The sequence below is a fragment of the Mesocricetus auratus genome, unplaced genomic scaffold (genome assembly GCF_017639785.1).
Source record: "Mesocricetus auratus isolate SY011 unplaced genomic scaffold, BCM_Maur_2.0 Super-Scaffold_100022, whole genome shotgun sequence".
NCBI classification, from domain to species: Eukaryota; Metazoa; Chordata; class Mammalia; order Rodentia; family Cricetidae; genus Mesocricetus; species Mesocricetus auratus.
Window position 1 is genome coordinate 1993204 of NW_024429203.1, and position 138499 is coordinate 2131702.

General features: G+C 52.0%; 6 protein-coding genes and 2 long non-coding RNA genes across 24 annotated transcripts in view; 4 read left to right on the forward strand and 4 right to left on the reverse strand.

Annotated features, from left to right (window-relative positions):
- Ldlr (low density lipoprotein receptor) overlaps positions 1–7315 on the forward strand; it is a 25147-nt gene extending 17832 nt beyond the window's left edge. For both annotated transcript variants that reach the window (XM_005078536.4, XM_005078537.4), the window contains exons 13-18: positions 905–1046; positions 1246–1398; positions 2281–2445; positions 3144–3212; positions 4173–4330; positions 5344–7315. In XM_005078536.4, the coding sequence (XP_005078593.1) occupies positions 905–1046; positions 1246–1398; positions 2281–2445; positions 3144–3212; positions 4173–4330; positions 5344–5379 (723 nt within the window). In that variant the 3' untranslated portion in view covers positions 5380–7315. The remainder of the gene's footprint in view (positions 1–904; positions 1047–1245; positions 1399–2280; positions 2446–3143; positions 3213–4172; positions 4331–5343) is intronic.
- A 5841-nt stretch (positions 7316–13156) lies between these two features.
- Positions 13157–18206, reverse strand: Spc24 (SPC24 component of NDC80 kinetochore complex). Its single transcript, XM_005078535.4, has 5 exons — positions 18001–18206; positions 15272–15416; positions 14899–15003; positions 14724–14800; positions 13157–13316 (listed from the first exon to the last, which is right to left on the reverse strand). The coding sequence occupies exons 1-5, from the start codon at positions 18158–18160 to the stop codon at positions 13210–13212; spliced, it is 594 nt and encodes a 197-aa protein (XP_005078592.1). The 5' UTR covers positions 18161–18206; the 3' UTR covers positions 13157–13209.
- Positions 18207–18320: 114 nt separating this feature from the next.
- On the forward strand, positions 18321–19560 carry LOC121133458. Its single transcript, XR_005870302.1, has 2 exons — positions 18321–18552; positions 19244–19560. It is a non-coding gene; the product is annotated as an uncharacterized LOC121133458 (long non-coding RNA).
- A 6426-nt stretch (positions 19561–25986) lies between these two features.
- Kank2 (KN motif and ankyrin repeat domains 2) lies at positions 25987–53954 on the reverse strand. 3 transcript variants are annotated; one of them, XM_040729970.1, is made up of 12 exons: positions 53726–53954; positions 50930–51041; positions 49387–50610; positions 36458–36622; positions 36265–36367; positions 35588–35824; positions 33017–33104; positions 31811–32030; positions 29106–29248; positions 27893–28093; positions 27729–27818; positions 25987–26906 (listed from the first exon to the last, which is right to left on the reverse strand). In XM_040729970.1, the coding sequence occupies exons 2-12, from the start codon at positions 50964–50966 to the stop codon at positions 26853–26855; spliced, it is 2562 nt and encodes an 853-aa protein (XP_040585904.1). In that variant the 5' UTR covers positions 50967–51041; positions 53726–53954; the 3' UTR covers positions 25987–26852. The 3 variants fall into 3 exon arrangements, with proteins under 3 accessions (XP_040585904.1, XP_012974845.1, XP_012974844.1); XM_013119391.3 differs by lacking the exon at positions 53726–53954 and adding an exon at positions 51842–52389; XM_013119390.3 differs by lacking the exon at positions 53726–53954 and adding an exon at positions 51825–52389.
- Positions 53955–55615: 1661 nt separating this feature from the next.
- On the reverse strand, positions 55616–109917 carry Dock6 (dedicator of cytokinesis 6). Of its 10 annotated transcripts, XM_005078532.4 has the most exons (50): positions 109815–109873; positions 105079–105166; positions 104410–104585; positions 102961–103029; positions 102635–102764; positions 101455–101667; positions 100106–100191; positions 97421–97487; positions 97104–97253; positions 95178–95258; positions 94929–95082; positions 94654–94781; positions 94443–94536; positions 94064–94226; positions 88573–88690; positions 88412–88482; positions 88074–88212; positions 87893–87994; positions 86981–87067; positions 86526–86757; positions 86137–86298; positions 85020–85183; positions 84222–84326; positions 80155–80250; positions 79818–79913; positions 78912–79052; positions 76612–76725; positions 76359–76529; positions 75326–75465; positions 75063–75232; positions 72613–72773; positions 72121–72303; positions 71220–71346; positions 70804–70888; positions 70105–70201; positions 69829–69963; positions 68953–69105; positions 68553–68711; positions 67762–67862; positions 65844–66036; positions 65613–65756; positions 61082–61213; positions 60941–60955; positions 58985–59110; positions 58805–58894; positions 58333–58569; positions 57740–57883; positions 57553–57659; positions 56586–56747; positions 55616–55858 (listed from the first exon to the last, which is right to left on the reverse strand). In XM_005078532.4, the coding sequence occupies exons 1-50, from the start codon at positions 109856–109858 to the stop codon at positions 55816–55818; spliced, it is 6345 nt and encodes a 2114-aa protein (XP_005078589.1). In that variant the 5' UTR covers positions 109859–109873; the 3' UTR covers positions 55616–55815. The 10 variants fall into 10 exon arrangements, 9 of the variants coding, with proteins under 9 accessions (XP_005078589.1, XP_040585898.1, XP_012974838.1 ...); XM_040729964.1 differs by having other exon boundaries at positions 94654–95082; positions 109815–109917; XM_013119384.3 differs by lacking the exon at positions 84222–84326.
- Positions 90744–92773, forward strand: Angptl8 (angiopoietin like 8). The gene is made up of 4 exons (XM_005078531.4): positions 90744–91074; positions 91216–91377; positions 92276–92385; positions 92494–92773. The coding sequence occupies exons 1-4, from the start codon at positions 90778–90780 to the stop codon at positions 92519–92521; spliced, it is 597 nt and encodes a 198-aa protein (XP_005078588.1). The 5' UTR covers positions 90744–90777; the 3' UTR covers positions 92522–92773.
- Positions 109918–117159: 7242 nt separating the features above from the next.
- Positions 117160–119209, reverse strand: LOC110342537. The gene is made up of 2 exons (XR_002384633.2): positions 118993–119209; positions 117160–117567 (listed from the first exon to the last, which is right to left on the reverse strand). It is a non-coding gene; the product is annotated as an uncharacterized LOC110342537 (long non-coding RNA).
- Positions 119210–122162: 2953 nt separating this feature from the next.
- The window catches only part of Tspan16 (tetraspanin 16), a 17728-nt gene continuing 1391 nt past the window's right edge, over positions 122163–138499 (forward strand). Inside the window, exons 1-5 of one of the 5 annotated variants that reach the window (XR_005870419.1) lie at positions 131467–131681; positions 133542–133651; positions 135168–135251; positions 137148–137225; positions 137403–137511. Coding sequence is in view for 1 of the 5 variants with exons in the window: in XM_040730232.1 (XP_040586166.1) it covers positions 122177–122222; positions 133542–133651; positions 135168–135251 (240 nt within the window). In the remaining 4 variants the exon portion in view is untranslated. Of the gene's footprint in view, positions 122223–131466; positions 131682–133541; positions 133652–135167; positions 135252–137147; positions 137226–137402; positions 137535–138499 lie in introns of those variants that run through there. The other 4 variants (XR_005870417.1, XR_005870418.1, XR_005870416.1 and 1 more) reach the window with 4 other exon arrangements.

The following is a 138499-nucleotide window of genomic DNA, read 5'->3' on the forward strand; positions in this document are numbered from 1 at the left end:
TGTGCATGCAGTGAGAGAGTGACTAGGATGGGAGCATGTGCATGCAGTGAGAGAGTGACTAGGATGGGAGCATGTGCATGCAGTGAGAGAGTGACTAGGATGGGAGCATGTGCATGCAGTGAGACAGTGGTTAGGATGAGCATGTGCGTGCAGTGAGTGGTTAGGATGGGAGCATGTGCATGCAGTGAGTGGTTAGGATGAGCATGTGCATGCAGTGAGTGGTTAGGATGAGCATGTGCATGCAGTGAGTGGTTAGGATAGGAGCATGTGCATGCAGTGAGTGGTTAGGATGGGAGCATGTGCATGCAGTGAGACAGTGGTTAGGATGAGCATGTGCATGCAGTGAGTGGTTAGGATGAGCATGTGCATGCAGTGAGAGAGTGACTAGGATGGGAGCATGTGCATGCAGTGAGAGAGTGACTAGGATGGGAGCATGTGCATGCAGTGAGTGGTTAGGATGAGAGCATGTGCATGCAGTGAGACAGTGGTTAGGATGAGCATGTGCATGCGGTGAGAGAGTGGTTAGGATGAGCATGTGCATGCGGTGAGACGGTGGTTAGGATGGGAGCATGTGCATGCAGTGAGACAGTGGTTAGGATGAGCATGTGCATGCAGTGAGACGGTGGTTAGGATGAGCATGTGCATGCAGTGAGACGGTGGTTAGGATGAGCATGTGCATGCGGTGAGAGAGTGGTTAGGATGAGCATGTGCATGCGGTGAGACGGTGGTTAGGATGGGAGGTTGTGTGCATGTCACTACATTGATGAAGTAGAACTTTCTACTGTGCCCAGTATTGCTTATGTTAGAGAACTCAGAGGTTTGGGGGAGGTTATGGAGATGCATGTACTCCAATGGCTAATGATTTAATGGGCTTGGTTGTCTTCCATACCTGTCCCCCATGTAGGACAAAGTATTTTGGACGGATGTCATAAATGAAGCCATTTTCAGTGCCAATCGCCTCACAGGTTCAGATGTGAATTTGGTGGCTGAAAACCTCTTGTCCCCAGAGGACATTGTCCTGTTCCACAACATCACACAGCCTAGAGGTAAGCCCCACACTCAAACAGACTTCTCTGCCACTGTCCTAGAATTCGATAGACTCCTCGGGCTCACATGACAATGTGCTCAACACCCTTCTTGTACCCAATAATAAAATTGTCATTCATTGCTCTGGAACGTTTCTAGACTATTCTGATGTATCTGGTGTCACGAGTTCATTCTATCTGACCATCTCTCTCCCCGCAGGGGTAAACTGGTGTGAGAGAACAGCCCTCCCCAATGGTGGCTGCCAGTACCTGTGCCTGCCGGCCCCACAGATCAACCCCCACTCCCCGAAATTCACCTGCGCCTGCCCTGATGGCATGCTGCTGGCCAAGGACATGCGGAGCTGCCTAGCAGGTAGGGGCACTGGTCCCAGGAGCTGTGCCCACACGAGCCTGCCAAGGCTGACTGAACGTCAGAGCTGCCTGGGGACTCACTTAGTCTCATTGTCTCCATGTTCCACGTGGGGGTGCTCTGACTTCAGACCATCAAGTGTTCTCAGTTTATCTGTTCATTTTTGTAAAGGACAATTTTTGGGTAGGGGGGCAAGCTCCAGAGCAGCTAAGGCTACACCGGGAAACCCTGTCTCAAAAAAAAAAAATCAGTAGTCGAGTTTTTTTTTTCCTTTTTTTTTTTCAAGATAGGGTTTCTCTGAGTGGCTCTGGCTGTCATGGCACTCACTCTTAAGACCGGGCTGGCTTCAAACTCACAGACCCATATGCCTCTGTGTTCCAGAGTGCTGGGATTTAAGGCGAGTACCACCACTGCAGTGGTCGATTTATTTATTTATTTATTTATTTATTTATTTATTTATTTATTTATTCCCGAGACAGGGTTTCTCTGTGGCTTTGGAGGCTGTCCTGGAACTCGCTCTGTAGATCAGGCTGGTCTCAAACTCACAGAGATCCACCTGCTTCTGCTCCCGAGTGCTGGGATTAAAGGCGAGCGCCACCACTGCCCGGCAGTGGTTGGATTTCTGATGTGGATTTTGGGGTCAGTCTCACCATCTCAGGGACCACTGTGTCCTCAGCATTTGCATCTCCTGCTTGTTAGAACAGGGTAGGTGCTGGGAGGCTGAGGCAGGAGAATCTCAAGTTTGGAACAATGCTGCCAGTCACTTACCAAATTTATTTTCCCTTCCTGATGCCCCTGGAACTTGGTAGCCTGCTTTCCAGGCAGAGTGGAGGTGTGCGTGGCACCCCAGCAGTGGCACTCAGGTCATGTTTATTGTCCCATCAGAAGTTGCACCTGTACTGACCACCCAGGGGACATCCACCATCAGACCTGTGAGCACTGCAAGAGCCGTGGGGCCCAAGGAGACTCCGTCAGCTTCCAGCCCTTCCAGGCAGCCTGCTGGCATCCCGGGATTCAGCACAGTGGAGTCCGTGACAATGTCCCACCAAGGTAAAGGCCACACCCACCCTCCATTTGATAAGTACTACATTTTTTTTTTTTTTTTTTTTTTTTTTTGGTTTTTCCAGACAAGGTTTCTCTGTGGCTTTGGAGGCTGTCCTGGAACTCGCTTGGTAGTCCAGGCTGGTCTGGAACTCACAGAGATCCGATCCGCCTGCCTCTGCCTCCCGAGTGCTGGGATTAAAGGCGTGTGCCACCAACGCCCGGCTAGTACTACATTTTTTTTAATTACACTGATTTTTTTAAAGTTTTACTTTCAATGGGTCCCAGCAGGCACCTTCATTAAAACAAGCCATCTCACTGGCTCTGTTTTTACACTTTTAAAAGTGTGTTTACATTTAGAAAGAGTGAGGGAGAATACGAATGAATACAATGCCTCAGTTAGCAACTTCCAGGGATCAAGATGAAGTTGTTCCCGAGGCTGAGGGGGCAGTGCCTCCGCCCACTCGGCTGTCTCCAGCTCTTCTTTCTTTTAGCCCTTGGACCCACTGCTAGTTACGCTGATTATTTAGTGGGATTGGGGAATGTGCCACCACGTGCCTGGGATTAAGGCCATATGATTTATGCAAACCTTGGTGACATCTCCAGGTTTCCCTGCTCAGGGTGATAGACACATGTCAGGCACACTCCTGGGGTGGCTCCTGTCTTCTGGCCTCAGCCTCCTTACTTTATCCTTTCTCTTACCCCAGTCCAGGGCGACAGAAGGACCGAGGAGCAGCCGCAGGGTGTGGGGGTCTTGTCCATCACCCTCCCCATCGGTAAGTGCTGACCGTGCTGCGGACATTGTGGGGCTCCTGAGACGTCACGCTTAGCCTGCTGGACCAGTAAACCTTTCTGACCCACAATGGAATGTCCCTGCATGAGGCATGCTTCTGCCTGCCTCTGACCACTGGCCCCTTTTAACTTCATTAGTTACAAATAAGATTAAGTGCCCCTGGTTGTGGTGGAGCACAACTTTAATCTCACAGCCGGGTGGTGGTGGCGCTGGCGGCGCACGCCTTTAATCCCAGCACTTGCACTCGGGAGGCAGAGGCAGGTGGATCTCCGTGAGTTCGAGACCAGCCTGGACTACAGAGTGAGGACAGCCCCCAAAGCTACAGAGAAACCCTGTCTCAAAAAACCAAAACCAAACCAAAACAAAACAAAAAAACTTTAATCTCACAGGCAGAACTCTGTGAGTTTTTTTGAGGCCAGCCTGGTCTACAGAGCAAGTTCCAGGACACCCAGGACTCAAAAACTTGTCTCGAAAAACAAAACAAAAAACAAAAACTAAATAAAATAAAAAGAGGTGTGGGAGAGGGAATTGTGAGTCTGTGTAGAAATAAAAATCACATTGATTCATCCTTTAATCCCAGCAGGCAGATCTCTGTGAGTTCGAGGCCAGCCTGGTCTACAGAGAGAGTTCTAAGACAGCCGGAGCTCCATAGTGAGACCCTGTCTCAAACAACAAAACAAAACTAAGCAAAGTTGACAGAGAATCCCACAAGATAGAATTATGGAGTCCAGGCTGGTTCAGAAGTTGGCATGCTCCTGCCTCATCCACTGAAGTGCTAGGCTCACGGGTCCTGGGTCATCCCCCCCCCCCAGCACTTTTTCTGTGTGTGATAAGAAAGTATAATTTTACATTCGGAACACACTGCTGTCACGTAAAGGAGACAGAATGGGAATGCCTAGTGGCCTTCTGGGCCCCGCCCTGACCACGCCCCTTCTCCCCACAGCTCTGGTCATCCTCCTTGTCTTTGGGGCCATCCTGCTGTGGAGGAACTGGCGGCTGAGGAGCATCAACAGCATAAACTTTGACAACCCAGTGTACCAGAAGACCACGGAAGACGAACTCCACATTTGCCGAAGCCAGGACGGCTACTCCTACCCCTCGGTGAGTGCGCCCTTTTGTGGAAGAGAGGAGGCAGCTAAGAAGCTGAAGGACAGGGCAGGGACATGCACAGCTCAGCCGTAGAATGCCTGCCTGGGAACCCTCCGTGAGGGGCTGGGGCGTGGCTCAGTGAGACTGGGGGCGTGGCTCAGTGATAGAGCCCTCTCCTAGAATCCCCCAGTGAGCGGTTAGGGCATGACTCACTGGTTTGAGTCCATATTCGATCCTCTGTGGCTGTGGTAGGAGGTGTCAGGCTCCTCTGAGTGGGGGTTGGGTAGTATGCAGAGGAAGTGGTCATTTAAAGATTTTTTTTTTTGGTTTTTTTTTCGAGACAGGGTTTCTCTGTGGCTTTGGAGGCTGTCCTGGAACTCGCTTGGTAGTCCAGGCTGGTCTCGAACTCACAGAGATTCGCCTGCCTCTGCCTCCCGAGTGCTGGGATTAAAGGCGTGCGCCACCAACGCCCGGCTCATTTAAAGATTTTATTATTATGTATACAGTGCACCAGAAGAGGGCACTAGATCTCATTACAGATGGTTGTGAGCCACGATCTGGTTGCTGGGAATTGAACTCACGACCTTTGGAAGAGCAATCAGTGCTCTTAACCACTGAGCCGTCTCTCCAGCCTGGGCATAATGTGTTTTAAGAAGACTGGGGGAAGGCTGGGTTGCATTCTCAGTACCCACATGTGTGCAACTCCAGTTCCAGAGGATCTGACACCATCTGGCATTCACAGGCACGAGGCACACATAGAGACAAAACACCCACACACACAAAATAATTCTGAAAAGGAAAAAGAAACGCGGGGCGCGTACTTGTGCCACGATCAGAGAAGAGAGGCAGGCAACCTGGGGACTCCACAAGAGGAGTCACCCAGCGCCCCCTGGTGGCTGTAAAGGGGACAGGAGACGGGACCCGCGGCCTGAGCGGATGCCTGTGTGCAGTGGAATGTGGCGGACCTTGGCTGTGTGCAGTCCCCGTGAGACTGATGGTTTCCTGTGTTTATGGTTCTCTGACAGCGACAGATGGTCAGCCTGGAGGATGATGTGGCATGAACAGCTGTGAGAATCTTCTCTTTCCGGGATCCGTCTCCGCTCTCAGGCAGGAAGGACACTTTTTCCACACCTCCCTGTCCAGGCCTGGTCCTGCCGCCTCTGTGACCACTGTGTTGCTCAAAGCAAGATAAGAGCCAAGCTGGGCCGGGGACCAAGCTCAGCGGCCTGCCTGCCCCAGACTCTGTTTTATATATTTATTGTCCGGGGGCAGAAAAGGCTGCTGGCTGGGACTCCCCTCCCCCATCGTTCTTTCCTTGGAAGCAAAGAGGCGACCCCAGAAGCTTCTTCATTCTCTTGTCTCCACTCACAGGAAGTGGGAAGGGGCCCAGGTGGGGAGAAGCCTCTGTTCGGAACTTGCAACAGCAGGGGCTTGCGGCAGGGTCTCCGGTGCCACAACCAATCCCTAAACTCAGGACTCCACGTTTACCTCCACCCGCAAGCCTTAGCCTCCTGACAGTCAGCCTGGGCTCTGCTCCTCGTCAGGCCTTTCGAGCTGCAGAGGCCAGGAAAGTGACTTGTGGCACTTGGTGCAGAGCTTGCCGCATCTTGGGACCAGCAGCCGCGGTGCCTGGCTCCTGCTCGTGCCTTCGCTAAGCTAACCCTCCTTCCGTTCCTGGAGGCCCAGGCCCGAGCCGCCCTTCCCCCTTCATGTTTATGAAGTGCCTGAGACATCTGATTGCCTTGCTCAGGGGCCTCGGCCTGTGCTGTCTGAGCCGCCTGCTGCTGCTCGGCTGTGGCCATCAAGACCTCAGGCCCACGCCCAGTCCCCGTGGGACCGCACTTCCTCTCTCTCTGCACTTTTCCAGTTCTGCGTTGGGCGCCCACGTGTGCTCAGCATCTTAGGTTGCACTGTCCAGTGGTGTGTTGGGATGGAGTTTTGGGCCGGAAGTGGCCCCAAATCACTGACCACAGAAGACAATGCCCGGGGAGGGAGGAAGACCAGACTGATCAGGATCCAAGCATCCCGAAGCGTCTGCTCTCTTCAGTGCTGGGATGGAACTCAGAGCCTCTTTTCGGCGTTTTCTTTCTTTCTTTCTTTTTTTTTTTTTTTACTTTAAACCTCTGACTGGTAGTTTCTGATTACGCACAAATACTGGAGCATTTCAGCCGTTCAACTCCTCAGCTAACAGAGACTTCCTGCTCAGCTGGTTTGTGCTACACACCTGTCATCCCAGCACTGGAGAGGCTGAGGCAGGTGGGTTGTCAGGAACTGGAGGCCAGCCTGGGCTATACAATAAGATACTGCCTCAGAAAGGAAAAATGGAAGAAAAAGAAAGAAGGAGATAAAAAAGAAACTTGCATGATTTTCAGCCCATAATTAGCAAAGTGCAGTGGCGCATGCATTTAATCCCAGCCCTCAGGAGGCAGAGGTAGGCTAATCTCTGAGTTCCAAGCCAGCCTGGGCTAGATAGTGCCAGGCCAGCTAGGGATGCACAGTGAGACTATGTATCTGAAAACCAAAAGAAATCCCATAACCTAGGTTATTTGGGAGAACTTGGAAGAATACTTAGGAATTGCCACAAATTTACCACACGGGTAACTCAAGGTGACAGTGGCAGTCTCTCTTGGATCCCTGCACTTATGCACCTGAAGGAGGAGGGTGCCTCGCCCGGCCGGACACGACACTTGCAAGGAAGGGAGCTCTGTGCCGATGGCACCTGGTCTTGTTTTCAGTCCGCGTATTTGTTCAAGGTTATCACATATATAAAAATCTATTTATTTTTGAAAACCCTAATTGCTGCACTTGTTGGTGACATTTCTCCAGGTTGATCTGGGGTGACACTCTGGGATGCTCTGTGTATGGAGATTTTTTTAATGTGCTGTTCTCTGGCCTGTGTATTGCCTTGAGGGATAGGAACTGCTTTGAAACCATTGTTCAGGTGTTTTAATAGGCTGGAAATGTCTTACTGTGATGGATTAAACTCCTTTTTGAAAACTTTGTCATCATTGTGTATGTGTGAGTGTGTGAGAGTGTGAGTGTGTGTGAGTGTGTGAGAGTGTGAGTGTGTGAGAGAGTGTGTGAGAGAGTGTGAGTATGTGAGAGTGTGTGAGAGTGTGTGTGTGAGTGAGTGTGTGTGTGAGTGTGGAGTGCAGAGGCACGGAACTGGAGGTCAGAAGTCTCCACATTTGTCCAGGTTCTGGGACTTGAACTCAGGTCCTCAGGCTTGTACAATGAACCAGTTGGCTGAACGTGTTTAGTTTTATGTATGTATGTGTCTGTAAGCATATATGCCTGTGTTTATACGGGTGCACACACCTCTCTGTGTGGAGGCCAGAAGAGAGCACTGGGTGTCTTGTTACTCCACCTATTTCTTTGAGGCAAAGTCTCCCTGAGCCTTGGGCTCCATCAGCTTTGTCTGATGCCAGAAAGGCCCAGCCTCTCTGCTCCTCGCAGGCCAGTGGGTACAGCATGTAGAGAACCCCGCCTTGTTAAGTGGGTGCTGGAGTTTGCACTCTGCTCTTTGGTTGCATGATGAGCATCCTGAGCTGTGAACCACCGGCCCACCCATGATCCCCTAAATGAAGGAATCATTTGGCCAAACCTGTGTCTGTGTTTGTTGCGATGTTTATTTGGTAGGTTTTTTGGTTTGGTTTGGTTTTCCGAGAAGGTTTCTCTGTTTAGTCTTGGCTGTAGACCAGGTTGGCCTCCGATTCGCGGAGATCCACCTACCTCTGTCTCCCGAGTGCTGGGGTGAGAGATGTGCGCCACCACCTCCTGGCTTTGTTTTTTTTGAGCCAGGGTCTCACTACGTGGCTCAGGCTGACTTTGAAATCAGAAACCCACCTACCTGTCTCTGCTTCCAAGTGTGGGAGTTAAAGGTGTGTCTGTCTCTCTGCACCTCTCTGTTTCTTAGCACTGAGACTATCTTTTCCAAACCTCTGTAAGGTGTGAGGAAACGAAGCACGTTAGCCAAAAACTAAGTCTTACTGTCTATCTGTATTTGATATTTTCATTATACACACATGTATTTGATCGTATTCATCCTATCATCCCTCCCCTGCCGGCCCCTCTCTCTTCCCAGCCAACCTCCCCTCCACTTTCCCTCCGTTTTTGTTTGGTAACCCAGTGAATTTGCGGGCATTGCTTACAGAGTGTGGGTGAGGGGCTGTTTACAGGGGTCTGGGCTGGAACTCACACAGATGCCTGTCTCTACCTCTGCCCAGAGTGTGGGATTAACGGTGGCATGTGCCACCATGCCCAGCTAAAATTAAACATTTTAAAGAACAAAGGGAGCCACTTTGCCAACTGAACTCAGGATTGAGAGCCCTGGGTGAAGAGGAGCCAGGAGCTGGGGGAGGAGTGGGCTGATACAAGGAAACACCTTAAGGACCCCTTGCTGGGGCAGATGGAGGAGGAAAAGAACTCTACCCATTTCCCATCCCTGAGTCCCATGGTTAGACCAATAAAAGGAGCTTGGGGAAGAGCCTGGGTACGAAGCAGCAATGAGGAACGCTAGGTAAGTGGCCTGGGTTCAGATTCTGTCACCTTGTGTACCTGGGCCTGCTTACCCCAGTGATCCCACCTCCTGCCAGGTTGTGGCGGGAGCTCGGGAGCAGCCTGTCATCTCCTCTGCATCCACACGGTGGCACATCTGTTCTTCCCTCCAAACCGCCACTGGGAAAGAACTGAGCAGTGGCCTGGGAAGCCTCAAACTGCACAGGCTTTCAAGGACTATGTCACTGAATCAAATGACGCTCGCCTGTGTGGTGAACAGGATAATGGAGCTGCAGTGGCCTGGGATCTGACACACTGTAAGCAGGATTGGGGCTCCCATGGGGCACTTCACACGGAAGGTGATGGACTCGCTCCCAACCTCCACACCTCAGCACCCCAGACAGGGTTTCTCTGTGAGGTCCCAGCTCTCACTCTGGACTAGGCTGGCCTCGAACTCACAGAGATCCGCCTGCCTGTCTGGGCCTCCCGAGTGCTGGGATTAAAGGTGTGCGCCACCACGGCCCCACAGCTCCAGCTTTTTTCTGTTCAGGGCGTGCAAGGCCAAGTGTGATCACCCACGCCTTCCATCCTACCACTGGCCAGGTGGAGGCAGAAAATCGGGAGTTCTAGGTTTTCTTCTATTACATAGCAAGTTTGAGGCCTGGGGTCCATGACTCAAAAGCAAACACCTCATTTACCAGCATGCACTGAGGAGCTGGAGTTTAGCTCAGGGGTGGAGTGGCTGCCTAACAAGGAACGGGAGGTTCTTGGGAATGGGGTTCCTTGTTCTCTGTCTTTTCTGTCTGCACGTCTCTGGCTTCAGAATGGGGATCAATGACCTGGATGTGCACCCCAGGGAGAGCAAGTGGTGGTGGTCTTGCCTGCCACGACAGGACAGATGCCAGTATGACACCAACTGCTGTTGCCCGCGGGTCACCACCCCTAGGCTGGCTCCCCTTCCAGCTCCTAGTGTCTCAGACCACAGATGTCTGTGGTGGACCAGCTTGGAGCCCAAGACTGAGTAAGCCCCAGCCTGGCGCGGGAGGGTGCCGTGCTCTGTAGCCAGCATTCCCCAAACTCCAGTCTCCCCGCTGTGGTTTTCTGAGATGTTCTCAGGCTACATCACCCCCACTTAGTCAGCCTGGGGAAAGTTTCCTGAGACTTCTGTGTCTTGTCTGACACTCCTGTCAACTGCTTCCTGCCCTGGAGTAGGAACTCCCTCCCTCTCTCCTCTCCCGAGCCTCCCTTGGGGGGTTGTGGGAAAAACTTGGGGCTTAATTAATCAGTCCCTTACTTGGCACGAGCCACTGGGGATCTGGAGAATCGTCCCTCCATACTGTGGCCTGCAAGCCAGGTTTGATCAGGGAGCCTTCTGAGGTGGTGTGGTGTCTGCCCCTTGTGGTTGCATCTCTCCCAGCCTGGAAGCATGCCAGCTTTGTTATCCTGCATCTCTTCCTGCCCACCCTTGACCCCTGTGCTCAATGGATGTTCCTGCCTGGGGCCCTCAAGAGTCCTACTTTCCCAGCCCTTTGTCCCTTCACTTCATTGTCACCAGGTGTGATGACCTCACTCCCAGTTGGAGATGAAGAGTCCGGAGCCCCCAGGTGTGAAACCTGAGACAAATCGATCCTGGCCTTGGGGGGCCTGAGTTTAGTTCCTTTTCCCAGATAACTGAAGCCAGGTGCGCTTCGATAGCTCCAGCCACAGAACAGTATTTTAAGAAAGTGCAGCTGCTCCAGAACCAGCAGGCGGGACATTCACCCAGCAGGGGGCTGGGCTGGGTCGGGGCTGGGGTACAGTGCATGTCCGGAGCACATGAAGCCCTGGAGCCCATCCCCAGCACCCGCCGTCCGAGCCTGGGGCCCTTGCACAGACCGACTCCCTTACCTCCGTGTGTGTGCACGCACTCTGGCCTGCACCCGCCTCCCCGCACAGACACAGGGAAGAGGGCTCTGGGGTGGGGGTGGGGGGAGCCCTGAGGCCAAGGCGAGGAGACACCAGCTCCAAAAAGGAAGGTGACAGGTGGAGGTGAGCCACCTGTAGGCTTCAGTCCCCACGTGTGGTCCTCTGTCCCCCACAGCAGGGCAGCTCTTGAGTCCTGAGGACATAGATCCTTCAGTTGGCTGCCCTGGGTTCAAATCTAGCCTCATGCTTACGTCCCATGTCTAGGCACCCTTTCTGCTTAATGAGCCCGCCTAGTGGAAACAGCTCTGACCGACCACAGCTGACCCACGGGGAGGGAAAGACTACAGAAAGGGGCTGGTCACGGCTGTTGGATGCCCTTTCCATTGTCCTGACAAACCGCCTCATCCCGGACAGCTCACAGGAAGACACTCTGCACCCTGGAGCACCTAGCTTTAGGGCCCATTGGCTGAGAGCCCAGGGCAATGAATGGTTCAGTCTCTGAACTTCTTACGTCTTGGGACTTAGGGAAGTGGCCAGATGGCACCGGGCTTCAGTTTCCCTCACTGTATATTGGGCTCAAGATGGCACTGGGGCACTGTTTGGTCTGAGATCCACTCCATCTGTGGTAACTGCAGGGTTGTCCTCCCTCTGGCTGGCCTTGAGAATGAGGGCTGCTGGCCCCTGGGGAAGCTAGCTCCCTTGGAAGGAACATGCCAGGCAGGCTGTGGGTAGGAGTTTGGGCAGGAGGCTGTACCCTGCCCCCAGGATGTCCTCGGCAGGAAGCCAGTGCTGGGCAGTGACTCAGAGCCCAGGCACGAAGAGCTGGGGCCTCCCCAGGGCCCTGGGCCACACTCATTGGCCCCTGGAGTCAGCCCCTGGTGTGTGCCAGCGAAGGGAGTGTAAATCCTCCTGTACCAGAGGGTTAGGGGTTCCAGCAGCAGGCACTGGCCCTTCCAGAGCAAAGCAAAGCAGTTCCTTTCCGCATCATCTGTGGTTCCTGCCGCCCTGCTCCATCTTTTTTCTCTTCTAAAGATTTATGCATTTTATGAGTGTTTTGCTTGCACACATGTGTGTGCCCAGTGTCTGAGGAAGTCAGGACACTCCAGTCACCTGAACTGGAACTAGAGTTGTGAGCTGCTCTGTGGGTGCAATGCATTGAAGCCAGGCCCTGGAAGGGCAGCCAGTGCCCTCAACTGCTGAGGAGGCAAAGATGGGCCCGGTGGGTTTGAACTCAGGCCATCAGACTTGGTGGCAAGCACCTTTACCCCACGCTTTGTCCCTTAGGCACCAGTGTCTGCAGGTCAGCATGTACAACCAGGGAAAGGAAGCCTGGGCTGGGCGCGTTCTCTGTCCTCCCCCTGCCTCACATTGGCATGGAAAGTCAAGCCCACAGCGGTGACTCAGCCAGCAAAGTGGGACTCTGTGTAACCTTCCCCAGGGACAGAGTCATGGCCCCTTCTTGTTGTCGGGGTGCTCCTGGAATCCAGTAAATGGAGATCAAGGGTGGTGCTGAGGGTCCTGTAGTGTCTATAAACCCTAAAACATTACCCAGATGTCACTGGGGAGGGGGTGAGGTGACCTGGCTCTGTATGTGGTCAAGACTTGAGCACAAGCCTAGAATCTTCAGTGATGGGCTCAGGCCTGGCATCAGGACCTCATAAAAATACGGGGAGGGTGGGCTGAGGTGGCAGTTAGCAGAGTGCTTAAGCATTAGGACCTGAGGTGAAATCAGTCAGTGCTGGAGAGGCAGGAAGGGTAAATCCTTGGGAGTTCACACCCTGCCTCAACATAAGGTGGGAGGGGCTGGAGAAATGGCTCTGCTGGCCACTCTTCCAAAGGACCCAGGTTCAATTCCCAGCACCCACATGACAACTCACAGCCACTTATAACTACAGTTTGGGGATTCCAATGCTTTCTTCTGACCTCCACCAGAACACATGACTAACACACATACATGTAGGCAAACATTCTTTCAGTAAAAATTTTTTTAAATTTTATTAACATTTATTTATTATGTATACAGTGTTCTGTCTGCATGTATCCCTGCAGGCCAGAAGAGGACACCAGATCTCATTACAGATGGTTGTGAGCCACCGTGTGAATTGAACTCAGGATCTCTGGAAGAGCAGCCAGTGCTCTTAACCTCTGAGCCATCTCTCCAGCCCAGTAAAAATGTTTTTTTAAAAAAGTTCCAGGTCGCCGGGCGTTGGTGGCGTACGCCTTTAATCCCAGCACTCGGGAGGCAGAGCCAGGTGGATCTCTGTGAGTTCGAGGCCAGCCTGGTCTACAAGAGCTAGTTCCAGGACAGCCTCCAAAGCTACAGAGAAACCCTGTCTCGAAAAACCAAAAAAAAAAAAAAAAAAAAAAAAAAAAAAAGTTCCAGGTCAGCCTGGGCTCCATGAGACAGTTTCAAGACAAGCAGATAAATGCATGAAGTCAGTCACATACAGATTTTTAATTCTACAGAGGGTGCGAGGTGAAGGCTCTGGCTACCACGCAGTGTCCACCAGGCTCCAGAGGTAGTCGCTGATGAACTTCTGTGAGAGCTGTGCGCTGTCCAGGTGGATGGGCAGGGCCACAGAGGGGCCGTGGTGGACTGAGGACGCAATGAAAGGAAAACGCACGTCTTCCCTGTGCACTGGAAGCAGCCTTTGCTTCAGTCTGCTGTCCTGAGACTGTCTTAGCCCAGGCTAGCCCTGGACTCGGGCAATCCCTTCTGTCTCCTAAGTGCTGTAGCTACAGGTGCGGCATCACACTAGTTTCTTTCTGTTTACTTGTTTCTGTGGGTGCATCCATCTGCCAAGGTCAGAGGACAACTTGTACTCGGTGCTCTCCCTCATCAGTGGTCCCAGGGACTGAATTCTGGTCATCAGGGTTGGTAGCATAGGCCCCTACTCACTGATCCATCTTGCCAGCTCCCTATTTTTATTTATTTTTTCTTTTTGAGACAGTTTCTCTGTTTAACTCTGGCTGGCCTTGAACTCACAGAGATCCGCCTGCCTCTGCCTCCCGAGTGCTGGGATTAAAGGCATGTGCTACCATGCCTTGCTTTCCCTAGTTTCTTTTTAATTAAGAATGGTATTTTTGCCTGGCAGAGTCACACACCTTTAATCCTAGCACTTGAGAGGCAGAGGCAGGTAGATCTCAGTGAGTCTGAGGTCAGCCTGGTCTACAGAGTTCCAGGACTGTTACACACAGAGAAACCCTGTCTTGGAAACCAAAACAAGAATGGTATTTTTGCTGGGTGTAAGGGCACACACCTACAATCCCAGCACTTGAGAGGTAGAAGGTGGAGGGTTCGCCACAGACTTGTAGTCAACCTGGAGTAGACAGCAAGTTCCAGATCACCCCACTATTGGGGGTGGAACCCAATGCTAAGCAAGCATTCTACCTCATCTGTATCTTCTGTCTAACCCATCTTTTAAAAGCTAAACACTATTTTTTAACGATTTATTATTTTGTGTGCATTTTGATGTTTTGCCTGCATTTATGTCTGTATGAGGGTGTTGGAATTACCGACAGTTGTGAGCCGCCATGTGGGTACTGGGAATTGAACCAAGGTCCCCCAGAAGAGCAGCCAGTGCTCCTAACTGCTGAGCCATCTCTCCAGCTCCCAAGCGAAATACTATCCAGTGCACAGATAAACCGCATTTTCTTCCCCATCTACCTGCTGAGACGGAAGTGGCTTCTACATTTGGATCATGATGAGTCCCACCTCAAGAGTCCTTCAACTCTTTGGAGCATATCCCCAGCAATGCCCTTGCTATCCTGGAACTCCAGCGAGATCCCCGTCTCTGCCTCCCAAGTGCACCACCATGCCCAGTGACTTTTCTAACATGAGGATGTACCAGTGACTTTTCTAACATGAGGATGCACCAGTGACTTTTCTAACATGAGGATGAGGATGTACCAGTGACTTGAGGATGTACCAGTGACTTGAGGGTGTGCCAGTTTTCTCAGCTGCTGCTTCATTCTACCCCTGCAGTGACTTCTCAAAGGATACTGCCCTTGATCGTTCCTGGCTCACATTCATAATCCCATTCTATTTTACTAATCTGGTGATAGAGGTGCGCCACGTACCTAGACAGAAAGAGGTTAAGAGCGGAGAAGACGGTTACCACAGCATTAACTTGAACCGTGCCACAGGGAGGAGCTCCAGCCCAGCCTGCAGAACCTACACTGCAGAGGGGATGGTGATGGTGGTGTCCTCATCCACGTCCCTCTCCTGTTGCTGGAGATCCGCCTCCATCTCCCTGAGCTCCTGCAGCTCTGAGGTCAGCTGAGTGCAGGTCAGTTAAGGCCCAAGCTCAGGGAGACTAAAGACAATCACCTCCCCACATACCTAGCCGGAGCACCTGGTGCTCAAGCATTTTCTTCCTATTGTGCCTTTCGGTGTTAGGGATGAAAGCCAAGAGCTGACACATGCTAGGCAGGCAGAGCACGTCCCAGCTCCTCACTGGGAGATTCTAGGCAGAGGCTCCAGCACTGAGCTGCATCCTAACCAGATCCAAGCATACTGGGAGGGAGGATGCTGGGTACAGTTAAGGATATCAGAGGCTGGCCTGCAGATAGGCGTCTTCCTTGCTGGCATTCTGGAGCTCGACTTCCAGACGCTGTAGCTCAGTGCCTCCCAGGCGCGTGCATTCCTTCAATTCAAGAAGGCTCTGAGCCGCTTCCTCCTCCACACCCACGGTCTCTGCAACAGGACAGACACAGGTGCCCTCGGATCCATCCTTTGCCCAGGACCCTGAAGAGGCGTGTGCCACTACCCAGACAGGGCTCTGCTGCCCTCACCCCCGGCGGTGCCAGAGCACCTCCCTGTTTGCCAGAACATGCTCAATACTGAGCATGGCAGCATGCACCTATAATCCATTACTCATTGGGCAGAGGCAGGAGGATGCAGAGTTCTACAATGGCTTGGGTTAAACTCAGAAACTCTGTGCCAAAACAAACACAAAAATTGCTAACTGCCGAGTGAGATGCCAACAAGCCTGATGAACTAGGACCCACTTGGTAGAGGCAGAGGTGACTCCCCCAAATTGTCCACATGCCCATTCTGTATGGTGGTGGGGATGGAAGCCAGGACTTTCTGTATGCAAGGCAAGCACTGTCCCCACTGAACCAACACTTCTCTTGTTTGAGGGTGGCCTCATGTAGCTCCAAATGCTTGGAGTATCGGCATACAATTCCTTCAATATCTTGTCAGAATGCCCTCCCACATTTTTGGGTGGGTGTTGAGTGATGGGTCAAGGGTCTCACTAAGATGTCCAGGTAGGCCACAAACTTCTGGGCTCAAGGAATTCTTCTATGTTACCCAAGTTGCTCTAGAGAAGCGGGTCACAGTGTATGGCCACTGAATTACTTAATTTTAATTATACTTTGTGGTACTGGGTTTATATCTGGGGCCTCACACATGCTAGGCAAGCACCCTACTAGCTAGCTGTATCATAAGACAAATGGGGTGGATGGGGCTGACATAGGGTTTCTCTGATACTGGCCAGGAACTCTATGTAACTGAGGTTGGTCCTGAATTCTCAGCAAACCTCCTGCTATCATCTCTCGAATTCTAAGATTCTTTGTCCAAGCCATCAATGCCTCATGCAAAGAAAAACTACCGTGGTTTGCACACTGAGGTCAGAGGACAACCTGTACTAGTTAGTTCTCCTTTACCACGAGGTTCCTTCCTCGGGATCAAGCTGAAACAGGCTTGGCAGCACGTGTCTTCACCCAGAGCCATCGTGGTGGCCCTCAGTTTACTTCATGATGACTGTTAGTTCCCAAGGCCCCATGCAGACAGTCATGTCTCATCTCTCTGAGCTAGACTCCTGGAACTTTCTAGTTGTTTTAGTCTTTTGACACAGGGTCTCTGGTATGAGCCTGGCTTTGAATTCTCTAGGGTCTTAAATTCCTGAATCTCCTGTTTGTCTCTGATTGCTGGCTTGACAGGCCTGCACCCGCAAGGCATTTAATGCAGCTCCAGGAATGGAACCCATGGCTTCATGCACTCCAGGCAAGCACTCTACCAACTGAGCCAAGGCTCCTGTCCCTCGCTTTGCTTTTCAATTTTTATTACCTAGCTACATGTATATATGTGTACCTGATGACCATGGAAGCCAGAAGTGTCAGCTGTCCCTGGAAATGGAGTTCCAAGTGTTTGTGGACCGACTGAACTGTGGGCACTGAGAACTGAACACAGGATTTCTGGAAGGAGCAGTGCTCTTAACTGCTGAGCCTCCAGTCCCAACAAAACTTCACGCTAATAGCTCAAAGCACTTAGGCACACGGCCCTCTCAACTCTGAGCTGTTTTCTGTGGCACTGGCTAAACAAGTCACTTATGCCACTGTTTCTGGTAGCTTCTTGTGAGCAGGCTTCCAGTGCAGACGTGGCCTCCCCAGCCCTGCCCAAGCTCTTCGCACATATCTTACTTGAGTATTCTTTATAATGGGTGACGTATTTCACTATGAAAGTGTGCAGCCCTGCATGGCCTGGAATCTGCTCTACAGACCACAACTGTATGTGCCCTCTTCTGGCCTTCACATCACGGTTTTCAGTTTTGTTCTGAGAGCCTTCCCACAGCCCTGCTCCATCAACTCTTTGAGGTTTTCTTACCATCTAGGCAGAAGGCCCTCCGGGCTCCTGCTGACAGCACTCCTAATGACAGAACAGATTTGTCTCCTTAGCCCATCGCTGAGAACACAAATGTTTATCCTGTCTCCTCTCAGGTAGGACGCCAGCCTCCCATGGGGCTTGAGTCCCGCAGCCACCCAGGGCGCAGCTCACAGCAGGCTCGGTGGGTATGAACATTTTAAAGGTTCCCAACCTTCAACAGCGAAGGGCACTGGGAGATGGCTCACAACTGTGACCACAGCTGACAGACAGGATTGTTTGAGTTTCAGCCACCCTCAGCTACAGAGTTCCAAAATAGCCTGAGCCACATTCAAGATGGGATCAGGTCCTGCCAACTCCTGTACTTACTTCTAAGTCCCTAGGTGACATTCGATGTCGTGAAACCCGTTTCACAAGCGGAGAAAATGAGACCAGGGGTGACGGCTCCCACTCGGAAGAGTGGGGAGCAGGGACCATGACTTTCCGGCCGGCCTGAGCTACGGAGTAAGATCAAGTCACGCAGAGTTCATGGAGAGCCTGGCACTGTGCGCCCTGACACTGATCTGTGAGCATCTGGGCGATGGCTAATGTCGGATGGGGAACCGAGGCCCAGGGGCTGCCAGCTCCCACCGAGAGGTCCCCCGGGGCGGGAGCGCAGGGGCCCCGCCCTCACCCCGAAGCCGCTGGTCGGCGCCGTCCTGCGTCTCCAGCAGCCGCTCCACCATTTGCTCGTGGCGCCCGAGCAGCTGCCGCTGCTGCTTCTCGGCGTGGTTGGCCCCCAGCAGGCTCAGCAGCCAGCTGCTCACCTCCTCCATCTCACGGAAAGCCGCCATGACGGACCGCGTCGGCTCCGAACCCGCGCAAATTTGTCCCCTCACGGCCCCGCCCCTTCCCAGAGCGTCTGGGTCTCATTGGGTAGCCCGTCCGTCCGTCTTCTGCAGAGCCCAATCAGGGGAGGGAGAGAGCATGGCGGAATGCGCGGCCATTTCGTGGAGAGCTCGGGAAAACTTCTTCTGTCACTCATGTGCGAGGACCAATCATCGTAGGGAGAGCGTGTCACGAGGGGCCTGCCCGCATTTGGCCGGGTGCGCATGCGCCAATTCCTGCTGCGAGCCCCGGGAGAGGCCCCGCCCGACAGCCTATTGGGCATGCTCAGACTTGAAAGGCGCGGGACCCCAGAGGTGCGTGCGCATGTCGGTTGCGGGCAGGACTCGAGGGGCGAGCGGTGGGTGTCGTGACAAAGCGCGAGGGGACCAAGGTAGAGGGACAAACACGCCAGGCAGGCAGAGCTTGAGTGAGAAGTTTTATTAGAAAGGGGAGGGATGGGGAAGAGAAAAGAGACAGAGACAGAGAGACAGAGACAGAGAGCTCGTGCAAGCTCTGGGCTGGCCAGGGTGCTGCCCGAGTGCATTCTGCCAGGTGACAGGGCCAGGCCAGTGTGATGCCTGAATCCTTACGTGATTGCTTATTTTTGCTTGAGGATTTTTTAAAATTTACTTTAGAGATATATTAACTATACATAAAACCGGGATTCATCTGGGGGTGGGGGTGGAGGGGGTGTTGAGATTTACAGTGTAACCCCGGCTGCCCTGAAGCTCACTAAGTATACCCGGCTGGCCTCAAACTCACCTGCCTCTTTCTCTTGAGTGCTGGGATTACAGGCGTGATTGTTCACATTCCTGTGTTTTTGTTTTGTTTTTCGAGACGACTTTCTCTGTGTAGCCCTGTCTGTCCTGGAACTCACTCTGTAGAACAGGTTGACCTCAACAGGAGGATCTCTGTGACTTTGAGGTCAACCTGGTCTACAAACCGAGCTCCAAGGCAGCCAGGATTATATAGAGAGACTGCCTCAAAACCCCGAAAATAAATAAATAAAATGTTTAAGTAGAAGCCTAGCACGCAATCCCGTTATTCAGGTGGTGGTAGCAAGAGGATTGGAGTGAATCCCAGGCCAGCCTGGGCAACGGACTGAGGCCCTGGCCCAGCAACAAGAGTATTGGGCATGGTGGTTCATACCTGTCATCTCAGAACTCCAGAGGCTAAAGAAGAGGGACTGTTATTCATGGGAGTCTAGCCTTGGCTTCTGGAGTGAGTTCCAGTCCCATCTGAACTACAGAGTGAACCCTGTCTCACTAGATACACCAGACCGACACACGTTCTTTGACCTGCACACACAATCTGTGGCGCACATCCATGCACCCCACAATAATAAAGAGAATTTTTAAAAACTGAAGCAGTCAAAGAAATCAAGGCTACAAGAAAAATGAAAAAAAAAAAAGTTGTGGGAAGCTGAGCTCTCACAATAGAAACTCTTCCGGCTTCCCCTGGCAGCTTCGTGTCCTCTGTCAGGCCAGCCCACCTTCGCCAGGCCGAAACTCAGGGGATTGCATAACTGCAGGTTTGAAAAAAAAAAAAAAAAGGGAGCTCTGTGGAAGAGTGCTTGCCTAGCACACAGGTGGCCTGAGTTAAGTCACTGGGGGTGGGGATCCAGGGTTCAGTTTCCAGCAGAGCAAAGTGTGCCAGTGACCTTGCCTGGTGCCCACTGATTCTTTGCAAACCCTGGGGCTAAAGATAGCCTGCCCTTATCAGCAGGGAGAGGGGTCAGCAGATAAGTACTGGGATTGAGCAAGAGGACCTAGGAGACATAAATCCCCAAAAGTGCCACCCACCTCATCTAAGAGCAAAGGGTGTGTCACCTCACAGCCATGGCCCAAGAGCTGTCCAAAAAGAGGCACACACCTCAGGAGCCCTAGGAAGTACCTGCTGATGCTGGGCTGCAGAGACCATGTGCAGGTGCCTTGGCGATAGACATGCAGGGCTGGAGATGGGGAGAACAGCAGAGTGATTGCCCGGCACGCAGGAAGCTCTGGGTTCTAATCCTAGTAGTACATAATTTGGGAATGGTGGTACAGACAGGTCCCAGCTCTTGGGAGGTAGAGGCAGGAGGATCAGGAGTTCAAGGTCATCCTTGGCTACACAGTAAGATCACTATTAGCCAGGGCTACACAAGACCTGGTCTCAAAAAACAAAACAACAACAAACCAGCCAGAATAAACGGCCAGGCATGGTGTCACGCTCTTATTTAATCAGTTAGGATGCACAGCCTGGCAGGTCTCTGTGAGTTCAAAATCAGCCTGGTCTGCATTGGGAGTTTCTGGCCAGGCAAGACACTGTCTCATAAAAGAAAAAAAAAATTAAAACCAAAACTAATGAAACGGGAAACAACAATCTAGAATAAAGAAGACTGGAGGGATGGCTCAGTGGTTAAAGTCACTTGCTGGTCCATCGAGAGGCCTGGAGTTCACTCAGATTCCAGCACCCTTGTTGGGTGGCTCACAAACACTTATAATTCCAGTTCTAAGGGATCCCATGTGGTTCAAACAGAGGGACCTGAGTTCAAGTCTCCAACACATCAGACCCAGGCATATGAAGTGGCCCACACCGGTAATCCCAGCACTCGGAGGCAGGAGGGTCTCCATGAGTTTAAAGCCAGCCTGGTCTACACAGTGAGTTCTAGTACAGCCAGCACTGCATAGAGAGATTCTATCTCTAAATAAAGAATAAAGAAATAAATTGAGCCTAGCACCAGGGAGTAGGGACAGGCAGTTTACATAAACAGTGAGCATTCAGCTCAGCAGGAGACCATGTTTCAAAAACACAAGGCAGAGAAGTGCGTGACACCTGTGCAAACACTGTCACCCTCTGACACACACACACACACACACACACACACACACACACACACACACACACACACACACACCACTAAACTCATTGGAGGTCTCCAGATGTCCCAGCTTTAATATCTGGGGCTGGCTTGGGGGTTAGTGGTCAATGGAGGCAGAGTTTCAGTTTTGCAAGATAAATAGTTTGAGAGATGGTTTCACAACACAGTGAGTGAGCTAAATGCCACTGACCTGGGCTCCTCAAAATGGCGAAAGTGATGGATGTGGGCTCAGGGCAGAGCCCGTATCTAGCTCGTATAAAGCCCTGTGTTCTATTCTCAGCACCAAAAGAAACAGATGAAATGGTTAATTTATTGATACGTAATTTTGTGAAAATACATATGGATTTTTCTTCCATTTCATAAAATTTTTGGGGGGCTGGAGAGATGACTCAGTGGTTAAGAGCACCTCTCCTTGTAGAGGACCTGAGCGCCCATCAGAGTGGACATCTTACATTTGTAACTCCTGTTCTTGGGGATCGGACACCCTCTTCTGGCCTTCAAGAACACCAGGCATGCCCGAGGTGCCCAGACACACATAAAGATTCATACACATTGCCAGGCTTTGGTGATGCACCCCTTTAATCCCAGCACTCGGGAGGCAGAGGCAGGTGGATCTCTGTGAGTTTGAGGCCAGCCTGCTCTACAGAGTGATTTCCAGGACAGCCAGGGCTGTTACACAGAGAAACCCTGTCTTGAAAAACAAAAACCCAAACAAGTCATTATATTAGTGCTGGTGTGTGGCTCAGCTGGTAGAACACTTGCCTAGCACACAGGGAAGCCCTGGGCTCCATCTTCAGCACTATAAACCAGATGTGGAGAGATGGCTCAGTGGTTAAGAGCCCTGGTTGCTCTGGAAGAGGATCCAGGTTCAATTCCCAGCTCACAACTGTCTGTTAACTCCAGTTCCAGGGGGACCTGAAGCCCTCTTCTGACCTCAATTAGGCACCAGGCATACAAGTAGTAACACTCACACCAAAAATAAACAAACAAACAAATAAATGATTGAACAAAGGGTGTGATGATGCAGGCATGTAGTCCCAGCAATCAGAGGGGAGCAGTTCAAGGTCATCCTGGATGACTTGGTAAAGTTTGAGGCCAGCCCCAGCTACCTGAAACTCTGTGTAAACATGAATAGAGCTCTGGGGAGGGTTCCATGGGTGAGGGAGGGCTCGGTATGTAAGCACGAGGACCTGAGTTCAGATCTCCAGTACCTATGGACATGGTTGCACCCATGTCTGTGTAAGCCTTAAGTTTCTCCAGCGCCGTATGGAGGGTAGAGGGGTAAGAGGGTCATGGGTGTTGTTGGATGCCAGCCTAGCTCTAGGCTCAGTGAAAGATGATGCCCCAAGGGAATAAGGACCTCTGACACTCTCCTTTATGTATGTGCACATACCCACATACCTTCATATAACAAAATAAAAATCTGAAATTACCACTGAGACTGGTGCACCACACCTTTAGACCCAGCACTCAGGAAGCAGAGGTAGGAGGATCTCTGCATTCAAGGCCTGCTTGGTCTACAAAGTGAATTCCAGGACAGCCAAGGCTACACAGAGAGACCCTGTCCGGAACCCCTGCTCCTCTCCCCCAAATCTCCAGAACCGGGGATTCTGACATGGTGGTTCAGGCCTGTAATCCCCACACTTGAGGATGAGGCAGGTCGATCAGTAGTTCTAGGCCAACCTAGATTACAGGGGCCCTGTTTAAGGAAAAATAATGAATAAAAGAGCAGGCTGGAGAGAAGGTTCAGTGGTTAAGACCACATAGCACGCTGCTCTTTGGAGGGTCTGAGTTCGGTTCCCAGAACTCCCAGGATTTGGGGGTGCTGGCAGACTCTCTTGCTGTTTGCAGAGGACTGTGAGATGGAGAGACTTCCTGCCCATGGTGTGGCAGGGTCCTCTTGTGCACATAATTGCAGTACAAAGCTATGAGTTAAACCAGTGAAGGGCTAAAGCCGGAGGCTGGGGCTCAGCTAGTCCAGTGCTTGCCTAGCATGCCTGAAGCCCTAGGTTTACCCTCAGAGGGAACAAAACGGGTGTGGTGCATGCCTGCTGTCCCAGCACTTTTGAGGTGATAGGATAATCAGGAGTTCAAGGTCATCCTTGGCTATGTAGTGAGTTTGGGGCCAGAGTGGGTTACATGAGACCCCTGCCTCAAAAACAAGACAAAACACCACCACCATCAACACCATCATCAACAAAACAAGCTTTTTGTTTGTTTTTTTGGTTTTTCGAGACAGGATTTATCTGTATTGTTTTGGAGGCTGTCCTGGAACTCACTCTGTAGACCAGGCTGGTCTCCAACTCAGAGATCCTCCTGCCTCTGCTTCCCAGTGCTGGGATTACGTGCGCCACCAACGCCCGGCTGGAAACAAGTTTTTTTTTTTTTTTTTTTTTTTTGGTTTTTCGAGACAGGGTTTCTCTGTATTGTTTTGGAGGCTGTCCTGGAACTTGCTCGGTAGACCAGGCTTGCCTCAAACTCACAGAGATCCACCTGCCTCTGTCTCCTGAGTGCTGGGAGTAAAGGTGTGCGCCACCAACGCCCGGCTTGGAAACAAGTTTTTAATCCTGGCATATTTTTACATAAACAGTATTTTGGAATAATTCTGACACAAAGCTTACTTATATATTTTTGTTGTCTTGCTCTTTTTTTTTTGAGACAGGGTCTCATTCAGCCCCAGTTGGCCTGGACCTCAGCAGGTAGCTGAGGATGACCTGTCTTTCTCTCCAGTGTTGGTTTACAGGTGTACACATGCGTGTGTGCATGTATATGCATGAGCAGGTTAGAGGACAACCTTGGAGTCATGCTTAGGAAAGCTATCTTGCCTGGAGCTTGTCACTTAGACTACACAGGCTGGCTCTAGAGGCACACAGGGTCTTCCTGTCTCTGCTTCCTCGGTACTGGAGATGGAACATAGGCCCTCAGGCTTGGGAACCAAATGCCTCACTGACTGAGCTCTTGCCAGCCCTTGGAGTTGTTTAATGTTTTTAGATTTTTACTATTATTATTGCCATTATTATTATTATTTTCTGAGACATGGTTTCTCTGTGTAGCCCTGGCTGTTCTGAAACTCGCTCTGTAGACCAGGCTGACCTCGAACTCACAGAGATCCACCTGCCTCTGCCTCCCAAGTGCTGGGGTTAAAGGTGTGAGCCACCACCTCCCAGCTTAGGTGTACTTTTAAAAGCTTAAAAAAAAGATCACAAATAATGACCTGGGGTGTGGCAATGGCACAGTACTTACCTGGTGTGCACGAAGCCTACGTTCAATCCCCAGAGCTGCACACACAAAGTACAGCAAGAGACAACACGAGACACGGGGCTGGAGATATGGCTCAGATAGCAGAGCTTAGCGCACACCACACAACACACTGGGTATGTGCCCAGCATCCGATACACTGGGTGGGAAGAGGAGGCAGGAGGATCAGAAGCTCAAAGACAGTTTAATGAAAAAGACACAATGGCCGGGTATTGGTGCACGCACCTTTAATCCCAGAACTGGGAGGCAGAAACAGGCGGATCTCTCTTTTTAAATATAATTTATTTAAATTTATTTGTGATGTGAAGGTGTCAGATCCCCTGGAACTGGGGTTACAGACAGTTGTGAGCTGCCATGTGGGTGCTGGGAATTGAACCTGGGTCTTCTAGAAAGAACAGTCAGTGCTCTTAACCGCTGAGCCATCTCTCCAGCCCCGCAGGGGGATCTCTTGTGAGTTAAAGGCCATCCTGGTCTACAAAGCTACATAGAGAAACCCTGTCTCAAAAAACAAAAACAAAACAAAAAAACAAAAAAAAAAAAAAAAAAAGAGAAAGACACAAAGGCATCAGCGTCATTTGTAGCTTTATTAGGTTCTTTTACTTTCTAAAACATGATTACAAGAAAAGAATACTTCATTTACGTGTAACACTGTCTTCATGGACGTACCGTGGCTGCAAAGTGGAACTGAGCATATGTGAAGACAACAGGGAAAAGCGTCTGACCCCGGGGCCCCGGGCAGAGAGAAGCAGTGGCAGAGACACACAGGGGCTTCTACGAGGAGCCGTGTGCTTTGGGTCACAGCTGTAAAACAAACCGCTTGCTGGTTGCGAGGCTGGAACTAAGGGCTCAGCTCAGAGTTCTGCCGCTCATGTGCTCTAGACTGTGAGATCACTCAGATACCAGCAGCTCTCCCGCAGTTCTGTGTACACACGTGCAAGACTCCAACACCACCCAGCGCCCACACTGTTCATCCACCTATCCATGCACTCATTTACCCATAGGGTACCCACTCATCTATCCATTCCCTACCCAAGGACTCACCCGCCCACCCACTCACCCACCCATCCATCCATCCACCCACCCATTTCTCATGTCAGCCAAGCCTCTATGCCTTAGACAAACCCCTCTGACAAAACTCAAGCCAAGTACGATTTCATCAGACCATGAGACCTACTTGTCTAGAAGAGAAGCAGCACTTTCCTGTAGTTCATGAGCCTCAGCTCAGCTATGCTGAGGTTTGGCTTCAAAACCCAGTGGGTCCAGATGTGACCTGGATAAGACTGGGAGTCTGGAGAGGAGACGTACTCCCCATCACAAGGCACATTTAGGATTGGCTTCCTTTCTTCTTTACAAAGAAAAGGAAGAAGGGAAAACAAAAGACATGACGAGATTCTGGGCACAGAAGGAAAAAAGTGCAGCCTGTCTGTGTCCTGGCACCAACAGGCCCTCCAGGGCTTTAAAACAAACACACAGAACTACTCATCTGGCCCTCCGGGTTTCAGCAGAGCCTGTCACTTTAAACCAGCTCTGGGTGTGTTCTGAGGCCAGTGCCTAATCAGGAACACATGGGCTTTGGAACCCGCCGGCCCGGTCGGTCAGTATCCTCTGTTTACTGTCCTTTGAGGAGAGCAGCTCTGGGCTCCAGTGCTGGGAGACACTCAAATGGCCTTTTTCTCTTTGGTCTGTAGGTCTGAGAGTTTTTCTAGGAACATTCTCCCATCCTGAGCTCACCTTGTGGGAAATGGGGAGGCTGTATAATTTCTCCTCGTAAGTTGGTCATTTCCAAGTCACAGGGCCCACCAGGACCTCAACGGCAGGGTGATGATGTGCCCCAACTTGAATGTGTGTGTGTGTGTGTGTGTGTGTGTGTGTAGGGGATTCGTGATGTAGACAGAGAAAAGAAAAAGACAAATGAAAATACTGCTTTCAACCCGGGGAAAGACGGTTCAAGAATGGCAGACTCTTGTTCAGTGAAGCAATCACAAGAGACACCCCTGGCCCCCACGAACTGTCTGGGGGTGGGGGATGGTGGACAAAACCCTATTATACACTAGACAATAAAATGAGGTGACAAAGGGCATTGAGCAGGCCTGTGGAGACCTGCTGCAGTGAAGTCAGGACAAAGGAGATTGTAACATTCCAGTGACATTCGAATTTAGCAACTCAAAATCTGACCCCTCCCTTCCCCTAACAATGACTCAAAAATACAGTATTTTCCCTCTTGCCCCCGCTCCTCCCACAGCTGCCGGCTGACTGTTCTACATGTTCTTCATAAGAAACCCACACTCGGTGTCAGCAACTGGCGCCAACTGGGAGGAGAGTGTAGCGTGCCTTTTTGGCTTTGAATGTGGCTTTGAACCCAGGGTGCTGGGAAAGGCCTTGTGGACTGGAGTCTGGTGGATGTCAGGACTCCCCCAGAGGAGTGGAGGGGGTTTGCCTTGGAGGGGAAGGCTGAGGAGGTCCAGAAAGGGACAGCGGGATGAGGGGAGGGACGGCTTGCTGTGCGGCTGGCTGGGGGGCTGGCTGGCGGGTCCCTGGGTTCACTCTTCCGCTGAGGAGGACGCCGGACTCTCACAGTCTGACATGGGAGCGATCTGTAAGGAGAGGCCCAATTCTTTCTTGGCACACTTTCAAATCCCTCTGAGAAGGAGATTTCTGTGGACATAGCCGGAGACAGGGAGGGAGGGAAGCAGGGAGGGCAGTCCCTGCCTTCCAAGGCACCAGATACAGCAATGGATTGTCACCTTGTCCTTGCGGAGAAGGCATGGGAAGGAATCAAAGTGGAGGCTGGGGACAGAAAGGAACGTCTTCACTGAGCCCTGCACCAGGTTAGGGAGGCAGCCCAGGAGAAGGGCATTTGCTGCAAGCTGGGGAGCAGCACGGGCAGAGGCTCTGGGGAAAAAGTCTGTCATGTGATCCCAGGCACTCGGTAAACTGAAGCAGCGGACACCTCTCTCTTTTTCTCTCTCCCCACACATGCACACACACACTCTGTAGTCTTGGCTAGACTCAAACTCACAAACCAGCTGGAGGAGGATCATACTATAATCAAATATACTTATCTTGAAAAACAAGCAAAACTCAAAATAATTATTTTAGGTAACCAAATATTAATGCAGAAGGTTCAAGGAAGGCTGGTCCCACTGCCAAGTTACAGCCCAGTCTCTCACTCACTGGGGGATTCTAGTCAGGAATTCTACCCTGAGTCCCAGCCCAGCCCCTTTTCTTTTCACTTTGAGATGTCTTACTTAGTTGCCAGGGCTGGCCTTAAAGTCAACTCTGTAGGCCTGGCTGGACTGGAACCTACCTACCTCATCTTTCTACCTCCATCTCCCAAATCCTGGGATGACAGGCATCTGTCACTTATCCCGCAGCTCCTGTGAGCCCCGCCCTCTCGTGCGGGGATGTGGACTCACCGAGCACTTGATGTTCATGCGTGAGTACAGCATAGACGCAATCTCGCTCTGCCCGGCGTCCAGGGCCACCATCAGTGCCGTGCTCCCATCCTGCAAGCACCCACAACTGTAGAGACGCCCGTGTGCACCCCGCCCTCCCTGGGAGCACCCGAGTGGGGACTCACCCGGTCGGTGAGTGAGATGTCACAGTTAGGCACGGCCAGCAGGAGACCGGTGATCTCTTTGTGTCCGTGCTCGCACGCACACATGAGGGCTGTGGAGCCGTCCTCGTCCTGCACGTTGACGTCCGCCTCACAGGCCAGCAGAGCTTTCACCACATCTACTCGCCCATGGCTGACCGCCAGCATCAGGGCCGTCTGTCCTGCCTGAGACAACAGAACAGGGGGATAGCACAGGGCCGGCCCAGTGACATCATGTCCCTGCTCTTGAAAGTTCCGTGGCTCCCAAGTGTCCTGACACTGACAAGGGTGCTCATATTGACCCTCCTGCTCTGAGCACAAACTGGTCTCCTTAGATGCTTTCTTGGTCCTACCCACCTGTATGGTCATCTACCACTAGCCTGCAACTCACAGGTGTAAAGTTATGTAAAATTTAACTAGACTAGCCAGGTGTTGGTGGTGCACGCCTTTAATCCCAGCATTTGGGAGGTAGAGGCAGGCAGATCTCTGAGTTTGAGGCCAGCCTGGTCTACAGAGTGAGTTCCAGGACAGTCAGGGATCCTGTCTCCAAAAACCAAAAACCAAAACCAAAAGAGCAAAACAAAACAAAAAAACGTCCCACAAAAACATACAAAAATCGGTGCTGTGGTGGCACAGCCTACCCAGCACTCTGGAGGCAGAGGTAAGCAGATCTCTGAGTTCCAGACCAGACTGGGGTACACTGTCACAAAAAGGGAGGTGGAGATACCTTGTTGTAAAGTCAGTGAATAGCTTGTCTTGCAGGCACAAGGAGCCAAGTTCCACCAGAAAGAACCTGTGCACAATCAGATCCGAGTGATCCCAGCACCCGGGAGGCAGAGGCTGGAAGAGCAGATAGCCAGTCTAGGGGAATGGGTGAATCCTAGATTTAGTGAGACATGTCTTATTAACGCATGTCTTGAACCTTGAAGAAACAATACTACTTCTTTGAATCTCAGAGCAGTGACTGTTCCCATGGGCACAGAATGTTGTCATGACCTGGCTTGGCCCACAGCCTCCTTAATAAAGGAGGTCCAGGGGCAGGTGAGAGGACTCATTGGGTAAGGAACTTGTCACCAAGTCTGATGACCTGAACTTGATCCCTGGGTCCCACAAAGCAGCAGAAGTGAACCGAGTCTCAAAATTGTCCTCTGGCCCCCTGCCCCTAGTAAATAAATAAAGGCCCTCTGCAGCCCCATACCTGGCTGGCTTTGGCGTTCACATTCCCAAGCCGGAAGAGCTGAAGGATGGTCTCAATGTCATCCTGGGTCTTCAGGGTGGCCAGAGCAGTGAGCATGATGGGGCTGTAGCCAGCACGGTTCAGTTTGTCCACTTGACAGACACCTGTGTGGGAAGGGTGGGGATGGGCTGGGTGTGAGCCTCTGCCATCAGGACTAAAGGCTAGCCCACCACAGCGAGCACTGGGGATTGGGCCCCTCCCTGTCTAGGCACAGCCGAACGGCTCTCTGTATATGTGTTCATGGGTTTGTGGAAGCCAAGTGTATTCTTTAGGGGCCAGGCACTTGGCTTTTTGTTTTGATTGGTATGCTTGTTTAAAAAATATTATTTTAGAGCCAGGTGTGGAGGTACACACCTGTAGTCCCCACACTTGGGAGGCAGAGGCAGGTAGCTCTCTTCCGAGTTTGAGGCTAGCCTGGTCTACAAAGTGAGTTTCAGGATAGCCAGGGATACTCAGAGAAACTGTTTTGAAACACACACATACTGTTTTAAAAGATATTTATTATGTTTTAATTTTTGGTATGTGTGTGTGCATGAGAGTACAAGTGCCCCACGGTCCTGAAGAGGGGGTTCAGGAAGAGTTACAGACACTTGTGATGTGGAGGCTGGGAACTAAACGTGGGTTCCCTGTCAGAGTAGTACCCACTTTTCTCCTCTGGAGCATCTCTGCAGCTCCCTAAACTATTTTTTTAAACATCTATTTAGGCCAGGAGTTGGTGGCACACGCCTTTAATCCCAGCACTCGGGAAGCAGAGGCAGGCGGATCTCTGTAAGATCCAGGCCAGCCTGGTCTACAGAGTGAGTTTCAGGACAGGCTTCAAAACGATACAGAGAAACCCTGTCTCTAAAAACATCTATTTAGTTAGTTGGTATCTGGGTATGCCATGGTGTCCTGCAGAGGAAAGAGGACAGTTTGCGGCATCTGGTCTCTCTCCCTCCAATTTGTGGATCTGGGGATCCAACTCAGGTCTTCATGCTTGACAGCAAATGTCCTACTCACTGTTCATCTGATGCCCCAACCTCTTTAAAAGCTTTGAGTGTGTGTGTAGTCCATAAGTGCACACATGGAGGCCAGGGTGTGTAGTCTGTATGTGCACACATGGAGATCAGGGTGTGTAGTCTGTATGTGCACACATGGAGGCCAGGGTCAGGGTGTGTAGTCTGTATGTGCACACATGGAGGCCAGGGTCAGGGTGTGTAGTCTGTATGTGCACACATGGAGGCCAGGGTCAGGATGTGTAGTCTGTATGTGCACACATGGAGGCTAGGGTGTGTAGTCTGTATGTGCACACATGGATATCAGGGTGTGTAGTCTGTATGTGCACACATGGAGGCCAGGGTCAGGGTGCTTGTTTTATTGCTCTCCACCTCATTTTTGAGATGAGATCTGTCACTGAATTGAGATGAGATCTGTCACTGAATTGAGATGAGACCTGTCACTGAATTGAGATGAGACCTGTCACTGAATTGAGATGAGATCTGTCACTGAATTGAGATGAGATCTGTCACTGAATTGAGATGAGACCTGTCACTGAATTGAGGCTGTCAGCCAGTAAGCTCCAGGACTGTCCCCCCCAACCCCCGACTCACTCCCAAGGGCTAGGTTATGGATACATGACTCTATGCCTGTGTTTTTAACTCGGGTGTTGGGGACCTGAACTAAGGTCACGGTGGCAGGAAAAGCACTTCATTCTGAGTCATCCCCCAGCCACTATTTTTTTCTTTTTCTTTCCCTTAAGGTAGTCTCCTTGTCCTGGAGCTTGCCAACAGGCTAGGGTAGCGGCCCCAGGCCAGAGTCACAGGTACCTGCTGCCGCCACACACAGCTTTTCGAGAAGACCCTCACACCTGCATGGACAGCTCTACAACTGAGTCTTCCACCACACCGGCCCCGCCATTGCTTCTGGGTCTCAAATGGGGAGTCCCATCTGTGACAGTTATACTGTTACCCCAGTATATGGGACTGTGCCTCCTCTCCTAGACCTGGGTGCCTGGCCCATGTCACATACACAGTCAGGACGGAGATAGGAGCAGTGGCTCCCCTGGGAATTTGGAATTGCCTTTCAGCCTTCCAACAGGTCTATGCCTCGACCATCAGACCATGGGTCCTGCTTCCTTCATAGATGGGGAGGTTCTGCCTCCTCCATTAGACCAGGGAAGACATGTTTCTTCCTGCCTGACTGAATACCATGTGTACTCTCCAATCCCCAGCCCAGAGGCCACGGCCTTCCCTCATGCAAGGGCTTTGGAAACAGTGCCCATCACACGAGTACCATTCCGTGAAGACACCAGTGCTGTAACGTCAAGACTGAATTCATTATATTGCTGAGGGAGCAGATCGAGTCCTCCCGGCACACTGCAAGGGCACAGCCTGTTCTACCATCAAACTAGGAAACAAGCTTCCTCCATCGGACTGGGAGGGCAAAGCCTCCTTCATCAGTCAGTGAAGGGCACATTCTCCTTCCACATTCTAGCCTCATCAGATCAGGAGTAGAAGCTCCCTCAGAGTGAGAAAGCACAGTGCCTCCCCCATCAGACTGGGGAGCTGTAATCCCTGCTCACCACCCCTCCGTCAGACTGTGAAGGGAGAAGGCAGCAGCTCTCTTACGAGCTTGGGAAGACATGCCTCGCCATCAGGCCATCAGGCTGGTCCTGCCTGGAGGCTTACCGCTGTCCAGCAACTGCTGCACCACAGGGAAGTTGGCGTGCGACACGGAGTAGTGCAGCGCGGTGTTACCGTTGCTGTCAGCGATGTTGACCACATAGTCCAGCAGCCGGGCAGACATGGCCCTGAAGGTGACCAGATGTCGCCGCACGAGCTCAGGATGTGCGTCACTTCGGCAGGCCAGGCGCAGCCATTCCTGAAGGACCGTGGTATAGGCCACTTTCTGGATAGAGACAGCAGGAGCAGGGAGTGAGGACAGGGACACCCTATATCCCCTTCTGCACAAAGATCCAAGAACAGAAGTGGGGTACCCCATCCTACAGCAAAAACAGAGGTGCCAACAGGCGGTGGTGGCGCACGCCTTTAGTCCTAGCACTGGGGAGGCAGAGGCAGGCGGATCTCTGAGTTTGAGGCCAGCCTGGTCTACAGAGTGAGTTCAAGGGTTATGAAGAGAAACCTGGTCCCGAAAAACAAACCAACAAACCCAAACCAAACCAAATAAAAAATAACAGAGGTGTCCTTGGCTGGGTAAGGTACTACATGTCTGATACCAGCACTCAGGACACCAAGGAAGGAAAATCTAGAGTTCAAGGCCAAGTTTCTACATACTGAGAAATTCTCTGGAAAACAAAAAACAAAAACAAATAAAAACCAAAAAGACATGAAGCAGAGGCAGGAAGACTTCAATGAGTTTGAGGCCAGCCTTATCTGCAGAGCAGTTTCAGGCCAGCCAGGGATACATAGTGAGACCCTGTCTCAGAAACCAAATCCAGTAAAGTGGCATAGGTTTGCAGTCCTAGCAATTGGGAGATGGAAGCAGGAGGGTCAGGTGTTCAGGGCCATCCTTAGCCACAAATGCAGTTCAAGGCCAGCCTGGGCTACATGAGACCTCAAAACAAGCAAAATGAAAAACAAAATAATGGTCCCTGCCTCACCCACAGTGGAAGCTCTGGCACTCTGGGGTGCACGGGACTCTTGGAATGTAGACAAGTATAGACACAGCCCCTAGAATGAAATATGGTATCTCCCAAGCACCCAAAAATAAGACCCTGAAGCCAGGTCCCCAGGAACAGTAGACCCCACCACCAATCCCAGGACTCAAGCCCCACCCACCACTAACCGACACCCTTGCTGGCTGAGTCCTCACTGAGGGTGGGGCAGTGTGGGGTGAGTACGGAAGGGCACCCTTGGACCTAGGATCCTCCGTACCAGTTCTCGCTCAGTGAGGGCATTGGGGCTCTCCAGGTATTTCTCCAGGGCCAAGCAGGCAGAGATGAGGTCAGGGCTCAGATCCATCCTGCCAGGAACAGGTAAGATTGAGAAAACATTATTTTACTTTTTAAAAATTTATTCATTATTTGGTTTTAGCTTTATGTTTTATTTTTACTTTTTTTTTTCTCCTAAGATAGGGTTTCTCTGAGTATCCTTGGATGTTCTGGAATTCCCTCTGTAGACCAGGCTGGCTTTGAAATCAGAGATCCACCTGCCTCTGCCTCCCGAGGGCTGGGTCTAAAAGGTGTGCACCACCACTGCCTGGCATTTTTTGTTTATTTCTTTTTTAAAAAATTTTAATGTGCGCCGGGCGGTGGTGGCGCACGCCTTTAATCCCAGCACTCGGGAGGCAGAGGCAGGCGGATCTCTGTGAGTTCGAGGCCAGGCTGGTCTACAGAGTGAGTTCCAGGACAGCCTCCAAAGCCACAGAGAAACCCTGTCTCGAAAAATCAAAAAAAAAAAAAATTTAATGTGCATTGGGGCTTTGCCTGCATGTATGTGTATCTGTGCACCACGTGTGGCTAATACTCCAAGAGGCCAGAAGAGGGCATTGGATCTTCTGAGCTGCTACATTGTTGTGTATGTAACAGTTTCCTCTGAGATTGAAACATTCTATCCTGCAGGAAGCTCCTTGAACAAGAAGGACAAACAACTCAAAATAGCTTCAGGAAGTCCCTGAAACTCACCAGACTCACTAGGCCCCTCCTTGCCAGAGTAGGCAATAAAAGCTGAGTTTCCTCAGCTGAAGTGAAGCTCACTGCAAAGGAGACTCTGTGGCCAGACCAACTGCCTGGGAGAAGCAGGAACCAGCCGAGCTGCCTAAAGAGGGTTAGGCCACCTGGGCACCTGGAAAGGACACGCTCCACCCTGTGCAGCTGCCTGCAGGCTGTGCAGTGAGCTCCAGGTTCCCAGCTTTGTGAGATGTCACTCATGCTGGGGTGGCCTTGGTGATGTAGCTGTCGTAGAGTCATTTCTGCTCCTGTAAGTGACCCCCACCCACATGCCTGTAAGTGACCCCAGCAAAGCTCACTGGTTCACCAAGTTGGGCTTCGGTGGTATCTGTACTTAGGTCTGTTTTGGACACCCTATCTGGGGTGAGTAAATGTGTGTTGTGTCTCCCCAGGGAAAGTTTGTCACACAGCACATGTGGGTGTTAAGAATTGAACCCCCTCTGGAAGAACTAGTGCTTTTAACCGGACAGCCATCACTCCAGCCCTCTCCCCACTTTTTGAGACATGTTGCCATGTGTCCCTGGCTAGTTTCAAATTCAGTAGGGCAGGTTCATTGCCAGGGCTGGTGGACCAGACTGGGAATCCCAGGTACTTGGAGTTAGAGGCAAGATTACAGGTTCAAGGCCAGCCTGGCTTACAGTGACCTAAAGGCTAGTTTGGACATCTTAGCAATTCTACATAAGAAGTATGAAGAGTCGGGTGGAGATGTGGTTCAGTTGTTACACTGCCCAATAGACAGGAGGCCCTGGGGTCAAGCCCAGCAGCCATAAACGAGGCTTGGTTACACACGTCTATAATCCTAACACACTCGGGAATTGAAGACAGTAGGACTGTAAGTTCAAGGTAGCCTGAGCCACAGAGTGAGTTCAAGGTTTGCCTGGGCAACTTAATATTGAGACCTTATCTCAACATAAAAAGGGAGGGGGTGGGAAGATGGCTCTGTAGAAAAGGACTTGCCATGTAGGTATGAGAGCAGGAATCCACCTTCCCAGAACCCACAGAACGCTCGCGGGGATGGCAGGCAGCAGCAACCCCAGCACAGGGGTGGAAGACAGGTGGTCTGCAGAACATGCTAGCTCGCTAGACTGGGCTGCTCAGTCAGCTGGGCTAGGGAGGGACTAACTCAGTGGATAAGGTGGGGAGTGGCAGAAGAAGACACTGAACACCAATCCTGGCCCTCCTCACCATGCACGCGCGCGCGCGCACACACACACACACACACACACACACACACACACACGCGCGCGCGCACGCAGGCACGCACGGGCACACATGAATGAATGCATGAACACACATGCACACATACATGCATATACCTACAACAAACGTATGCATCCATACCATACAGACACACAAAACACAGTCCTATATGCATACATATGCACATACAGCACATGCACATACCACACACACACACAAGAAAACTAAAAAAAAAAGGAAAAAACAACACTGACTCCGAGTCTTCACATGCATACACACCTCAATGCATCCACAAACACATGTGCACACACATGACACATACATATGAGGCAGAGGCAGGCGGGTCTGAGTCTGAGGTTAGCCTGGTCTACTCAGTGAGTTCCAGGACAGCCAGGGCTATATCGTACGACCCTGTCTCAAAAAGAAAAGAAAACTTTCAGAAGCACTCGGAAGCAGGTGGTTTCTGTCTGACTAGAGTGTGAGTGACTGACAGGAAGCCTGAATGGCTGGATCCCAGGCAGCAGCAGGTCACCCCATCCTTCACCCTGTCCGATGCTGTCCCACCCAGAGAACTGACCGAATTTCCTCCTCAGAGTTGGGTTCTGACGTCGCTTCAGCTGTGGGTATGTGCTGAGCTTCCTGGGGGAGTTGGCTCTCTTGCAGACTGGTCTTGGCCGCTGCAGTCCCGGGAGGCCTGAGCTGAGGGCATTCAGCCATGCTCAGAACCCTTGCTGGTAGCTCTGGGGCTTCGTTCTCTGTGCTCTCGTGTTCTGAGTTTTCTGCTGTGCTGGAGTCTTCTGAGGAGGACTCGTACCTAAGGAGTGTCATGTGTGGGAGGGATCAGCGTGACCTCCCTGGTCCTAGGTTTCTCCACATTTTGCATTAGTAGGTCACATGCTAGGCAAGCAGGTGTCTGAAATCCACGCTCCAGCCCCTCACCAGGGGACTGGAGTGACCATGGTCCTCCATTTCTAACTATGCCACACCAGAGTGTCACTCAGCCTCACTGCAGACCTGGAGTGCTCTACCAGGGCACTATTTTGAATCAGGCTCCAGAGCCACCGAATGGGTTCCAACAAGGTGTACATATTCCTTCACCTCCGTTTCCTTATCCTATACTCCTTATAATTTGACTTGAGGAATTCACAGTGAGGGGCCTGGCTGAGAGTAGCTCTCAGCAACAGAGAAAGCTCAGGCTTCCTGTTCCCAATTTTCAGAGTCACAGTATAAAGGACTTTGGGGAGATCTACTCACCCGCCATTGACCCCCACAAACTGGAGGTTCCTCTGGGGGACTCCAGGGTCTGCAGGGCCCTCTTTCCTCTTCATGGTAGACTGCACTCCCACAAAGACTCTGCCTAAAAGAGACCATGCAACATGAGCGCCCCTGGACTCACAGTCCACTCTGCATGACTGGGGTCCCGTCTCCCTCACTCAGGCCTGTTCACCTGCTCCCTCGGCCACTTGTGGCTCCTGGGATGCTGATGGCCTGGGAGGCTCTCTGTCCGTGGCGTCGGGGGCAGCCGCCTGGCCAGGGTTCTCAGCCGGTTTCGTGGAAGCTGCAGCAGGGCGTGCCTCAGAGGAGGAAGGATGTGCCGGAGACAGGGGAACACCTGAGACGACCAGAGCGTGGCATCAGATGGATGGAGATCAGAAAGTGACACAGGCCTAGTGTGGTGCTCCAGGCCTGTTGTCGCAGGGTAGAGGCGAGAGGGTTAGCCTGGGCTACAGGATGAGATCTTGTTGCTAAAATGCATAAACAAAGCTGGGCTCAATGGTAGGGCACTCACCTAGCGTGTACCTCCCAGCACCACATAAACCAGGTGTGGGGGTGTAGACCTGAAATCCCAGCACTCAGGAATGGAGGAGACAGGAGGGTAACAACAAATTGGAGGATAGTCTGGGTTAGAGAGTGAGATCCAGTCTCAAAATCCAAACAAACAGCGGAAAAACAAAGGGCTGGGTTATACTGCAGAGATGGCCAGTGGTTAAGAGTATGTACTACTTGCTGGGCGGTGGTGGTGCATGCCATTAGTCCTAGCACTGGAGAGGCAGAGGCAGGTGGATCTCTGTGAGTTCGAGACCAGCCTGGTCTACAAGAGCTAGTTCCAGGACAGCCTCCAAAGCCACAGAGAAACCCTGTCTCAAAAAACAAAACAAAACAAAATAAAACAAAGAGTATGTACTACTCTTCCAGAGGATCTGAATTCTGGTTCCTGCATCCATGCCAGTTAGCTCACCATAGCCTAAAACTCCAGCTCCTGCGTATCTACTGTTCTCTTCTGGCCTTTGTGGGCATCTCTTCCCATAAATAACTGTAAATATTTAAATACACACAGATATACATGCACACATAGACACACATATAGACACACAGAGACAGACACATTCAGACACACACACATATACAGAGACACAAGCAAACAGACAGACACAGGCACTCTCCCACATACACATAAATACACACAGAGACAGAGACAGACAGACAGACACTCTGACACACACAGACACACACACATAGATACACGAAGCAGGGAAATGAACTCATGCAAATATAAGGAGATGGCTTAGTTGGGACAGGGCCTGCTTTGGAAGCGTGGGGACCTGAGCTGATCCCAAGATCCACACAAGTAAGCACGGCACGCTGCGAGCTTGTCATCAGTCGCCCTGGAGCCGGGGTTGATGGCTTCTAGCTTTGTCTTTTGGTAAGCACAGGCCTATGGGTGACCCACTCTGTCTCAGAGGTATCCTCTGACTCCCACAGCACATCAGCAAACCATCTGACAGTCATGATGGCCACGCACAATACAGCCGGAGCATGTGGGACAGACAAGCTAATCCTTCCATCGAAACCTCCACCCACAAAGGCTCAGATCACAGAGGGAGGAGACGGAGGCCCAGTGAGCTGCTGAAATCACTGAGCTGCACAGTACCACCACAGCTTAGAGCTGTCAGCCGACAGCCCGCCAATGACAGAGGCCTGCGAACATCACAGTCCTGGCTTCAGACTCAGTCTCTCACACTCAATGTCACGCAGAGTATTTTCTAGAGAAAAAAAAAGTCCAAATGGGGCCAAGAGCATGGTGGTCAGAACAGAGGTTCAAACTTCATGTCTAGAAGCTGTGTGACCCAAGCAGGTATCTTAACATCTCTGCCCCCCCCCAAATCTTTTAACTCATGGCATTACTACATAGCCCAGGCTACCCTAGAGCTTGCAGCAACTCTTCTGTCTCCATCACCCAAGTGTGGGGATCACAGGCGAGTACCTCCACCCCACCTGGTGCTTCCTCTTCTTTGTGTGTGTGTGATTGAGACTGTGATTGTGTGTGTGACTGTGCACGAGTGTATGACTATGTATGTGGCTGTGTATGAGTGTGACAGTGTGCGTGTGTGATTGTGTGTGTGTGACTATGTGTGTGTGACTGTGTGTGAGTGATTGTGTGTGTGTGACTGTGTGTGAGTGAATGTGTGCTTTTGTGTGGCTGTGTGTGTGTGACTATGTGTGTGTGACTGTGTGTGTGTGACTGTGTGTGAGTGAATGTGTGCTTTTGTGTGGCTGTGTGTGTGTGACTGTGTGTGTGTGACTGTGTGTGAGTGAATGTGTGCTTTTGTGTGGCTGTGTATGAGTGACTGTGTGTGTAAGCAGTTCCACAGCATGCGTGAAGGCCACAGGAGAGCCTCTGCTGAGGTTCTCACGTCCGTCTTATAGAGGCAGCTCTCCTGCTGCTCACTGTGCGCCAGGCTGGCCTTCGGGCTTCAGGACTCTGCTGTCTCTGCCTCTCTGTCTTGCCACAGACCCAGCTGCCTCCCTAAGCCCTTCGTCAGTACTCTTTAAGGAACACGCACAGTTGCATTCTTTACCTAAGCCATGTGAGAAACAGACTGTCTTCATCTAACAGTCAACAGGTATGAGTCTGGCCACGAGGAAAAGGGAACAGGAGCCATTAGAAAAATTTAAAAACTAAAACTTAATTTATATTCTCCAAGACCAGCTCACTGCTGTAGCTAAGGCTGGCCTCGATCTCTTTCTGTAGCTCAGAGTATCCTTGAATTTGTGATGACTCTCCTGCCTCTGCTTCTTCAGCACTGGGATTAGGGATTTAGGGATGTGTACCACCCCACTTTTGAAAAACTGCATTTTAAAAACTATATTAAAATTTAGAACCTGGGACATGGCTTAGTAGTAAAGTGCTTGCCTAGAATCCCAAAATGAGGGGCTTGGATGTGGCTCAGTGGTAGAGCCCCTGCCTAGAGTCCCCCAGTGAAAAGCTGAGGTATGGCTTGGTGGTAGAGTACTTGTCTAACATGTGACACCCTGAATATCAATCTCAGTGTCACAGTCAATCAACCAATCAATCAAAACCCCACTCGGCTAAGTTGTCTTTGGAGAAGACAAAGTACAGGAGGCCAGGCGTGGTGGCGCACTCTCTAATCCCAGCACTGGAGAGGCAGAGGCAGAAGGATCTCTGTGAGAGTGATGCCAGGCTACTCTACAGAGCAAGCAGGATAGCAAGTCATGTACCAAGACACTGTCTCAGTTATAAAAAGAAAAAGAAAGGTCCAGAGATGGGTCAACTAAAGATCATTATAAACATGCTTCCTGCTGCTGGAGTGGCTGATATGGGCTATCAGGATGGCTTTAGCAATAAGATAGTAAAAAGCATTTGCTGTACAAGGCTGACAATCTGACATGTGTGAATGAACACTGTCCTCTCCACTCAGGGACGCATACTTACGAGGGTACGTCTTACTCCATGTATCATTTATTCTAGGTTTTAAAGATTTTGTTTTGTTTTTTAGATAGAGTTCTCTGTAGCTTTGGAGCCTGTCCTGGAACTCACCCTGTAGAGGCCTCAAACTTGCCTCCTGAGTGCTGAGACTAAAGGTATGTGCCAAAGATTTTATAGTGTGTGTGTGTGTGTTTTACCTGCATGTATGTCTGTGCACTATGTACATGCCTGGTACCTACATAAAAAAGAACATCCATCAGATTCTTTGGGACTGGAATTACAGATGGTATGAACCATCATACGGGTGCTGAGAATTGAACCTGGGTCCTCTGGAAGAGAAGGCAGTGCTCTTAACCACAGCCCTACCTCACCAGCTCTTTGTTTTTTTCAGGCCTAGAACTCACTACGTGGTCCTGGCTAGCCACAAATCCACATATTAATAGCCCTGCCTCTGCCCCCTGAGTGCTGAGATCAAAGACATGTGCCACCATGCCAACACAGGTGACTGCTTGCGCTCGGTCTTTAAGGACACGCAGTATCCAAGCTTCAGGTGTGGACCACAGTGCAATGCCAGCTCACCTAGCTGTCTGTGCTCCTCCACGCCCTGCTGCCCCTATGGTATCCGCTTCCAGCTCTAGGCACAGCTTTGTGGAGGCCCAAAGAATGTTAGGGCTCTTTAAAGGCCACATTTTTGGCTTTTTTTATTTTTGTTTTTTGTTTTTGGAGGCAGGGTCTCACTATGTAACTCTGACTGACCTGAAACACCATACATACAATCAAAGAGATTGCCTTCCTCGGCTTTCCAAGTGCTAGGATTAAAGGTAGGAGCCATCACCATCACCATTTTTTTTAAAACATAAGCAATTCACTGCTTCCTGAAGTTCCTGGGCCCTACTCAAGTTCTGCAAGGAGCTTAAGTGCTTTTCCTTCACAAGCCGAGTGCAGACAGGACAGGGTGGGGTGAGACACTTGGCGCAAATCTGTCCAAATGTAGTGTAGTCTAGGGTGTGGTGACCCCAGTTGACACCAGAACTGGAGTCACCCTGTGAGCCGGTGGCCAGTGCTGGGGCGTGTCAACTCTCATGTATTTATTACTATTTTGTGGTACTGGGAAGGAGCCCCAGGTTTGTGTCCACTACTGTAGTATTTATTTTTTCCAGAGCTGAGGCCTGAACCCAGGACCTTGCTCTTGCTGGGCAAGGGCTGTACCACTGAGCTAAACGCCCAACCACTACTGCAGCATTCTTAACTGAGCTGTGGCGCTGGCTTGCTAATTGTTTTGTTGAGATAGGTGGGCCAGGCTGGCCTGGAACTCACTGCCTCTACTTTCCAAGTTCTGGGATAGATCCCAGACCTTCCTGTATTCTAAGCCTGTAATCCAGCAACTGAGCTATATCCCCAGGCTCTTTCTGTTGTTTGGAGGTCTCTCTGTATAGGCCAGGCTGGCCTTGTGCAGAAGATCCTCCTGCCTCAGTCCCGAGTGCTGGGATAACAGGCCTGTACCACGCCTGATTTAAAGCTTCTGATCTAAAATGCTCTGTGGGTAAGGGCCATGTCTGATGACCTGAGTTCACCTCTAAGTGGACACGGTGGCGGAACTCTGCGATTCCAGGGCTCCCACGGGGAGACGGGAGGCAGAGAGAAGAGGACCCTTGGAAGCCCCTGGGCTAGCCTGGACACCTAGCAGTGAACAAGAGAGAAACCTGCTTCTACCAAGGCAGAAGATGAGGACTGGTGTCTGACCCCCGCATCCCTCTTGTGGAGCATGCCTGCTCCCAGCACATCATACACCTTAAGAATAAAAACAGAAATAATCAACCTTAGATGTAGCCTGGTGTGCTGGCCCGTCCCCATAATCCCAGGCACCAGAGGCAGGGGTCTGAGGCTGGAAGGACATGAGTTTGAGTCCAACCTACATATATGTATATATACTATATATGTGTTTGTACTGTATATATGCGTGTGTGATATATAGTGTATGTGCTCACTATATATGCATGTATACTATGTGTATGTGTACTGTATGTTTGTGTACTATATATGTGTATATTATATATGCGCACTATATGTGTGTACTAGATATACATGTGTATCATGTGTATGTGCTATATACATACATATGTGTATGTACCACATATATGCAATAGATATCCTATGTGAAGAAGGAAGGAAGACAAAAGAAAAAAAATAAACCAGGTTAAAAGGTTCCTTCCAGGCCAGGCATAGTGGCTCACGCCTTTAATCCCTGCACTCGGGAGACAGAGGCAAGAGGATCTCTGTGAGTTCAAGGCCAGACTGGTAAACAGAGCGAGCTCCAAGACAGCCAAGGCTGCACAGAGAGACCCTGTCTTGAAAACTACAGATGAAACAAAACAAACTATCAGTGGGAAAAAACACTTTTCAGGGCTCACAGTGGGTAAAGGTTCACGGCACCAAGTCTGACAATCTACCTGACTCTGGGACCCACACAGTGGAAGGAGACACTGTCTTCTGCACGGTGTCCTCTGACACCCTGGGGCTGGGAAGACGGCCCAATGAGCACAGCCCTCGCTGTGCAAGCATGAGGACCTGAGTTCAAATCCCACACACGCCAGCACAGCTGGGCACCTAGGAGAAATGAGCGCACAGCTGGGGAGCCCTCAGAAGCCGCAGACCGGCTAACTGGGCACGGAAGAGGCCGACAGAACATTCCACCTCAAACCAACACCCCAGGCTGCGCTCTGGTCTCCATCTACAGGCTGCTCACACATGCTCACACCTCTTTCCAGGCCTGTTACCCCAGCTCCTTGGGGGAGCTGAGCTGAGGAGAAAGAACCACACGTCAAAGGTCAGCCCAGGCTAGTGAGCTCAAGGCTAGCCCGGACAGTTGTGTAAGACCTTATTTCAAAACAAAACAAAGACATAAAGTGGCTGGTGTGATGGCACCAGGTAAGAGCGTTTTCCCGAAGAGCTGGCAGCCTGAATCCAGATCCCCAGACCCACGTAGAAAAACAGGCAGGTGCCACCCCGATAGCCTCAGTTTATCCCCGGGCCCACAAGAAGCAAAAGAGAACAGACCCCCCAATTGTCCTCTGTCCTCCACACCCACTGTGGCCCAAGTACCCCACAAAGTCAATAAACATAATAAAATAATGAAAATGAAAACAAGAGCGGGCGTTCGGCAGTGAGGCACCCGTCTGGCTTGCAGGATGCCCATGGCCCCATCCCATCATGGGAGGGGAAAAAAATGAAAGTGGAAAAAACAAGAAACAGAGAAAGGATCCTGTTTTTCTGAAACACAAGACCATTTAAGGAAATCCCACAGGCATGGGGCATGCTTTTCAAGGACACGAAATATCTAAATAAGCAGCCGAAGGTGGGGTTCAACAATGATATTAAAAGGGATAGGAAGGCCCAGGGTGGTGGCGCATGCCTGAGGGCCCCAGGAATGGGGAGGGTGAGGCAGGAGGATTGCCTGGTAGCCAGCCAGGGCAGTACAGAGAAACATCATCTTCAAAAAGCAAAACACGGGACTGTTAAGATGGCTCAGTGAATAAAGGAGCTTGCTGCTCAGCCTGACATCTTGAGTTTGGTTGCTGTGACCTATACGGTAAAGAAAGACCACTCCCAGAAGCTGTGCTTGGACACACGCGTGCACACACACACGCACACACACGCACACATGCACGCACACACACACACACACACGCATGCACACACACACACACACACACTCTCACGCATGCACGCCTGCCTGGGGAGGTTCTAAGGGATCTGAAGTTACAGGTGGTTGTGAGCTGCCTGCCGTGGGTGCTGAGAACCAGACAGATCCTCTGGAAGAACATTTTGCTCCACACATTGTACTTTTGAGACAGGGTCTTATGTATCCCAGGTTGCCCTTTAACTCTCTCTCTCTCTCTCTTAAAACAGCAAACCCCTTTGTTTTGCACCATTTAACTCCTGATCCCCCGCCTCCACCTTCCAGCCTGTGATGACAGGCACCCGACCACTGTACCTGGTTTATGTGATGTTGCGGGTGGGAACCAGGGCCTCGGGCACCTTTGGCAAGCACTCTCCCAGCCGAGATGTCCCAGCCAGGTTTTTACTTTAAGTTTTTTCTTTTCCCTTCTTTCTTTCCCTTTCCTCCTTTCTTTCTTTATCAAGATAGCATTTTGCTATGTAGCCCAGGCTGGGCTACAACTCACAGTAATCCTCCTGCCTCAGTCTCCCAAGTGCAGGAATTATAGACATGTGCTACCATGCTCAGTAAGTAACCTTCACATTTTAATGTGGCTGGGGAAAATTAAAAGGAAAATATGACTTAGGACATATGAAAAGTACAGGGGTTACAGCCTGGCCCAGCAGCAGATTGCTTACCCAGGATGTCGAGGCCCTGGGTTCCATCCCCAGCAGCTGAAAAAATAAATGAAGTCAAGCAAAACAATAATTCCCACTAGCTTGTGGTGCCAGATATTAAAAACATACTTTTCTTCTATGCATTGACAATTTCACGCTGGCTGTGGTGGCTCACATCTGAGATTCCAGCTCTGGCAAATCAGACTGAGGCAGGAGAGAAGGGCAGCCTGGGCTACACAATGGAAATGTCTCAAATCCATGCACTCCTACAAAGCACAAATAGGATCGAGATGGAGCTGAGTGACAGAGTGTGTGCTGAGCATGCTCCCAGCCCTGGGTACCATCCCCAGCACCCCATAAACCAGGCATGGTGACTCGAACCTGTAACCTTACCACTCAAGAGGTACAGGCAGGAAGATCAGGAATTCAGGGTCGTCCCGGGCTACACTGAATTCAAGGCCAACCTGGGCTACCTGAGACCCTGTCTCCAAACAAATACACTAACTAGATGAAAAATGAAAAGCTCGGAAGTGGGTCTAGAGTGCTGCCCTGGCGTGTGCAGCCTGGGTTCTCCCTAGCAGCACACAGTAAAAGCAACAGCAAGGGAGCCGGGCGGCGGCGGTGCACGCCTTTACTCCCAGCACTCGGGCAGAGGCAGGCGGATCGCTGTGAGTCTGAGGCCAGCCTGGTCTACAGAGGGAGTTCCAGGCCAGCCAGGGCTACACAGAGAAATCCTGTGTCCAAAACCAAAAAGCAAACAAACAAAACCCACACAAACCCAAAGGCACGGAAGCCAAAGAATGGAAATGTTCACTGGAGCTGTGCCTGGTTACACAGCCCTGTAGTCCCAACATTTCGAGAAGCTGAGGCCATGAGTTCCAGACCAGTTCCTGGACTACAGAGTGGGTCCCCGTCTCGACCAAACAGAATGGACAAAAGTCTAGGGAGCAGCCACACCTGGGTGGGGGAGGCGGATCCTGGTAGTCTAGATTTTTCTGCACTTTCCAACGCTTCCACAAACAATATGAATCGCACTCTTCTTGCTGCTTGAGTCAGGGCCTCACTCCACAGACCTGGCTGGCTTGGAGCTCGCTACGTCAGCCAGGCTGGCCTCAAACTCAGAGACTTACTGCAGAGTGCCAGAACCACACAGCTGTAAGATTTGTTTTCTTGTGAGTGTGTGAGAGAGAGAGAGAGACAGAGAGAGAGACAGAGAGAGAGAGAGAGAGAGAGGGTGGGGGAGGAGGTGGTGTCAGTGGAGTGGACGGGACTCCAGGTCCATTCTGCCTACCTCTCAAGCTTGGGTGTGTGTTATGTGGAGAGGGACTCTGCTGAGAAACACAGGCCTCACTTGATGCGAAAGAGATCATCCCATTCTGCCTCTTCCTCCAAGGAGTGCGCCATGATTTACCATCAGGCTTACCAACCTCAGCAGACACAGTGTGGTGGCGTTAGCTAAGGCCTTACGTTATATTTCATTTCTGACACGGTGCTTCCAGAGCACAGGAGACTGTGGCGCTGGCCCCTGGATGCTGGGATTCCCCCACAACTCAGTTCCGTCCATGTCTAGCTCATCCTAGACTCCATCAGCCAAAGTCCCTCTCTATCCCAGGGTAAGGGTCTCAGTGAGCCCCCAAGGCTGTATCTTCTCCATCATGTTATTTTGGCGTTTGCTGTTGCTTTAAGACTCACTCTTTAGACCAGGCTGGCCTCGAAGCTGAGGTGGTCTCCCCACCCCACTGCTTTTCAGCTTCCCGAGTGCTGGGCTTACATGCTTGTGCTACCACACCTGAATATACTGAGTCAAAAAGACACCACAGAGCCTGGAGCTGACTGTGAACATCCACCGTGCCAGGATGCACAACAATGATTCACAGAGATAGGGCCAGAACCCAGGGCTTCACAACACTAGCCAACTACTCTGCCACCAAGCCACACCCATCCCCTTACTGGGGGACTCTAGGCAGGGGCTCTGCCACTGAGCCACACCCATCCCCTTACTGGGGAACTCTAGGCAGGGGCTCTGCCACCGAGCCACACCCATCCCCTTACTGGGGGATTCTAGGTAGGGGCTCTGCCACTGAACCACATTCCAGCCCCTCACTGGGGCTAAGCAGGGGTCTCTCACTGAGCCACACCCCCAGCACAGTGGCCACTGAACACAGTTTGAGGAGGTTCAGGGTGCTGTGGCAGTAGACCACAGTTAGATGAAGGGCACAGGGAGGCCACCACCCCAGTGAGCTGTCACCAGCCTGTTCTGTTCCTCTCATTTTTATCTGAACACGTATCCCATGTGGATACTTTCTCACTTGCTTATCGGGCCTCTTGTACGTTTTCTGCATAGGTGTTTTAAATTGTGCTTATTTCTGGGCGTGCTGGTGCATGCCTTTAATCCCAACACTCCAGAGTCAGAGGCAGTGAGTGAGTGCTGTGAGTTTGAGGGTAGTCTGGTCTACAAAATGAGGCCCTGTTTCTAAACAGTTACACTGACTTATACATTTATTTACTTGGGAGGAGGGGAGGTGCACCTGTGGAGGGGGTCAGAGAACTTGTTGGGGGGTCAGTTCTTTCTGTTATGTGGGCCTCTGGGTCAGGCAGGGTGGTACACACCTTCAATTCCAGCATTTGGGAGGCAGATTTCTGTGAACTGGAAGCTAGCCTGGTCTCCATGGTAAGCTCCAGGCCAACCAGTACAATACAATGAGACCCTGTCTCAAAAAACAAAAAGTTCTGGGTTGAAGATCAAACTCAGACTTGGTGTCAAGCAGTTTTACCTGCAAAACTATGTCCTGAGAGGGAGCTTTGCAAGTGTAGTTTCCTGCCGTGTTCTCAGTGCCTATGAGATTGAGCACTAAGCGCCCACGGAACTGGATGAAATACACAAACACAGTCAAGCTCCATCTAAGTGAGGCCTGATGTAAGTTGGCTGCAGCAAGAGGGAATGCAGTGAGACATGAGGGAGGACTTCTGGAGTGGCAGTTTCTACAGGCAGCGAACATAGCTTTGTCTGTATGTCCAGCAAGCAGGAGGTCCCATGACTGGCCTGGGAGGCACGTCTGGAATGGAGGGTGCCTCTCAAAGATTCCAAGGCTGGGCTGGGCAGGCCCCTGGCTGGGGGCCAGAACCTCAGGGCTGGGTGTTTAGATGGACACGGAGCAGAGGGATGGTTTCCGTAGCTGGCGGAACAACAAGGAAGCAGCTGAGCCCTGCAGCCTGTGCCCGTTAGGGCCACAAGGCTCCAGTCAACTCGATCTTGGGCCTGGGGGTGAGGAGTGGGGTTCCACAGGCCCTCAGTGCAGACTCTGGCACAATGAATCCTTGCCCTAAGCCTCAGTTTCCCCAGCTATAAGTAGAGTTGAAGTGGGAAATGGATTAAATGCTCTGTAATCCCAGCTACTCAGGGGGCTAAGGCAGGAGGATTGGGAGTTCAGGGCTAAGCTGGGTGAGCTGTCCCATACCTGATACACAACACTCAGGAGGGAGACAGAGGTAAAAAGAAGGGAGGGAGAGAAGGAGAAGGGAGAGGCTCAGGCTGGGGTACATAGCACAGCAAGAGTGTCTCAAATGCCACGTACCCCCAAAAGGAAGAAAACCCACAACCAACCAACCAGGCCACAAAGGTCAACCTGACCACTGCCCGCAGAAGCAGCAGGAGGCATGGCATGAGCACTTGCTGTATACACTCATTCCCAAGGATTCTTGAAGGGTGGGCATGTCACAGGGAGAGAGGTGGTGCCACTCTCCTGGAGTCACATGGTGAGGGAACCCGGGGTACTTTGGCCATTGCCCCATCTCCCTCAGTCCCCTTGGTGAGACACTGAGCAGGGCAGGTGGCACCCCTTGGCCCGTGCCAAGACAGAACAGCTGTGACTATTGCTATGAATCACCCTAGCAGCTTCCCCTGGGCAGCTGACAATCTGTATACGGCCCTTCCTGGCATGAGGACTCAGCACTTCCTCCGGGTGCACCCCTTCCTCTTCCGAAGGCCACGGGGCTTGGGTAGGGTCTCCTCCACCCTCAGGGCTAGGCAGTGGGAGGTACACTGGTTGTTTCTGCCATTGAAGGCCACTCCTGGGGTTTTAATCTGGTATTATGTAAATGAAGGGGATCCGTGGAGAGGGAGCAGAGCACATTACTTCCAGACTCCTTTACCCACCTGCAGGTCCCATAGAACAGACATGAGTTAGAGAGCCCACATGACTTCTGAGCACTGGATCCAGCCATGCCTGAAGCTGTCCCTCAGAACCATGAACAACACACTCTCTCTAGGGTTGCACATGCCCAACACACTCCTGCCATTTCTTAATTCAAAAGAGAGAATCTGCTATGAAGCCAACAATCTTGGGGAACCTCCTCCAAAGAACTCGTGCATTCTGGATTATCTGCACCTCAACACAAGGGAATATGCTAGATGTTCAATTTCTTTGTGCATCAATGTATGTGTGCATGCATGTGCATGGATTGTGTGAGCATGCATGTGTATATAGCATGTGTGAGTGTGCATGCATGTATGTGTGCATGTATGTTTGTGTGCACATACATTTGCATACATGTGTGTATCTACACACATGGTTAGGCCTGAGGTAAACGTATGGTGGTGCTCCTCAGGTACTGTCTCCTTTTTAAAAAATGTATTACTGCTGGGTGGTGGGGCACACCTTTAATACCAGCAATAGGGAGGCAGAGGCAGGCTGATCTCTGAGTTTGAGACCAGCCTGGTCTACAAGCAAGTTCCAGGACAGCTAAGGCTATTACACAGAGTTACATAGAGAAACCTTGTCTCAAAACACAAAACAACAACAACAACAACAAAAATGTATTACTTTATGTGGCCAGGGCACGCATGTGTCATAGCACGCCTGTGGCGTGCAGAGCACCACTTGTAGGAGTCTGGTTCTGCTTTTCCACCGTGTGGACTCCAGGGACAGAACTTAGGTCATTTGGCTCCGCTACAAGGTGCCTTTAGCCACCAAGCCATCTCGCTGTGCCTGTCTTGTCTCAGACAAGGTCTATCTCAGGCTGAACTCACAAATAATCTAGTCCAGTGGTCCCCATTATCCCGTCTCTGCCTCTCCAGTGCTAGGGTTAAAGTGGGCATGACCACACCCAGCTTTTCTGCATGCGCGCTGGGGATCAGAACTCAGGTCCTCACGCTTGTACAGCAAGGACTTTACCAACTGTGCCATCTCCCCCTAGACACCACATTTCTTTGCCCGATACCCACAGCTCTGAGGCCCACTGTGGAATTCCTCCCACGGCGGAAGGTTAGATGAAGAGGCCCCGCCGGGTCTCCCCTGAACTCAGTCACTCACCTGAAGTCCTGGCCACACCGCTGGCACCCCGTTCTGTAATACTGATCTTCTTGGCTGTGTGCATGTTGCCGGCGGTGGCTGTAGGCAGAGGGCACAGGGTCTCCACCACCTCATGGGTGCGGAACACGAGGGTGCTGTCGGTCCCCCCAGATGTCGACAGGGCCTTTAGCCCCGCTCCGTAGGGTTCCAGACTCTGGGCTCGCTGTGCAGGGGCCCCCGCTGCCATGCTGGCTGCCACCTCCACTTCCCGGGGACCTTCCACTACTCGCACGGTATCCACACGGACCTGGGTGTCTGGCGGTGGCCAGGCCTGGGGCTGGAGGTCGGCTTGCTGGGTCTGCGCCGCCCGCAGCTCCTGCAGCGCTTTTTTGAGCTGGGTCTCCAACACGGCCACCTTAGCCACTAGGGCCGCTTCACCATCTGGAATGCCCAAGTCCCGTTCTCGGACCCAGGTGCCCACAGAGCGGGTCTCTAGCACGGCAGGGTCCTCGTGGGGCTCTGGAAGGTCCAGGCAGAGCTCACCCCGGCCTCGTGTCCCTGAGGAGTGGCCCAGAAACTTCTGGCTCTTGAGTTGCACGGTGAGCTGCCTCTTCTCCTCCTGGAGCACTGACAGCTTGACCTGGAGCACGGGGATTAGCTTGACCTGCTCCTCCAGCTGACGCAGCTTGCGCAGGGCCGCGGCCATCTGCTCGCGCACATGGGCCAGGTGACCTGCGCTGGGTGGCACCGGGGTGGACAGGCCCGAGCTGCGAGGTGTGGGCGGTAGCAGACCCACACCTGCCAGGGAGCTGGTGGAGCCTGCAGCGCTGGGCGTCAGGGAGCCCAGGCCACCTGATGGAGCCGCTGCCTGGTCCTCCAGCCGGCGCCGCGCGTCCAGCAGCGTGCGCTCCACACGTGGATTGGAGCCACCGCGGGTCTCCAGGGCTCCATACTGTGGGTAGAAGCCACGGCCACAGTAGGAGTAGGCCGAGTGCCGGCTGTCCCCACTGGCGTCAGAGCACAGAGACTCTGTGGACGTCCACCAGGAGCCCGGGCCCCGCGGCAGGGAGCCCAGGCGCGGCCGGCGCTGCACCGCTACCCTCCGCAGCGTGTGGCCCTTCTCAATGTCATCCACGTACTTAAGAAAGTCCAGATCCAGGCGGTAGCCGTAGGGCGTCTCCACGGAGTAGGGCGGCTCTGGCTCTTTGCTGGGGAAGGTTGCTGGGGAGGCCTGGCCGGGAGTCCCTGGAGTGGGGAAAGCCAAGGCCTTAAAGTACTTGCGGGCCCACTGTGCCAGCTGACAGCCCAGGGACACAGGTTGCTTCGCCAGAGCTGGGAGCCCATTCTGGACGAACGGGGGTCTGGCCCTGTCACCCAACGATGCCAAGGACAGGGATGTCCTTCCCCATTCACTCCAGGGCTGTCCTCCGCCCCTTCAGGCCCACAGTCAGAGCTATTCCCCCACCTCGGGGCTGACCTCCCCCTCAGACTGTCATAGAGCCGTCCTTCCCATTCAAGCCTTTCAGGGCAGAGCCCTCCCCCACCCTTCCCACCTGCCCCTGACCTGGGAATGGGGCAGGCACATGCAGGACCTGGGCCATCTCTCTGCTGTTCCTCCTCAGGTGTCACCCAGCCAACTGAGAGTCACACAGCCTGCAGCGCCGGCTGAGGCTGACCTGCAGAGGTTGACAGAGCAGTCTTCAGGGGGAAGGGAGAGGATGTGGCACCCGCCCTCCACAGATGGCCTCCTGAAGGTCAGGCACCTCTCATACACTTAGACACTCAGGCTCCCCTCCCTCCACTCGCCTGGCTGGAGAAAGTCCTAGAACAAAGAAATCAAACCTCCCTGGCTGTGTGCACATCTGTCCAGCCCTGGACAGACTCCAGCTGTTCCCAGAGCCTCCACATGGCCCTCAGGGCAGGCCCACCCTTCCTGTGTCCCCTCCCCTTGGCGCATCTTGAGTGTGCACAGGAGAGCTGGTAAGGGCATTAGAGTGTTAAGAGTGGGGACCGCAGAGGGGGCAGCAGGCAGAACGTGGAGGGTGGGACCCCTCAGCGAGCCAGAGCCCGGCCAGGCCCGTGGAGAGGGGGAAAGTGCTGAGGACACACGCTGTGAGAAGCCTTCCTCTTTATGGAAGCAATTTTCTCTAAAAATAAACAGTCTCTTTGCCCAGCTACATGGAACTTCCTGCCCCCTCAGGATATGTCCGGGCTGGGAGGGGAGGGGGTGCAGGAGGGACAGAGTGAGGTGGAGGCCAGGGAAGTCAAGGTGGAGGGCAGGAAGGAAAGGGTGCCTACAGCCTGCAAACAGCTCTTGCTAAACCCACTTCAGCCCTGGAGGTCAGCCAGGGTCTGTCCTTTCTGCTGTCTGCCCTCCAGCTGCCTTGCTGCAGACACCTCCGCCCATATCATCCTCCAGGATGGACCATTCTGGGGTGTGGATACCAGGCACTGGGTACCTGGGCGGACGGGGCACCTGCTGGGCGTGAAGGCAGCCCTGGGATGTCTCTCCCTCTGTCTAGTCTTCCTCCATGCCTCTGTCCATCCAGTCTGTGTCTCTCTACGTCTCTGCCTTTGCTTTGCTGGCTTGAACACCTGCAATGCACAGTGACCAATTGTAGGGAAAACTGCCTCTGCATCTGCCTGGAGTCTCGGAGCCTCCAGATATAGGAAGCCGGTTCAAAATGTTTCCTGGGGACCTGAGAGAGACACAGAGGTCGGGAGCAGTATTGGGATAGCCTGGGGTAGGGGTGCTGTGTTGGAATGAATAAAGTTAATAACTATAACACCACTTGTGTTTTGTTTTGTTAGAGACAAAGTCTCATGTAGCCCAGGCTGGCCTCAAACCCACTATGTGGCTGAGGACGACCTTAAAATTCTGTTCCTCCTGCCTGTACTGTTCCAAGTGCTGGAAACTGCTGGCTGTACTGCCACACCCAGCTATACGGTTCTGGGGATGGAACACCAGACTTCATACATGGTGGGCATGCGCCCTACATCCCCAGCCTGTTTATGTTTTTAAGAAAAGAGTTTATGCAGTGGTGGCACACGCCTTTAATCCCAGCACTCAGGAGCAGAGGCAGGTGGAGCTCTGTGAGTTCGACACCAGCCTGGTTTACAAAGAGTTCCAGGACAGTCAGGGCTGTTACACAGAGAAACCCGGTCCTGAAAAACAAAATAAAACAAAAAACCCAACAAAACCCCACAAAAACAAGATGGATGGAAGGAAGGCAGGAAGGAAAGCAGGAAAGAAGGCAGGAAGGAAGGAAGGCAGGAAGGAAGGCAGGAAGGAAGGAAGGAAGGCAGGCAGGCAGGAAGGAAGGCAGGAAGGAAGGAAGGAAGGCAGGAAGGAAGGAAGACTTGCTATACAGTCCAGGCCACCGTCAAACTCACTACTCTCCGGCCTCAGCCTCCCAAGTGCTGGGATTGCAGGCATCCTCCAGGACTCCTGGTTATTCAAAGACTCTCAGTTGCCATGACAACCCCAGGAGGTAAACCCTCACCCAAATTCACCACTGAGTGTGAATCTTGCGCAGGGTCACTTGAGCAAGGTGTGGTGGTGGGCTGCTGGGCCTGGACTTAACTTAAGCGTGGCAAATTCGCCCAAGGCACCCAAGGACTCCACTCGTCTCATTTCCGAGATGTGGAGACTGAGGGATGGGGATCTAAGGGTCTCCACCACAGGCGGGAGGAGGCCCGTCTCTCCCTACAAGATCCCTGGATGGGGGTGGCGAAAGGAGGATGGAAGAGCCAACAGGTGGGAACTTTCAGAGAGGGGCCACAGGGTCTCCCCAGGGTGCACCTCCCCATCAGCCTGGGCGGATCTGGGGGTTTTCCTGCCTCGCTCTCTCCGCCCCCAAAGTTGAGGGTGAGGAGGACCCCGCCCCGCGCAGGGGGCGGGGCCTGCGGGGTCCCGATCTAATGGCAAACATCTGCTGATCCCCCCCCCCACGCGCCCAGCAGCCGGGCCCAGCCCGGCCGGACGCCCGGATGCCTTCCCGCCGCTGAGGGGCCGGGCTCGGCCACCAGGAGCTGCGAAAGGGGCGACCCGGACAGGGAAAGGGGCAGAGACAGACGACAAGCACGGAGCAGAGGGAGGGAGGCAGGGAACGATAAAGGAATGGAGGTGGGTTGAGGCCAGAGAAGCAGGGCCCAGGTCAGGGCTGGGGAGGGGACTGGAGCGCGGGGATCAAGACGCTCCGGGTTGCAAAGTTTGGAAGCAGATGGTGAGCCTTGGGAGGGACCAGCTCAGAGAGGAGTGGGCTTGTAGCCTCTGATGGAAGTGGGTTAGAAATCCCGACAGCCCCCCTAGAGTAGCCAGGACCCCACACCACCCCAACCAGCCCTGGGTCCCACTCGCCTGGCGCGCTCCAGCCTTCACCGTCCCAGGCGTCCTGCGCGGACCGCCTCAGCCGCCGCTACCCAGTCGAGCCAGCGCGGTAGCCACGCCCCCGCCACAAACCCCGCCCCTCCAGCCTCCCGGGCGCCTCTGCAGCAGGGGCTGGGGGCGAAGTTGAAGGGCGGTCGTGGGGGTGCACGCGCTCTCGCTGCTGTCTGTACACGTCCTAGGGGCTCAGTCGGCCTCTGGCCACCAGCCCCCTGGACAGGGTCCCCCACCCTTCTCCAAGCCCAGTGCCCGCCCTTTGCAGCTGGGCGCTGCAGGGGGCGGAGCTGGCCGCGGCCCAGCTCGAGGGCGGGTGCGGTGGCCGGACTGGAGGTCACCCCTCCCCCGTTGGTCGCTGGCGGCTGGAAGCCATCCAGCTGCTAGCCGGGTGTACCCTGGCGTGACCGCCGTCCCAAGCTCAGAGACTGCACTGATGAATAGCCCAATCGTCCCCCTCCCGACCCCATCTATCTCTTCCAGAGCTAGGCCTCAGTTTCCCCACCAATAGTCAACCACGTGACCTATCTAATAAGTGTATTCAGAGAATTCCCATGCTGGGCGTTGGTGGCGCACGCCTTTAATCCCAGCACTCGGGAGGCAGAGGCAGGCGGATCTCTGTGAGTTCGAGGCCAGCCTGGTCTACAGAGTGAGTGCCAGGACAGCCTCCAAAACTACACAGAGAAACCCTGTCTCGAAAAAAAACAAAACAAAACAAAAAAAACAAAACAAAACAGAAAATTCCCTTCACATTACTCACAGGTTGACAAAAGTCACAGGGCATGCTTTATTGATTTTGTGGGGTTGGGGATGGACCCCAGGATTCTTTGGATGCTAGTTAATCACTGTGCCACTAAACTGCACCCCCAGCCCAGAGATGAAATACTTGTGTTTGCACAGAACTTTCTGAAGCCACTCCCACTGTGGTAGTGCACACCTGTAGTCCCAGCACACCACAGTGATTCTGGGCTGTGGGAGACTGCCTCAAAAAAACAAACGACAAAGCAAAACAATTAACAACAGGAGGGAGGGAAGGAAGAAGGGAGGGAGGAAGGAAGGAAGGAAGAAGGGAGGGAGGAAGGAAGGAAGGAAGAAGGGAGGGAGGAAGGAAGGAAGGAGGGAAGAAGGAAGAAGGAAAGAAAGGAACTCCCAAAAGCCACCTAGCACTTGGCCTGGGACTTCATGGATGTTCCCTCTGGGGCTGGGGAGATATCTCAGTGGGTAAGTGCTTGCCTATGAAAGCACAGGACCCGACTTCAAATCCCAGCAGCCATGTAGAAGTTGGGCACAAAAGTTTATCTGTAAGTCTAATTCTGGGGGCTCACTGGCCAGTGGCCCTAGCTGAGTCTGTGAACTCTGGCTTCTGTGAGACACCTGTCTTAAAAAATAAGCGGAGGACCAAGGAGAGGCTCATCAGGTAAAGCTGCCCTCTGCCAAGCCTGGCGTGGTGAGAACTGAGCCCTGCAAGTTGTCCTGTGACCTCCACGTGTGCCATGGCACAATGCACCCACACATGTACAGACACAAATAAATAAACAAGTGGAACAAAAAGAAAGGCTAAGAGAAGCCAACCATAGTGACATACTCCTTTATCCCAGCACTCAGGAGGAAGAGGCAGGTGGATCTTTGTGAGTTCAAGGCCAGCCTGGGCTACACAGTAAATACAAAACAAAACGTAGAGAGAGACTGAGGAATACACATATGTCACACATTTGTGCATGCAAACCCCCATTATGTGCACATACACAAACACACATACACACGCACACAACACTTTCCCATGGACATGTTTCATGTGTGTTATCTTCTTCAACTGCCTGTCAGCTCCCCAGGGCAGAAACTGTGTCAATTGTCACCACACCACACAGGTTGCATATAAAACTATTTTAAATTAAAAACAAACAAACAAAACAAAAATTAGGATACATCAGTGCAGACAGAGGGATGGAGGGCCCAGCCCCAAAGATGTTGTGGTCACCCATGGATGAGAGGGCAGGAGTGACTCCAGGAAGGCACAGACAGCTGAGGTGTGGGTGCGGGTCTTCTGGCGAGATTTCAGTGCTGTAGGGTCAGAGTTCAGCCTTCCGGAAACTAGATCTGTTCAGGGAGTTCCTGGGGGCAGAAGGCAGGTTAGCCACAGGATCCCCAGGTCAACAATCCTCCCCACCCTCCTCACCTGTCATCATGCAACCCTTCCAAGAATATTTAGACTCTCTCCTGTCTACCCTGATCCAATGAAAGGATTTTCCTTTTAATATAAATCACATTTACCTCTGTGCTGTGTGTGTGCAAATGTAGATGCCAGAAGACAGATTACTAGAGTTGGTTCTTTCTTTCCACCACGTGCTTTTTGGGGATTCAAACTCAGGTATTCAAGCATGGCTGCAATAACCTGTAGCTAACTAGCTACGGTGCTCTCCCAGATCAGAATCGGCCGCAGGGGGTTGGGATAATGTTTACTTTATAGGTGAGGAAACAGGCTCCGACAGCTGAATGAAGACTGCGGATTAGGTTCGGTGGTAGGGCACTAGCCTAGCGTGGAAAGATTCAATCTCCACGATAGAAGAATCGGAGAGTATGAAGGATGGTTCAGTGGGTCAAGGCACTTACTACCAAGCCTACTGACCTGGGTTTAATCCCTGGTACCCATAGTAGAAGAGAACTGATTGCCGCAATTTGTCCTCTGACCTCACAGATATACTGTGACGTATATATGCCCCATCCATTAAATCAAACGTAATAACAGAAAAACAGAGTAGACGAAGTCACACAATCCGCCAGACACGGACTGTGCTGTGTGTGTGTGCATATGCATGTGTACGCTCATGTTTGTGCGCACCTGAGGCTGCTGGAGCTTGGTGCCAGCAGCTGGGGCAGGCGCTGGGTAAGCAGAGGCTGCAGAGCCTCCCGCAGGCGACTGTAGTGGCGCTCTAGTTCCCGGTGGTACTCCTTCTGGTCTGGCCCAATCAAGGCCTTGTTCTTTCTCAGTGCATCCTCACACCTGAGGGGTCAGGGAGAGGCTGGTGGGGGCTGGCACTCAAGGGAGAGCAAGAACAGGGGCCAGGGACTGGTTACGAATGTGGGGACAAGCGTCCACTATGGGGCCTGTGAATCTAAATAGGGAGTCAGCCTAGTGTATCAGGGAAGCCAAGACTAGTATTAACAGGGAGCCAGGCTGGAAATAGCAGGGAGTCAGACTGGGTATAATGGAGCAAGGCTGGGAGAGGGGCTGAGTATAGAGCAGGGAGTCAGACTGGGTAGAGCAGGGAGTCAGGCTGGGTAGAGCAGGGACTCAGGTTAGGTATAAAAGGGAGTCAGACTGGATATAATGAAGCAAGGCTGGGTATAGTAGGGAGTCAGGCTGGGTATAGCAGGGAGTCAGGCTGGGTATAGCAGGGAGTCAGGCTGGGTATAATAGGGAGTCAGGCTGGGTATAGCAGGGAGTCAGGCTGGGTATAGCAGGGAGTCAGGCTGGGTATAGCAGGGAGTCAGGCTGGGTATAGCAGGGAGTCAGGCTGGGTATAGCAGGGAGTCAGGCTGTGTATAGCAGGGAGTCAGGCTGTGTATAGCAGGGAGTCAGACTGGGTATAGCAGGGAGTCAGGCTGGGTATAGCAGGGAGTCAGGCTCGGTATAGCAGGGAGTCAGGCTGGGTATAGCAGGGAGTCAGGCTCGGTATAGCAGGGAGTCAGGCTGGGTATAGCAGGGAGTCAGGCTCGGTATAGTAGGGAGTCAGTCTGGGTATAGCAGGGAGTCAGGCTGGGTATAGCAGGGAGTCAGGATGGCAGGATTATAATAGCCAGCATACTTCTTGCAGAAATCCTTGAAGCAGAGTCGTAGTTTGTTGTGATGTCGGAAGAGTTTGGGATCTTCTGGGATCTCTGCCAAAAATACTTGGGCCACTTCTAAGGGGCCCTATGGGGTGAGAAGATTCATGAGCTTCATCTGGAAGCTCAAGGTGGCCAGCATCCCCCCCCCAGAAATGCCAGCCATGCCTGGTTCACAGTGGGTCCCACGGAGCCCTGCAGGACCATCTGTAGCATCTTGGCATCTGGAGGGTCCTGCTCAGTGGCGAAGGCCAGCTCCCGTGTCTTCTTCTGCATGTCCTCAATGGCCACCTCCACTGGTGTCAGCACCATCTGCGGGGTGAGCGGGGTGGGTACATATGGGTATGTGTGCCTGTGTGGGGTGCCCCACTGGGGCCTGCCATGTCCCATGCCAAGACAGCCCAAGGTCGCTGGAATTGGGAAGGAGGGTTCCAGGCCATGAACAGTGCTGAGGATTTGTGCTCCCTTGGGTGAATCTTGACTAAGCTGGGGCTTCAGTCTGGTTCACACACCATCTGCCCTTGAGTCTGGGACTCAGATCTCCAGGTCTCTCCAGGCCTGGTGGTAGAGGCTTGTGTCTGAAGTCTACAGCCTGGGGTCCTTATAGTTCCCAAACCCAATTCTGCTATTCCCAAACCCTATCCTGTCGTCTCCAAGTCCTGAAGTTCCTCTTCCTTTTCCTCCCGGGACCTTGAGTGCCCATACCTCCCTTCCCGAGTCTGAAGCTTCCTCTGTCCCCCTCCCCAGGCCTGGGGCCGCACCTCCTCACGGTGGCACACGCGGATGCGTGTCTTGATGTAGGGGAAGGCGTGCTCTGTGCTCAGCAGGGTCTTGCGCTTGTGCTGCTCCGCCAACTCCCCGTGCGCTCGCCCATCCGGTGTGAACGGTGTGCAGAAGAGGAAGACCCGCAGCCCATAGTTGCGGTCGAAGTAGGTCACGCGGTCCTTGAGCTCATAGGTGTCAAAGTGCGGCTCCACGTAGGTTATCTGGATGTAGGCCTGGGACACAAGGTCACGCATAAGGCTGGGAGCAGCCTGGGGACCTGACACTACAGCTCCAGCCAGAGGCCCTGGTCCCTCTGGGCTTGAAGGTTTTGAATCTAGAGCCCCAGATCTCCCCGATTCTGGATGTACAGGAATTCCCTGAGAAACAGGACGTGCCCCAGCCCCCCCCCATGAGTATTTGCAAACTCCTTCAATACAGGACCTTAGGGAGACTGGTCAGGAGACCCACCTTCTGTGGGTCCAGCTTGGACTTGTCCACTGGGTTAGAATCTTTGATGATCTCTACCACATCGTCCCCGAACCTCTCCGTATAGAATTCCTAGAGACATGGGGTTGACTCGGGCCCCCGCTGGGGCAGCCCCCACTATAACCCACATGGCCTGACCCACCTCCCAGTTCCAGGACGTGCCTCCAGTCGGTGTGAGATCTCTGCCAGCTTTGTGATTGACGGTTCCTTGTACACAAACTCTTGTTCATCCAGGTCACCAAACCGTGCACCATAGAAGCCCACTCGGAAGTATGTCCCAAATACACGCTGGTCTGAGGGAAGCCAGTGGTGTTGGCAAGGAGGCATCTGTGCAGGCGCCTCCATCCAGACACACTCAGGGTGGGAAGTCGAGGACCAGCCGGGAATGGGGAATCCCGAGACTCTCTAGACCAACGTGCCAGGGGACCCAGATCACACCAAGATGTGGCCACCATCGTTTTGTGTGTATATATGTGGTGACGACTGAGCCTGGAGCAACCCACAAGCTGGGTGAGCACTTCATGGCTGGACCATACCAGCTCTCCCCTGGAAGGTTCCAGGTTGGGGCTCTATGGTTAAGCCCCCAGCCATTTTCTTTCTCTTTTTTCCCTTCAATACAGGATTTCTCTGTGTAACTTTGGAGCCTGTTCTGTAGATCTGGCTGGCCTCGAACTCACAGATATCAACCTGCCTGTGCCTCCCAAATGCTGGGATAAATGCCTGGCGTCATTTTCTTCTTAAAAATTGTCCGTCTGTCCGTCTGTCCCTCCATCCGTCCATCCATTCACCCACCTACCCACCCATCTGTCTATCTATTTGAGACAATGTCTCTCTATATATAACCCTACTGACCTGGAACTCCCTCTGTAGACCAGGCTGGCCTCAAATTCAGAAATCTGTCTGCCTCTGCCTCCCCAGTGCAGGGATTAAGGACATGTGCCACCATTACCCAGCTTATTTTTTACCTTTGAGATAGTATTAATAAGTTGCCCAGGCTACTCCTAACCTGTCTATCCTCCTGTCTCTGCCTTCTGAGCAGGCAGGCAGGCAGGCAGGCAAGCAGGCAGGCAGGCTTCCTCTGCCTTTTGTTCTGAGTCTTCTGTCAACTTCCTTGTTTAACACACACCAGCCCATCACCTACATCTAATACCAAATTAGGGGCTGTGTTGCTTACACCTAACCCTCAGTAGCCATGGGGCCCCGGCCCAGCAGATGCCCTAGTGCCTGGGTGACTAAGGAACACTCTGGGCTGCCTCCTGTCCTGGGACAGTGGGCTCTAGTTATGGAACATTCTTCTCTGTGGCTCTAGCCCTAAATGTGGAAGGAGGACCCTTCACCCGGAGAAATCATCCCTAACCCTTGGGGGAGGAGGTGGGGTCATTCTGAATTCACTCACCAAGGCCGATCCAGGCAGAGTGGGGCAGACATGGTGAGGCCAGAAACAGGGATGGAGGGATGGCGGACAGAGAGACACAGTCATTGGAGAGATCAAAGGTCACAGTTTAGAGTTACCCCCTCCCAGGGCTCTGGTTATACCAACTTATGAGAATCATTCTATGGAGGGCGAGGAGACGAAGGATGCAGGGAAGGCGGGGACCTACCCACCCCACTGGCCTCCACCCAGCCTGCCAGGCTCTGGGTTCCTGCCATCTTTGGCCAGAAAATTCTCCCTCAACTGAGAGATGCCTAAAAATAGAAAGGAGGAGGGATGGGGGGGGGCACGAATCCTTAACAAGAGACGAGGAGCAGTGGTCCTGGGTGAAGCGGGCGCTGGGGAGACTGAGATGGAGAGAGAGGGAGCCCTAGGACAGAGGTGGCGAGGGGTAGAGGGAGGACTGGGACAGAGGGAACGAGCGAGCCCCCTTCTTCTCCACCCCACCCATGGTGGTAACTGAGCAGGCCCTGCCCGAGGGAGGGGTGTCTCTGGAGAGTTCCCAGCTGGGTGACTCACAGGCTGCCCTTGAGATTGGGGGGAGGCATTTGGGGGAAGGGAGTAAGTAGGGGCTGTGCGTCTTCTCCCACTAGGCCCAGACCCCTGTGGAGGGGTGCTGTGCGGTTCTGCTGCCCCCTAGTGTTTGCTGCCAGTGTTCACCAGGGATCATGGTCCCTCAGACTCACCTCCCAGCCAGAGCTCTGTGGGAAAAGAGGAGGCAAGGTTAGCATATAGCATAGCAGAGGGGGAAGGGGACAAGGGAGGGAGCCAGAGTCCTAGATGCAGGCCTGGCATCCGGCCTGTGTTGGGAGGGTCCTAGGGCCCACCTGCTGCATTATCTTGGTGAAGGCCTCCTGCAGTTTCCCATGCACTGCGGCCAGCTTCTTGTAGTCTCTGTGGGCTTCAAGAATGGGGATGAGGGTTTTGTAGACTTCATTCACTGCTTCATACAAACCACCCTGGAGAACAGAAGAAGCGAGGTAAGGATTTCCCAAGACCCGCCATGTCCGTCCCCTCCCCCATCACCACCTTGACAACGCCCCAGCTCCACCTCTTCTCACAAACAGTTACCAAGGCCCCAAAGCTGTTGGATCTGTACTGGCTCCTCCTTGCAGGCAAGAGAGGAGGGTTTTGCTGTGGTGGTTCTGTGGGTGAAGCCCAGGGCTTCTGAGCATGCTAGGTAACACTTGCTCTACAACACCTTAAATACTGTTTGCTAAAAAAAAAAAAGAAAACCCTAACTAAGACACAAGGTCTCACTGTGTAGCACTGGCTGGCCTAGAGCTCCTTATGTAGACCAGGTGGCTGGCCTTGTACTCCAACGGAGATTGATTTTCTTCTATGTCCTGAGTGCTGGCATTAAAGATACATGCCTCGACACCCAGCTGGTTTACTTCAGTATGGATATGTGTGGGTGCTGTGTGTGGTTATGTACACATAAGAACGGGTGCTGGGAGAAGCCAGAGGCCTGGGAGCTAGGGTTTCAGGCAGCTGTGAGCTGCCCAGCCCGGTGCTGGGAATTGAACTCCAGTCCTCTGCAACAGCAGCATAGGCTGAGTCACCTCTCCAGCCCCACCTGGCGTTTGGATAAGATAGTTGTTGGAGGATCTGAATTCAATCCCTCACGTGGGAATGTTAAATACTCTACCAGCTGAGCCACGCACCATAGCTGCTGTCCCTACTTCCCATGCCTGAAGGTGACAGGTCTCCCAAGGCCAGACTGTCAATATCCGTCCACCTGACCCCATGCCCCAGATGCCCAGGCCCAAGTGCCTCCTCCCAGCTGGAATTCTTCAGTTAGGGTCTGTCCACACTCGGCCTCCTCCCTCAGTCTCTTCAAAGACACCAGCAGAGTGATTAACCATGACACAGAAGAAAAAGCCCATTTAGGGAGGCCTGGTGGCACAGGCTTTAACCAAAGCAGCCTGGAGGCAGAGGCAGGTGGATCTCTATGAGTTCGAGACCAGCCTGGTCTACAGAGTGAGTTCCAGGACAGCTTCCAAAGCAATACAGAGAAACCCTGTCTCAGAAAAACAAACAAACAAAAAACCCCAAACCAAACAACAAAACGCCAGAGCTGGGGCTGGGGAGACAGTTTTGTGGGCGAAGCCCTTGCTGCACAGTGTGAGGGCCTCAGTGTGGCTAGCTGGGACCCACTCGAAGCTGTACAGAGATGAGAAGGAGCAGAACCCTGGGAGCGTTGGGAACAGCCTGCCATATGAAACAGCCAAGAGAGCCTGCCTCACACAAGATAGGGAAGGGCCAACACAGGAGGCTGTCTCCTGACCTCCACAGGCATACAGTGGCATGTGCATGCTGGTACACATGGAAGTACACATCACATACACACACATCAAGCATATGTGTGCATGCGTACAGAGATCAAAACAAAAAACAAAACCCATGCCAGGCATGGCGGTGCACACCTGAGAGTCTAGCACTCCAGAGGCAGAGCCAGGGGGAGATACACGTTTGAGGCCAAGCCTGGTCCACACAGAAGCTGCAGGCCAGGTTGAGTTACATACTGAGATACTGTCACAAAGCAACTACCACCACAAAAACACGAGGGCCACTGAGATGGCTCCACCCAGATGCTGGTTAGCTGCTTTTGTTTTTGTCAATTTGACACAAGTTAAGGTAACTTGAGAATTGGGCACCTAAGACTGAGAAACGCCTCCTTTTCCTGATTAATGACTGATGTGGGAGGCAGTGCCCACTGGGCAGGGGGCCCTGGGTGCTGTAAGATAGTGGGCAAAGGAGGAGGCAGCCAGTGAGCGGCGCCCACGTCTACACTTCAGTTCCCGCCTGCAGGCTCCTGCCTGGCTTTCCTCAGCGATGGACTGATGCCTGGCAATGAAAGGCAAAATAAACCTTCCACCCCAAGTAGCTTTCGGCCATGGCATTTACAGCAGAAGGCAAACTAGGGGAGTGGTAAAGGCATCTCCCATGAACCCTGGTGATCTGAGTTCACTCCCTGGAATTCAGAGTAGAAGGAGAGAACCGAGTCCTGCAAGATGTCCTCTGACCTCACATCACACACACACACACACAGGAAAGCTGTAGTAAATGTAACAAGATAGACATAATAAAAAGGTAGGATGCAGTTCAATCTGTGGAGTGCTTTGCAGCATGTATGAAGGCCTGGGTTCCACCCACCACTACACTGAAGAGGAGCATGAGGAGAAAGTGGTAACGGTTTTCCTGACTTGACTTTTTTAGAGACTCTGCAATAGTCTTTCTACAGTGGGCTCTGTGCTGTTGCAAGTGTGCTAAAGCCTGCAGAGTATGTATATAACCCAGACTAATCCTGGTGGTGAACTCTGGACCGTGGGGGACAATGCTGTGTCTGTCAATGGAGCTTCATCGATTGGGACCAACACAGAACCCAGCGTGGGCTGTTGACAATGGGGGAGGCTGTGTATATTGGGGGAGCGGATATGCATGCAAGCCAGGCCTGATGGCCACTCCTGCAAGCGCCGTGGTCTGGAGGTGGAGGCAGAAGGATCAAGAGTTGAAGGCCATCCCTCACTAAATAGAGGTTTGAGGAATGCTTGGGCTATGTGAGCCAGAGCACACAGAATACCCCACCCCCACATAAATAAATATACTTTTTAAGGGAAAAGAAAATAGGTGTGTGTATCCATTCTGGGAAATAGTTCTATCATCAAACATTACATGCCACTAGGCCATGCTCCACCAAGCGATATCCTGCCCCAAGATCTTCATGGGAGAAATAAATCAGCACTGCCGTGCTGCTGTGCAGGCCCTGTGGACGGGGCCAGCACGCTGAGTGTCCACAGCAGCTTTCTTAGGTGAGGGTGCTGGGAGGCACGGTGGGCTCAGGGCCAGTAGCAGGGATCTGTATGAAGCCAGAGCTCCTCAGATTTCATAAGAAAGGGGCTCTTCCAAATCTTGTTTAAATGCAGCGATTTGATACTTTATTTTTGTGACAGAGATGGAGCCCAGGGCCTGTGCACTCTAGGCAAGCTCCCTGCCAATATGCTGCACCATGAGCCCCTTTGTTCTCATGTAGCCCAGGCTAGCCTCAAACTCACTGCTCAGCCTCAAGATGACCTGAACCTCTCATCCCTCCTCCACCTCCCCAGTTTCTGGGAACAGCAGATGCGTAGCATCTCACTCAGTTGATACAGTGCTGGGATGGAACTCGGCAGGACTAAACTGGTGCTCGCCCGGACTGACCCCTGGCTCCTGTCTTAGCTGCTTTTATTTTCACCCCAGAGTTGAGTAATACGGCATACCAGGGAACAGAGTAGCTGTCCAGGAAGGCCCAAGCAGAGGAGGCTGTCATTACAGCCGGAATAAGGTTTGGAAAAGCAAGCAGGAACAAAATACCTTTCTTTTATGTGAATTAGAAAGTTCTAGAACTAATAAAATCATAAACACAGGCCTATTGAGAGGTCTCATGAAGAGAAAGGCAGGTCGTAGGTCCTATGAGCCCACGTTGGCTTGAACTCCCGAGTGCTGGCGTGAGAGGTGTGTGCCACCATGCCAGGTTTACCAAGCTCTAGGGAGGGAGCCCAGGGCTTCAAGCAGGCTAGGCCAACGCTCTACCAACTGAGCCACACCCCAGCCCTTTGTTGGGATTTATGTGCCTGTGTGCACACGGGGAGGTCAGAGGTTGGTATCGGGTGTCTTCCCCTGTTGCTTTCCACCTTATTTTCTGGAATGGTCTCTCACTGAACCTGGAGCTTGCCGTTTGAGGTAGGCCATCAAGACCTCAGAATCTTCAGACTCGCTCCCAACTCTGGGGTTATAGGCTTTCACCGTCGTGCCTGGCTTTTTATTGGAGTTCCAACAGAGCTACCTTCCAACCCCACATTCCTAAGGTTAATGGCTTCTGTCCCCCCAGCCCACCTTCTCAGAGGGTTAGCTCACCCATGCTAGGCAAGCATTCCACCAGCGCCATTGTGCTAAAGCCCCAGGTTTGTTTTCTTTCCTTTCTTGTTTTGATCCCCCACCTCCTTTCTGTCTTCACACAGGGACTCCCATAGCCCAGAATGGCCTAGAACTTGCTATGTAGTAGGTGGCTTTGAACTTCTGATCCTCCCGCCTCTACCCACTGAGTACTGGGATCATAGGTGTGCATCCTCATGCTTGGTTTATGGGGTGCTGGGATGGAACCCAGAGCTTTGTGCATGCTAGAGCCCCAGCCCCAATTTTGTTTTGTTTGGAGAAAAATGGCTCTGCAGTCCATGCTGGCCTTAAATTCTAATCCTACTGCCTCAGCCATGTGGCTCACGGGTATGCACTATCATGCCTGCTTCTGACTCCCCATCCTAAATACCTGGCCAGAAAATCATTTGGTGAGCAGCCTGACGCCATTGTCCTAGGTCTCACCATAGTGAAGTAGGCAGCTGCCTGCTCCAGCAGCCCCACCAGCCCCAGTTCCGTGAAGTTCTTTCCGGAGCAGAAGCCCTCCTCATCTGGGGACAGGATGTCATCAGAGATGGCGGATTCCTCCAGCACATTGGATGACACATTCTGGGGAGGGCAGGAGGTGGCGTCAGACCCAGCGTCAACCCCATTGAGTCTTCCTCTACCTCCCAGCGACCCTGACCGCTTACGTACCTGGAAGGAGACACAGCCCACAGGCAGGTGACGACTGTCCTCCAGGAGGGCAAGGTATTCAGCCACCAGGGCAGCTGCATGTACCATGCACTGGGCAGCCTCTGCATGGTTGCCCAGCTCTGCGTGTTTGCCAGCCATGTTCTGCAGCCATGTCAACCGCAGGTCTGGAGAGCCTTGGTAGCCCCGGGCAATCCTAGGTCCAGGACAGCAGGGACGTGACTGCCTGTCTCTGCTTGCCCAGCCCCGATGCTCACCTACTGTATGTACCTTAACCACCCTTTATTGCTTGGCCATTGCCCGCCCACTCACCCAGACCCTCTCTTGTCCATCCTTTTACTCAGCCTCATAGCTCTGCCTAACTCACTTTTCTTTTCTTCCTTTTATATTTTTGAGACAGGGGCTCAGGTAGCCCAGGATGGCCTGGAACTTGCTATGTAGCTGAGGCTGACTTTGAACTTTTGATCCTCTTGCCTCTTGAGTACTGGGATCACAGGTAGGTGCCACCATGCCTAGTTTATGAGGTGCTGGGGAGGAAGTGTCTTTATATTTTTTGTTTTGTTTTGTTGTTGTTGTTGACACAGGGGCTCATGTAGCCCAGGCTGGACACCTGCACTGGTTAGTTGTTTTTTAAAAAAAAATTTATTTCAAAACAATACAGAGAAACCCTGTCTCGAAAAACCAAAAAAAATTATTTATTTTATGTGCATTGGTATTTTGCCTGTATGTATGTCTGTGTGAGGGTGTTGGATCCTGGAGTTACAGAAATTTGTGAGCTGCCATGTGGGTGCTGGGAATTGAACCTGGGACCTCTGGAAGAGCAGCCAGTGCTCTTAACTGCTGAGCAGTCCCTCCAGCCCCCTGGTTAGCTCTTTTTGTCAGCCTGGCACAGCTAGACTCGTTGGGAAGAACTAGAAAGCAGAGAACGTCTCCTCAGACTGGCCTGTAGACAAGTCTGTGGGGTGTGGCACTAAGTAATGATTGATGGCCCAGTCCCCTCTGGGTGGTGACACCTCCGGGCAGGCGGTGCTGGGTGGTATAAGGAAGCTGTCTGGGCAAGCCACGGAGAGCAAGTGAGTGAGCAGTGCTCCTCCACGGCTCTGCATGCTTCCCGCCCCGACTTCCCTCAGTGACAGAGTGTGACTGTTGGGACACACAAGCCAGATGCGCCCTTTCCTCCCCAAATTGTTTTTGGTCATGGCGTTTATCACAGCAATAGACCGCAAACTAGAACACTACCCCAAACTCCCTGTAGCCAAGACCTACCTTGCACCCCTCATCCTCCTGCTCCCCGCTGACAGCCAGGGTGGCCAGTATGCGCCACCACACCCGGTGTAAGTGGTGCTGGAGATGGACCAGGGCCTCGTGTGTGCTGGGAGGTCTACCACACGAGTCATCGCCATGGCCACTGCTTGTCCTTTCCACTTTTACTTACTGTGGGACCTGGTTTCTTCCTCTTGTCCGCCTGGCTTCCTCACCGCAAGGTGAGTGGCTTCCGTGTGCCACAAACCCCTGCTACACGGGAGTCCTCTCACAGGCCCACAGCTATGGGGCCAACTGACTATAGAACAAACCCTCTAGACCCATTAGCTAAAACAAACCACCCTCTCTCTGTACAGCTATTTTCTGTGTGTCATACACGTGTGGGGAGGAGGGACACGTGGAGGTTGGAGGACAGCCTGAGGGACCTGGCTCTCTCCTTCAGCCAAGTGGGCCCCGGGGCTGAGCCCAAGTCATCAGTCTCTTAACAGGCCCCTTTAGCATCTGAGACAACTTTTCTCTTTTAAGTCGATTGTCTCGGGGTGTGTCCTAGTACACACGTAGCCTGTATCCGTATCTGTCTGTCCTGTCTTGTCCTTTAGCTTGTACCCTTCAGCTGACTGCTCACCTGGCGCTCCCTCCCCGAGGCCCTTGCCCTCACCTGTACATGAGGTCCATGAGCATCTCGGGGTCCTCCTGGTGTTCCTTCATCTTCACTGTGTCTGTCAGGATCATGTGCAGGTTGAACATGAGGTCCTGAACCTGGAGCGTGTGAGTGTCAGGGGTCAGGAGGGCAACAGGGTCAGGAGGGAGATGGGAGAGAAGGCTGTGCAGACAGTTCAGTGGGTAACATGCTCTCCATGTAAGCATAATGGCCAGAGTTCAGCCTGGGGGAAGCAGGGCAGGCTGGGTGCACACAAGTACACACGCACACCTTGTAGTCCCAGTGCTGGGAGGCAGGGACAGGACCATGGCCACAAGTCAGAAGTCATCCTGGCTACGTAATGAGTTCCAGGTCAGCCTAGGCTGGGCTGAGACACCCAAAAGAAGACAGACAAGCCAGAGTGGCCGAGCCTGCCAGTTACCCAGAGCATGGGAGGCAGGGGCAGGAGGGCCGGGGTTCAAGGCCAGCCTCAGCTACATAATGACATCTAGGCCTTCTAGACTAGGGGAGGCAGGGGAAGAGAGAGGGGGAGGGAGAAAACGTTATCTCCAAAACAAAACAAAACAAAACAAAGACTTGTCTTGGTGGATCATGCATATAACCCCAGCACTCGGGAGCAGAGGCAGGAGGATTGCTGAGAGTCTGAGGCCAACCTAGGATATAGAGTGAGACCATGTCTCATAACACCAAGGTTCAAAGATAAATACCAAAAATAAATAAATAAAGCAAAAAGACACAGGGGCAAACTACACATGTCCACAGTGGGAGGAGGGGTACGGAGGCATCACCTGCTCAGCAAAGGTGCTGTCCCTCAGCCCTATGTCCTCCTCTGCATAGGTCAGGATGGTCTTGAGCGACCTTCTCAGGTGCTCTTCACTGAAGTTCTGAGCTGTCCCCACAAGGGATGACAGGGACATGGTCACCAGCATCTTCACACGGGCGAAGTTCTAATGGAACAAGGAGGCAGCCCGTGTTACCCTGGGAGCCTCAGGTCCCCAACTCCCCATACCAGGGTTCCTTAACTTGCTGCCTTGTCAGCTGCCATGTGGGTTACTACTCCCCACCCACCTGCCCCCCACTTCCCACACTCTGACCCTTCTTCCTGGCCCGATACTGGGTGATGCTTGGTCACCCCTGTCCTGTGGAAATGCCTCCCCCAGCTGGAGCCCTGGGCCTGGCCTCCCATACATGGCCAATCTCGAAGTTCTGGCGCATAAGCAGGTAGAGCGAGGCGCTGGCGTGCGTGCGAATGGTGCTGACACGGCTGCCACAGTGGCGCAGGAGTCTCAGGCAGAGATCAGCACAAAGCTCCGTGTCCTCCTCGAAAAGCAGCTCCGGGAACTGCCCCAGGACCCAGAAAGACACCGCTCAGAACATCCCCATTTGAGATAGCGGTGAGATTTGGGGTTTTGTCTTGACCTTTGGGACTTGGCCATTTTGACCTAAGCTCCTTTTTTTTTCTCCTGAGGCAGGGATTCTCTGTGTGGTCCTGACTGTCCTGGAACTCGCTCTGTAGACCAGACTGGCCTCAGACTCAGAAATCCGCCTGTCTCTGCCTCCTGAGTGCTGGGATTAAAAGTGTTCATCACCACTGATAGGCTATTTTTATTTTTTATTTTTTTTTGAGACAGGGTCTTTAATGTAGCTTAGGCTGACTTTGTACTCTCTGTAGAGCCAAGAATGTCCTTGAACTCCTGATTTCCTGTATCTACCTCCCAAAGCTGGGATAACAGGGAAACTGGGATAACAGGTATGTATAACTCTGCCCAGCCTGTTTATATTTTTTGGAGGACATTTTTTTGGAACAGTATCTTAGTATCTTAGGCAGTCTGGGCTGGCCTTAAACTTCCTATATAGCCAAAGATGACCTGAAACTTCTAGTCCTCTTGTCTCTACTTCCCAAAAGCTGGGATGACAGACAGAGGACAGTCACCATGGCAGGCTTATTCCTTAGTTCAGAAATGCAGCTGTGGTATCCATGAAATTGCCGGGCACACAGTAGGTGCTCAATATATGATCTATTGTTACCTCTGTAAATTGTGGCTGCTGTTTACGAGTACTCACCTTGGAAACCAGTGCTCGCTGGGTGGCGAGGCCGTGCTGCAGGAAGAGGGCGCTCTGGGCGCTGCCCAGACTGTACAGAACGACTTTCAGCACAGCACCCAGGATGCTCTCCCGGGCCTCTGACAGCATCACCGTCTTCATGGAGGGGATGAGAAATCCAGGGGTTAAGAGGCAGGGTAACTATGGGGTCTGGGAAGCTGAGGGACTGTGGGGTCAGAGACCCTGGGCCACCATGAAGGAGTGAGAGGCCGGGACAGACGCTGGGTCAAGTCACACCTGCACAATGATTTCCAGCGTGTCCAGAACCACGAGGCTGGCCTCTGTAGCCAGATTTCCATCCACCAGAGCTTCATGTTCCATTTCATCTTTGGTCCTGGAGGGTAGGAGGCACCTTGTGAGTTCACTTGGAGTCAGACCATGTGACACAGCAGAGGCCTCTGCCACCCTTGGCGGTCCTTGGAAGGAGCTGCTCTCTAGAAATTGGTCTAAACCAAAGAAATTCCTTTCCTACAAGTCATGGTCTGAGTGTGTTCCCAAAGATTCTTGTACTGGAAGGTTGATCCTCAGCTTGAAGAAGTTAAAATATAGATTGCAGGGGCATGGTACGGCTCAGTGGTAGAGCGTCTGCCTAGAATTCCCCAGTAAGTTAGCGGCTGGGGCGAAACACTGGCGAGATCCCTAGACCCACTTAAAGAGATAAAAAGAGGTAGGGACTAAATAGATGGTTTTTTGTTATTAAGAGTGAGCCCTAAGAAGGGATTAAGGTAGGTCTCTGGCTTTTTTGTTTCTTTGTTCTTTGTTTTTTGTTTTTTTGAGACAGGGCTCACTGTGTAGCTGTCTGGCCTTGAAGTCACCATTTACACTGAGATTACAGGCCTGCACCACCACAGCCCACAAGAAAAAGCTTCTGTTTTAAAGTGGCCTGTTTTAGGCAGCTTATCATGGTCATGAGAAAGACCCATCTTTCAAACCTACTTGTCCACACGGTCCGAGGTCTGTCTCCAGTGTGTGACACTCTTACGCCATCGAACATTCTCCTGGTTTCCAAATGGACTTCTCTCTGCCTTGCACAAATGTATGTCCGTAGGTACATGGAGAGGGAAAGACACATGTACGCACAGGGAAACATACGCAAGCAGGAAGACATTTATGAAGGATTAAGCACACTGGGTAAAGACAAAACTTGCCCAGCAGACACCACCACTAGACCCACATGGGCCGTGGGGACAGATGGGAATCACACACACCACATACAGCAGTGGCATGAACTCCTGTTTTCTTTTCCTAAGACAAGGTCTCTTATGTAGCCAAGGCCTGGCCTTGAACTCCGTACTTCCCTCACCCATCTCCTGAGTGCTGGGATTGCGGGGTGCACCACCATGCCATCTCACCCCTACTCCGCCGCACCATCTCCTGCCGTGCCCCGATGGTGCCCAGGATGGCCTCCTCCAGCCGGGCTTTCATGTCCAGGGACTTCTTGAACGTGAGGCTGTTGATCCGCTCAAACGCCTTCTTCCCCTGGGAAGCAGAGAACTGGGGTGATGTGTGCTCCTTCTGCAAGACCCATGGTTGCCTAGTCTTTCTGCTCAGCAAGCCAAATCATCAGGACCTCTGCCAGAAGACAGCCCAGCCCCTCTCTCCAAAGTCTCACCACCTCCAGATTCTCCTCCCCCCACCCCCACTTCCCCCTTCCCCCACCCTCCTCTTCCCCACCTCTTCCAGCACCTGCGAACTAGAAACCACGCTACCAGACTCCCTTACAGCTTTCCTCCTTCTCTTTCCTATAACTTTCTCGTTGTAAAGACAGAGCCTCACACAGTCCAGGCTGGTCTTGAACTCACTATGTAGCCAAGAATGATCTTGACTTTCTGAATCTGCCTCTCATTCAAGTCCTGGCTTATGTGACCTTCCCTCCTGTCCCACCCTCCTCAGTGTCTTTCACCCTGGGGATGGATGGACCTTATACACGCTAGTCAAGCTTATACACGCTAGTCAGTCAAGCTTATACACGCTAGTCAAGCTTATACATGCTAGTCAGTCAAGCTTATACACACTAGTCAGTCAAGCTTATACACGCTAATCAAGCTTATACACGCTAGTCAAGCTTACACATGCTAGTCAAGCTCTCTTTGTCTGCCCACATCACCAGTGCAATATTCTATTCATGAAGTCAGGGGTCACCTCACCCTAAAGCTGAGGACAGACAGCCTACCTTTCATCCTCAGTTCCTAGAAGCCCACATGCTGACAGTGTTCCCCTTCCCACCCACCGCAGCCTCACCCAGCCCCTCACCTTGTACTCAAAGGCAGCCAGACAGAGGTAGAGGAGGTCCAGGAGGCGTCCCAGCTGGGGCAGGGCCAGGTCGGCAGCCCAGCGCTGCAGAAGGGCTGGCTCTGCATTTTTCAAGACCCACAGCACACACGCCAACAAGGTCCGGCTGGATTCAGCAGAGAGGGGGCAGCCTGAGCGAGCCGCCTGGGAGCAGAGAGGGAGTAGATCAACTTTATTTTCCTTATACAAAGTGAACTGTGGCCAAATGTATCTCATGGCATGACATCCTTTTTGTTTTGCTGGAGACACAGGCTAGTGTCAAACTTACAACACAGTCTGAAGATGACTTTGAACTTTTGATCCTCCTGCCTCTACCTCCCTAGGGCTTAGAGGTAGTTTATGTGGTGCCACTTCATGGATGCTGGGCAAGCGCTATACCAGCTGAGCCTCATCCCCAGCCAGCAACACGGGCTTCAGGTCAAAGGCATCTACGGGGATGAGCCTCACACTTACTGATGAAGGTCCCTGGGAAATGCTGGTGCGAGAGCCAGGAGCCAGAGGCCCCCCAGCAATGGCCATGGCCACTGACGGGTTGATGGTGCCTCCAATGTCCCCTTCACCTTCCGTGTCTGAGTCCAGCATGGAAGCCAGTCTTGATCGCTGCCCTGAGCCCTCTAGGAGCAGAATAGGAGGTGAGAAGAACGAGGCATTGGTAAGCACCTTGCTTTACCAGGAGTAGTGTGGTGCACACCTTTAATCCTAGCACTCAAGAGGCAGAGGCAAAAAAAATCTCTGAGTTCGAGGCCAGCCTGGTCTACAGAGTTAGTTCTAGGACAGCCAGGGCTACACAGAAAAATCCTGTCTAGAGTCCCCCACTCAGAAAAAAAGAGTAACTGATGCTTTCATTACAAATTTCCAGTATTCTCTGACATCAACTGCCCCTGGCCAGGTCAGGTCAATAGTTGCCTATTGCTCAAATTTAATCTTTGTACTTAAAATATGACTACTCTGGCCACAGCTCTATAGTTAACACTTGGACACATAACTTGAGGGTTGGGCCATAGCTTGGTCAGTGTGTGTCTCAGCCTCCTGAACACTAGGTTACATACATGGTGTGCACCAGCCATGGTAGACCGAACCTAAGTAAAATTCCAGCCCCACCTAGCTGGTGTGGCCCCAGCTTGATGAAAGTGGTCAGAACTGTCAATCTTTCTAGACACTAAAAGGAGCCCCTCCCTGGAGAAGACAGCACTGCTCCCGACTGTGGTTCTCATATGTCCAAGGACAACACAAAATTATAAGACAAGTGACAAGACAGGAAAATACGGGCAAGTGACCAACATATCCAAAGCAGACACAGAGAAGAGTAAATGTCCGTTAGCAAGCAACGACTTTACAATAAAAGTCAGAGGACAAACGTGAGTTAAAGATGAAGAACTTCAGAATAAAGCCAGAGGGCCAGTGGGGTGGCTCAGTGTAAAGATGGCTGCTGCCACGCCTGACGACCCACGTTCGGGTCTCCAGGACCACGTACTGGAAGGGGAGAACCGTCTCACATATTGTCCTCTGACTTCCATATGTTCATGTATATGTCTACTAACACACACAGAAAACAAAAATTTTTAAGTTAAAACTAGGGAGCTGGAGAGATGACTCAGTGGTTTAGAGCACTGGCTGTTCTTCCAAAGGACTCAGGTTCAATTCCCAGCACCCACATGGTGACTCACAACCGTATGTAACTCAAATGCCGGGGTTCTGACATCCTTCAGCCTCTGTGGGCCAGGTATGTACATGGTGCACATACATACACAGACAAAGCATTCCTACACATGAAACTACGAAAAATACAAAAATTAATAAAATTGAGATGTATGAAAAATTAAATCAAATTGGACATCTTACAAATTAAAAGATACAGTGTCTGACATTAAGAATTTGGGCGGGAGATGACTCGGTGGCTAGGCATTTGCCATGCACACACGAGGACGGAGTTTAAGGTGCCCGGCACTCACGTCAGTGTACATGGCAACACGCTTGTAGTTCCAGCCTGAGAAGCTGCAGACCTGGGATCCAGAGCGAGCTGGCTAGAGAGACGAGCCCTGTCAGCAAGCGGCAAGTCTGACTGAAGGTGCCCTGCCTCAGTGGACAAAGTGGAAGCGCGATCAAGCCTGATTCCTGACTTCAAGCTTGGGCCTTCACACGCATGTGCACACGCATACATACTCATACGCATGTGCAAACACACACTCCTACACGTGTATACACACATGTGCAAACAACACTCCTACACATGTATACGCACTCACACATGTGTACACACACTCACATGCATGTGTACACACACACACTCACGTGCAGGTACACACACGCGCACACTGAAAACAAAAAACCAAGAACTAAATAGATGGGGTTGATTGGAGACACAGCGAGCTCAAAGGCAGACGCGAGAGAGAACGGAAAGCAGCAGACGTGACACAAAGTGACGCTCTAACGCGAGTCACTGGAGTCCCAGGAGAGGAGAGGAGGTTGGAAATGTAAAGAGCTGGGGTCCCCCACACTTGGGGAAGGCGTGACTCTACAGGTCCTGCCCGTCTCCAACAGACTGACTACCCTAGCTTGTCCTGGATGCCGTGCAGGACCGCTTGCAGCTAAGAATAGAAGCGTGAGTGAGGTCCCCATGCCCTCACCTGCCAGCTTCCCTCTGAGCCCTCCCCTTCCTCTCAGAGCGCAGCACACGTCATCAGGAGGCCTCACAACGTGGGCTGGCACAGCACGGGTTTCTCTATCCTGATGGATGCCAGCACTTTCACTTCCAGGTGAGACTCAAGTTCACAGACCTAAGTAACTGGCTTGACTCGATGAGAGCCTGGCCTGGGCTACTCACCTCGGGCTGATAAGCCTGCCCCATCTCTGACTCTCCCACCCCACAGCCCATGAGACCCCATCTTCCCCAGCCCTCTGACCGGCAAAGCCATGCAGCCGTGGCAGCGTGTCCCTCGCAAGGGAGAGCAGGGGCAGGTACAGCTCGGCCACCTTGGCCTTCACGGCAGCCTCTGTGTAGCGGGGGTCAACATCGTGGCTGCACAGCAGGCTATGTACGGCGCTAACGGCCTTCTTGTGCAAAAGAGGTGCCCTGTGGAGTGACAGAGTGCTCAGCACGGTGCGCACACGGCTCCTGGCCCATGTCGCTCTGCTGTGGCCACACCCAGACCCATTGTTCGCTCACCCCTCAGCTTCAGGATCCAGGGCGAGGGCCAGCTCTGTCAGCAGGAGTCCAGACAGGAAATGCTGCTGCCTAAAAGGCCCACTGAGCTCGAACATGCTGGTCACCTTAGGGTCGGGGGCCTGACTGGAGAAGGTGGAGCTCTGCAGATGGGGTAGTGGATGCCCAGGGTCGAGGGTCAGAGGGATAAGGTCACCACCATGGTTACCGTGACAGTAACAGTAGCTGAGGTTAGTATAAGAGCTGGAGATGACTGTTTGGGGATGGGAGAGATGAACCCACAGACCTAACCCTGGGTACTTCCTACTTCCCTCCTAAGAGCCGGGAAGAGGGCTCAGTCACCAAGCCTAAACTCTTGAGTTTGACTCCCCACACGGTGGCGGAGAGAACCGACCCCTGTAAGTTGTTCTCTGAGTGCCACGCTATCGTCACAGCACATACGTGCCCCCCATAAAGCAACTAAAAATTTAAAGTATCTCACAAGACAGTGTCATCATGGCATTATTTTGCTCACGTGTTGTAGGATGACAATATCAATGCAACAGTGCTCAGTGGGCACAGGGTCAAAGGCCGAGCAGCGGGAGCCACGGCTCAGCAGTTGAGAGCACCGGCTGCTCCTCCAGAACCTGGGTCGCCTCCCAGCACCCACACGGCGGCTCACAACCGTCCGTAACACCAGAGCCAGCAAACCCAGCGCCTTCTGGGCTCCACCAGCACCAGGCATACACGCGGTGCATAGTCATACATGTAAAATAAGAATAAATGAAACTTTAAAGGTCAGCGGGAGAGGTCAGGGACAGCCCATCCACAAGGTGGCAGACAGCATGGAGTCACAACTCAAAGGGCTAGGAAACAGCAGACTGGACACCAGTCCGAGAACTGGGTTTGGGACTCAGAAGGAGTCATTTTTCCTAGACTCAGAGATGAAAAGTCAAAGGTCAAGGGCGTGCTAGGGCAGTGGACCACAAGGAATCGAGCAGAGATGCAGAAGACGGGTTGAAGGTGGAAGGGGGAGGGGGAGGGGAGGCCCGCCTACCTGGGAGGTAGTGGAGGACACTGAGGGGGAGGGGGAGGCTGGGGGCGACAGGGGACAGCACGGGAGGTTAAGGGTCACGTAGTGCTCATGGCTGCACAGGATGCGGGTGAAGTCCATTCGCAGGGTCAGCAGCGCAGCAGGGTTGGGGGCAGACTGCAGCCGAGTAGCCACCTGCAAGGGAGGGCTGACATCAGCATCCCCGGGTCACATGACGACATCTGCCACACCCACATCCTCCACCGTGCACACCTACCTGCTTGTAGTGAGCTCGCACCAGGCTGAAGACGTAGCCTCGGTCTGCTATGGACAGGAGGTCGCTGAGGAAGAGGGCCAGGCTGGCGTTGAGGCGCTCAGCCAGTTCCATGTCCTGGGGACACGGGAACCTGTCAGTCCATATTCATAGTGCCCAGCCTAGCTCTCCTCTGCATGACTTCCTTAACTCCCAGGTCTTCCTCCCTGACTTCCCCTCCACAACCCACTCACAATCCTCATTTTACTTTATTATTTGCAATGGGGTCTGACCTAGAGTGGGTCTCAAGAGCACAGAGAGAGCTACCTACCTCTGCACTCCAGAGCTGGGGTCAAAGGCCACTATGTCACTCCCAGCCCCACAAGACATTTTCCTCTCTATGTCCAGACTTCACAGTTCAACAGAATACATTTCCCAGGCTCTCTTTTTTTTTTTTTTTTTTTTTTTTTTTTTGGTTTTTTGAGACAGGGTTTCTCTGTGGCTTTGGAGACTCCCAGGCTCTCTTGCCCCTGATGTTCTAGCTAATGAGATCAGAGAAGAGGTGAAGTACCCTCTTTCATTGCTTGAAACCCCTGGTGAACTGGGAGGGCCTGGGCCAAACTCTGGAAGTCCCATAGCCTACTTATATAGAGAGATACTTTGGTTCTGTTTAAACGCTTATCCTTGTGCTCAAGCAAATTAATATGCTCTAGTGGTACACGACCAGTAATCATTTAATGAACATCGATTGAGCATCTACTGTGAAGGAAGCATAGTCCAACAGTCTCAGGGGAGAAGTGAGAAGCTAATATTACACAGCCCAGGCTAGCCCCAAGCTTGTGGTTCCCCTGTCTCACTCTCTCACATGCAGGACCACAGATGTTCACCATGACGCCTGGCTGGAGCTCGTCCATGTCAAAGGAGTGAATGAACACGCAGTGCCCATCACACTAATGTCAGCGCTTGGGCCTGGTCCAGGGACACCAAGGTCGGGACCTCTGGACCAGCTTACAGGTCACTGGGATTGTGTGATGAGGGCAGCATTTCCCAAACCTGAAATGTTTCTATCACATGCCCAAGGGACATTTCTCCTTAAAAACCAGGAGAGTTGCCGGGCGGTGGTGCAGCACGCCTTTAATCCCAGGACTCGGGAGGCAGAGGCAGGCGGATCTCTATGAGTTCGAGACCAAGCCTGGTCTACCTCGTGAGTTCCAGGACAGCCTCCCTCCAAAACAATACAGAGAAACCCTGTCTCAGAAAAACCAAAAAACAAACAAACAAAACAAAACAAAACAACAACAACAACAAAAAAAAACAGTAGAGTTGACCACGCTGGCCTAAGATTTTAATCTCAGCCCTTGGGAGGCAGGTGGTTCTCTCTGAGTTTGAAGCCAGCCTGGTCTACATAGCAAGTTCCAGGTCAGTCTGGGCTACACAATGAGACTGTGTCTAGAAATAAAATAAAATTAGAAGAGATGGGCTCGCAAGTTGGCTCAGAGGGCGAAAGAGCTTGCTGCCAAGCCTGAGGTCCGGAGTCTGCCCGCCTCTGCCTCCAAGTGCTGGGATGAAAGGCGGGTGAAACCACTGCCCAGCTTAATCCTTTTAAATAAAAAAACGAGGAGACATTTCTGTAGAAACGGGCTGGAGGAGTGGCGTACTGGGTGTTTCTATCTGAGGGGAACTTTCCGGCTCTCACACAACCCACAGGAGAGGGTGACTTGGATTCAATCCGTTTACCTCTTCTCCCAGCAGCATGGTTCCAGGTTACACTAGTCTGTCACTTTGTGCCTTGATTTCCCTATCAGTAGAGATGACATTAATACTTCATGGGTGACTGGGGAGAGTAAATATGATCCAGCTGGAAGCATGCAGAAGGTGATCAATAAATGTTTCCATAACAATACCGTGATCTTGACTACTGTTTGCCTAATCCCTGTGGGGACTGGAATTGGTGATCCTGGGCCTGGATGATCATCAGTCTCAGTATCACAACATCGCTTATCATGTTCCTGCTGTACACTGGTACTAAGTAAGGGGCACAGGACGTTAGTGTCCTCTGGTTACTCCACACCAGCCATGCTCACTCCCTCACTGCTGAGCGGCAGCCTGGCCCTGTGCTCGCCATTGCTCCCGAGTGTAGCTCCCAGGCCTCGCCCATCTCACTTTTCAGCTCTCCCCTCCCTAAATCTGCTTTGTGAGGGCAGGGACTTGCTCGACATCCAGCCAGGGCTGTGAGCTCGACCATGGGCGAAGAGACGCACGGGGCCCTCTGCACCTGACTGCAGCACTGCTCTTTCCTCCAAGAGGCCCCAGTCCCTCCTCACCTTATGGACTCGGGTGATGACTTCCAGGCCCACAGAGGCCACCAGGGCCGCAATGTCGTCCAGGAAGCGCCCAGGGAAGCGTAGCTTGCGGGGAGTGTCCAATCGCTGGCCCAGGAGCAAGTGTAGCTCCATGCTTTTTATCTGGGGGTGAGGTGAGTGGGCAGGGTGTAACTTGAAAGGCCCCTCTTCCGGAGGACCTGAGTTCAATTCCCAGCACCCACATGGTAACTCTTAGCCATGTATCACGGGATCTGATGCTCTCTTCTGGCATGCAGTTAGGGCACCGTATACATCGAATAAATAAATCTTTAAAAAATGGGCGAACGGGGCCCTGACCCCAACGGATGCAGCCTGAAGGCTGGGGCGGGACCTAAGGAAAGGACTGGGTGGAGCCTGCATGGGTAGCAGTGGAAGGGATTTGACTGGTCAGTGGGACCACCGGTGGAGCCTTAGAATGCAGAGTTTTGCCTGTAGAGGCCCGTGTCCACCTCTTGTTTGAGACAGGTCTCACTGACGCTGGAGCACCCTGGTCTGACTAGGCTGGCTGATCAACATGTCCTCAGTCTAGGATTCCAGCCCTTTCTGTGTTCTGGGGACCTAACTGCTCTTCCTGCATGCGTGGAAAGCACTTTAACTTCCCCCAGCCTCTGGGATCGGGGAATTCAGGACTCTGTCTTGGAGGGTTATGGCAGATGGACGGGTGGGGCCCGGGGCAGTGGGCACTGGGGAAGAGGACAAGCCCGGGGCGGGGTCTGCAAGCCTGACCTCTCAATGCTCCGTGCCCTCTCCAAGACGGGGGTCACTGTCAAGGTGACCTCCATCTCCCCTTACAGTGGAGCCTCAAGAGCATTTCTTGGGGCTTTCAAGGCACTTTTTCTCAAAGGTCCTGGGCTGGGGAGCTCTCACCATGAGCTGGAAGAAGAACCAGGCGTGCTGCAGGACCACCTCGCGAACTGCGCTGCCGCTCACCACCCACTGCAGGGCCAGCTCCTCGTGCAGCAGCTGTGGGCAGGGCCAGGGTCACCAGGAGCCAGGGGCCGCCCTCCCGCACACCCCTTAGGAAGGCATGACTTGGGGGACGCAGCCTGAAGCCTGGTTGGGGGGGTTGGAGCAGCAGGAGGTCATGCAGGGAGGGAGAGCAGACTCCAGGCTGGCTGGGCTCTGGGTGTGGGGAGGAGCACTGGACCCCTTGCTGTGCGGCAGTGGGGCAGATGTCACATCAGTCACCCGATCCCCCCTCTACCTTCTGCACAGTGTGTCTTGGCTGAGGGGCTGGCAGGGCCGAGGAGGAGGAGGCCTCCAGGTAAGAGGAGGCACGGCTAGAGTTGCGGTCGATGGCCTAGGATGGATGGGATGGAGAGCATGGGATGGCAGAGTGAGTTAGGGGTGCGGACCAGAAACGGAGATGAGGCTACGTGGACGGAAGATCAGCTCGTGTGGTGTGGGAAAAGAGACAGAGGGTCTTGGTCAGCACAGACACGGGAGGAACTTATGTCAGGGTTTGCACACATCTCCAGAAACTTCATTCACGCCTCAGAGATTTGGTGTTTGGTTTTTTTGAGACAGGGTCTCATGTAGCCCAGGCTGGCCATGCTGATGGCATTAGGTAAGGCTATGAGGGTGGGACCTTACAGTACTATGGGTGGCTTTAGAAGAAGGGGAAGAGAGAGGCAGGCAAGGTGGAATGCACTGATCCTAGTGCTGAGGACGCTGAGGCAGGAGGATTGTGAGTTCTAAGCCAAGGGGGGAACCTTGTCTCACAATAAAGGAAAGAGGAAGGAAGAGAAGGAAGAAAGGGAGGGAGGGGAAAGCAGGGGGAGAGAAGGGAGACAGCCCGTCACCACGGGCTACCCTTCACCACACGATATAGCACGAAGAGGCCCATGCTCTGGGGTAGTACTTAGCATCCAGAGGCATGAATAACTAGTTACGCTTTGTTTGTTTGTTTGTTTGTTTTCAAGACAGGGCTTCTGTGTGTAGCCCCGGCTAGCCTCAAAATCCCAGAATACTGGGATTAATGGTGTGTGCTGCCACCACCCAGCTCTTTTTTTTTAATTTATTCATTTTTATTTTGTTTACATTGGTGTTTTGCCATGGGTGTCAGGTCCCATGGAACTGGAGTTACAGACAGTTGTGAGCTGCCATGTGGCTGCTAGGAATTGAGTCCGGATCCTCTGGAAGGGCAGTCAGTGCTCTTAACCCCTGAGCCAGCTCTCCAGCGCCCCCCCCCCCCCCCCCCAGTTACTCTTTAAGAGTGGCCTGGTCTTGAGCACTCTGTTCTAGTAACAGAGAATGAACTGAGACAATGGGCGGCCCACACAGGCGTTGGGGGAAGGTAGGTCGTCGTGATGGGTGCCTGGGTAGAACGGGAACACTGGGCACGCCCAGGGTGCTATGGGAGGTCACGGGCAGCGAGTGTGAGGGCAGGTGAAGGAGCAGTTGAAGTCAGATGTGTCGAGAAAAGAGGGAGCTGGACGCGGTGGGGTATACCCGCCATCCCTCCGCTCGGGAGACCGAGGCAGGAACACTGTGCCTTCCAACCTAATGGACTACACAGCAAGAATCTGTCTCAAAACACAACAACCAAACCAAACAGCGCTCCACAAAACACACAACAAACACCAAAAGCAAGGACGGGGATTTGGCCCAGGGACAGAGTACTTGTGATTGCGTGGGCACGGGCCTGGGCTTCGTCCCCAGCCCTCGGGGAAAAGAGAAGAAGAGGGGTGTGCTGGGAAGGACGGAGTCCCGAGTGACAGTGAAGATGAGGCGATGCATGGGGTGAGGGCCAGGTGCAGCAGACAATGGCTGGCCAAGGCCCAAAGGTCTAGGGACCGCTGCACACGGGAGAGGAAGTCGTGATGGAGGAGGCCAGAGGAACCAGAGGACCAAGGATGAGGTCAAGAGTTAAATGGAAGGACTTGACCACCAGGTGGAGTTTGCGAACATGGAGGAGGTGTGTAGAGACAAAGAAAAAGAAAAGGAAGACAGGTAAGACAGCAATGATGATGGTATAAGCTAGGACTATAGGCCTGCCCTCCTGCTCCAGCCTTGCTCAGGGCCTCAGCATGCCCCTCTGTGAAATGGGTACCGTGGGACAAGCTTCACTCTCCTTGGTTTTCTGGTTAGGAGAAAAGGCTTAGTGATGCAGTTGGCTCAACCACCGGCACTTGGACACCCTGTAGTAGCCATGGCCCATCATGCACTGCTGGCTTAGCATGTCTCAGTCAGGCCACACACTATGAAGACCACTTCCTGCCTGGGACACCACCCTGTCACTACCTGGTCATCTCCTCTAGGCTTCCCAAGACCTAACTGACCTTTCAGGAGATCGAGGACAACCCTGATTAAAAATGCTAGAGGTAGGGACTGGAGAGAAGGCTCAGCAGTTAAGAGCACCGGCTGCTCTTGCAAAGGACCTGGGTCAGATCCCAGCACCCACATGGTCACCCACAACTCTCTGTACTCCAGGTCCAGGGGATCTGATGCCTTTTTGACTTTTTTATTTTTATTTATTTTGTGTGTGTGGTTTTTCGAGGCAGGTTTCTCTATGTAACAGTCCTGCCTATCCTAGAACTCAAACTCACAGAGATCCTCCTGCCTCTGCCTCCCGAGTGCTGGAATTAAAGGCGAGCGCCACCACTGACCATCGCCTTCTGGACATTTGAGGGCACCAGGCAAGTGCAACACAGACACATATGCACGTAAAATACCCATACACATAAAATAAATAAATCTAACGTATCTTTAAATACTGGGGGAAGGCTGGGCCTGCGCCTGAGTTGGTAGTGTTTGCCTAGCTTCCTCAAAGCCCTGGGTCCCATCCCAAGCCCAGAATGGACCAGTCACACAGGCTGAGCACACGCCTTACCAATGAACTCGAATGCTACCTGGCATTTTTCTTTTGGGTCAGGGTCTCATTCTCCAGGCTGGCCTCACTCACTAGGCAACCAAGGATGACTTTACTACTGATGGTCCTGCCTCTGTCACCAACGGCTAGGTTTATCGGCACGTGCCACCACGCTTGGTTTCTGTGGTCCTAGGGATGGAACCCAGGGCTACGTGTATGCTCGACCAGCGCTCTGCTTGCTGAGGCCCAGCTTCGGCTGCTGAAGCACCTGTGCGGGCACTTCTGAGCCGCTCACTTGTTTGATGGGTGTCTATTTCTGGGGTGCCTGCTGCAGCTCAGGGAGACACCCCTGGGCCCTACCCTATGCCCATGCCTGGGACCATGTTGCTGAGCACTTTACTGAGAGTCTTTTGTTGGTTTTTTGCTGAGGTGAGAAATGATGTAGCCGAGGCTGCCTTAAAACTTCCATGTAGCCCAGGGTGACCTTGAACTCCTGCTTCTACCTCCCAAGAGTTGGGATTACAGGCAGGCACCTGAAAATTTTGTGTGCTATCATCACCTTAAATTGAGAGGTTCAGAGAGGCAGCCAATTAGCTGGGGCACAGGACAAGATCTGAGCTAAGAGGGAATGGAGTCCAGGCCTACTGCAGGTAAAGCCCTCCCCATACCAGGTCCCTGGGAAGGAGGCAAGTTGGGGAAACCCTTGTATGAAAACAGATGGGGAACTATTGGGGTCCAGAGCTACTTCACCCTCATAAGGGTTGTCTACGCCAAGGGGATGGTTAGAAGTTCCCTAAAGAAGAAGTGGTTAAAGGGTGGGGAACGGCCATGCAGAGTAGTGAAGTTATAGGTGGGTAGATTAACATATGACTTGCACCCATTTACATACCACCACAGAGTCTTCTGTGTCTTCTGGGGCTAGGGTCTATGTTTTTCCTCAATGTTTTTTGTTCATTTGCTAAGACAGGGTCTCACTGTGCAGCCCTGGAGGGCCTCCAACTCACCATGTAGAGCAGGCTGGCCTTAAACCCACAGAGCTCTGCCTGCCTCTGTCTCTCATGGGCACCGACACTGCCTAGTCTTGCTTCTTAATCTTAATTTTACTTCTTGGTGGTGCTGGGGATGGAACCCAGAACCTCATGCCTGGTATTAAAGAACTCTGCCACTGAGTCACACCCCAAACCACACAGTGGCCTATGTGCAGCACAAGGCCCATTAGGCTGACCTATGTCTATGTCTACGTCTACGTCTATACCTATGTCTATGACTATGTCTATATCTATACCTATGTCTATGTCTATGTCTACATCTATATCTTTATCTATAACACTGACCGCCACAGCCCCAGACACAGTCACGCGGGGTCCTTGCTTTCCCTCAGGGTTAGTTCACTACAGCCGGGAAAGTAGGAAGAACTCATGCAAAGGTGACGCAGATGTCGGGGCAGATAGGGAGAGCACCTGTCTGGGGTCAGCCCCACAGTACGGGGGCACCCGCCGCAACACAGCCTTGCTGCCTCCCGGAGCATAAGCAGAGTTCACCCAGGAGTGTGAGCGATCGACACCCTGAAGACACACAGAGAAGGGATGATGTCCCAGGCTGAGCACAGGAACGGAGGTATGGGAGACCAAGTGTAGACACCGCCCCAGAGCACACATGTGCCATGCATATACCTGGGACATGTGCGGCGTGCATGTGTTCATGTAATGTATAACTGCCTAGAGTGCATGAGCATTTGAACCCATGTAGATATGAGCATGGAGAACATGTACATACACAAATATGTATAAGCACATGGGGCCTGTTCACATGCACTTGTGCATTGGCTAGTACATGCATGCATATGCATGGGGTATATGTGTATGTGCACTGTGTGCATAAATCAATGTATGTGTGCACATAGGCTACATGTGTCTGTGTATTTGTGCACATATGTACAAGGGACATGCATACATACCTCTTCCTATTAGTGTACACAGGCTGCATATGTACACACACTTTTGTATTTGTGTACACAGGCTGCTAAACCATGTGCCAGGCCAAACCCTTTCCCCTCATTCTCCAGTCAACTGAACAGTGCAGAACCCCCGGAGCAACCCTGTAGCTGTGAGAGCCTCAGCGTGACCACACAGCAGGGACAGCCCTTCCTCTGAACAGTGACTTCTGGCTTTTCTACCTCCATCTGCAAGGAGGTTCTTCACCCACCGAGCCTGCAGCCAGGCCCCGGAGGCTGGAGGCTTCAGGCCCCCTTGCCCTACCTTGGTGGCTAGGATGCGGGACACCTCATCATCCACAGAGCCAGGGACCACGGCCAGGTCAGGGTTGCTGCTGCTGATGCTCTTAGAGCGTGTCAGGTAGAGGCTGGTGGGGCGGCCAGCGCCTCGGGCCAGTGTAGCAGCCTGTACAGTTGCTGGAGCGACCCCTGAGGAGAGAGGGAACCGTCAGCTTAACACCTGCCAGGACGACACCAGCCCCTGGGTGAAGCAGCTTTCCTCTCTGAGTTTCCACGTTCTCACTGTAAAATGGAGTCAAACGTGGTTACTGCTTCAGAGAACACACTGGGAACAGAGACTAGTGCCTACAGGTTCATTATGTACAAATGGGGAAAATCTAACTTCTCTTTCAGTGCTGGGGACGAAACCCAAGGTCTTGGGCAGGCTCAACAGTTACACTACAGGAGCTGCACCCCAGCCGGAGCCCCTCCCTCCCTGTCCTCCTTCCTTCCCTCTCTCCCTTTCTGTCCTCCCTCTGCGCCCCTCACCACCTTTTTCTGGTGCTGAGGTTCAAACCCCAGGCATGCCCCTGAGCCACATTCTCAGGGCCTGGGTCCCACGGTTAGGGTCATCTGTGACTATCAGAACTGAACACCATCAGTGCCTCCTTTAAAATGGGAAAAGAAGGGCTGGAGAGATGGCTCAGTGGTTAAGAGCACTGACTGCTCTTCCAAAGGTCCTGAGTTCAATTCCCAGCAACCACATGGTGGCTCACAACCATCTATAATGAGACCTGGTGCCCTCTTCAGGCCTGAAAAGACATACATGCAGGCAGAATGCTATATGTTAAATAAATTAATTAATTAAAAAAAACAAATGAACAAATAAATAAAGGGAAAACAGGCTCAGAGAGGTAAAGACCAGGATCATACAGTGTCTAGGACACTCAAAACCAGGCTCAGCATCTTGCTGATGGGCTGATCCAGTTGTGGGTCGAGTGTACAGAAACCTGGCCTGGGGCCAGAGCCAACTGGGTAAGAAGGTGTCTACCTCCTAAGTCACCCCAGGGAGGCCCTGGGGGCTTTGCAGATGTTACTCTTCTGCTTAGTGTACTGTTCACACCCATATTTCCTGTGGTCCCACGTTCTCCGTCCACACTCACCACCTGGTAGGCTGAGGTCTCCGCCAGGGAGCCGAAAGGCATAATGGACATAGGCAGCCAGCAGTGGGCAGTGGCCACGGGAATCTTGGACGGCCTCCAGGCTCCGGTGCACAAGGCTGGCTACATGAGCCATAGCTTCAAAGGCCCCTCGGCCCAGGTTCACTGTCGGACAGAGCGAAGGTCAAGTTCCACAGCCCAAAGCCTTTCAGGCCCCCACTCACCTCAGAGGAGGAGAGGGCAGATAAGGTACGGGAGCTCATTGGATCTTAAAGGACTTGCGCCGGGGTGCTCTGGGAGTTCAGGAAAACCAATGGACTATAGGAGGGCACTCAGGTTGGGGGAAGGCGGAGTAGCTTTCCAGAAACAGGCCTGAGACCACAGTGGCTCACCTATCTGGCCACCAATGACCGGTGGCCGCACAACCAGGCGGACAAGCTTGTCTAGAACGTGGTGGGAAAAGGCCACAAGGGGCTCTGGGCTGGCGAGGCGCAGAGCCGCCAAGCTGGCTCGCAGCTCCTGCTCCATAGTCGCCTCACTCAGCACCGTCTCCTTGAGCCGGAATGGAAAGGTCCCTTCTTGTAGAACATGCACCAGGGTGAAGAACTTATCCAAGTGGGGGTCCTAAGGAGAGGGAAGGGCATGGAGTGAGCAGAGAGGGGGAGGGGTGGGGTGTATGTCCGCCCCCCCCCGCCTGAGTCAGCAGTCTGGATCAGAGGGACTAAAGTCATGCCCAGTGGATGAAGGCCAGACCTTTGCCAGCCAGTTGCAAGCAAGTCTTGCTCAACCCCAAGTTAAGCAGGAGGGGAACGGGCCGGGGAGCCTGGGTTCTCATCTTACTCTGTACCTGGGGGTGCACGGACGACACGGTTGTGAGCTCCACACTGAACACACCCTTGTGACCGTCCACCCAGCGCATGCCCGGCAGCGCCACCTGTGGGAGGGAGAGGCGGGGTGGGCACAGGCTGACCCTCCCCCACGCATCAGGCCACCGGGCTAGGCTGTGGCCCTAGCCATTGCAACACCATGGCCAGAAAGCCCAGTCTGAGGGAGCAGCAGGGTACCCTGTCCCTAAGGGAGAGCCCTAGTCTGGAAAACCACAGAAAGTGTGTGTGTGGGGGTATGTTCAGAGTGAACATTAATTAGAAAAAGCAATGACCTAGGAATAGCATTTGGGGGGAACTTGAAACCGTCAGACTTGTTCACTAGCTAGTAGAGGGGAAGGGTGCTAGCACTATAATGGGGCAGATGGAGGGGGTGCTTGGGAGACAGAGGCAAGGGCTCAAAGTCATCCTTGACTACACAGAATTCCAAAACGAAAACCCAGGGCCATCAAGATGTTCCAGCGGGCAGAGGCTCTCAACGCTAAGTCTAATGACTGCTCTAAGCCCTAGGACCTGCATGGCAGGCATAGAATGTACTCCACAAAGATATTCTCTGACTTTCACACACTTCCCAAGGCACATGAGACACATTCCCAAAATAACAAGTATGTTTTTTCTTTAAATCACAAAGGCAGGGCTGTTAATGGAACAGAGGGGCTGGGGGACAGCGATAGAGGAGAGGGCAGGCTGGGTACAGAAAGAGACACATGGGGTGCAGGCGCCTCAGAGACACTCTGTGGGGGTGGCGGAGGCGCAGGGACCACAAGTGCCCATTAAGTTTAGCAAGACTCTCCAGGGCATTGAGGGAGGCAGGCAGGGAGCTGTGAGGACTAGAGAGCAATGAAGGCATCGGTGTTGGGGGCACAGGCACGTACATCGGGGGTCAGGACTGAGTAGCTGGGTGGAGGCTGGTCCACTGACACAGGCAGGCAGAAGGGGCCAGTCCGCAGGCGGCCATGTTGCAGCAGAGGGATCCACTGGGGAGAATGGATGAGGATCAGGTATGGCTGGGGGCCCTGGGGGCAGGAAGGAAGCTGTGGGGTTACGGTAGCTCACAGTGAAGCCCACAGGCGTCTCCAGGGGTGCTCCTGGCCGGGGCTGGCAGCTGACGTGATAGAAGGTAAAAAACAGGTGATGGTTCTCGGTCACGCAGGCGGGAACTCGCAGCTTGAATTCCTCGTAGAACTCAGGAGACCTGGTAAGATAGGACCAGGGGCTGGGGGCCAGCTAGCGAGTGGGGATCTTATAGGATGACTCCCTGCCTCAACTTACCTCATACCGAGACTTAAGCCTCCCCTCTTCCTGCTCCACGCATGCTCTCCTACCCCCGGCCACCCTGACCCTCTCAGAGTCCCCAGGGTCAGTCCATGTCATCCACACCCAGCCCTGCATACTTGTTGTGATAGATCACTGGTGTGAAGGCCTCTCGGGCGAATTCGCTACAGCTAGATTTCCCAAAGATGACCTGCGGGAGGTGTGACGTGAGGGACCCACCAGAGACAACCTATGCCTCTCCACCCACCCTTTCCCCCCAGAGCGGGGTCACTGCACTGACCGGCAAGGCCTGGCTTTGGTCCTCGCCGGCCATGTACTGGATCCGCACGGCCAGGTTGCGCACGGAGCCCTGACGACTGCTGAAATTGAGGCTGTGTGGGTACACGAAGAGCAGGTTCCTGCAAGAGGAGGAACGGGAGGGGTGGGGCCTGAGAGGCTGGAGACTTGGTCACGGGGAAGAGGGCCGTGAAGCAGGCGCACTTAGGACAGGGGGGCTGTGATCCAGACACCACAGAGGGTCATGGATACACAAATCCTCTTTTTGTTGTTGTCGTTGTTTTGTTTTTCGAGACAGAGTTTCTCTGTGTAACAGTTCTGGCTGTCCTGGAACTAGCACTTGTAGACCAGGCTGGCCTCGAACTCACAGAGATCCTCCTGCCTCTGCCTCCCTAGTGCTGGCATTAAAGGCGTGCGCCACCACTGCCAGCAGATGAAACCTCTTGATGCACACATCTAGAGTCAGGGATGTACAAGGCCAGGCACAGATGGGCACTGAGAGCCAGGGTTTGTTTTTTTTTTTTGTTTTTGTTTTTTTTAATTCGAATTCATCCTGGTCTACATAGCAAGTTCTAGGCCAGCCAAAGCTACATAGAGAGACCTTGTCTTAGGAAAAAACAAAACCAAACAGCAGCAGCAACAGGCATTGGAGACACGTTCTCATGTAACCCGGGCAGATTTGAGTCTGTTATTTACTCAGGATGATTTTAAGCACTTAACTTCCTGTCTGCACCTCCATTGTGCTGGGATGACAGCATGTGACAGCACTCCTGGTGTATCAAGTACTGGGGACAGAACAGGCTTTTGTGTGCACTCTGCAGGCTGAGCACCCCTCCAGCTGCACATGGCTGAGGCCCCTAACGGCAGCCTGGGTCCTGGAGAAGTGGTCGAGCAGTCAACAGCACCCTCATCAGGCAGCTCCAGGGGACCTGATGCCTCCTTGGGCACCTGCGCTCAGACCCTGCCCCTAAACACATCTGATTAAAACGATAAACAAGCCGTTTCAAAAGGTGGTCCAGACAGCCAGGAACGGCCGCCCTCCTCACCGCCACCCCGCCCCACTGCAGTCACATAGAGGCTGTCTCTCAGGTGGATGCCGGAGTCCTGGTCCTGCCCCCTTTCCCCAACACACTGCACAGCCCCCAACCCTGCAGGCCTCGGTTGCTCTATCTGTATAATGGGGCACGTGGTAGCACAATACCAACAACCAATAACCTCGGTTATCACACAGTGACAGTCATCACACAGCACACCTCTGGGGCACCCTCTGGGTGTCAAGCCCCACTCCAAACACTCACCATAAATGGCCATTTCCTGTGCTGATGGGGACACAGAGCCTGGCAAGCCCAGCAAGCCACCCACCTCTGAGCTTTACCTCAGCCCTTGTTTTCTTGAGACAAGCAGGGTCTAGTTCTGTAGGCCAGGTTGGCCTTGAACTCAAGTCCCTCCTGCCCCAGCCTCCCCAGTGTGGGATAGACATGGGCCATTGCATCTGACTTATGGACTAACTTTCCATTTGCAGTCAATGGCTTTTCTTTCCGAGTGCACATGGCAGGTGCTCAACAAAGCACGTGGGACCCCCTAGGTGCAAGATGAGGTACAGCACTTGCTCCTCGATTTAACTTAGCACCAAGCACAGACTGGACCAGGAGCCAGGCTCCACAACCTCGGGAGGGGACTGCCATGTCACGCTTGCACTCCCTCCAGCTGTCAGCCACACCCACGGCGACCCCTCGCAAGGAGACAAGGGAAGCAGGTGACCAACGCACGATGCCTGGAGCCCATGTAAATGGCTGACAGTCACGAGACTCTAGCCTGTTCCAGTGGCCCCTGTGGGTGGCCCAGAGCAGGCAGTGCCCTCCTGTGTTGGTGTGTAGACAGCCGTGGCTCACAGAGGCCACGCCTGGGCTTAGATGGGAAACTGAGGGTCAAGGCATTCTGTAGTCAGACAGGCCCTGGTGCTGAGGTCTAAGATCGGGGCATCGGGGCTCCCCCCGCACCCCCACCCCAGCTGGCCGTGAGTTCCAGCCAGCGTGATATCAGCGTGGCCTGCTTAGCCGTCAGCCTGATGCAATGGCTTGCACCCCTGCCAGGCCCTTGTGCAACCATGGCTGGCTAACCATTGACCAGGGAGAGGGGGTTAGTGGCAGCCTGTGGAAATAAAAGGTGGCCCGCACTGGCATAAGAACACACCCCTAGGCCCTGAGCCATGGCTGTGCTAGCTCTCTGCCTCCTGTGGGCCTTAGCATCAGCAGTGCGACCTGCCCCCGTGGCTCCTCTGGGTGCCCCAGAACCAGCTCAATATGAAGAGCTGACCCTGCTCTTTCATGGGGCTTTACAGCTAGGCCAGGCCCTCAACAGTGTGTACAGAGCCACAGAGGCACGTCTGACAGAAGCTGGGCACAGCCTGGGCCTCTTTGACAGAGCTCTGGGACTCCTGGGAACAGAGGTCAGGCACAGCCGGGATGCAACACAGGAGCTTCGCACCAGCTTGTCGGAGATCCAGGTGGGCACTGGAGCCGGGGTGTCGCTGGATGGGTAAGGGTCTGAGGAGAAGTTAAGTCAAGAGTGTCCACTGTCATCACAGTAGAGGGAAAGTGATAAGTCCTGGGTGGGCAGAGCTGACACCACGCCGCCTGTTGAGCAGGTTGAAGAGGACGCTTTACACCTTCGAGCAGAGGCCACAGCCCGATCGCTGGGGGAGGTGGCCCAGGCCCAGCAAGCTCTGCGGGACGCTGTGCGGAGACTACAGGTCCAGCTGAGGAGTGCCTGGCTGGGCCAAGCCCACCAAGAATTTGAAACCTTAAAGGTAAGGGACTCCCGGGTCTGAGGGGCACAGCCCTGCCCACCTGTGAATGCTGAGCTAGAGGACCCTGCTCCCAGTTGTATACGGGATTCTACTCTCAGCGACCGTCTTGACCTCAGTTTTCCCAGGACCAGGCATGGTGGTATTTGCCTGTGACCCCAGAACCCTAGAGGCAGGGGCAGGGGGAGCAGAAATTTAAAGCCAGTCTTGTCTACATAGTCAGAGGCCAGCCTGGGCTGCATGGGGACAGACACCCGGTCTCAACAAGAACAAAGGGAGGATGACTGGGTGTGACGACGCAACCCCAGCTCTTGGCATTAAAGGCTTGATGGTCAGGAGGCCAGGGTGGTCTCCGGCTAGAAAGACGTCCAAGTTAAGCTCGTGCTACATGAGACCCTGTCTCAAAACAGATAAATGACCGAATAATGGGACTGGCAGGTAGAGGCTTGAAGCCAAGCCCAATGACCTGAGCTCCATGCCTACAACCCACATGGTGGGTCCCACTCCCTAGCTGTCCCTTGATTCCCACATCTGTGCTATAGCACATACACACACTAGATAGAATAAATTTTACAATAAAATAATAGTAACAATGACTTCAGAGCAAAGCTAGAGCCTCCCACTGCAGGGGCAATGGACACAGTGGTTGCTCAATAAATGCTTATTACCATGTATGCTGTATACTGAGAACCCAGTCAGTGCTATCTGATGCCTTTTTACAAATCATACAAAGCAAGTCCTATCTTAGATCTTAGATACACTTTACAAATGGGGAAACTGAGGCCATATGGTCTTCGACATTTGCTGGGTCATGTGGATTGTAACAGAGAGACCTGGCAGTGGTCAGGAAGAGAGGAGATGAACCAGAGCCCCCAGCTAATGTCTATATGCTACCCCACAGGCTCGAGCTGATAAACAGAGCCACCTTGTATGGGCGCTCACGGGCCACGTGCAGCGACAGCATCGGGAGATAGCAGAGCAGCAGGTGTGGCTGCGACAGATCCAGGAGAGGTGAGTCTGACGGGGACTCGCACTAGGGTGGCAGGGTGGTGGTGCCTAAGTCCACTGAACGGTGTCCCCACCCTACACTGGACTTGACTGAGCTGTCCCCCTCTCTAGACTTCACACGGCAGCCCTCCCGGCCTGAGACGGCCTGGACGGCATGAGAACCAATCGTGCTGCTGGGAACATTGAATGTGCTCCGCCAGAGCCCCGAGCAGGGCAGACAGAGCTGGCTGCCCACCGGCTGGGCTTGGTCAGTGCACTCCGATTCCTGACAGAGCGGAGACAGAAGGGAGCAGGCGGGATGGCAGGCAGAAGACAGAGTCCCGTGGAAGAGGACTGGAGGAGTACAGGAGTCCCTATGCCCACACCCCAATAAAACAGAACAGAGCCTGTCTATGCTGAGCGCCTATGCCTGTGTCTGCAAGAAAGGGGGGCTGGGGCTGGGGTTCAGCTGACACAGTACCTGCCTGGCATACATAAACCCTGGGTCCCAGTTACAGAACCTGATGCACACTTGCCATCTCGGCACCGGGGAGGCAGAGGCAGGAGGATCAGGGGTTCATGGGGAGGCAGAGGCAGGAGGATCAGGGGTTCATGGGGAGGCAGAGGCAGGAGGATCAGGGGTTCATGGGGAGGCAGAGGCAGGAGGATCAGGGGTTCATGGGGAGGCAGAGGCAGGAGGATCAGGGGTTCATGGGGAGGCAGAGGCAGGAGGATCAGGGGTTCATGGGGAGGCAGAGGCAGGAGGATCAGGGGTTCATGGGGAGGCAGAGGCAGGATTCCCAGGCAGCCTATCCTAGCTGGCAAGTTCCAGGCCGTGAGAGACCCTGTCTGAAGGCTCTGGGTGAGAGCACATATTGCTCCCGCAGAGGACACACCCACATTTAAGTCATCCATCACTCGTGCCAGGTGGCTTACAACCACCTGCAACTCCAACTCCCAGGGATCCAAAGTGTCTGTCACCTGAGCACCTCACACGGGTGCGCACTCCCACACGCAGGAGCCTGTACCTATACAGGTGCACATTCCCGCACAGACACAGACAGACAGACAGACAGACACACACACACATTCCCGCACAGACACAGACAGACAGACACACACACACACATTCCCACACAGACACACACACAGAGAGAGAGAGAGAGAGAGAGAGAGAGAGAGAGAGAGAGAGAGAGAGAGAGAGAGAGAGAGAGAACTAAAAACAATAAAATCCAGGCGTGTATGGTAATGCACTCTTTTTACCCCAGGACTTGGGAGGCAGTCTCTGAGTCACAGGCCAGCCTATCTCAACAAATAATAATAATAAGCATTGAAGAAAAAAGATGGGGTACTGAGATGGCTCAGAGGGTAAATGTGTCACCACAGCCTGGCAATGAGTCCCAGCCTCAGAACTAACCCAGTGGTTAAGAACTGATTCTACAACGTATCCGCTGACCTCCGCACTTGCTCTGTGTGCTGCCCTTCCCCCAACAAATAAAGTGAATAAATATGATAAAACGACCAAAAAACCCCTCTTAATACCAGTGGATAACTCCTGAAGAACAGCACCCACATCTGCCCATACACATGCAGGCATTCACTCAGATACATCTGAGCACCCCCACGCAACAGAAAGCATAAACACGTGTGTGCGCATGCGCGCACATGAAGCATGGGGCCCCACAAGCCCCAGAGGCTGTACCTGTAGCAAGTATGGGGGGCATAGACCTCTCGGGCAGGGAACTCCAGAACCTCCTTGGTGGGGCGCCCTCTGGGGTCTGGGTAGGGCTTGATGTGCAGTAACTCGGGGGACAGGCAGAAGTGTAGGCTCTCTGGTGCTGGGGAGATGTCAATCTTGAGCTGAGCTGGGAAGAAAGAACTTGGCTGTTACCGGTCTCAGCCTCCGACGCCCGGGCACTTCTGCTGGGGCTCTGCCTATTCCCTGGTGTCTTCCGGGGGCTGTCCCACTAGAAGCAAGCCCAACCCCAACTGCAGGCCCGGGGCTGAGTCCCCAGCACCCCAGAATGGTCTGCTAATGACTGTGTGAGCAACAGCTCTCCTTTGTAGGGTGTGCCACGCACCAGTCACTGGTCGCAAACGCCTCAGCAGGGACGAAGGTCGCCGCATGTCCGCCAGAAACTTGAAAAGGTCCTCATCACTAAGCCGTTCAGCCTCCTGCCAGTTAGAGGTTCCCGGAATTAAGGGGCTGAAAGTCCCCAACAAGGATGGAGCCCCAGGGGAAGAATCCCTGTGTTCCCTTCCTCCCAGGCCCCTTGTCCTACACCAGGTCACCTGTTTAAAGAAGTTGGTGACAGTTAACGTGGCCGGGCGGAAGCTGGAGAAGCTGCAAGCATCATCTCCACTACCGCCTCGATCCTGGGGCCCCCGACGGCGGCGTTCTGCCCAAGTAGGTTTGCGCTCTAGGAAAGGAGGCATGGTGGCAGCGGGGGTGGGGGGTGGGGGGTAATCACAGGAATTAGAGGGACATAGAGGGACAATGGTAGCAGAGAAAGGGAGTGTAATGATGGTGCGAGCTAGCAAGCGGCTGGGCTGGCGTGCGTCCTTACCACCCTCGGAGTCGGAATCCCGGTCCTGGGGCCCAACGCTGCTCACGATGTTGGCCAGGTGCACAGCGGTCCAGGCGAAGGGCATGCGGTAGCGGCCCAGCCTGGTGCAGAACTGCTCGGCGGCCAGGCGCAGCCTCTCCAACTTCTCTTTGTTCTGTGGGGAGATGCACCCAGCTCCCAGCTCAGCGTCTGTCCCCTGTGCAGTACCCTCAGGACCTGCCCCCCACCGTCCAGCTCACCCACACCCACCTTCACTGCATCAGCCTCCTTCATCACCATGTAGGGCTCGCAGCACTCGCTGATGTCCCCCTGCTGAAGCACCTTCTCTAGCTGTAGGGCAAAAGGACCCAGCCAGGGGCTCCTTAACCCTGCCCTTGACCCACAGACACTCCAATCACCCAGCCAGGGGCTCCATTCAAGCCTGAGGATGAACCCAGGACTCCTGCAGCCTAGCAAACCTCTACCACGGCCATACCGACAGCTCCCATGGCTCCTCTGTCCTGGGCTGACTTCGAGCACACTGTCTGCCAGCAGCTCCGTTTTCAGCAGTCTCAACCCCTTCACTCCACCGTGCCACGTTAAGCTGTTGATGCTTTCTCTACATTCCCCTTCCCTGCCTTGTTTTCTTTCTTTCTTTCTTTTTCTTTCTTTCTTTCTTTCTTTCTTTCTTTCTTTCTTTCTTTCTTTCTTTTTTTTTTTTTGTTCCATTTGTTTTTGAGATCTCACTATGTAGCTCTGGCTGTCTTGGAATTCTCTACACAGGCTTCGAACTCACAGATATCCATCTGCCTCTGCCCTCCCAGTGCTGTGTTTAAGGCATGCACCTCTATGCCCAGCTGTTTCTCACTTTCTGAACAGATTTTATTGTTAATTATGCAAGCGTCTGAGTGTAAGTGCAGAGCCCATAGTGGCCAGGAGAGGGCAGTGTATTGACCCAGCATGGGTGCTGGGAAAGGAACAAAGGTCTTCAGCAGGAACAGTGGGTGACCTCAATTGCTAAGGCATTTCTCCAGCACCAACCCCATTTCTCTCTCTTATTTTGGGACAGGTTCACACTGTGTAGTTGGAGGTGACTTTAACTTTCCTTTCTTTCTTTCTTCTTTTTTTTTTTTTTGGTTTTTCAAGACAGGGTTTCTCTGTAGCTTTGGAGGCTGTCCTGGAATTCACTCTGTAGACCTGGCTGGCCTCAGACTCACTGAGATTCTCCTGCCTCTGCCTCCCGAGAGCTGGGATCAGGGGTGTGGCACCATCACCTCTTTATCCTTCTTATACTGGGGATGATGGAAACCAGGGCCTCCCAAACACTAGGTAAGCACGGTACCACTGAGCCATGCCCCCAGGCCCTCACTGGAGGATTCTGGGAAAACATCTACTCTTGAGCCCTGCCCTTTTCCATTTTTATTTTGAAACTGAGTCTCCTGGGCAGGACTCAGATTTGCAATCCTCCTGTGTTCTGGTTGGCTTTTTGTCAGCTTGAAACCTGCCAGGGATATCTGCAAAGAGGGAACTTCAACAAAGAAAACATCTCCCCTCAAACTGGCCTGAAAGCCAGTCTGTGGTTTTCTTGATTAATGATTGGTGTGGGAGGCTTCCCTGTGGCTGGTGTGGCCCTGAGCAGGTGGTCCCAGGGCGTATAAGAAAGCAGGCTGGCCAGTCAGGAAAAGCCAGCCAGTAAGCAAGCTGCACCCCTCCATGGCCTCCGATTCAGTTTCTGACCCCAGGTCCTGCCCAGTAGAATCCTCAGCGGCCCTGGCAGCCAGGCTTACAGGCATATGCCATCACACATGTGAAGCCACGACTGAATGACAGGCTAGGAACTCCAGTATGTAACACCTCAAGAGTTGTGGGACCCTAGGCAAGGTCCTTACATGCTCTGTGCCTGGTTCCCCCACTGCAACCTGCATCTTCAAGAGCTGGTAATTTGTTTCTTGCTGTAACCTAACCTTGACCAAAAGAAATCTCAGAATTCACTAGCTCACTTTTCCTGCCCCATCCACAGAGGCACACGAAACTGTTTTGTTTGCATATAAGACAAAGTTCCTATAAGCAGTTGAATCTGGCTCAAACTCACAATCTCCCTGCCTCAGCCTCCAAGTGCCAGAGTCAGTCTACCCCACTGAACCTCTGGCTCTGATCATGGTACGATCCCCTTGCAGGGCCCCAGTGGGCGAGCACCTTGACAACCAGGAAGATGTCAGGGGAGGGGTAGGTCACAGAGAAGATGGCAGAGCGTGCCAAGGTGGAGATGGCCGGGTGGGTGCCATGGGCCCGGAGCAGTCCCTTCACGGAGTCCGAGTTTAGGTCGAAGTAGAAGTTTTCTGAAATCTGGAGATATGAGAGGCAGCTAGCTGGGAGACACTGCTCCACAGCCCTCCCTGCTCCCCACACACCGAGGAGGAAAAGGGAGGGAGGAGGAGGAGGAAGAGGAGAGAGGACAGGGAGATACCCAGGGAGGAAAAGGGAAAGAGGGGGGAGCAGGGATGGGTTCCTACCTTCTTTTTCTCTCGTACATCATACAGGGCCAAGGTGCCAAAGATGGGCTCAATTTCAATCTCAAACCTGAGGGTAAATGGGAACCACTCTGCTGCTATGTGACAGCTGTCACCCACATACTCTGCACCCTCTCTTTTCCCCCCTTTGGGCACAGGGTCTGACTTAGCCCAGGCTAACTTCCAACTCCTTATGTGCCCAAGAAGGACCCCATATTCCCAACTCTCCTGCCTCTGCCTCTCAGGCACTGGGTTGCAGGCCTGCACCATCACACTGTGTCTATGCAGTGCTGTGGACAGAGCCCAGGACTTCGTGCACGCTGGGCCAGCACCCTGCCTGCTGGCCACACCCCAGCTCCCCTGCTGGCCACACCCCAGGTCCTCTGCTGGCCACACCCCAGGTCCTCTGCTGGCCACACCCCAGCTCCCCTGCTGGCCACACCCCAGCTCCTCTGCTGGCCACACCCCAGCTCCTCTGCTGGCCACACCCCAGCTCCTCTGTAGGCTTTTATGGGGACACGAGACTTCCTACTATCTCAGGCAGCTCTGTGCCTACATGAGCTCATCAGACCCTCCCCCCCCCCCGTGAAGTGAGTGTAGATGGTAAACTGAGGCACAGAACAGCACTTGTGTCCTGCTTCAGATCATGACACTTATAAAAGCAAGGGTCTGGCTCTGGCCTGCCCACCTCCTGCTGGGGCACAGGGAGAGAGGTGGAGCCTGGCTCCCAGCCACCCTGCAAGGCCCATCAGGAGCAGCCAGAAGAGCGTGGGAATGGGATCCAACAGGAAGTGCACTCAGCCTGGCCCTGCCCCTCCTGGACCCCATTTCTGTCTGGATCAGAGCAGGAAACAGAAGTTCCATCCTGGTCCTCAGCCCCAAGCTCAAAAGTTAGGAATGAAGCTGTCGGCTCACGTGGTCGGTCATTCAGCACTCACTCACTGACTGTGTCCTGTTGTACACAGGACACAGAATGGCGGAGTGGATCACGCAGACCTGGATGACAGACGCTTGGAGGAGGCCTTGGGGCTCAGAGGGAGGAGCTTTGGGAATAGCTGAAGACCAGGGAATAGGATGAAGCATGGCAGTGTCTCAGGGAGGGGGCTGGAGCTAAGACAGCTAGTGAGGGGGCTGGCGGAGTGGAAGATGGGTGTGTGAGCATGTGAGCATGAGTGTGTGTGTGACAATGTGTGTGAGTGTGTGAGCATGAGAGTGTGTGTGACAATGTGTGTGAGTGTGTGAGAATGAGTGTGTGAGAGTATTGAGAACGTGAGTGTGTGTGACAATGTGTGTGAGTGTGTGAGAATGAGTGTGTGAGCGTGTGAGCATGAGAGTGTGTGTGACAATGTGTGTGAGTGTGTGAGAATGAGTGTGTGTGTGACAATGTGTGTGAGTGTGTGAGCATGAGAGTGTGTGTGACAATGTGTGTGAGTGTGTGAGAATGAGTGTGTGAGAGTATTGAGAACGTGAGTGTGTGTGACAATGTGTGTGAGCGTGTGAGCATGAGAGTGTGTGTGACAATGTGTGTGAGTGTGTGAGAATGAGTGTGTGAGCGTGTGAGCATGAGAGTGTGTGTGACAATGTGTGTGAGTGTGTGAGAATGAGTGTGTGTGTGACAATGTGTGTGAGTGTGTGAGAATGAGAGTGTGAGCGTGTGAGCATGAGAGTGTGTGTGACAATGTGTGTGAGTGTGTGAGAATGAGTGTGTGTGACAATGTGTGTGAGTGTGTGAGCATGAGAGTGTGTGTGACAATGTGTGTGAGTGTGTGAGAATGAGTGTGTGTGACAATGTGTGTGAGTGTGTGAGCATGAGAGTGTGTGTGACAATGTGTGTGAGTGTGTGAGAATGAGTGTGTGAGAGTATTGAGAACGTGAGTGTGTGTGACAATGTGTGTGAGCGTGTGAGCATGAGAGTGTGTGTGACAATGTGTGTGAGTGTGTGAGAATGAGTGTGTGAGCGTGTGAGCATGAGTGTGTGTGTGACAATGTGTGTGAGTGTGTGAGAATGAGAGTGTGGGGGAGTATTGAGAACGTGAGTGTGTGTGTGACAATGTGTGTGAGTGTGTGAGAATGAGTGTGTGTGTGTGACAATGTGTGTGAGTGTGTGAGAATGAGAGTGTGGGGGAGTATTGAGAACGTGAGTGTGTGTGTGACAATGTGTGTGAGTGTGTGAGAATGAGAGTGTGGGGGAGTATTGAGAACGTGAGTGTGTGTGTGACAATGTGTGTGTGTGTAAGAATGAGTGTGTGAGAGTATTAAGAACGTGAGTGTGTGTGACAATGTGTGTATGTGAGCGTGTGAGAATGAGTGTGGGGGAGTATTGAGAACGTGAGTGTGTGTGACAATGTGTGTGAGTGTGTGAGAATGAGTGTGTGAGAGTATTGAGAACGTGAGTGTGTGTGACAATGTGTGTATGTGAGCGTGTGAGCATGTGTGTGTGAATGTGAGTGTGTCAGAAGGAGTGTGAGTATGTGAGAACGTGAGTGTGTGACATGTGAGTGTGTAAGATTGAGTGTGTGAGTATGTGAGAACGTGAGTGTGTGTGTGACAATGTGTGTGAGCATGTGTGCATGCACCACGTGTGCTGATGCGCAGGCATCGTGTATAGGCACCTGTGCCTTCTGAGAGGGAAGGAAAAGTCCATGATGTCCTCACAGGGAAACCCGTGCTGGCTGTCCTCTGACTCACTTGAGTGACAGACACTTCACTAGGATCCGCTGTCCAAAGTGCTCTCGGGGAGGCTCTGGGAGGCTGCAGCGTTCTACGGCTTCATCCTGTGGAGAGAGGGGGATATCTGGGATGGGTTCGTCAGGAAAGTTCTAGAATGCCTGGCCTGAGATCAGCCACACCAACCCCAGCTCCAGGCAAACATCCACCCCGCCCCTCCCCAAGCCCGATGGAACTTTTAGTGCCTGGGCTCTGAGCCTTTCCTTCTACGTGTTGTTCCCCAGTCTGGAAGGCCTCCTCTCCTTCCAGCCCAGCCATATGCCCAGTATCAACCATATAGCATGCTGGTCCATTCTGTTCAGAAATATACAGGAAGTGCCTGCAGATTTTGTTTGGATAGATATCAGTGTATAAAGAAAGCACTCAGTAACGAGCACCAAGTCTCTGAGTTTAGCAGTTGGGTGTCCAAGTCTGTGACTTGGCAAGGCTTGTGGTGTTGCACCCACACAACACCACATCAGACAGTCAACACTTTAGTATAAAAGACGGCTTTCTACCTCAGGGTTTGCCCAACTATAGGCTAATGCGGGTACTCTGAACACATCAGAAGTAGGTTAAACTAGAACACTGAGTAATCTGTGTTACACCTTTGCTTTGTCTTTTCTGAGACAGGGTCTCAGGCAGTCCTGGTTGGCCACAGTGTAGCCAAGGTTGACCTTGAATCCTTCTACCGCCCCTCCCCTGCCAGGGCTGGGACTATAAGCATGAGTCGTCATGCTAAGTTGAATACACTTTTCTTTTTTTTTTTTTTTGAGACAGGATTTCTCTGTGTAGCCTGGCTGTTCTGGAACTCGCTCTGTAGACCAAGCTTCAAATTCACAAAGATCTGTGCACCACCACTGCCCTGCTTGAAAGCATTTTTGACTTACATATTTTAACTTCAAGAAGGTTTATTGGTACTTATATACCAATAACTCCATCATAGCCAAGGAGTAGCTCCATTCAGTACATACCCAGGAAGTACTGACTGAGTATATGGCCAGCTCTTAATAAACGGTCAAACAAAACATAATGGTATTTAGCAGATGTCAAATAAAATGGCTAGACATATAGAGGCATATACGGTAAGTGGTCAGCACATTTGGCTGGTTAAACAGAGAAGTATACAGTAGTCACACAATGGCTGTTGGCTGAATAAACACAGAGATAAACACTTAGTGCTCAATAAATGAAGGTCAGACAAGGGCCCAAATAATGTCATTATGTGAAGATGGGTATACAGTAGGCAGCCAGTAAATGTTGGCTGGATGCACAGGGACCTGCCAGGTGGCTGGACTCTGCTGGGGGACAGTGAGCCACTGGGCACCCACCTCATCGGGAGCAGGGTACAAGGTGAGCAGGGCGGGGGCCCGCTGCTGCCGCCTGAGGGCCTCATTGCGCCGGTCCACATCCTCGGGGGCTGCCCGCTCAAGCAGTGCTGGCAGCAGTGAGTCCGAAGCCAGGTTCTTCAGGCTGAAGATGCCAGAGGCCCCACTGTTTCGAGGGGTGTCCTCGGGGGAGCCCGAGCAGTGCTGGGAGTCATCCTGCAGTTGAAAATGTGTGAGCACTGAGTGCCCCTGCTATCCTAGTCTGTCCTGCAGACATCTACTCTACAAGGAGAGAAGCTGAGGGGCAAGCCAGGGTAGGGTCACCACTGTAAGGGTCACTTGGGGATCCCACAAGTGGCCCTTCTCTAGCCAATTAAAGCACACCTAATGGCTTATCTGCCTCTTGGATAACTCAGACTGGCCAGACTGGCCACACTGGCCAGCCCCAGGGATTAGCTCCAAGATAAGGGCACCCCTGGGCTGGACCAATCAGAGTCTTCCCTAGGACTGTTCACTGTTGCCAGGAAAGAGAGTTCCTTCCTCCAGGTGAGTGGCTGACCTAGAACCCTCTGACCACCTCTCACAGCTCTGACTCGAATCTAGTTCATCTCTGTGACCTTGAGTGATTGACCTGTCTGTGAGCCTCGGTTTCCCCTCCTGCATCTAGTTTCCTTGTCTTTCATGTCCCTCCCTGTCCCCTGCCCCAGCTGAGGATGGAGCCTAACCCTTAGCACAAGCACCGAGATGATCCACACCTCCCAGCAACTACATCTAACAACAGCCATGGAATCCACAGTAGTAACAACAAATGATGGCTGGTATCCAGCAGGTGTTCAATAAATGCTGACCAGCAAAATATAAGCATTAATAACTTTGTTCTGCCTCGGTTTCTCTGCCTGTGAAGAGGGTTACTGCTTGTGGCCCTGATTCACAGGGTGAAAAGAGCACAAGCAGAAAGCCTTTAGTATACACTAAGTACTTGATAAAGGCAGAGAGCCTTTAGTATACACTAAGTACTTGATAAAGGCAGAGAGCCTTTAGTATACACTAAGCACTTGATAAATGTGCACTATCGTGACTCTTAACTTTCACTCCTGGGGCTGAGTTTGCTCACTGGGATCGAGGCTGACCTGGCATTTCCCCAGTCTGACCCCTCAGTGACCCCAGCCGGCAGCTCTCTCACCATGTCCTCAGGACCCATCCTTTCGTCCCCAGAGGTGTCCTGCTCGAAGACCTGGCAGGTGAGGCCTTTCTGTTGCTCTCTTTGTGTCTCTGTAGTGACAGGGCTGTAGGCTGGACTCAGGTGCTGGTACCTAGCAGGGGCGGGGCCAATCAGGTGGTGGAGCTGGGGACTCTTGCGATCACAGGACACCTACCAAGGCCCCTTTTTACTGAAGGCGGTCAGCCACTCTTGGAAGGTATAGTGGGCGGGTAAACAGAGGGACCACCCACCACCTGCAACCCTTTGGCCTCCTTCTCCTCCCGTGAACTGCTCTGGGCTGGACCCACCTTCTGCGTACAATGACCCAGTCCTCCGAGTACATCTCCACCGCAGCCCTCACCTGGGCGTCCAACTTTCTACAGCAAAATACAACCAGGGTAAGCAGAGGCAAAGAATCATTTCCAAAGGCCTAGGAGAAAAGGACTGTGGGTAACAATGCTCAGGAGGCTAAGGCAGGAGGATTTCTATGAGTTACAGACCAGGCTGGGGCACTGTGTGAGACTGGGGAGACAGCTCAGTGGCAGAGCTGGCTTCCTGTACACCAAGCCCTGGTATCCATCCTGGGCACTGCATAGACCAGGCATGATGTGCACACCCGTGATCCCAGCAGTGGGGAGACAGAGGCAGGAGAAACGTATGTTCAGAGCCTGGGCTATATGAAACCCTGCCTCAAAATCAAAAACAATGGGCTGCAGAGTCAGAGGCTGCATTGGCTACTCTTGCAGAGGACCCAAGTTTAGTCCCCAGCACCCACATGGAGACTACAATCACTTATAACACCAGTTCCAGAGGATCTGACGCCCTCTTCTGGCCTCCATGGGAAGGAACCAGGCACACGAGTGATGCCCAGACAAACATGCAGGTCAAACACCCATATGCATCAAATAAAATGATAAACAACTCTTTAAAAAGTGAAAAAGAGCTGGGCGTTGGTGGCGCACGCCTTTAATCCCAGCACTTGGGAGGCAGAGGCAGGTGGATCTTTGTGAGTTCGAGGCCAGCCTGGTCTACAAGAGTGAGTTCCAGGACAGGCTCCAAAACAATACAGAGAAACCCTGTCTCGAAAAACCAAAAAAAAAAAAAAAAAAAAAAAAAAAAAAAAAAGTGAAAAAGAGGAGACTTGAGAGGGGCTCAGAGGTTAAGAACACTGGCTGTTCTTCTAGAGGATCCAGGTTCAATTCCCAATACCCCACATGGCAGCTCACAACTGTCTGTAAGTCCAGTTCCAGGGGATCTGACACTTCACACGGACATGTAGGAAAACATCAATGCACACAAAATAAAAACAATTGTTAGAGAAGAGGTGAAGAGGGCTGCTGGGCAGGTAGTGATTGCCACACAAGCATGAAGACTGGGGTTCAGGTCTCCAGCACCCATGCATGGTGGCCCACCCAAATGCCCAGACTCAAGAGTCACAGATACCCTAGAGCAAACTGGCTGGGAAGACCAGCCGACCTGGAGAGCTCTGGGATCAAGTGAGAGAAAAAGGAGTCGGATTCCTGAAGTTGACCTCTGGCCTCTGTGCAGGTGCACACTAATCTGTCACACACACACACACACACACACACGCACACGCACACACAAACAAAACTTTTAAATCAAAGATGCAGAAATGGAGGCTTGGAGAAAGCGAGTGATTTGCCCAGGGCCACACAGGTGTCCAGAGCCTGGAGTTGCAGCCAGGAGTACGAGACTCCTGGAGAGGGATTGGGTGTGAGTGCGCGCACAGAACGCACCCGTCCTCGGGGACCCCAGACTCCGTGGTCCGACATTCTCGGGGCTGCTTCAGTAGTTCTAAGTCATCAGCTGGAAACTCTATCAAGTCCCTGAGAGGCCCGGGCTCGACTTCAGGTGGCCGGCTTGAAAGTACATCCTCAAAATCGAGGGGTTCGATGACCTCCGTCAGAGGGACCTGATGGAAGAGCGGTGGCCATGGCTCCCGCCGGTGACAGGCGGGGCGGGGAGTATGCTCACAGTTGACTTAAGACTGCAGTAGGGGGTTAAGGGAGCCTCTGAGGGTCGATGGGAGACTGCCGAGCTCAGACTTTCCATAGCAGCTTGGCCAGCACCCTGCCCCCTCCCTCCAGGGACTCCAGGAAGGAAATCACACCCTGGTGTCTGGAAAGACTCTAATGGTAAAAGGAATGGCGGAGACAATTCCTGAGTCCCACCCCTTTCCCCTGTGGCAGGAAGTTTCTTCCAGCCCCCAGCCTGGGGCCCCATCTGGGTGGTCCAGGAAGTCAGTGTCACCCCCAGACCGCCCTTGGAACACACACCCCTGCATCTGCACAGATGTGGGAAGGACAAGGACACCCCCCCCCGCCCCCGCCACTGAACACAGAGGGTCCAAGCAGCACCAGAGCAGGGTGTACCCCACTGCTGCCAGCCACAGGGCAGGGACTCACCCCCAGAGAACTACTGGAGCGCCGGCTGGAGTGGGGTGAGCCGCTGCGTTCCCGGGACACCTGCTTCCGGACCTCGGCAGCCACTGTCCTAGGAGGACAGTAAAGGAGTATGGGAAACAAGAAAACTCAGGTGTGAAGGGGTGGGGGAAAGGTGGGCTTATTTGCAGGAGGGAAATTAGGTGAGGAAAGGCAATTTAAAAAACAAGGGCTTAAAAAAAAGATGGCTTGCAGGTAAAAGCACAGGACCACCTGAGCTCAGTCCCGAGACTCACGGCAAGAGGAAACTGACTCCCAGCAGCTGTCCCCTTACTTCAGGTAAACAAATTAAAACAACAATGGGCTGGGGTGTAGCATGGTGGCCGAGGGCTGGCCCTGCTGAGCCCCGAGTTCCATTCCCAGCACTGCAAGACTAAATACATAGATAAGCAAAAGCTGCAGGTTTCTCTGAGACCCAGTCTCTTCCTACACCAAACAGACGGGGAAATGCCACTGTGCCAGACTCGCGGGGTGCCGGGGCTCTTCAAACATGCCAATCCAGCACTCTGCTTGAGCAGGCATCTACCCCATCCTGTCTGTGAGGCTCTGGGCACACCACTCCTGCCCAGCCTCAACGTACCCACTCACAGCTGCCCGGTCCTCAGGGGCCTCCTTACAGCGTTCTGAGTGTATGCTCTCAGCGAGTCTAGGATGAGGCTGCCAGTGTGGAGGCCAACAGGACCCTCAGCTCAGAGAAAGAATGGCCAGAAACCAGGCCTGCTTGAAATCCCAGTCCCTGAGGTAGTCCCGATTCCAGGTGTTCCATGTTTATTTTGTTTTGTAGAGCTCAGGATGACCTCTGGCCTCCTAAATGCTAGGAAATGCTGCAGCTGAGCCAGACCCCCAGCCCCTCACTGGGGAACTCTAGGCAGGGGCAACACCACTGAGCCACAGCCCGCCCAAACCAAAGCCAAGAGAAAAACAACTAGCCAGTGTCCCTATAAAAGTCAAAGACAATTCATGGGACAATTTCCTTCTCCCAATTACTGAATCTGGGGCATTCAGGCTCTTACCCGCTGAGCCCTGTCATCGCCCCCAGCAACAAAATGAAACTTAGAAGTATTATTTATTTTATGTGTATGAGTGCATTACCTGCGTGTATGTGTGTGCACCACCTGCATGCCTTGTGCTCTCAGAGGTTAGAAGAGGGTGGGTGTCACATCCCCTGGAACTGCAGTTATGGATGACTGGGAACCGAACCTGAGTCCTTTTAACCCCTGAGCCATCTCTCCAGCCCCAGTGAAATTAAAGTGAAGATGAAAACTGCAAAGCAGAACTCTCTGAACCCTCGAGCACTCAGAGCCCATGGGATTAATATTTTTAAAAGATGCCAGGATGGGGGTGGAGGCTGTGTCCCCACCCAAGGGGGGAGACAGGACATACAGACACTGCCCTTGGCCTTGGAAAACAGTGATGGATTTGCAACCACACTCATGGGAGCTGCTGCTCTGTTACTAACAGCACAAGCCCCAAATTCCTACGACGGCCTCATGCCCCATTCCTAGGCATTACACGGGTGGAGGTGGGTGGGCATGTGCACACAGATGGAGGCCAGAGGTCAACTTCTTATGTCCTCCTCTGGTACCATCCATCTTACTTTCTGAGAAAGGGGCTGTCCATCAGGACAGGCTGTGGGCTCCATCATCCTGGAGCCGGGGCTATGGGTGTTCTACCACATCTGGCTTTTTTGTTTGTTTGTTTGTTTGTTTTTCGAGACAAGGTTTCTCTGTATTGTTTTGGAGGCTGTCCTGGAACTCACTCTGTAGACCAGGCTATCATCCTTGAACTCACAGAGATCTGCCTGCCTCTGCCTCCCGAGGGCTGGGATTAAAGGCGTGCACCACCAATGCTGGCTCACATCTGGCTTTTATGAGGATGTTAGGTCTCAGGTCCTCATGCTTGCATGGCCGTTTACTGACTGAGTAGTCTTCCTAGCCCCCCAACATTTTGAGACAGGGTCTCATGTAGCCCAGGCTGGCCCCAATTTCACTATGTAACCCAGACAAGGCTTGCACTCTCAACCCTCCTTCCTTCCATGGTTCACATGGTAAGATAAAAGACATGCACCCCCAAATCTGACTGTTCAGGTATCCTAGTAGAACCTCTCTCCCTTTCTCTGTACAGCTCTGGCTGTCCTGGAACTTGCTTTGTAGACCAGGCTGGCCTTGAACTCACAAGGATCCACCTGCCTCTGCCTCCCGAGTGCTGGAATTAAAGGCTCGTGCTACCCCACTCGACCCTTACCCCCAGCAAGCCTGGCATAGAACACATTCCTGAAGATTAGAGATAGCATTAAATGGCTCGGCAGGTAAAGGCCATCCCCACCACGTGTGATGACCTGAGTTTGGCCCTCTGCACCTATGCAAAGGGGATGGAGAGGGCACCATCTACGCTCTCCTCCACATCTGCACGTACACTGGGATACCTGTGTGTACACCATACAATAATTTCCCCAAATCAGGTCCCAAGTTCAACAGGAGATACTGTAACAACTGTGGAGCTCATCCCAGGGCTGACAAGGTTAATTGGGGTCTATCTTTATGATGGGCAGGAAAACAAGTCAGAAACAGGGTCAGAGGTTTTGAACTCTATGCTCCCACATCTGTCAAATGACTCCACAGAAAGTCACACAAACCTGCTGACATATAGGGTTTTTTGTTTTTGTTGTTGCTGTTTTTCAAGACAGGATTTCTCAGTGTAACAGTCCTGGCTGTCCTGGAATTCACTCTGTAGACCAGGCTGGCCTTGAACTCACTGAGATCTGTCTGCCTCTACCTCCCAAGTGCTGGGATTAAAGGCTTGTGCCACCACTGACATGTTTTTTAAAGACAAATTCATGAACATCAGCAAAGATGTCAGCACCCAGGAAACTCTTTTCCACTACAGAGACACCCCTCAAATGGCCACCTGCAATGGTTGAGACAGTTACCAGGGACAGTGCCTGCTGCCCAAGTCTAAGAACCCAGGCTCAGATCTCCAGCACCACACAACAGCCTCCAGCACTTCAGGAGCAGAGACAGGAGGATCCCTGGGGCTCCCTGGCCAAGCCTGATGGCCTCAGCTTGACCCCCGGCATCTACACACAGTGAAAGGACGGACTCCTGCGAGCTGTCTGCTGACCTCCCCTCACACTCTGTGGTATACACACATACACACAAAGTTAATAAATGAAAAATATATTTTAAAAAGCTAACCATGCACAATGCCTCATGCGGTCATCCCAGCACTCAGAAAGCTGAGGTGGGGGCTGCTGGGACTTTGAAGCCACTTTGGGCCACGCGGTTGGTTCCAGGCTAGCTAGACTAGGGAGAGAACCTCTCTCAAAAGGAGAGCAAGCACAGAGCAAGGGGCTGGAGACGAGGCTCTGCGGGTGGAGCATGTGCCTGGCATGCAGAAAGCTCTGGGCTCCAGCCCCAGCACCACAGAGTGGCAGTGCACACCTGTAAACCCAGTCAGGAGGACTTGGAGTTCAAGGCCAGTCTTGGCCACAAAGTGACTCTGAGGTCAGCGTGGGTTACATGAGAGCCTGTTTCAAAAAGCAAAATACAACCACATATATCCAAGACTCCATTCAGCTCCCTGATGTTTGGGTTCATCTGGGATTTGTGGGTGAACTCAATGGATAGGTGAATACAGGTTCAAGTCTGCGGGCAAAACTGTTCACCTACCAAACTGCTTGGGAAGTCTTGGGACACTTCCCCAAAGTGACTTAGGACCTCAGGATCATTTTCTGATCTTACCCTGGGCTCCACAGCCCCTACTCTCCTAGACAACACCCTTCTTTCTCACTTGAGCCGAAACTCGAGGGCATTGGAACACATGGGCCAAGAAAACACACGGTACTATGAAGGGAACAGGAAACCTTCCAACTGCTCTGCTCCAGGTCACATCCCTCCTCTATCCAGAACTCTCTGTGGCTCTCACTATGGTTCACAGTCAAAGTACTCCTTCTGGTCTCCCTTGTGGCCTCAGGGTGATGGGCTGGAGATGATGGTGCCATCTGCTTCCTGTCGTATAAATGCCCACCACATCTCTGATACATCTATCCAGCACCCCCTTGCCCCACCCACCATAGCAAGTCCAGCAGAGAGGCTACTTCTTGTGTTTCCATCAGTGCGGGACCCACAAGCGGCGTCTCCCAACCTAAGGGTGGTCAGAACAGGTTTCCAGTGGATCGGATTTCACAGATGATTACGAACCTGCCCCAGTTTGGAGCCTTCCCCCAAGCTCTCTCACTATTACCAGTGGCCTCGGAAAGGGACCCCCCCCCCGGCATCTGTCACCTGCCCCCCCGCCACCGTCTGCCCACCAGCTGGCTCAGTCCCCAGTCGCCTCGACCCCCCTCCTGCGCCCAGCCGGTGCAGGGAGAGGCTGAGACAGGAGCCTGAGGGGCTGTCCCCAGCTGTCCCCCAGCTCTGGCAGCTCCCTCCTCTTCCCAGACAGCTGGGTTCCGGGACCCTGGTCGGGGAAAGGGCAACGAATTTCCCCCGGCCAGCGAGGGAAGGACGTGAGAGCAGCAGGAGGGTCGGGATGCAGCCCACAGCTCCGGGGGCCCGCCCGCACCGACCCGGGATGCGCTTCCTCCTCCGGGAAGCCCTCGGGGAGCCCGGCACGCCCCCGCTGCCGCGGCTCGCCAGTCCCCAGCACTCGCCCTTGCCCAGCCTGCCCGGAACGGCAGTGTCCGCGGCCGCTCTCGCTACCTGTTGATCTTGTGAGCGAAGGCGCGGCGCTCCGAGGCCGCCATGACGCCCCGCGTCCCGCCGCAGCCTCCCGAGTCTGGGAAGTCGGGCTGGGCGGGCCCGGCGCGCGTGTGGGGCGGGGCCTGTGCATATGGGGCGGGGCCTGAGCTAGGGCACGCCTCGGCCTTAGGGCCGAGCTAGGGGGATGGGGTGGGGCCTTCTCTGGGAGGGGGCGGAGCCTTCTCTGCGATGGGATCGGACTCTGCCTGGGGTGGAGTCTTCCCCAGGGTAGGGCGGAGCCCTTTCTGGGGTGGGGCGGGGCCAGCGTTGAGAGTAGAACAGAAACGCGGGGATGGGGAGGAGCCTGCTCTCCGACAGGGGACTGGGATAGAGACCGCGCTGACGGGATAGAGCCAGGCTGTAATGGGGGCTGTCCCTGCTCCGGGATGAAGACCTGGTCAACGCTGGAGAGATGGGGAGCTTTTGTGGGCATTGCTAGGAAAAGAAAGTCCTTGATGGGGAGGGACATTGTGGCCGGGACATCGCTAGGATGGGTCGGGAATTGGGAGTCTGTGATGGCAGATGCGGCCAGGCCAAGCAGGGCTTGGGTGGGCGGAGCCGGGAGTGAAACAGGGGCGGGGCATGGAGGGGAGGCTTTCCCCCTTGCAGTGGGGTCAGGATGGGGAAATTGAGTCTTCTGTTGGGCTGGGAAGAGAAAGATCGAACAACAAAATCTGGTAGGTCCCGCTTATCTCCGGAAGACACTCTGGCTAGAAAACAACGTCAGTGTCACACATGGAATAAACAATAATTACTAAGTTTTTGCTTCCAGCTGTGCAGTAGACAGGTGGGAAGGTCTGCTGTTTTTCACTATTGACAAATGGTAAACTGAACCTAGAGGTGTGGACCCTTTGGCTTAGCATGCCCCACGAGGGCCTCAAAGGATTCCATGCGGGTCTCTGGGTGGGGGGAGAGAGGTGGACTAGTCCAACGAGGCTCAGGGGTTTCACTCTAGGAGATGTGACTCAGAAAACTGGCATTGATACTTGAGGGAGCAAATCTGGAAATTGCTGTCCACCAGAAGATGTAGCGATGTCTTCATTAATTTGTGGCCTTAAATCTCTTCCCTATAGCTCCTCTGTCAGCAGCAGTGTTCTAGAGTTTTCCAGGCCTGGTTCATCTCTGGCTATACCAACCTCTCCTGCCTCCGTGCCTTCTCCTGGAAAGCGTCTGCCTTCCCAGCAGCCACAGTCAAAACAGTCTGAGAGTAGGCAGCTGTGCGACACCAGGACATGCCCGCCCCAGAGCTTTTGCATGCGCTGTTGTTTCTCCCGCTTATGGATGCTAGCATGTGATGAAACTGGGCCAGCGGGTCGGGGGCGCTTGCCCTAGTTGCCCAGCAAATCTGTTTCAGTTTTAAGAGCCACAAAAGGAAACCTAGATGGGGGGGCACTCCCTAGAAGCCCATCTGCACCTTGCCCTGCACTGATCTGTGTACACAGCTGTCAGGCACCCACACACCTGCCCAGAGTGGTCCAGCTGCTTTGACCTGGGAGATGCATAATGTAACTCCACCCACCACTGTGCTGGGCTCCACACAGTGCCATTCTGCGGTCCCTGCCTCCTCCTTTCCTCTCCTGGGTGAGGAACATGAAGCTGGGCCCTTCCTGCTGCTTCTATTGTGCGGGATCTTGGGGGCACTTGAGTCCCATCACATCCTTCCTGGTGCGGAACCCTCTGTGGCTCCCACCACACTTAGGTCAAAGTCCGTTCCTTAGCCTTCAGTCTCTGCATGATCTGCCCTTAGAGCCTCCCTCTTGCATTCCAGTAGAACTGATCTCCTGCTTCTGGTCTCCTAAATACTCCTTTAAAACACTAGGATGTGGCTCAACCTCAAGTCCTTTGCACTGGCTCTGGGTTTTGTCCCCCACCCCACCCCAGCCGGAAGTGTTAGCGTGGTCTCATTTACTTGAGGAAACTCAGGACTTGCCCTATTCACCTAATGCATCCATGTCAGATTTAAGATTTGAACCCAAGGAGCTTGCTTCCCACCCCCTAAAAGAAAGCAGTTGTGTCAAGATCAGCTAGGTTCCAATTCAGACCTGGCTGTGTGACCTATAGTTCAATTTTTCAACCTCTCTGAGCCTTGATTTTTCTCTTCTGGTCACCCAGGGCTCCTGGTGAGTCACAGGACAAGGCAGATATGGGTAGGGGAGCAGGATCCCAGAGCCCTGGTGTTCTGGAGAAGCTAATGGGGACTCTCAAAGCAGCTTTGGTTTCTGAAAGGGTGGTTTCAAAGATCCCTTCAAGTCAAGATAGTGCCCAGTACCACCCAGGTGCCTGCCAGACCTGATTGTCAAGGCTACACCTCTGCAGGGCACCGCCAGGCCTGACTCAGCGGGCGGGGCAAGGGTGCTCTTGGAGCTGCTCAAATGCAGGAGACTTTGGCCTCCACATGATGGGGTGTGAGGTGGGGTTGGTAGACCTAGACAGAGGAGATTATGGAGGAACATACCTCGTTCCCCTACGTTCCCCTCCGGGGGGCAGATGTATGTGGTGCTAAGGGGGGTGATGATTCCCTGGCAGCTGACTTGCAGGCTGGTTCAGCATTTGAGAAATGAGGGGTTGGAGTCCATCCGCTGCTGGGTGTGGCAGCAAACACTTGTAACCCCAGCACTTGGTAGGTAGAAGCAGGAGGACCTGGAGGTTAAGGCCAGCTTTGGCCATCTCCTGGGCTACATGAGACCCTGTATCAAAACAACAGCAATGTTTCATTCATGCTGCTGTACAATGCTGTTTCCTTTTCCTGTAAAGGGAGAGTTCCTGACCTGCCATTTAGTGTTTGTTTATTCTATAGTGATGGCTGTCACTGTGGCATTAACATGTGTCTATGTGGGCCTGGGGGGATGACTCAGTGTAAAGTGTCTGCTGTGCAACCCTGATAACCTAAATTCAGGTCCTAAGCACTCACGTGAAAACCAAGCATGGCGGTGTAAGTCTGTAATCCCAGAACTGAGGAAGCAGATACAGGGGAATCAGTAGTTCAGGGCCAGCCTCAGATATGGAGGGAGCTACGGACTAGCCTGGGCTATATGAGACTCTGTCTCAAAACAACAGCAAGGGGCTAGAAGATGGCTTGCTGTTCTGGGGACCTGAGCTCAGATCGTTAGCACCCCAGAAAAAATCCGGGTGAGTGGCACACACACCATTAATCCTAGCACTGGGGAGGCAGAGACAAGAGGGTCCCTGGAGCTCACTCTCCAGGCAAGCACAGTGTGCTCCAGGTACCGTGGGACCCTGCAGCAAAGAGGAGGGGCGACTCAGTGGATAAAACCCTGGCTTGGGAAGATTGACAACCCAAGTTCAGTCTCCCTCAAAAAATTTTTAAAAATCGACAAAACATAAACAACAAAACAAAACAAACAAACAAGTTAAATGGAGCGGGGAGGCAGTGGCTCATGCCTTTGTCCCAGCACTCGGGAGGCAGAGGCAGGCGGATCTCTGTGAGTCTGAGGCCAGCCTGGTCTACAGAGTGAGTTCCAGGACAGCCTCCAAAACAATACAGAGAAACCCATAAACAAACAAACAAACAAAATAAGATAGAGAGTGACCGAGGAAGATGTGTGATGCTGACCTCTGGTCTCCACAAGCACATACCTGTACCCACACATAGGTTCACACACATGAACAGGTAAACATGCATATAACACATGCAAATTTGCTTTAAAGGTTTGTTATATATGGGGACTTGTGTGTACATATGTGTATCATGTGAAAGCAAGTGCCAGTGTTAGAGATGTCGTTCCAGGCAGCTCCCGACTAGCGGGTGCTAGTCCTCTGTAAGAGCAGGAAGTGCTCACCACACTCTCCAAGCCCTACACAGTCTCTTTGGATGTTTAACCTTTTGCAGCTGTCTCTAGACCGTTGCACAAAGTATGCCTTCTGCCTGAAATGCTGTTTCCACACTTTTTCCTCTTAAACACAGTCATAAAAAAATAGACATGTACTTCAAAGGTAGAGCCCTGCCTAGAATTCCCCAGTGAGTGCTGGGGTGTGGCTCAGTGGTGTGCACCTGCCAAATATATGTAAGACCTTTAATCCAGTGCTTGGGATTTCTGTGCATTTGAGGCCAGTCTGGTCTACAGAGTGACTTCCAGGACAGCCAGGGCAGTTACACTGAGAAACATTGTCTCAAAAAAACAAAAAAGTATATAAAATAAATTATTAAATTTTTCTCATGTTGAAGACTTCCTGAGGATGCCTGGGACCAATGTGTGTGGACACAGTTCTCATGCCATGAGCAGAACTGGTGAGGGCAGAGAACCCTGTACCACTCACAGGCAGGGAAAATGACATGGGACATTTGTCCAACAAGTATGAGGAGCAAAGCCCTCACTGACTCTGTCCGTCCTTAACCTGAAGGTGCAAGGGACTGAAAATGAAGGAAAGGAACCACCAACCTCACAAGACTGACGTAGGTACACTTTCCATTCATCAGGTCTGTTTTGGTAAGTTGATGACTCACTGGATTAATAAATGAATGATTGAAAATGAAGTGATTGAGCGAATAAATGAGAAAATGAACGAACATGTACCTGAGTGAATGAACATGCACCTGAGTGAATGGATGAGTTAGTGAATGGATGAATGAATGAGGGGATGAATGAGTTAATTAATGAATAAGTGAGTGACTGAATGAATGAATGTGTGGCGTGCACATCTTCTAGAGTAGTAACAATCTCAAATGCAGAGATTCTTTTGATTCCTTTTCTAGGTTGACCACGGGTGGCCTGGGTCCTGTTTGGGTCTCAATATTCTCTTTGGTAAGCTGGGTAGGGGAAATCCCAGGCCTCAGCCCACAGGGCCACAACAGGGTCAGTAAGGTATGCCACCCCAACACAAGCCCCCAGGGCTCACAAGATTGTTTTCTCTGCTCCTTCCGGAGCTAGGAAAGGAAGCCAAAGCCAGGCAGGGTGATCAGGCCCGCCTTCAGGACTTGAAGTCACAAAGAGACCGTGGGGCAGGTCCCAGGCTTCCTGTTTTTCTTGGAACAGATTGTCTAGTTACCGGATGCTTGGCTGTCTCTGCTGCTGTAGCACTCTGGAATTCTCTGTTTAAAAGCTTTTTTTTTCCCAAGACAGTGTTTCTCTGTGTAGCCTTAGTTGTCCTGGAACTCACTCTGTAGACCAGGCTGGCCTTGAACTCAGAGATCTGCCTGTATCTGGCCTGTGCCACCACTGCCAGAGATCCACCTGCCTCTGCTTCGTTTTTTTTGGGGGGGGTTAGAGACAGGGTTTCTCTGTAGCTTTGGAGGTTGTTCTGGAACTCATTCTGTAGAGCAGGCTGACCTCAAACTCACAAAGATCCGCCCGCCTCTGCCTCCCGAGTGCTGGGATTAAAGGTGTGCACCATAACCGCTCCGCTGTCTTTTTTCATTACTGATGGTGCACTAAGCAAGTACTCTGCTACTGAGCTACAAGCATCTTCTATGGAGCTACAGCCCCAAACAGTCTTCCCCTGAATATATACGTACATACATACATACATACATACATACATAATCCCAGGATTTGAGAAGCAGAGGCCAGCCTGGTCTACACAGTGAGTTCCAGGATAGCCAGGGTTACCTAGTGAGACCCCATGTGGTAGTTTGAATGTAATTTGACCCCCAGAAGCTCATAGGGAGTGGCACTATTAGGAAGTGGCTTTGTTGGAGTAGGTGTGGCCTTGTTTGAGGAGTATGTACTGTGGGGATGGGCTTTGAGGTCTCATATATGCTCCAAGCCACACCCAGGGTTTCAGTTCACTTCCTGTCGCCTGTGTATCAAAGATGTAGAACTCTCAGTTCATTCTCCAGCACCACGTCTGTCTGCATGCCACCATGTCCCACCACGATAATAATGGACTGAATTCCCGAACCGTAACCCGCCCAATCAAATGTTTTCCTTTATGAGAGTTGCCGTGGTCATGATGTCTCTTCACAGCAATAGAAACTCTAAGACACCCATCTTGAAAAAAAAACAAAAAGCTGGGCGTTGGTGGCGCACGCCTTTAATCCCAGCACTCGGGAGGCAGAGGCAAGCGGATCACTGTGAGTTCGAGACCAGCCTGGTCTACAGAGTGAGTTCCAGGACAGCCTCCAAAGCCACAGAGAAACCCTGTCTCGAAACAAAACAAAACAAAAAACAACAACAAAAACCATTTTCTTAGACCCTCATAACTTAAGCTCTCATATTTTCAGACTTAATGTAAACTTTACACCTTCTTCTTTGGAGCCATTCACCACGAGACAGGGGTGGCTATTACCGAGGGCAGTCATTGCAAAGTGATTTCCTGCTGTGACACTGACAAAGTCTGTCATCAATGCCATTGAGATCCCAGAAGGATAAATTTCACTGGAGAAAGCAGGAAAGACAGATCAAGCTGCTTCAAAATCTATTAAAAAGACTAAGACTTGCCCAGCTACCTGGACTGTAACCCTAGGTCCCTCCATGGACCTCAGGGGCAGAACTCCCAGGGCAGTTTCAGTCTTCAGCCACCAGCCCCAAAGTGTCCAACAGACTTTCCTGTGCAGTAGGGACTTGGGGGGACCAGCCTACCTTGACTAGGTAAAGCAGGACAAGCAACTCCCTAGTGTCCTGCTCGACCCCAGTCTGGACAGGGTCTAACCGCAGGCAAGGTGAAGGGCTGTCTTTCACCCAGTCTGGACAGGGTCTAACCGCAGGCAAGGTGAAGGGCTGTCTTTCACCCAGTCTGGACAGGGTCTAACCGCAGGCAAGGTGAAGGGCTGTCTTTCACCCAGTCTGGACAGGGTCTAACCGCAGGCAAGGTGAAGGGCTGTCTTTCACCCAGTCTGGACAGGGTCTAACCGCAGGCAAGGTGAAGGGCTGTCTTTCACCCAGTGGCTGGCTTTGCCACATGTAAAGCAGGCTCCAGGTGGAGTTCCTTTGTGACCATCGCCTTCTTTTGGGGGAGAGTAGACATGATGCCAGGAGCTGGCGCGTCTCTCTACCATGAAAAGCACCCCCTCTTTTTAAATGCCATGAGAGTTTGAAGACCACCTACTAAGTTTATCTAAACTAAACAAACTTTGCTTGTTTAACTTTGGAAATATATACAAAAGACTAAATAAAACTTGTTCCTGCGATTAATTGCATTAGTATGTAGCATGACTAAAAGTGTAGTTCTGAACATATTAAAGAATCTGGTATCTATAAGGTGACTATTAACTTGCATGTCTTAATTATCCTTAACAGTTTACAATAAGTTAGCAGTTTTATAAGACTAGGACTTCACCTCCCATCCCTCTTAGGTTTAGCCTTAAAAAAATAACAATTTTTTAATCAAAGATTTTCTAATATCAAAATAAAACCTTAAATTGTTTTTACTTACTACACATATTGTTTTCATTGTGACATTTTCATGTACATAATGCATTTTGATCAAATTTACCCCCATTATCCACTCTAGTTCACTTCCACTCCTGCTGTCCCCCTTTCTCTGCACAGCTGGTCACCCTTCTGCTTTCCTGTCTTTTTGTGCGGTTGTGTCCCAACATGTTAGAGAAGTCAGTCCTGTGTGACTGATGTCTGTATGTGCTCTCAGAGGAGGTTTCAGGCTCACTTCCACGCTGAAGAAGGAAAGCCTATCGTTATAGTCCTGGCTATGCTGCCATTTTGTGCTTAGCATCAAAAGAAGTCTCTATCTTCTTGCCTCAAGGCAACTTTAGTGAATCCCTGCAACTGGGACCCAGGTGTCCATGCACTTCTCTTCTCTGCAAGATGAAGAAACAGGTCAGGGTGCAGCACACAGTCGTCTCTTGTATCACAACTGTCCTGAACTCTGGGGCCACATGTCTTAATTAGCTCCTGTATCGGGGGCTGAGTTCAGTCCTATGCAGGTTCCTCAGCTGTCACTCTGGAGTTAGTGAGCTCCCACTACCTTGGGTCAGTTGTTTCTGTGGGTTTCCCCATCATTGTCTTGACCCCTTTATTCATATTATTACTTTTTCCTCTCTTGGATTGGATTCTGGGAGCTCAGCTCAGTGGTTAGTTGTGGATCTCTGCATCTGCTTCCAGCAGCTACTGGATAAAGGTAGTCCTCAATCTGATTACAAAGGAAGGACAGATCAGTCCCCTTCTCCACTATTTCTTAGTGATCAATCCCCTTCTCTGCTATTTCTTAGAGTTTTTTCTTAAGATTTATTCATCTATTTATTTTATACAGTGTTCTGCCTGCATGTATCCCTGTGGGCCAAAGAGGGAATCAAATCTCATTACAGATGATTGTGAGCCACCATGTGGTTGCCAGGAATTGAACTCAGGTCCTCTGGAGGAGCAGTCAGTGCTCTTAACCACTGAGCCATCTCTCCAGCCCCTATTGCTTAGAGTTTTATCAGGGGTCATCCTTGTGTATTCTTAGGAATTTCCCTAGTGTCAGATTTCTCTATAATACCATAATGGCTCCCTCTATTAAGATATTTCTTTCCAGCTGGGTGGTCCTTATTCACAGCACTTGGAGGCAGAGGCAGGCAGATCTCTGCAAGTTCAAGGCCAGCCTGGTCTACAGAGCTACACAGAGAAACCCTGTCTCCTAAGACAAAAAAAAGTGCAAATGAATCTCAGAAATTAAAACAATAAGAGTGGGAAGTTGTAGAACCTTAGAGACAAGAGACTCTGGGATCTGTTTGTGTGGCAGCAGAAGTTGTTACAATCTTAGAGAATTTGGAAATCAAGTGTGTCAATTATTTGGCCATTGTTCTGTACTGAGGCCAAGCTGCAGTAATAAAATCTGAGTCCATGGAGGAGAGAGAGGGTCTCAGAAAGGAACGCCAGCAGGTGTTTTCCTATACGCTCCAAAGGGAACCAAGAGCCGAAGCTGAGGCTGCAGACAGAGACAGCCAGGGGAGCGCAGAGGAAGGGAGCCGGTGTCTTCACTAGAGAAACCATGCCAGAGCCTAGAGGGAAAGCTGTCCACATGGTGGGAGCCCCAAAAGCATAGAAGCTGTCTCCAGAAGCCAGAGAGACACTTATGGCATAGGACAAGGAGAGGAACGGTTAAGGTACAAAGAGGGACAGCCAGGGGCTAAGAAGCATATAGATACCCATATGGAAGGCACAGCAAGCCCGAGGGAGGCAGCAGCTGAAGAATCAGACTCTAAAATTTGACTCAAATCCACAAACAAATGATCAGTACACACCTTAGCTCCGTCTGAGTGGGCGCTGTAGTGCAGGACAGGCGTGTGAACCTGGGGCTGGCCTGCTCCCTTGCTTTTCCTCCTTGTAGCACGACTTCTAATTGGCCTTAATAATAAAAACCCAGAGTCAGATATTCAGGGGTAAAAGCTGAACGACCAGAGAAACAGAGCAGTCAGCCATTAGAATTCTTAACTCTATGAAATCTCCAGACGGAAGAGACCATGTTCCTGTCTCCTCCTGCCTTATATTCCCAGCAGTATCACTTCCTGTCTGTGTGTACAGACCTCCAGACTTCTGTGTTTAACTAGTGACTAGCCCTTCCCTCCAATCTTCAGACAAGCTTTATTTCTTAGAGTACAAACACTGTTTCACCACACCGGCTGCTCTCTGAGTCCCACTTTGCAACAAACTTACAGATCTGTTAGTGTAACTTAATGACAGGACATTTACACATTGTGTCAGGGAGACCAGACAAAAAGAGCCCCGAGAGAGGGGAAGGAAAATAAGGAATGGGAGCCATTTTCTGTGCCCCATCTCCACCCTGAGCACCCCAGATCACTTGCCATATAAAAGGAAATAAATTTGGAGCCTTTCAGGTCGGGTGCCAGGTGGAGAGGCTACACTGTTCTCATGGGTGAGGAAGAGGGGTAGGTCCAAGGCTTGAAGTTCAGGGCATCCTCAGGACGTGGAGGACTGAAAGAGGAAGACAAAAGTTGTTCAGCGGATCACTACCATATTGGACAGGGGTCAGGCTGAAAGCCCAGCACCTGGTACCAGGACTTTCAAATGAAGCTGAAAGGCAAAACCTGAGCTAAAAATGAAGCCTCATCCAAGGGAAAGGGTCAGAGGTGGGGTCAGCAAAGAGAGTCAACCACAGCCTTAAAGACCATGGCTGGAGGTACCTCTACCTCCAAAAATGCCAGAGGGTTGCCGGATGCTCAGTGCTTCACTCCCTCAGATCCCGAGAACATTTATGCCAACTAAAGGGTGTAAATGGTTGTGGCTGTTGCATGGACGACCAGCAATCGGTGAGCCTGCAGGTGAGTCTGTTGCAGGTGTCCTGGAGATAACAGACAGGATTCTAGTGCAGCTTAGATGCCCAAGAGGAGAGCACACAGGCACCAGAATATTCAACTGAGTCTCGGAACCAGTGTCAAGGTTTCTGCAGAAGAGCACCTTGGTCAAGGACTGCCACAGAGATCACACCTTGCAACAGCTCTACTCAAGAGATTTACTGGGGAGAGGCCACCTTGGAGCAGGGACAAGAGAGACAGAAACAAAGACACACAGACAGACAGAACAGGAGAATGGGCCATGGTGAAGGGACCTTTTAAAGGGTGTATATGTCCCTTGATGTGGCTGCAGATGCTGAGTTGTTGAAGGCAGAAAGTGGGCAGACCTGGTTCCTAACAAAGCATGCTGCCGTGCTGCCCACCAGGACGGTAATGGAGCAACCCTCTGAAACCGTAAGCCAGCCCCAGTTCAATGCTTTCTTTTATGAATTACCTTGGTCAGTGACTTCAATACTGGCCTGTTCCCCACAGTTTGCTTAGCCTGCATTCTATACACCCCAGGACCAGGCCAAGATGGCACCACCCACAGTGGGCTGAACCCACTCACATCAATAATCAAACGAGAAAATGTCTCCACAGACTTGCACAAGCCAATCTAATGGAGACATCTTCTCAACTGATAATGTTTTAAGATATGTAAATGCAAGTCATAAAGGGTATGTAAATGCCATTTGTAAAGGTATAGGAAAGTGACTTAAGATACACATAAAAATGAAAAATTTTTGGAGCTGAGTGGTGGTGAGACACACCTTTAGTACCAGCACTCAGGAGGCAGGGGATCTCTGTGAGTTTGAGGCCAGTTTGGTTTACAAAGCAAGTTCCAAGACAGCCAGGTCTATACAGAGAAACCCTTTCTCAAAAGAAAAAAAAAAGTTTCAGATTTCTTTCTTTCTGTATGCTATTGTTATATTGAGCCTTCAAAAATTGAGGGTTTTAACATTAATCCATGGAGTTCTAATAAGCTATTAATCTAGCCCTGGATAAACACTGAATACTATTATCATAGTCATAAGCTAAAATTTAAAAATTTTCTTTGGCTGTCTTTTAAGTATAGACTTAAAAATGATTCTCACTGTGCTAAAAACATCTCTGTCCAATCTATATATTCAGGTCTCTGGAAAGTGTGTTAATACTGTAACCCATAATTGTTGGTCTCCAGGCTTCTACCATGATTCAAAGGCGTGAGTTTACTGTGTTCTACAATGTGGATTTCAGTACAGATGACAAACAATGGTAATGCTAACGTATCTAAAACATCTCTGTTTGTAAACTTAAAAAATTCCTTGTAAGCTTCAGGGAATCCACTTGGATCCACCTTTCACAGGTCAAACTGACTCCAGATAAGAATCATCTATCAACCAACAATCTATTTCCCCTGCCAAGTCTGCCTATTCCTGAGGGTGGATCTCGGGACTCCCCTTCCCCAACTACCAAACTGTATGCCTAAAAGTTTCAAATGTATACCCAAGGGAAAAAATCCCCCCTAAACTCCTTAACTTTACCCCTGTCACTAATAAATACCTGCTCCAGCAACCTAGTGGCTCCAGTTCCCTCAAAATCTGCATCAGGGCCCCAGGTGGTCCCACGGAGCCTGGGCAGGGAGTGAGACTGCTCTTCCCAGCTTTCTTGGGTCCTGAAAGATGCTGATGCTCCCAGACAACGGAAGCAGTCTAAAGAATGCAGCACCTCCATCCCTGCCTCACCACCACCCTTCCTATTCCCTCAGCTTTCATAATAGACATGACTTTCTCCCTTCCTGTCTCTCACCTTCTTGTGACGCTATTTTGTTTATGATCTAACAAAGCTTGTCTGAAGATTAGAGTGCAAAGCTAGCCACATCAGTTAGCCACAAAGGCCAGGCAGTGGTGGCACACACCTTCAATCCCAGCACTCTGGAGATTTCTGTTAGTTCAAGGCCACCCTGAATTACATGAAATTGATCCAGTCTAAAAGAGAAACAGAGCTCACGGAAAGGATCCCAGTACTTGGAGTGACATGCCTTTAATTTCAGAACTAAGGAGGTGGAGACAGAAAGGGAAAGGCTGGGCGGAGAGAGGAATATAAGGCGGGAAGAGACAGGAGCTCCGGGCAGTCTGAAGCAGGCAGTCTGAGGATGCATCTGAGGACAGGATGCCCCTGTGGTCTGAGCATCGGTAGAGGTGAGAACTCTAGTGACTGACCACTCTGCTTCTCTGATCCTTCGGCTTTCACCCCCTGATAGCTGACTCTGAGTTTTTATTATTGAGACCAATTAAAATTCATGCTCTACCTTTTCCCAGTGGCTGCTGGGATGTCAGCATGTCTATCCAAGTGCTTTTCTCTTGAACTCTGATAAAACTGTCCCTCAGCTGGCTAATGCCCTGCACCCCACCATAAAACCCACTGTCCATGAATGTAACCACAGTAGAAATAGCAGCCTTATTCATTATGGCCAGTGACTTGAAGTGGCCAATTGTGTGTCCAGGAGTGAATGTTGAGCCAGGGTTTGTCCGTACCATGGAATATTCTTCAGGAAGACAAAAACTTATTGCTATGGGTGACAGCTAGTTGATCTTAAAGACATTATTGCTGCCCCAGGAGGCTAGATGCGAAAGGTCACCTTCGGAGCCAGAGAGATGGCTCACGGGGTAAGGCACTTGTCTGTCGCCAAGCCTGAAGGCCTGAGTTTCATACCCGGGTTTCAGATGATGGGTGGAAACACTGACACCTGCAAGTTGTCCTCTGACCTGCGAGTCTGCGCTCACCGCAAACACACCACAGCAGGTGCCTGTCCACGCACAAATACAACATTTTTACCATGCGTGAAAACTGAAGTAAAAATTGTTACGAGGCTTAGTGAGAGTCCTGGTTCAATGGGGAGTTTTTCTGACCAGAGGAGACAGCTTGCCAGGGACAACTCTCAGTGACATAACTGCAATGGTCATTTCTGTTTGCTGAGTGGCTGCTAGGTTCCAAGAGCTTCGAAGATGGCCCTAGAGTCCATAGAAACTCAAGTCAGCTCTGGGGAAGGTTTCATCGAGAGTCCATACTGCAGTGGGGAAGCCGGGGGGGGGGGGACGGGACTGAGGGGCGAGGAGAAGCTGAAGAGGGAGGAGAGGCTGTGGAAAGAGGGGAAGCTGAAGAGGGAGGAGAGGCTGTGGAAAGAGGGGAAGCTGAAGAGGGAGGAGAGGCTGTGGAAAGAGGGGAAGCTGAAGAGGGAGGAGAGGCTGTGGAAAGAGGAGAAGCTGAAAAGGGAGGAGAGGCTGAGGAGGGAGGGGATGCTTTGGAGGAAGGGGATGCTGAGGAGGAAAGTGCAAAGTCCCTCACTTTCTACTGCAAACCTAAGTAGCTGACCTTAGAAATGTCAGCACAGTCAATCCTGGAAGACTGAGGCAAGAGGATTAAGCACTCAAAGCCAGCCTGGGCTACATAGTGAGTTCTAGACTAGCCTGGGCTATGTAGTGAGTTCCAGGCTAGCCTGGAGTTATAGACCAGCCTGGGCTACATAGTGGGTTCCAGGCTAGCATGGAGTTATAGACCAGTCTGGGCTAGACATGTCTCAAAAACAAAACAAAAAAGTCACTAGACCTGACCACCTGAGTTTGATCTGTGGGACCACATGGTGGAAGGAGAGAACCAACCTCTACAATAAAGAAATAATGTTAAAATGAAAAATTGAAATGACATTGTGCCCGAATGAAATACTCAGGTGTTTTCATCCGTATTTCCTACACTACTCAATATAAAACTGTTTCCACATGGCCACACTGAATTGCGAGCCACCCAGGTTTCTTTAATTCTCAGAAAGGATGTGTGAGGCTGTTGTGGAATATTATCTTAAGGTGTGCTACATTTGTTTACGATGTGGAACATTTGTTTAATGATGCAAAGACATGTTGCATTCTGCTATGCTGCATTTATTTAACTCTGTGAAGCTGTGATTCTTTGCCTGGTCTAATAAAGAGCTGAACAGCCAACAACAAGCAGGGGAAAGGACAGGGAGGCTGGCAGGCAGAGAGAATAAATAGGGCAGAGATCTGGGAAGAGAGGAAGGAGCCAGATAGAACAAGAAGAGGAGAATGTACGGGGCAGCCACCCAGCTACACAGCAAGCCACAGAGTAAGAGTGAAATTCAGATTGTAGAAATGGAGAAAGATAAAAGTCCAAAGGCAAAAGCCAGATGGGATAATTTAAGATAAGAAAAGCTGGCAAGAAACGAGCTAAGCTAAGGTCCGGTGTTCATAAGAAATAATAAACCTCTTTGTGCGATTTATTTGGAAGCTGGGTGGTGGGTCCCCCAAAAAGCAAAGAACAAAAGAGCCAAAGAGTAGTAAAAGACAACTGCATGAGCCCTATGATATTACTATGCCATTTCATTATTTAAGTGTACTTGTTAGGCTGATATGGTGGTGCACACCTTTAATCCCTGCACTTGGGAGGCAGAGGCAGGCCGATCTGAGTGTGAGTCCAGTCTGCTCTATATAGTGAGATCCAGGACAGCCAGGACAATACAGAGGAACCCTGTCTCAAAAGAAAAAACAGAATGTATCTTTAAGTTAAAATGTTTTAAAATAATCTATTTTTTTACCAAAAAGAAAGAAAAAAACAATGTATTTTTAAATTAAGATTTTAAAAATCATTTCTTTTTGGGGGGTGGTTTTTCAAGACAGTGTTTCTCTGTAACCACTCTGGCTGTCCTGGAACTCACTGTAGACCAGGCTGGTCTCAAACTCACAGAGATCCAACTGCCTCTGCCTCCCAAGTTCTGGGATTGAAGATGTGCCACAATCCAGCTCATTTATTTCTTTACGTTGTGTTGTGTGTTCTTGAGAGAGTGCCTGTGCCCCAGCCCCAGGTGGTGGTCAGAGGGCAGTCTTTGGGAGTCAGTACTCATTGTTATTACTGTGTGGGAGTCACAACGTGGACCGTCAGGCCTGGCAGCAAGTGTGTTTACCCACTGAGTCACCTCACCAGCCCCAGTTGATGGTCCCTTCGGTGATGAACAGGAGGCTCAGGGCTGTGTACCTTCTGGAGAAGCTGCATACCACTGAGACACAAGGTGTGTCTCCTTGTTTGATTTGTGTGTGTGAATGTGCACACGTGTGTGCTTGCCTGTGGGAGCCAGAGACTGTCTTCCTTAACCCCTCCCCACCTCAAGTCTTTCAACTGTTTAGAGACTTACTTATGTTTGAGACAGGGTTTCTAGCCGAGGCTGGCCTCACACTCACTCTACAGAGGAGGATGACCCTGACCCTCCTGCCTCCGCCTCCTGAGTGCTGAGTTGTACGGTGCTGGAGGTGGAGACAGACCTGGGGTTCTGGTATGCTTGCCAGTGCTCTGCCACCAAGCCATGGCCCAGACCTGCAGTTGGTACATCCTCTCACTGAACCTGGGGTTCCCCAGATCAGCTGGACTGGCTGCTAGCGAGCTCCAGGGATCCCCTGACTCTGTCTCCCCATCCCCGAGATTACAGGCCTGGGCCACTGCCCCTGCTTTTGACATAGGCTCTGAGGCTCTGAGCTCAGCTCTTCATGTGTGTGGCCCACACGCAGCCCATGCGCTATTGTCCAGCTGCTCAGCCCTTGGTTCGGTCTAGAAGGGCCTTGCTGTGTAGCCAGACTGGCTGGGAACTCACCAGTCTCCTGCCTCTAACCTCCCTAGTGCTGGCATCACAGGAACGCCACTGCACCTGGCCTCCACTATTTGTATAAGATAATATTTACTTTAATTTTGTGTTTATGTTACATGTGTACATGTTCCTGTGTGTGCGCACATGCATGTAGGCACTTGTTTGTGGAGACCATTGCTTGTGTGTGTGTGTGTGTGTGTGTATATGTGTGTGTGAGTGTGTGTATGTATGAGAATGTGTGTATATGTGAGTGTGTGCATGTGTGAGTATATATGTGTGTGTGAGTGTGTGTGATCAGTGAGCCCCCTGGGATCCTCCTTCTTTGATTCCTTGTTCTTACATACAGGCACATGCTGCTTCACCCCGCTATTTTGTTTTAATGGGGTGCTGGGGATCAAACTCAGGCCTGCAGGATGACTGACAGGCCTGCAGGATGACTGACAGGCCTGCAGGATGACTGACAGGCATGAGTCACCATCCAGCCAGGAACTTGCTTTCTATACTAGCAACTTTCCCAGAGGCTGCCTCCAGGGAAGGAGGGAGAATTCCAGGCCACAACAGCACCTGGCTTGCTGCTAACCGCCCTGAGAAATTCTTCCACTGACCTTCCCACTTTCCATCAAAGGAGAGCTACAACACAGTGCAGATGACTCCAGCAAGGAAAATTCCTCTGCTGAGCCGATTGTTTTCTTTGACCCCAGAGGATTTGGCTAAGTTTCAGGTCAGAACTGGTTTGTTTCGCTCTCGCTTGCTTGATGCAGGATGTGATCTGGAGTCCCATGATCCTCCGGGCTAGGCTCAGCAGGTGCACCCAGCTGAGAACCTGGCACAGTGGCTCAAAACTGTTACCTAAGCATTTAGAGGCCTGAGGGTCAAAAGTTCAAGACCAACTTGGAATCAGGGCAAGCATTTTCTCAGATAATCAAACAGCTGGAGATGTGGTTCCCTGGGTATTGACACTCTCCTGACATGAATGATGGAGAGAGAAACAGATAGATTTTTCAACACTCCTTTTAGCGTGGGGCAGATGTCTACTCCTTCACGCCTCAGTCACCTCATTTGTGAAGAAGGGATAAAGACAGCACCAAGTCCACTGTGACAGCAAATCCACCAGCACATTTATGACAGCATCATACTGAATCCCATTAGCATGCATAATTAACAGCTGCTAGTAAAAGCATTTAAGCATGGATTGACACAGAAAGTTCTTAGCCTGATGGCTGGTAACGGTGTTAGTCAGTTTTTTTTGTCACTATGACAAATCAGACGTTTAAAAAAGAGAAGAAGTGCTGGGCAGTGGTGGTGCAGGCTTTAATCCCAATCCCAGCACGCAGGAGGCAGAGGCAGGCGGATCTCTGTGAGTTCCAGATTATCCTGGTCTACACACACACACACACACACACACACACACACACACACACACACACACAAAACCTGTCTCAAAAAACAAAACAAAACAAAAAAGAGTTTAAGGTGAAGGTTGGAGATATGTACAGTGGTGAGGACCAGTTGTTGCTCTTACAGAGGACCTGGGTTTGGTTCCCAGCACCAACATGATGGCTCACAATAGTTCATATCTCTAATTCCAAGGGATCTAATCCTCTTTTGTGATCTCCAGGGCACCCGGCACACACACAGTGCCCAGACATACATACAGACAGACCACTTGTACATGTGAAATAAAATAAATCATAAAACAAAAAGGCCACTGGGAGGAGGTGGGGCAGAGGCAGGCGGATCTCTGTAAGTTTGAGGCCAGCCTGGTCTACAGAGTTGGTTCCAGAATATCCAGGGATACACAGTCAAACCCTGTCTTGAAATACAAACAAAACCAAACCAAACAACAACAACAAACACCCCGAAAGCCACCTGAGGCACCTACCACCAAATCTTCTTAGTGCTCACCCTCATTAAGGAAACTTCTCTTTGCAGATGGAGGCCACTACAAAGCAAACAACCACAGTGCAGAGTTGGGGAGCCCAGGCCGGATGGAACAGCTACAAAGCACCCTTGTGTCTAAGGCTTAGGGAACATTTCAGAGGAGACAGACTGGCAGAGCCAGAGGACCAGGGAGTTTACTGTGAGATGTGTCTTCTAGAAATATCAGAAGCTGTGCCTGTAACGTATCACCAACATAACTACATAAAAGTGAGGTAAACAAGGACAGCACCAGTAGACATCTCAGAGTGGACAGGGGAAGGCCCAGGAGGCCTCAACCCTACAGAAAGAACTTCAGGCAACTAAGGAATTCTGAGTGGGGAGAAATAGCCTCCCCCAGGGAGAGAGTGCCGTTTGGCTATCCAGTACTAAGTGGTTAGCCCTGAAAACATACATACACGTAACATACAGACTGGGCAGGTATTTTGAGGAGTGTGTATGTACATACATATGCATATATGTATGTAACAATGATTAATGAAAAGAGAGGCCATGGATTTGAAAGAGATCAAGGAGGGGTGTATGGGAGGGTTTGGAGGGAGGAAAGGGAAGGAAGAAACATAATTATAATCTCAAACATAAAAGAAAACTTGGGGGCTGGAGATATAGCTCAGTGGTTAAGAGCATTGGCTGCTCTTCCAAAGGACCGGGATTCAATATCCAGCACCCACATGGCTGCTCACAACTGTCTGTAACTCCTGTTCCAGGGGCTCCAATGCCTTCATACAGACATATCTGCAGGCAAAAGAAAACTTGGGGCGGTGGTGGCCTACACCATTTTTTTGTTGTTTTATTTTGTTTTTTTTTTTCGAGACAGGGTTTCTCTGTATTGTTTTGGGGGCTGTCCTGGAACTCTCTGTAGACCAGGCTGGCCTCGAACTCACAGAGATCCGCCTGCCTCTGCCTCCCGAGTGCTGGGATTAAAGGCGTGCGCCACCAACGCCCGGCCCACTCACTCCTGTTTCTACCCAGGCCTACACCTTTAATCTTAGCTCTTGGGAGGCAGAAGCAGGCAGATCTTGAGGCCAGCCTGGTCTACATAGTGAGTTCCAGGACAGCCAGGGCTACATAGAGAAACCTGTCTCAGTAATAATAAGAAGAAGAAGAATAAGAATAGAGGCAGAGGCAGGCAGATCTCTGTGAGTTCGAGGCCAGGCTGGACCGACAGCCTCCAAAACAATACAGAGAAACCCTGTCTCATAAAAACCAAAAAAAAAATAATAATAATAACAATAATAATATGGGAGAGAGAGAGGGAGAGAGAGAGAGAGAGAGAGAGAGAGAGAGAGAGAGAGAGAGAGAGAGAGAGAGAGAGAGAGAGAGAGAGAGAGAGAGAGAGAGAGAGAGAGAGAGAAAACAAGGAGTCCAAAGCCATCCTTGGCTACACGACCAGCTGGAGCGGGATCTGTGGAAGACTCCCACAGTGTTGCTTCCACACAGAGCTAATAAGTCAGAGTTTCAAAATCATCCTCGAATACGTGGGCTTTGGGGGCAGCCTGGGTTACAAAAGATCTGTCTCAAAGAGGGGAGAAGAGGGAGAAGAAAGTGGGGAGGGGAGAGAGGAGGAGAGGACTCGGTGAATAAGTGGGGACATGGAGCCCTCATACAACGTGTGCCAGGGCAACACGGCACAAAACAGTGTTTGGCGATACTGTGGCCCTGTGCTCCTGACACGAGGAACAGTTTGGAGGGCCTCACCAGACCGGAAGCACGCATGTGTACCCAAAGGTCTCAGACACGGAGATGCGTCAATTAGTTTCTGTGGCCGTAGCGCCCCCTAGCGACCGCCAGGGGACAGCTCCAGAATTCCACCCTTGCCGCTGCTTCATCAGGCCAGTATAATTTTGCAGTTCAAGGAAATCGTCCTTTAAGCTCAAAAATCCTACGGATTCAGCAGCTATCAGTGGCTCAGGATTCTTTGTGGAAGAAACATATTCCTCCACCAGCCACGCGGGGGAGGCAGGACACTGTCTCAAAGGGTGAAGCCAGCTGTGGGGGTGCACTCTGTAATCCCAGAGCTCAGAAGGTGCAGGCAGGTAGTTAGATCTCTGTGAGTACAAGGCCAGCCTGGTCTCCATAGTGACTTCCAGGCCACCTGGAACACACAAAGAGACCCTGTCATACACACACACAAAAGTATAAGATTATTCTCAGCTACATAGCTACTTTGAGATTAACCTGGGCTACATGAAACTCTCAAAAATACAAAAGGTGAGGAGAACCGTGAGGGTCTGAGTTCAACCCTCAGAAAACACATAAAAATCCAATGTACTGGCTGACAAGATACAGTGGCTAAATGTACTTGCCATTAACCCTGATGACCAGCTCCCCCTTTGTGGCTCACGACCATATGTAACTCTAGTCTCAGGGCACCAAATGCCCTCTGGCTCTGTAGGCAGCACATGCACAGGGAACACAGGCAGAACCTCATACATGCAAAATGAAGGTAAATACATATGTATTATGAAAGCTAAAATGTATTAAATTAAAAAACAACAAAACAAAATGTGTGACCTCGAAGCCCCTTTCTTATTCATGCTACACTGATTTAGAGAGCAACTACTGGGTTAGGATTTAGGGGCAGGGGATGTCACTGATTCACATGGCAAATATAGGGCCAGTCCTTTGCCTGGTGGCCCTGGTGGCCCTGTGGCCCTGGTGGTTCTGCTGCCCTTGGTGGCTGATCTCCTTGGTGGCTGATCTCTTTGGTGGCTGATATCTCCTTGGTGGCTGATATCTCCTTGGTGGCTGATCTCCTTGGTGGCTGATATCTCCTTGGTGGCTGATCTCCTTGGTGGCTTATCTCCTTCGCTGTTCAGTGTGGCCTGTTTGGAGAAGGAGCTGAGTCGGGGCCGTAAGGGGACCTGTTTTCCACTACTGTCAACCTCCACAGCTGCCTACTGTTTTGTTAGTTTTTAAATAATTTTGAACTTTATTTTATGTGCATTAGTGTGAAGGTGTTAGATCCCCTGGAACTGGAGTTACACACTGTGGTGCCAGCGCCACAAGCAAGTCCAGGGTATCAGGAAAAGAGAGACCAGACATCCATTTGTTTGTCCTAATAGAATGCATGTGTTGCCTTTATTGCCAGGAGAGTGTGTATGTGTGTGTCTTCATTGCAAGTGCTAACAGGTCTCTCCCTTGTAGGAGGGAGGAGCTTTTTATACAAGTTTACAGCACAGTGGAAAAAACCCCAGGTAGAAGAGATCATTGTTTTCCTCCTGCTGGATGTTGATGTCAGAGGGTCAAGGCCAGGGCAGTAAGCCAGGACTAGAAAACAGAAAGCACTTGGACTGGAAAACAAGTTGCACTTGTAGGCTGACCAGCAACTCACAGAGACCCCATGGGGCTGGGGCCCAACAACACACTGCTGTGAACAGCCACGTGGGTGCTGAGAATCAAACCTGGGTCCTCTGGAAGAACAGCCAGTGCTATTAACCACTGAGCTATCTCTCCAGCCCCTTTGTTAAGCTTTTTTGTATTTTTTTTTCCTGTAAGTGCATGTGTATTCATGTGAGCTGTCTGCCATATGAATGCAGGGGCCAGAAGAGGGCATCAAATTTCATGGAGCTGCCAGGCGTTGGTGTCGCACACCTTTATTCCCAGCACTCAGGAGGCAGAGGCAGGTAGATCTCTGTGAGTTTGAGACCAAGCCTGATCTACAGAGCAAGTTCCAGGACAGCCTCCAAAACAATACAGAGAAACCCTGTCTCGAACAACCAAAAAAAAAATGTCATGGAGCTGGATGGAGGTCCAGGCAGTCGTGAGCCACTGGATAGGTGCTGGGATCCTACCCTTGGGGGTGTTTATTAGTGCTGGGACTGAAGGTGTGTGCCACCGAGCCCAGCCAGTTTCCTATTGTGAGGTGATAAAGGGAAGTCACCAGGAAAGGGAAGCAAAGCCAGTCAGCTTGAGCATCCCTTGCTAACAGCTGGGTCTCAGCCGCCCAGAGATCCAGGGAAGATGCTGGCTTCAACATCCAGGGCACCTAGGTCTGCACATCATGCCTGAAATACACACGCCGTATTCTTTCTTGAAGAAGCTGTTGTCTTTATTCAATGGCTTCACGGCTGTAAGTATGCCACAATCCAGGCCCTGGAGACTTGGCAGCCTCCCTGCATAGCCCTCTCCCTGGAAGACAGAAATAAGTTGATCTAAATTGCCTTCCGGATCTGTGCTCCCGGAGGGAGGTTAGAGGGGCAGGGGAGATGTAGGACAGGTTGATGAGGAGTGAGACATGTCGGAAATAAATGTGTAGGAGGCACCATGGAACCCAGTGCTGGGGATGTGGGTACAAATGAATACAGCTGGGGAGCCTGGATCAGGGATGGAAAAGGCGTGGTTTTCCATCAAATCCCTTGGAAAGGAGACTGAAAGGCTGTGGATGTGGATAGAGCCTTCTCAGCTTTCGAGAGGCCCTGTGTTCTATCCCTAGCACGACAGGCGGATCTCTGTGAGTTCGAGGCCAGCCTGGTCTACAAGAGCTAGTTCCAGGACAGAAAAAAAAAGATTGGCCTGTGGACAGATAATATAAAGGGCACTTTTAATTTTTGACTGATGATGGATGTGTGAGGGCCCATCTGGCTGTGGGCAGCACCACCCCTGGGCTGGCGGTTCTGAGTGGTATAAGAAAGCAGACTGAGTAAACCATGAAAAGCAAGTCAGTAAGCAGCACAACTCCACGTATAGATAGGTCAAAGGTCAACTTCAGGGGTCAGCTCTCTTCTTCTGCCATGCAGTCCAGGACTTGAACTCGGAACCTGGCAAGTGATTTACTTCCTGAGCCAACTTGCCTGCTTTGTTCATGCCTTTTCAATCCTGCCTCCTGCCTCCTGCCTCCTGCCTCCTGCCTCCTGCCTCCTGCCTCCTGCCTCCTGCCTCCTGCCTCCTGCCTCCTGCCTCCTGCCTCCTGCCTCCTGCCTCCTGCCTCCTGCCTCCTGCCTCCTGCCTCCTGCCTCCTGCCTCCTGCCTCCTGCCTCCTGCCTCCTGCCTCCTGCCTCCTGCCTCCTGCCTCCTGCCTCCTGCCTCCTGCCTCCTGCCTCCTGCCTCCTGCCTCCTGCCTCCTGCCTCCTGCCTCCTGCCTCCTGCCTCCTGCCTCCTGCCTCCTGCCTCCTGCCTCCTGCCTCCTGCCTCCTGCCTCCTGCCTCCTGCCTCCTGCCTCCTGCCTCCTGCCTCCTGCCTCCTGCCTCCTGCCTCCTGCCTCCTGCCTCCTGCCTCCTGCCTCCTGCCTCCTGCCTCCCTGCCTCCTGCCTCCTGCCTCCTGCCTCCTGCCTCCTGCCTCCTGCCTCCTGCCTCCTGCCTCCTGCCTCCTGCCTCCTGCCTCCTGCCTCCTGCCTCCTGCCTCCTGCCTCCTGCCTCCTGCCTCCTGCCTCCTGCCTCCTGCCTCCTGCCTCCTGCCTCCTGCCTCCTGCCTCCTGCCTCCTGCCTCCTGCCCTCTGGAAGAGCAGTCAGTGCTCTTAACCTCTGAGCCATCTCTCCAGCCAGGCAGCCCAGTTGAGTTTAGGCTCAAGTGATGGTCTGGCGAGCCTGTAGGAAAGCGCAGGTGGTCCGGGTTCTTTGAACTCCTGCTCTGCTCCTCTCCCGCCAGTGCCATGGCAGCCTCATAGAAACGGTTCTAGCCCTTCAGAACTGTGAGGAAAGGAGAGAAAGTGATGGCAGTCAAAGAAAACCCCAACTTCTAGCCCCAAGAAATAACACTCGATAACTCTGGCACTTGAGCAGAAGTAGGAGGGTCAGAAGTTCATGGTCAGCTTTGGGTACATAGTGCATCTGAGGCTAATCTGAGGTACGTGAGACCCTGTCTCAAGGAAAAGAAAGAGCAAGGGAGGGAGGGAGGGAGGGAGGGAGGGAAGGAGGGAGGGAGGGACCACAGGCAGGAGGCTCTCTTTTTCATTGTCTCTCCCTTGGTGCTTCTGCTTCTGGACTCTCCCAGAAGGTTCAGGATGTGGACTCGGAGCACACCTTTCTGACTCTGAGGAGGAATATGGCGGATACAATGAGCCAGAAGACTTCTCTACACAGTGGAACATTGCCATGGAGAAGGTGAGCCACGCCTTTTATAACATACTCTGAAATAGGCATAGCGGGCAATTGATCATTTTACCTTTTCTTGTGTGGGTATGGACCCAAGAGCCTCCCACACCTTAGAGAAACAACCACCAACCTCTTCTGGGCACATTTCAGCTGTTCAAAAACGAGTCAAGTGTAGCTGACCTGGCCTTGAACTCACTCAGCTGATGGTGACCCAGGACCTCCTGCAGGTGCTTCCCCATGGCTGCCACGGAGCCAGTAGCTGTGTCCAGCTTCTGAGTAGATGATCTCAAGTCCCTCACTGAGTCTGATGGGCAGTCAGCATGAGAGAAACGAACCCAGTTAGTTCTCTGAGGCACTGCATGGCAGGTGTGGGTTGAAAAGGCATGAACAAAGCAGGCAAGTTGGCTCAGGAAGTAAATCACTTGCCAGGTTCCGAGTTCAAGTCCTGGACTGCATGGCAGAAGAAGAGAGCTGACCCCTGAAGTTGACCTTTGACCTATCTATACGTGGAGTTGTGCTGCTTACTGACTTGCTTTTCATGGTTTACTCAGTCTGCTTTCTTATACCACTCAGAACCGCCTGCCCAGGGGTGGTGCTGCCCACAGCCAGATGGGCCCTCACACATCCATCATCAGTCAAAAATTAAAAGCGCCCTTTATATTATCTGTCCACAGGCCAATCTTTTTTTTTTTTCTGTCCTGGAACTAGCTCTTGTAGACCAGGCTGGCCTCGAACTCACAGAGATCTGCCTGCCTCTGCCTCCCGAGTGCTGGGATTAAAGGCGTGTGCCATCACCGCCTGGCTGCCCACAGGCCAATCTGATGGAGGCATTTTCTCAACTGAAGTTTCCTCTTTCCAGATAATTCTAGTTTGTCACATTTACAAAAAGCCAACCAGAATAGATACCCTCTTCTGGACTCTGAGGGTATATGCACACATGTGCTTAAGCACACACACACACACACACACACACACACAGTAATAATAAAACAAAAATTTTAAACTAAAACGAAATGAAAGAAGAAAAAGAAAGGGAGAGAGAAGCCAGGCATCGTGTTCCACAACTTTAATCCCAGCACTCATAAGGCAGAGGCAGGAGGATCTCTGAATTTGAGATCAACCTGGTCTACTTAGTAAGTTACAGGACAGCAGAGGGGATACAATAAGACCCTGTCTTGGAGAGGGAAAAAAAGAAGAACAAGAAAGGGAAGAAATAACAGCTGATTGGTCCCATGTGAACTCTTGAAGTCCTTACGAAACTCTCATAGCATTAGTCCCATTTAGGGTTAGGGTTGGGGTAGCCAATGCACAGAGAGGCACCTTGACTTCCTGAGACCACACAGCCTCTGGGGATGGGGCTGACTGGTCAAACCCGTTCTCTAGCACAGACTGGAGAAGGGAGTGAAAAGGAAGCCAGGCCAGAGATGAAAGAACCCCAGAACTCTGACTGGTCCACGGGGACAGAAGGGGCCAAAGGCTCTGGAGTCCCTGAGCTGCTAACAGCTCTGGTCTATCTGTGTCCCAGGGCTGCTTCGCCAAACTTCTGAAAATCACCAGGACTCAAAGCTTCACCCTGAGCGCAGTCTCCTTGCGAGCAGCAGCCGTGCAGGTGAGACCCCACCTGTCATTGAAGAAAATGACATCAACTGATTTGATTGTGTGCATGCACATGTGTGGATGTCAGACAGAGGACAGCATGGCAGAGTTGGCTCTCTCCTTCCAACATGTGGATCCCAGGCATCAAACTTGGGTCATCAGGTTCGGCCACAAGCTCCTTTACCCACTAAGCCATCTCAGCCAGTTCCCGTGCTGGGTGCTGTGACACAGAGCTTTAATCCCAGAACTTGGAAGGGAGAAACCAGGGGAATCTCTGAGTTTGAGGCCACCTTGATCCTGTGGCTAGATGAGTGAGCCAGGGGCCTAGGATTTACTGACACACATAATTTGTGGCCGTGGCTCGGGGAGAGGTTTAGCTCTTATTTGTTACAGAAGGTTGTAGTAGGCTTTCTTGGACTGACAGGCCCCAAATCGGAACATGGAGACTTCTTATTAATTAAAAAGTTTGTCCTTAGCTTCCGTTTGTTTCTAACTAGCTCTTGTAACTTAATTTAGTCCATTTCTATTAATCTATTGCTGTCACGTGGCTCATAGCTTCCATCTCTCCTCCTGGATGTCCTGCTTCCTCTGTGTCTACTCTGGCATTGCTGCCATGCCTAGATTTATCGCTTCTCTTCTCTCTGCCCAGAAGTCCCAGCTAACCTCTTCCTGCCTGGCTATCGGTCATTAAGTTCTTTACTAAATCAATCAAAAGATGCCTGGGCAAAGGCACAGCTTCACATATTTCCATAACCTTCACACATAGAAGGTTATGGGAAATTTATCTTCCTTCCTTCCTTCCTTCCTTCCTTCCTTCCTTCCTTCCTTCCTTCCTTCCTTCCTTCTTTCCTTCCTTCCTTCCTACATGCCAGAAGAGGGCACCAGATCCCACTATAGATGGTTGTGAAACACCATGGGAATCGAACTGGAAGACCAGCAAGTGGGCCATCTCCTGACCCCCCCTGTACCACCACCCCCTTTTGAGACAAGTTCTAATTATCTCTGGCTGGCCTCACTAGACCAGGTTGGCCTCAAACTCACAGAGATCTACCTGCCTTTGCCTCCTGCGTGCTAGGAAAGCCTTTGTGAAGCTAAACCTGGTTTTTTGTTTGTTTGTTTTTTCATTTTCTGATTCCAACTACCTGTGTAGCCTAGGATGGTCCTCCTGCCTCTACCTCCCAGAGCTGGACTCACAGGCACACACTGCCTGGAACCAGGCTTTACTCATGCTAAGCAGGGGCAATGTTAACTGAGTCACATCCTCAGGTTCTTTATTTTGCCTTTTGATATAGTCTTACTCCATGGCCCAGGCTGGCCTGGAACCTCATATGTAGCCCAGGTTGGCCTTCATGGCAGTCTTCCTGCTCTAGTCTCCTGGGTGTGGATACTGCAGACAGGAGGTGCCACCAAACACCATTTGATACATTTTTGTTGTGGAGTTTGGGGTTTTGAGATAATGATCTTTTTTTTTTTTTTTTTTTTTCGAGACAGGGTTTCTCTGCATTGTTTTGGAGGCTGTCCTGGAACTTGCTCTGTAGATCAGGCTTGGTCTCAAACTCACAGAGATCTACCTGCCTCTGCCTCCTGAGTGCTGGGATTAAAGATGTGCGCCACCAATGCCCGGCTGAGATAATGATCTTACTGTGTAGGTCAATCTCAATGAGCCAATCCCCCTGCCTCAGCCTCCCAAGTACTGAGATGAGTGCCACAACTGGCCTTAGAATTCTTGCTGGCACTGTTTCTTTGTTTTCAAGGGTCTCCTGTATCTTAGGCTGGCCCTAAACTCACTATGTAGCTGACTAAGACCATGAACCTCCTGAATCACCCCCGTGTCCGACCCCCATCCAGGGGTTCACTTTGGATAATGGTTCAGGCAGCTGGGAAGCTGAATGTTCCTGGATCCTCTTAGGTCTGTGGAGAGCAGAGGTGTGCTTGGAAGGTTCGGGACACAGAAGGCACCTTCATTTCATGATGACCTGTTCTTGCTGTGAGTCATCCAGGCCCCACCAGAACTCCATCCCTGGGGAAGACGCTCCTCCTAGTGGCAGATCTAGTCACCTCCTAGAGGGCCGCCTTGAAGAGGGAGGGTTACACTGTCAGTCCCAGCCCTGGGGAGGCTGACACACAGGGACCTCAAGATGGTACAGCCCAGCTCCAAATTTAGCAGGAGACTCTTCCTTCAAGTGACTAAGGCAGAGAGTGATGGAGCACAGCATCCCCTACCCCCAACCCTGCTGCCCATGAGCACACAGAAGTGCACACACCACACAGAGGTAACAACGGCCAGTGAGTCTCAGTAAGTCTGGACCTGTTTTGTTTTTTGTTTCTTTTACACAACCTAGACTTGTGAGATAATGAATTATGGTATGTCCTGGTCACACGGATTAAGCAATAAACATTAGAACATTCCCCAACTTGTTGGTTTTGAGACATGATCTCACTATTTAGCCAGGCTGCCCCAGAACTAGCTCTGTAGACCCAGCTGGCCTGGAACTCATAGTGATCCACCTGATTTTGCCTCCCGAGTACTGGGACTAAAGGTGTGCACCACGATGCTCAGTTCTAACTCTTAAACAAAATCACAGGCTTTCCTTCTAAAAACGAAGAGTTCTCGTGTGAGCCCATTGTGGTGGTAGGTCCTGCACTCCCAGAACATGCAAGGTGTGAGGAGGGAGCATTAAAAGTTCAAGGGTTGCCGGCCTGGTCTACACTGCAAGTTGCAGATCAGCCAGGAATACCTAGAGACCTTGTCTCAAAACAAAAGCTTCAAGGTCTGAGCCTGTAAGATGTCTGCCCCACAAGCATGAGGCTGATTTAGGATACCCAGAACCCATAAGGCGGATGGGGAACCAACAAGGTGTCCTCAGACCTCCACATTTGAGCTGCAGCTTCCCTGACCACAAATGAATAAATCATTTAAAAGCTGACAGGAGACACCAAGATCAACACCTGACCCTATGTATAAAAGCATGCACTTCCAAACATGCTTACACACACACCACACACACACACACCTGCACCACAGGGAGCAAGATGGCCTAGCTGCAAATTGGCCCTTGTTACCAAGCCAGATGACCTGACTTCGAAGTTCTGAATCGACATTATGGAAAGAATCGACTGTCAAGCTGTTCTCTGACCTCCACACGCATACCATTGCAGGAACAAATACACATGCTCACTCGCTGTAAAGAAAGGGATGATAGCCGGGCGTTGGTGGCGCACGCCTTTAATCCCAGCACTTGGGAGGCAGAGGCAGGCGGA

Bases quoted from the DNA above. Each gene is read 5' to 3' on its own strand.
- Spc24 (XM_005078535.4), bottom strand. From the start codon at position 18,160: ATGGCGGCTTTCCGTGAGATGGAGGAGGTGAGCAGCTGGCTGCTGAGC. The intron at 15,417-18,000 runs GTGAGGGCGGGG...GTCCTGTTGCAG, and splicing joins CGCCGACCAGCGGCTTCGGG to AGACCGTGGGTGTGGAGGAG. The intron at 14,801-14,898 runs GTAGGTTCTGCA...CTTTCTGTCTAG, and splicing joins ATCACCATCCCCTCTGCAGT to GTACGTGGCGCACCTCTATC.
- Dock6 (XM_040729964.1), bottom strand. From the start codon at position 109,858: ATGGCGGCCTCGGAGCGCCGCGCCTTCGCTCACAAGATCAACAG. The intron at 80,251-84,221 runs GTGCTCTCCCTA...CATCCATCCTAG, and splicing joins GTGGGGCTGACCCCAGACAG to GCCATCGACCGCAACTCTAG. The intron at 68,712-68,952 runs GTATGGGAGGCC...TTGTTCCATTAG, and splicing joins AGAACTTCGAGATTGGCCAT to AACTTCGCCCGTGTGAAGAT.
- Angptl8 (XM_005078531.4), top strand. From the start codon at position 90,778: ATGGCTGTGCTAGCTCTCTGCCTCCTGTGGGCCTTAGCATCAGCAGTG. The intron at 91,075-91,215 runs GTGGGCACTGGA...CCTGTTGAGCAG, and splicing joins CCAGCTTGTCGGAGATCCAG to GTTGAAGAGGACGCTTTACA. The intron at 91,378-92,275 runs GTAAGGGACTCC...GCTACCCCACAG, and splicing joins AAGAATTTGAAACCTTAAAG to GCTCGAGCTGATAAACAGAG.
- Kank2 (XM_040729970.1), bottom strand. From the start codon at position 50,966: ATGGCCCAGGTCCTGCATGTGCCTGCCCCATTCCCAG. The intron at 50,611-50,929 runs GTCAGGGGCAGG...TCCCCACTCCAG, and splicing joins TGTGCCTGCCCCATTCCCAG to GGACTCCCGGCCAGGCCTCC. The intron at 29,249-31,810 runs GTAAGCCTCCAG...CTTCCCACACAG, and splicing joins GCAGCAGTTGCTGGACAGCG to GTGTCTGTCAAGTGGACAAA.